The sequence below is a fragment of the Cololabis saira genome, chromosome 9, assembly GCF_033807715.1.
Source record: "Cololabis saira isolate AMF1-May2022 chromosome 9, fColSai1.1, whole genome shotgun sequence".
In the NCBI taxonomy this organism is placed as follows: Eukaryota; Metazoa; Chordata; class Actinopteri; order Beloniformes; family Belonidae; genus Cololabis; species Cololabis saira.
In genome coordinates, this window is record NC_084595.1 from 44,196,171 (window position 1) to 44,340,349 (window position 144,179).

General features: G+C 42.8%; 3 protein-coding genes across 3 annotated transcripts in view; 1 reads left to right on the top strand and 2 right to left on the bottom strand.

Annotated features, from left to right (window-relative positions):
• Nucleotides 1–14,131: 14,131 nt before the first annotated feature.
• On the bottom strand, nucleotides 14,132–111,661 carry pdzd2 (PDZ domain containing 2). Its single transcript, XM_061730287.1, has 28 exons — nucleotides 111,340–111,661; nucleotides 88,289–88,586; nucleotides 86,655–87,292; nucleotides 83,169–83,288; nucleotides 82,009–82,423; nucleotides 78,214–78,359; nucleotides 73,139–73,271; nucleotides 71,081–71,233; nucleotides 68,293–68,386; nucleotides 67,382–67,548; nucleotides 64,655–64,774; nucleotides 58,662–58,776; nucleotides 56,056–56,129; nucleotides 55,276–55,498; nucleotides 54,925–55,042; nucleotides 53,779–53,911; nucleotides 52,555–52,642; nucleotides 50,843–50,946; nucleotides 50,230–50,368; nucleotides 48,907–49,367; nucleotides 46,303–46,447; nucleotides 38,282–40,619; nucleotides 22,300–22,417; nucleotides 21,775–21,876; nucleotides 20,033–20,279; nucleotides 19,966–19,985; nucleotides 17,033–17,207; nucleotides 14,132–14,611 (listed from the first exon to the last, which is right to left on the bottom strand). The coding sequence occupies exons 2-28, from the start codon at nucleotides 88,406–88,408 to the stop codon at nucleotides 14,403–14,405; spliced, it is 6,915 nt and encodes a 2,304-aa protein (XP_061586271.1). The 5' UTR covers nucleotides 88,409–88,586; nucleotides 111,340–111,661; the 3' UTR covers nucleotides 14,132–14,402.
• Nucleotides 111,662–121,150: 9,489 nt separating this feature from the next.
• Nucleotides 121,151–130,888, top strand: golph3a (golgi phosphoprotein 3a). Its single transcript, XM_061729653.1, has 4 exons — nucleotides 121,151–121,582; nucleotides 124,313–124,444; nucleotides 127,093–127,207; nucleotides 130,054–130,888. The coding sequence occupies exons 1-4, from the start codon at nucleotides 121,358–121,360 to the stop codon at nucleotides 130,476–130,478; spliced, it is 897 nt and encodes a 298-aa protein (XP_061585637.1). The 5' UTR covers nucleotides 121,151–121,357; the 3' UTR covers nucleotides 130,479–130,888.
• Nucleotides 130,889–141,503: 10,615 nt separating this feature from the next.
• si:dkey-3h3.3 (uncharacterized protein LOC100144568 homolog) overlaps nucleotides 141,504–144,179 on the bottom strand; it is a 30,825-nt gene continuing 28,149 nt past the window's right edge. The window contains exons 2-4 of the mRNA XM_061730288.1: nucleotides 143,033–144,013; nucleotides 141,717–141,934; nucleotides 141,504–141,631 (exon numbers count right to left, since the gene is read on the bottom strand). Coding sequence (XP_061586272.1) covers nucleotides 141,562–141,631; nucleotides 141,717–141,934; nucleotides 143,033–144,013 — 1,269 coding nt within the window. The 3' untranslated portion in view covers nucleotides 141,504–141,561. The remainder of the gene's footprint in view (nucleotides 141,632–141,716; nucleotides 141,935–143,032; nucleotides 144,014–144,179) is intronic.

The window sequence follows — 144,179 nt, forward strand, 5'->3', positions numbered from 1 at the left end:
ATTATTCTTGCAAAATTCCACATCCACAAATCCAAATTCTTACACAAAAAACCCTCTTTTTTTACTTTTCATTGTGAATTAAATCAGTATATGGACTCTATTGAGTTTTCTACTAATTAAAAAGCAATCAAAACCATAAATGTATGTAAATGTTTTGGCTTTCTGTTATAATAATTTCATCCCCCCTGGCTGGTTATAACGTGTTGTGCTTTTTGTTTTGTTTTTTATTTGAGTTATACTCTTTATATGTTATAATTCAACGTGAAATTAGATAATGTGAAGATTTGTTATCATTGTAACATTTTTGCAAATGTTAAATAATAAATAAATAAATAAATAAAAAAATGCTTGACTTCCTGCACATGCAGACAAAACCCAGCTGTGCTTGCAGGTGGGCCCTTCCACAACCTTACCACAAAAATTAGATGCACAAAGAATAGTGAATCTAGCCTCAAACCTGTTTATTAGGAGATACTACAATATTGATGCTCGATTAAGAAAAGCTCAAAAGAAGTTTCTCTCACTGGCCTTGTGTTGCCAGGAAGTGAATCACCGTCACATGGAAGTCTGACTTTCCCAACTTTCTATAGGAAGATGGTTTCAGAAATGAATAGTTGTGTTCCACTTGAAAAAATTACATATACACTCAGGAAAGACTATCAAACTTTTACAGAGATGTGGCAACCCTATTTAGCATATATGGACACATTGTCAGCCTCTATGATGGACGGGTTGTAGATTTATACGCTTTTTTTTGCTGTCAGTGCTTACTGTTGCCTACCTTGCCTCTCAACCGCTTTTTATTTGTTATTATGTTTTCTCTCTTTTTTGGGTGGGTTGGGGAGGGGTTTGAAGTTCTGTTTTTGTGTTTTCATTTTATACCTTGAAAAATGCTGAAAATAAAATACTCCAAAAAAAAGAAAGAAAGACCCCCAAAAGCGTGTTTCTAGGCTTGAGCCCATAATAACAACGACAGGCCATCAGATCGGGGCTGTTTCCATCTTTTTGGCGGTCATGTGTGAAGCTGCAGTGCAACTCGGAGGTCAAAGCCTTTAAAGGGGACATATTTCGAAAAAGAGAAGGAAAGAAAACCTTTTTTCAGCGTTTGGGGTCACCTCCAAGTCAACATATCTGCAGTAAAATAGCCAACTCACTTTGATTGGGGCCGTCCACGCAGACTTCAGGTCTGTGACATCACAGACCCAGGTCAGAGTAAGATTATCATTCATGATTATCAAACAGAGAAACTGCTAAACTGTCTTAGTGTTGTAATGTAGTCGAACCGTATCTCCAGCTGTTCATGAGGACAGCAAATACTTGTGTTAAATGTTGAAAGAACACCAATAAAATGTGTGTTTTAGGATGATGAGCAGTGATGCGTGCATCTGTTACACCTTAAGAAGAAAACAGGGTAAGATTTATGAATCTAAAGTCCTCGTTAACCTGCAGAATAGACCGGGCTGGCCAACATAAATAATAATGGCAAATCGGGGGCCATTGGGGGAAAACCAAACATGTGCATGGCAGAGTGGAGATAAAACTTCATGATAAAAAATCTGTCGTATGACGTTAGAAATCTGCAAAATTCCAAGAAAATCTTTTCATATCAAGCGGAAAAAAGGCATCTGTGAGGTCGGCCGAGTGGCCCGGCCTGCACACATGAAGACAGGTCATCTGAATTCACACCAAACACCAAACACTGCTCACGGAGGCTGACTTTGTTGCTTGGGGGCCCCCTGGTGGTTTTACGGTCCCTAAGATCTGAAACATCTCTGCTTTAGAGTCCTATGTTAGAGTAAAGGCAAGGCAAGTTAATTTTTATAGCACAATTCAACAACAAGGGGATTCACAGAGGCCATTGCTTTACAAAGGCATTAAAACATGCATAAAAGTCATGATTTAAAGTTTAAACAAATAATAATTACAAGATAAATAAATAAATAAAAATGAATACAGATATCAAGCCAAAGGGACTCTTACCCAAACTGAATTTACAAGAGTTTAAATATGAATACGTTTTGAAACTCAAATTTAAAAGTGTAGAAAATAGTTAAAAAGTAACAATTAAAGACAAGAAGACTTCAGTTAAAAAGAATAAAACAGATGAGATGCAAGAATTAAAGTTTCCAGTGCATTATGGGAGATTACCGAAATACAGAAGTATATAAAAAGGTTTTCAACATAGATTTAAAGCTGTTGAGAGTTTCAGCAGCCCTGATGCATCCTGGGAGTTTGTTCCACTGGTGAGGAGCATAAAAGCTGAAAGCCTCACTGGGGTCGGGTCTAACCCGGGGTACAGGAAGTAGGCGTGGTCCTGACGACCTGAGGGTTCTGATTGGTTCATCATGGACCAGATCAGAGATGTGTTTTGGTCCAAGATCATTCAGAGATTTATGAACCAGCAGCTGATTTAACATCTGTTCTGGGACAGACATGAAGCTGGTGTAGAGATCTAAGATCTGGACTGATATGGTCCACTGTCCTGGTCTCAGTGAGGACTCTGGTCTTAGTGAGGACTCTGGTCTCCTGGTCTCAGTGAGGACTCTGGTCTTAGTGAGGACTCTGGTCTCCTGGTCTCAGTGAGGACTCTGGTCTCAGTGAGGACTCTGGTCTCAGTGAGGACTCTGGTCTTTTGGTCTCAGTGAGGACTCTGGTCTCTGGTCTTAGTGAGGACTCTGGTCTTTTGGTCTCAGTGAGGACTCTGGTCTCCTGGTCTTAGTGAGGACTCTGGTCTCCTGGTCTTAGTGAGGACTCTGGTCTTTTGGTCTTAGTGAGGACTCTGGTCTCCTGGTCTCAGTGAGGACTCTGGTCTTAGTGAGGACTCTGGTCTCCTGGTCTTAGTGAGGACTCTGGTCTCCTGGTCTTAGTGAGGACTCTGGTCTCCTGGTCTTAGTGAGGACTCTGGTCTCCTGGTCTCAGTGAGGACTCTGGTCTTAGTGAGGACTCTGGTCTCCTGGTCTTAGTGAGGACTCTGGTCTCCTGGTCTTAGTGAGGACTCTGGTCTCCTGGTCTTAGTGAGGACTCTGGTCTCCTGGTCTCAGTGAGGACTCTGGTCTTAGTGAGGACTCTGGTCTCCTGGTCTCAGTGAGGACTCTGGTCTCAGTGAGGACTCTGGTCTTAGTGAGGACTCTGGTCTCCTGGTCTCAGTGAGGACTCTGGTCTCCTGGTCTCAGTGAGGACTCTGGTCTTAGTGAGGACTCTGGTCTCCTGGTCTCAGTGAGGACTCTGGTCTCAGTGAGGACTCTGGTCTTAGTGAGGACTCTGGTCTCCTGGTCTCAGTGAGGACTCTGGTCTCCTGGTCTCAGTGAGGACTCTGGTCTCAGTGAGGACTCTGGTCTTAGTGAGGACTCTGGTCTCCTGGTCTCAGTGAGGACTCTGGTCTCCTGGTCTTAGTGAGGACTCTGGTCTCCTGGTCTTAGTGAGGACTATGGTCTTTTGGTCTCAGTGAGGACTCTGGTCTCCTGGTCTTAGTGAGGACTCTGGTCTCCTGGTCTTAGTGAGGATTCTGGTCTCCTGGTCTCAGTGAGGACTCTGGTCTCAGTGAGGACTCTGGTCTCCTGGTCTCAGTGAGGACTAGGGTCTCCTGGTCTTAGTGAGGACTCTGGTCTCCTGGTCTCAGTGAGGACTCTGGTCTCCTGGTCTTAGTGAGGACCCGGGTCCCTGGGCAGCAGGTTCTGGACTAACTGCAGCTGGTTGGAGGTTCTAGACCCGTGAGACCATAGTTACAGTAGTCCAGTCTACTGGAGATAAAAGTGTGTTAGAGTCAGTAGTCATAGTTGCAGCTATAGAACAAGACTATAATAGTTAGTCTCAAATATAGCTTCGTGGTAGATATGCTGCTATAGGCCTATGCTGCAGGGGGGCACCGACATGATCCACTGGGCGGTGCCTCTCACCCTTCTTCTCCTCTTCTTCCCCTCTTCTCCATTTCCATTTTTATTTATTATAAGTATCTCATAGCCATCATTTTTGTCCATCGTTCCTGTAGTTTCTTGTGCTGCCCCCCTTTTTTCTCTGTTGTGCATGTTTGCAGGCCGGAGCTTCAGGAGCTGCGTGCTGACCTGCTTCCACCTGCCTTGAATTGAATAAAAGCTGGACCAGGTCTTCTAAGTCCTGCTGAGACATCAGTCCTTTAATCCTCCACATGTCCTTTAGGTGATAACAGACTTCACTACTGTCTTAATGTGGCTGCTACAGATCAGGGGCCTCATTTATAAAAGAGTGCGCAGGATTCATACTAAAAGTGCACGTAAAGCCAAAAGCCGAAAATGGCGGGTCAAAAAAAAATCTGGATTTATAAAACCGTGTGCATGCTTCACTTGCACGCAATGTTCGCTTTATAAATCACAGTTTAGCTGGAAGGTTGCGCAGCAGAATTCGCCTCATATCCCGCCCTCTACACGCCCACTTTTTACCATATATGGGCAATGCAAAGTAGTATTTGCATATGAATGAGTCTGCTGAGCATGCGCAGCGGCTTCCTGCAGCCTGTTTGGGCGTCAGGATGAATGAGACGTGTCGAGCCACCGTGCCACTGAATTTCACGGAGACTGAGAACGAGATGTTGAGGATGAGGTGGAGGACAGGAAAACCACATTATTTGGTGGTCACAGTAAAAGTAGAAAAAGTATATAAATAGTATAAAATAAAGCGAGTGAGTGGCAGCACGATGTTGCTGCGCTAAATGCCGTGAGGGGGGGGGGGGGGGGGGGGGGCATGTCCCCCCGTCTTTTCAAAATCATGTTTTTGTCCCCCCCACTTTTTACAGTTTAAAAACTAGCGGTAGGCTCAGCCTGTAATTGCAAATCATCAAGACACTGTGCGAAGGCTGTGCGAGAACGGCCCGGCAGCCCCGCTCCCCCCTCCTCCCTCCTCCCCTCTTCCCTCAGAGCTGCTCAAGGCTGATTTATGGTTCCGCGTCACACCAACGCAGAGCCTACGGCGTAGGTGCACGTCGCCGCGTACCCTACAGCGTAGGCTCTGCGTCGTTTTAACGCGGAACCATAATTTAGGCTTACGCCCGCACGTAAAGGTTTCACGCGCGCGTAAAACTCATTAAATATATAAAAAAATCTGTGTCCCTTTAGGGGCTTCGTAGAGCCCCTAAACGCTCTACGGAGCCCCTCATTTGTTCTGTCCTCAGTCACTCTCCAGTTGTCGCGGTGGGTGTGAGGAGGTTCCCGGCGTGTCCTGCACCGCGGCTGCAGCAGCAGCACCAGTACCAGCACCAGTACCAGTACCAGCACCAGTACCAGCAGCAGCAGCACCAGAGTCCTGAGTGACGCTGTGCTTCACACACAGAGGGACACGATCAGCGCTATTATATTATAAGTCTGATATGTGATGACATTATTAAGAGTATGACATGATTATGGCTTCATTTCACCACCTCACCGCCTGCGTCGCCAGTCCCCCATATCTTAAGTAAGTTCCTATGGGAGGGTCAGGGTTGCCGTAGGGATACGCACATTTTTCGGTTCGTTTTTTCTTTTTAAATCCCAACCTTTGCCTAGAAGGTGGCATGCGCATCTTTCAGCCCTGTTTTGTGCGCAAGCAAGCTTTTTATAAGTGAGGACCCAGGTCTGAGTCCAGAAACACTCCCAGATTCGCCGCGGTGCAGTACCCCCCCAGAGCACTAGTTGATACTTTGTTTAGCTTCCGGCTTTTCCAGTCACAGTGAATCAAAGAGATAAGGACAACTATTGTGCAAAAAATCAAAACAACCCCAAAAAAAAAAATCACACACACACGAAGAAAAGAGCGCTGAAAGTTCACTACTGCTTCACGATCCGGAACTGGAAATGCGTTGCTACCAAGCAAACCAATCACAGCCCTCTCGGTCTGCGTTGGGTCGTAGTTCCATTTTTTGGGAGGTGCCGGTCAGGCTACGGCGTAGGCTACGGAGAGACTCCTGCGTAGCCGCGTACCCTACGGAGTAGGTTTAACACAGAACCATAATTCAGCCTTGAAGCGTCTGACTCCAACCCCCCGACCAATCGGTGACCTGTAGTGTGATGATGTCAGATACAGCTGACTCAGCCGCTTAGAACCTCGGCAGAATAGATACAGAAAAAGTATCTACTCGGCACTTTAGACCCCTAGTGGGAAAGCGCAAAACCGAGTGGAATCGAGTCGGGCTGAGTAGGTTCTAGTGGAAAAGCTCCATAACGGTGCTGCCATGTCAGTGAGGCCTGTGGTGTCCGAGATGCAGGTCTTGGATTTTGCTGTATCTTTTTAAGTGCTGCAAAGTTGAACTCTGGTGTAAATCTGGGGCCTCCTACGACAGCTGAATGAGTAACCGTTCTCACTGTAGATCCGTTCGCTCCAAATACTTTGGACCTGCTTTTACAGCTCTCTCCGGAGTGATGTGCAGCGAGACCTGCTCCTCTAGCGCCGTTACTCGGTTCGGACCCTTTGCTTGAGCTCCCCTGACCAGCAAACTGACAAATATCTGATTTCAAGAAAGGGCTGATTTTCAACGAGCTGGTGAGATGTGATTGTGCATCAACTGACCCAGTGAAATCCCCCTGAAGAAGCTAAGGGGGTACTTTGTATTGCCCAAATGTTATTTTTTTGCTGGACTTTTTAAACAAGAGTGAACTGTTGTTGCTCATCTGAGGTTGAATGTGCCTCACAATGAAACCCACCACAATGGGATGTTCTCTGGATGACGGTTTACACAGAAACTGCAAAGAGGCGGTACCGACTGTTGAACATGACTGCATGTTTGTGTTTAAATCAAAGGGATTTACTGTGCTCTGGGGTCCTGTGCGTGCGCTCATATGTCTATCACAATGTGAAACATCTGAAATATGTCGACATGAATGTGAATGAGTCTCCTCGGTTTTGGCGTCCAGCTCCGATCCTCTCAACTTTAACTACATTTGATCCGTGCCAGCGCCTCTTTTTTGCTGCGATTCAGTGACGGACTATTGATTTAAGCGCTGAACAAATATTTCTATAATTCCTTTAGTCAAGAAAGCCCCGCAGAGTCCCGACTCGTGCGTACCTATTATGTGAAAACCAAAACAGGATACGTCTCAATGGGCCACGCTGTTGCTGTGCAGCTTGTTTTGAGCCATGTACACCATCCTGCTTCCCCAAATATTTATTCAACGTAGCATCCAGCTGTTTCAGAACATTCCTGAAACTTCTTTTTCCTGCTTGTTTTCCCCTTAGGTTTTAAACTATATCTGCTCAGTAATATAGGCTGAAATGATCCGGATCAATACAATGCCAATGCTTTATTTTGCTTTGGAGCTAATTGCGCCGTGATGAGAGCAACATCCAGGCAGAGTCCCCATCACCAGACGTGTCCAACAGCATCTTTATTCATACAGTAATACCTAACACAGATCATTGTCTGAGGCCCAGGGTTCACAAAAGTCAGATGGCCATGTAAAGTTTGGCCAAGAAAAAAACTAAAAAACAACAAAACAATAGCTTTTATTAAGATGGAAGAGCTAAAAAAAACAGTTACACAAAAACAAAACTAATTAAAAAAAGCCTGTAAAGCGCAGTGAACTAATGAATAGGCGGGTGGCATAAGTCTGCTCCAGCAGACCGCGTCTGTTTCCAGCGTTCATCGGCAGTGACGTCACGCTGACTGCAGACGTGCACATACTCTAGTTTCTTCTGCACAGCAAAGCAAAAGCACCGTGTCCTATAAACACGTGAGACTGACACAAGCCGCCAGGAGTGCACGCTGTCACACGTTGGAGTGTGTGTCCTGAGCCCGATGCTAAAACCTGACAAACCCATGGGATGCTATCGAGCTGTTGGAGATCTGCAGGTCGCACCTTCATCGTCAGGGGGGAATAGAAGAACTGACACGGCCATACCGAGTGTTATGTCTGATTTATGGCTCTGCGTTAAACCAACGCAGAGCCTACGCCGTTGGCGTGACGCCGTTGGCGAGACACCGTCCTGAACCCTTTGGACTTCTCCGTCACTTCATTTCGCCGCGGTGCAGTACCCCCCCAGAGCACTAGGGGGTTGCGTTCTTTTCCTGAATGGTTTATCATCCTTTTATTGAACAATTTTTTTATTTAAGGACTTCCTCAATGAGTCCCTCCTCGACTTGGTCCATGTTGATAATGTATGTCCGTCTACAACAAGATGTTTACAAATGGCGGGGATGGCGCAGTCTGGAACCGGAAATGCGTTGCTACCAAGCAAACCAATCACAGCCCTCTCGGTCTGCGTTGGGTCTGCGTCGCCTCGACGCGTAGTCACATTTTTTGGGAGGTGCACGTCAGGCTACGCCGTAGGCTACGGAGAGACTCCCGCGTAGCCGCGTACCCTACGGCGTAGGCTCTGCGTTGATTTAACGCAGAACCATAAACTAAGCTTTACGCTCCAAACCCCAAACGGAGTCACGGTAATAATGAGAAACCTGGCAGATGATGTGAATCTCAGACCCTGTTTATCTTTTTAACTCATTTAATTTGTTAATGTACATCGATTTTTGCATGTCAGACCTGCAAAAAAACTAACATTTTTTACAGGTATTCTTCTCACAACACTCCAACACCACGTCCTTGAACCCTTGTCCTTGTGGTTTTCTGCGTTAACGCTGCACTCAAAGAAGAGGGAATGAGCTCTACCAGGACCCTGATACACCCTGACTGACTGTTGGACTTGTTGGCCTCTACCTCTTTGGTCTGGAGCACCAAATGCAGAGTTTCTTCCAAAAGTGCTCTGGAAAACTGAAGTATATGACCATTATAAATGTTTCCGTAGTTTGGTTATTCATCCCAGATGAACAGGGTTAACTTAAAGGAGACCTATTATGGCATTTAATGTATATTTTAAACAGGCCTTGAATGTCTTAAAAACAATCAAAAGCTTGTTTTTTCTACATAAATCAGAAATTCAGCCTGTGGGCCATGTCTTTATTTTTACCACTTCTAACCTCCTTCTCTATGAGGGATTCTGAGTGGGCGGGGCTATGATAATGAGGCTCTGTGCTGATTGGCTTCCTGAATGACTTGTAGCAGGGGAGGGAACAAAGCCTCGCTCCAGGGAGAAGAGCAGCGGCTCCGTAAACTATTAAACCGTGTCCCACGCGATGCGAGCGTCAGCGACAAAATCAATTCCATTGCTTTATTTTCTATTGGACTGTCCTAACTGGCCGCGAGTTTAACGGTTTCAGTGTGGACAGAGAGCGTCCGATGTCACGCAGCTCGACGTGATAGTCAGACACTCGCATTCAGTTACACGGTGTAAACGGATCTTAATGCCTGAATTACGGTCCTGCGTTAAATCGACGCGTAGGCTCTGCGTTGGTGAAACACGGAACCATAAATCAGCCTTTAGTTCCCTGAAGAGGGAACGGGTCACCTCGTCTTCACACTAATTCACACAGGAAGATTGAATTGAATTCTAAACAGTTACACCACAGTTATTTACTCTGATTCCTCATCATTTCATTTCTTATGTTACAAGACAAATGAATCATGTTAACTGTAAAGAAATCACAACACTGAATGTTCACAAATGGCAACTTTATTGTTAAAAAAATAAAATAACATAAGTTGTATATAAATAACATTTATGCACTATTGCTGGCTCAAGGAAGGACTGTGCGTTTTCTGAAGGTGTCGTTGAAGCTTCAGGTGCTTGGAAGATCTGAAACCATGAACAGAAGAAAAATGTATTACGGTACTAATAGAGCTCCGTAACACAGAGTAACACCGGAGCTAAGCTAAATACTTAGCCCATGCAAAAATCATACTTGTAGACCAATGTAAATAACATAAAAAATGAACGTCACTTACCGCTGACTTGTTTGCAGTTGCCGGGTCCGTGCTGTTGGAACTGATCCTTTTATGAGGGTAAGTGTCGATGCAAAACCTAATTTTTACTGTCCCTCGTTGTTCAAACAGCCACAAGATACACCGCTTCGGAACAATGGCGGATGCTCCGGCCGGCGGAGTTAGTTGTGTGGACAATCTCTAGGTGCAACCAGGTGATGGAACAGGTCTGGTTTGGTGGCCAAAGGATTCCAGCTCTGCTTTATGCAGACGATGTGGTCTTGTTGGCTTCACCAGACCATGGTCTTCAGCTTTCCTGGGAGGGGTTTGCAAACCTAGTGAGAAGCAGTGGGGATGAGAACCAGCACCTCCAAATCTGAAACCTTGGTTCTCAGCTGGAAAGAGGGTGGACTGTCCTGTCTCTGAGAAGGGGGCGAGGTGCTGCCTCGGGTGGAGGAGTTAGAGTATCTCGGGGTCTTGTTTACGAGTGAGGGGAGAATGAAGCGGTAGATTGACTTCTGCAGTAAAGTGGACTGTGTACTGGTCTGTTGAGTGAGGGGGAGCTGAGGCTTAGGGTGACTTTTTTTGTTATGTCTTTTACACTTTGAAACGCTTCCAGTTTCCTTGAACAGTTTGATAAGATTCTGTACGATAGAAGAATCCTATTCCTCGTAGGATGATAGCTCTGCTCCTCGGAGACTCGCAGATGCTTCTCTGATACCAAACAGTCACGACATTCACCTGTTGATGTCAGCTGTTTCTTAGTTGTTGGGGTTTTTTCAACACCACCTCAGTGGCACTAAATTGCTCCGTGCTAACTTTTTTTGGTACTGTTGTAGTGCCTAAATCGCACAAATTTATATTTATAAACATATTAAATATATTTATGAAATAAGATTGTAAACATATCATAACCGAAACTTAAAACCGAGCTGCAACAGTGCAGAGCATTTATCACGTCAGGTTCTTTTTGTTGTGACATTGATGCTCTAGGACTGGCAGAAACTTTGAGTCTGCCCACTGAGTGCCAAAGCCATTTCATTTATGGATATTAAAACAAGAACAGGTGCAGAAGGGTGAGTGTTAGATGTCTGAAGATGAGAGATGCTCCAATGATCATACATCCTGCATGGCATACTGTATACTGTACAGTATGCCATCAGAAACCATTTGTTTAAAAATGACCCTTCTTAGCTCCTCAGAAAGTGTAAAAAATATTACTTTGATTCTAATAACTCTGTAAATGGTTATTTCTTTTGTGCTGGAGTATTTTTTAAAAGTGATGCAGTGATGCTGTGATGCATCAATTCAATTCAATTCAATTTTATTTATATACAAAAGTTGTCTCTAGACGCTTTCCAGAGACCCAGAACATAAACCCCCGAGCAAATATTACATAAACAATGGCAGGTAAAAACTCCCCTAGTGGGAGAAAAGCCTTAAGCCAAACAGTGGCAAGAAAAACTCCCCTTTAGGAGGGAAGAAACCTGGACCAGGACCTGGATCATAAGGGGGGACCCTCCTGCCGAGAGCCAGACTGGGGGGTCGGGGACGTCAACAGCACAGCAGGCAGGTGGAAGCAGCAGCGGGATGACCAGGGGTGGGGACCGCAGGCCAGCACGCAGCTCCCGAAGCTCCGGCCCAATCATCAAGTCCCAGGTTGGGGTGCAGGGTCGGGGAAAGGTTGAGAAGGGGCAGGGCCAGGGAGAGGAGTCTTGACGGACAAACCTCTCCCCCGCCTGCCCGGGCCGTTACCCTGCCCCTCTCACTCCCACGCTGCAGGTTCCGGTGTTGTCCTTTCAGAGAGCAGCGATCAGTGATGCTGTAATGCATCAGCAGTGATGCTTTGATGCGTCAGAACGGATGCAGTGATGCAGTGATGCTGTAATGCTGCTGTTGCTTCCACCTGCCTGCGTGGATGCCTGCTTATGATCCAGGTCCTGGTCCAGGTTTCTTCCCTCCTAAAGGGGAGTTTTTCTTGCCACTGTTTGGCTTAAGGCTTTTCTCCCACTAAGGGAGTTTTTACCTGCCATTGTTTATGTAATAATTGCTCGGGGGTTTATGTTCATGTTCTGGGTCTCTGGAAAGCGTCTAGAGACAACATCTGTTGTATTAGACGCTATACAAATAAAATTGAATTGAATTGAATGAATGCATCAGCAGGGATGCTGTGATGCTGTAATGCATCAGCTGTGATGCAGTGATGCCACTCCTGACTCTTTTACATTTGCTGACATCTGCTGGTCATCTCTTGCACTTGGATACAGAATCTGAAATCATTTTAATGTTTCTCTTGGAGTAAGTTTAAAACTGCTTTAACTGATTCTGATTCTGCAGGGCTTCCGTGGGTGAGGCGATGCTTTAGAGTTCAGAGATCACACGTGTACAGTCTCTGCTTGTGTGATGGAAATAAAGACATTTCCAGACCATTTTTGTATCGTTCTTAACCTGCTTCTCCAACAATGGCAAAACACCCACTGCTACACCCACAGTGTTTTTACCAATAACAACTAAGACAATATTTATATGAACCAGAAATGGCAGATTACTGTTTTCTGAATGTCACACAAATTCCCCCTCTTGACTTCATTATTAAAGGACTGTAATGTGAATCACAAGAGAGCTGCACATCTGATTCTGTGCATTATAACAGAAAAAAATGTAGGCTCTGAGATGTACAGTTAGGTTGAATAATATACTTTTAACCCCCTCTGGAAAGAGGTTCTGCAGCGGAGTGGGACCACCAGGTTCTACAACAGCTTTGTCCCCCAATCCACCAGACTGTTAAACCCTTCTGCTCCAGCTGTACATAAATCCTGCTACACATTTTTCTACATGTCTAATATTCATTCATATATATTTATTTGTGCACATACATTTTGTACTGCATGAAACTGAAAAAAAGAGGCCTATGCAAACAAAATGTTCTGTATACATTTGCTGCACACAGACTGGCGATAAAAATCTGTTTACTGTGCAACATTTCCCCCAAAAAATAACCAAAGATTGTTTATTGCATAAAACTTTACACAGTAAAACCTCTGTGAAATGTTTAAGCCCATATTTGGTTAACTTTGATGTAAAATAAATTCATGGGTTGTTCATACAAACGAGTTAAAACGGAGGCAGTGAAAATGATTAGCTCCCCTTAGATTGTTGCAAATAACTTGAACCGAAGCTTTGGTGTTTTCAGTTGGGGATGTTCTCCCAGCTGATGTTCTCCTAGCCGTGCACGCTGGAAACACTGGTGCACATTCAGCTTGCTGAGGCGTCCCTGCAGTGGCAATAGCTACAGCAATGGCGCCCTCTCACTGCCGCTTCCTACACTGCTTTAAGAATCCAAGTGCAGCAAAGTTGGACTGGATACGTCCCTTCAAGAATGTTGGGACCCAGTTGTGTAAGGAGCTGCACCTACAGTACGCTAGAGACAGCATGGAGAAGAGGAAACTCACACCACGGCCACCTCTGGAACATGGAGTCAAATATGCTGCATTTCTAAACATATGGCACCTCATGTACAAAGAGGGGGTGGATTTCAACGTGAATCCGTGCGTGGAATTCTTGCAAAAGTATGCAAAAAAAAATTAAGATGTTCAAAAATGTGCGTACGCATTTAATGGATATTTATTCTCATTATCATATTCAAATATATCTACTTGAGGGAGGAGACGGGGAGGAGTGTTGTGCTTCTGCAATTCCACGTTGATTGTGATGTTCAAAGAAACATGGGTGGATTTTGACTTTTTCCTCGACGTTCCGACTTCTTTCTCGAAGTGCACAATAAAAAAAATCTTCCCCTCTCAAATATTTTTTCTCCTGCATGGCCCTAATACTCTTCCGTAAAAGGACACACTCCATCAACACATCTACACCGACAGAACGTCCTGGGTTTTTACCATCGTTAAGTAAAGACGATGTTCTCATGAAGCCGTTTCTGTGAACGATTATAAACGTAGCACAAACAGAAAAGGGAGTTTGTGCGTGGTAATTATTTCTTTGTTGTAACCACGCTTTGTGGCAAAAGATCTTACTGTATACTGGTGAACAGACTGATTATCTTCCCTTTAAACGGTCATTGGGTTCATTGGTGGTTCTTGAAGTGACGGTTGGAGTGAGTGTGCACGGTTATTTGTGTCTAGTCCCCTCTGGTGACCCGTCCTGCTGGGACTCTGAACACGAAGGGATGAAAAACGCTTTTTCCTCTTTTCCTTCATTTTGTGGATTCTTTGTAACAAAGCTTGAAAGCTATGGAGGTCATCACTTCGTCCTCAGAAATCTGTCCCGTTCTCTTAGCAGGTTTTAATTGTGTTTCCCGCCTGCCGCCAAACATGAGGAATGGATGAGAAAAATGTGGTATTTTCAAAAAATTGCTTTATTGTATAAAGGAAAACCTGACAACCATGATGTATTATTTATTCTCACAAAATAAATGTACACAAACCAAGTACCAATGTAAAATAAATCATGATTCAGCTTAGTATCCACACTGGTCAGCTGTCCATCCCATTTGAGATATTTAGTATAAATGGATGTAACAAGACAAAGCACAACATCACATCACTGACGCTCATACAAAAATTAAATTAAATTTAAAAAATGGGTAAATGTTTGTCATCCTGGGCTGCTGTCCTGGTTTGCAGGGCTCTTTTATTGTGGAGCTTCTCCAGAATTTGTCTTTTCTTCATCTACAGCAGCGGGCTGACTTGGCTTACGTACGAGGAGAAGGTTGGGGCCTTCAGCAGCAGCTTGTAGTATTTTCCAGGCAGCGTGGGGTGTGAGGCCCTGAAGAGAGCGGCCGTTGAAAGATAAGACCTCGTCCCCGACTTCAACAAGGCCAGACAGCTCTGCAGCGCCTCCTGTTGGAGGAACGCAGCAGTCGTCATCACTATATATCTGTAAGTAAGCGGCTTCACATTTCCGGCCACGTTTACACATAGCCGGGTATTTACAAAAACAGATATTTCCCCCTATACGTTTTGAAAAGCGAACCCGCATAAATAAGCTGTTAAGGTGCTATGAGCAGCCAAACCTACAGGGGGCAGTGTAACGAGAAGATAAAGTCATGCTAGCCAATCAGAATCCTGGAAAAAAACATCAACAAATGACACAAGTAACTTCCAGTTACTTCCAAGATGAACGAGAGTGTTTCGTTTGGAGTGACAGAGAAGTGGAGTTACTTTTAAGTGTGATGTTAGAATATAAAACAGGTAAAATACAAGAAAATATTGACGGTGGCCAAACAAATTGTAAACACAGGTGGCACACATGATGCTGCACTGCAAAAACTCAAATTCTTACCAGGAATATTTGTCTTATTTCTAGTTAAAATGTCTCATTTTTAGTCAAAAAAATCTCATTACACTTAAAACAAGAGTCATTATCAAATAAGCAACTTGTTATTTGACAATTTTCACCTGTTTCAAGTAAATTTTCACTTTTTTCCAGTGATGAGTCTTGTTTTAAGTGTAATGAGATTTTTTTGACTAAAAATGAAACAGTTTAACTAGAAATAAGACAAATATTCTTGTTAAGATTTTGAGTTTTTGCAGTGTGATGACGTTTCTGTCTCATGTGACGTTCTGAAGCCTAAATGTCCGTTTCTCTCCGTTTACAAGCAAACATGAAGACAGAGTTTTTGCAAATCTCCACTTTGACCGGAGTTTTCAGAAATTATCGTTTTTGGTGACTTTGGTGAGCTTTGTTTTCTTGTAAACGAACGTCCAAAACGCATGAAAACACCACCCGTTTTTTGCTACGTGTAAACGGGAACTCAGTGAAGTAATGACCGTCGTCTCTGGAAGTGTGGGCGGCCGGGGTGAACTATCAAAAGCAGGGATGGAGGCGTCGGGATGGTATTTAGCCACAGGCTGTGAGAAGGACTTCCATGTTGATGCTCAGCTGGCCTCTGGGAGTCTCACGGTAATCAATAAGATCAACAAGATTGTCAATGACACATCACATAACTGGCTACATAACCTGATGACAGAGCTGGTGTGGGTGTGTACTAGGGGTGTAACAATATATCGTGCCACGAAATTTCGCGATACAGAAACGTCACGATACGTGTCGTGGAGGTGACAAACTGTATCTGATATTGGGTTATTAATATTAATCTATTGTGTTGACTAGTGACAAGTATTTGTGCCGACCGCGCCTCAACTCGCGGACCAAAATCTTCCTCCGCTCAGAAGAAACTAGTACCGTTTTGGTCCCGATCACGGGACTCTTGGGGGTTTTGAGCTCTGAACTTTTACTTATGTAAGTCTGGTGTAGAGTTAAGCCTTACCTTATTAAATTAAACCTTTTTGGGGTCGTGAGTAGGATAAACACGGGGACAACTTCTGCTGAGTTCCAGTGTACTTTAATGTCCCTCAACAGTGTAGGATTTTAGAACATCAACACAGCACCTAGTGCCGTACTGTGGCGTATCACTCCGCCCAATCTAAAACAGACTAATCACTACAGATAAACTGACTAGTGTCATTATAGTCCCTGATTTACATCAGAATAGAAAGAATATATTTATAAAATAATCAACCCTGAATTACCAAAATAACCTTCTTAACAAAAATAAATCTCCTCTTACACTTATAAGGTGAGCATGAATCAATCTTTTTATGATGTAAAATTGTATGTATTTATTTAATTTTATTTATTTATTTAATTTTAGTTGTTACATTTCTGGTCAAATCATACATGAGAGAAACTATTCAGTTTGTGTCTAAATATTTGTACTTGTATGAAACTGAAGATGCATAATGCAAACCTGACATTTACTTTTAGTTCAGTTTGTGGAAAATGGTTGGCCTGGCTTTCTCTTTAAAACTTAAACAGTTATAAATCATTACAAACTGGAACAATAGGGCAAACGCTCATTATTGTTTTGGATTTTGTAATTTTTTTCCAGTCATATGTTCCTCATTCAAGGTTGTTAAAAAAATACTGCTATAATATAGTGTCGTTATCGTGACCTCAATATCGTGTATCGTACCGTATTGTGAGATTAGTGTATCGTTACACCCTGTACGCACACACAAACCCAGCGTCTTACATACATTGTGCTAATTCAATAAATAGCGGATATGGCCCAACAATTAGAACTAGGTATTATCAATCAGAACGCAGTTCCCCGTGCGTAGCTCTGTGTTCTCTATTCCCAGAGGCCAACTCACAGGGCTGCCTCTCACTTTTTGGAGGGGCTTCACGCAAAAATCTTACTTTGGAGCATGATTGGTCACAGGGCTACAGAAGCAGAACATCCGAACATCCAGACTCACCTGTAAAGATGCGTTTGACAGTGAGCGGTGCACCTGGATGACTTGAAGCGTTTCCTCCCTCCAGACTGAAGCCCAGGCCGCCTGACGTCTTATAAAGCTCCACAGTCAAAGCACCGTCTCTTCCTGTAAACAGCCGTGGAAAACTCAGTGAAATACAAGGAGGTGTTGCTGCTCTCTACCGCAGCCACACGATCAGTTTAGCTGTTAGCAGCTAGAAACAAGTGATGAGCCTTTAACGCAGAGCTGAAGCACTGAATCCAGCGGATGTTTTACGATTGCTTTTCATGTTGAGTGAGATATGGTTGTACAATTAAACCTGAAATTCAACTTGTTTGGCTGCTAAACTTTGTTGTGCTTCACATTTTTGCTACTTTTGTCCTAACTGGTGCCAGTGGATTTGAGGTGGATGTTGCTGGTTATCTTCAGCGCTAGCTACACTGCAAAAACTCAAAATCTTAACAAGAATATTTGTCATATTTCTAGTTAAAATGTCTCATTTTGAGTCAAAGAAAAATGTCATTACACTTAAAACAAGACTCATCACTGGAAAAAACTGCCAGTGGAACAAGATTTTTTTTGCTTGTAATAAGAAGATAAATCTTGTCCCACTGGCAGATTTTTCTACTTATTTCAAGTGAAAATCTACTTGAAACAGGTGAAAATTGTCAAATGAGTTATTTTTCTGGTAATGACTCTAATTTGAGTTTACAACATATTGTGTATCCAAAGATGTCTCTTCTTCTTCTTCTCCAGCCCCAGAGCAGATCCCCACGTTTCTCTATGTAACTTTGTTTTTAACTGACGTTAACTAGAGCTCTGCGTTAACGGCATCAGCCTCTAACTCTGCAGCTGCATCTTCTGGATCTGATTCCTGCTGCAGCGACTGGGATTGAGGACTAACGTCACCCAGAACTAAACCAGAGAAACTACTGAAAACATGGACATTAAACCAGAGAAACTACTGAAAACATGGACATTAAGGATCTTTGCTAGAACATTTCGTCTCGTTTTCCTCAGGTGATAAAAATTTGTTGACGACGATATTTAGTCATGATTTTCGTTGACGAGAGTAACTTTAGTGCCACACATCATCCACGTTAACGCGTGTGAGTGCACAAGTGGAAACAGCTGAAGTGTCCGCTGTGACCTTTTCTGTGGCTGATTAGTAGAAGGACATCTGTCCTGCACATGTAGACGTTCACCGTGGTGTCAAATCCCATGTGGAGCTGCATAACAGCAGCGTTTACCAACGAGAAGGACGGACTTTCACATATGAAGCGTCCCTGTGACGCCACCCACGGAAAAAGGCTTGCACCTTTGTGACATAGTTGTGTGGGGTGTTTTATTTGAGGCTCATCGAGTGCCAGAGCTGTAATTTAATATTTAGAATGATGTCTGAAACAGTGACAGTAAGACTGGTGTTCTTTTAATCATCTTATGGAGCTTTTCCACTAGTCCCTACTCAGCCCGACTTGCCACCACTCTGTTTGGTTCTTTTCCACTAGGGGTCTAACGTGCCGAGTAGATACTTTTCTGTATCTATTCTGCTGAGGTTCTAAGCTGCTGAGTCGGCTGTATCTGACATCATCACACTACAGGCCACCGATTGGTCGGGGGGTTGGAGTCAGACGTCTGAGTCAGGAGGTGGAAATCAGAGAAAGAGACTCTGACAGATTCTTGTTCATTTTATTCAACCAGCAACGGCAGCAAAAGTCTGTTTCATGATCCAACTCTGAGGGTCAGATGTTCATAAACCTGGTGCTGAGGAGAGAATTAAAAAGGGATCTAGACGGAGATAAGGAACGACCAGATCTACCAGGAGCTCTGTCTCTTCATAGCTGCTCACGGCTCCAGCTGACTTTTCAGCAGCACAGAGATGAACTAAATAAAATGAAAAAGGGTCGCTGCTGGAAGCTTCTCTCACTCTCATTTTTTACCTTGATATCAAACACAAGCCACAGATCCAGCAGCACATCTATCATCTCCTCCAGGTTCTACATCTTTAGTGTTGTTGTCTTCTTCCTTTAGATCACACAATCAAATACGTCACAGCAGCTTCTCCAACCTCCTACTTCTGCTCCAGGTGCTGAATTGTAGTGGAAAAGAAACCAGGCCGAGCTGAGTTGAGTAGAGTAGGTACTGGTGGAAAAGCTCCATTAGAAATTCCAGAAGTAGCGGGTTACTGCAGAAGCAGTTGACTTACAGGTCACAGGTGTTTTGCATTCAGGGCAGGTAGGGGCAGTAAACTGGTCTAAACTCAGAGTTTGTGCCTCTAGATTTCACCACGTCCAACACACTAGGTCAGGGGTCAGCAACCCAAAATGTTGAAAGAGCCATATTGGACCAAAAAGACAAAAAAAGAATATGTCTGGAGCCGCAAGAAATGAAAAGTCTTGTATAAGCCTCAGAATGAAGGCAACACATGCTGCATGTTAGTTATAACTGGGGGAAGATTTATTTTTTTTCATTATGCACAATGCATGCATGCACAATGAAAAAAGTCGAAATGTTGAGAAAAAAATCTAAATTTCAAGAAAAAAGTTGAAATGTCGAGATTAATGTAGAAGTACAATCTCGAGAAAAAAGTCGAAATGTGAAGAAAAAAGTCAAAATGTCGAGAAAAAATTCAAAATTTCGAGAAAAAAGTCGAAATGTCGAGATTAATGTTGAAGTACAATCTCCAGAAAAAAGTCGAAATGTCGAGAAAAAAGTTGAAATGTCGAGATTAAAAAGGAAAGGAAAAGAAAGAAAAAAAGAGAAAAAAAGGAGAGAAAAAAAGAGAAAAAGAGAAAAAAGAGAAAAAGAGAAAAAAAAGGAAAAAAATAAAAAAAGAAGAAGAAAAAAAGGGGGTCAAACATTTTTGAAAAAGCTCCAGGGAGCCACTAGGGCAATGCTAAAGAGCCGCGGGTTGCTGATCCCTGCACTAGACCCACACAGGCAGGTACGACGGGGTCTGCACGGTCGACAATAACGTTGGAGCCATGTAAACCTAAACATCACCTGCTTCCGTCTCCGGAGATGTTGTCCTCATAGGAAACATTCTTGCCTGAAGAGCGGAGAGCTGACTGTCCTTGTTTCTACAAATGACCAGGACGGCTTGCTTGGACGTCCTGGCTTCATGGAGGCAGGACACCACTTCTCCATGGGTTTTACCCTCCAGCCTGCTCCCATTTATGAACAGAATGCTGTCTCCTCTTTGGATGGTGCCTTCCATGCCCGCTGCTCCTCTGGTGAAGACCCGGTGCACCTGAACACCAAAGTCAATCTTACTAAATGTCCTGGTTCAACACAGACGAGAACAAATGGAAAACAAGCAGCCTTGTCCAAGCGAGCTGTGGACAACTCGTTGTCTGGTTACGCTCCTGCATTCTTTCTCGTAAATATGTTTTATTTGGTTTTTTACATTTATCCCACAGAGATGAAAAGTACATAACATATGCATGACTACAATTTGCACATTCATCCCCAAAATGTAAAAGTGCATTGTTCAGCTGAAACATTGGCACAACATTGACAACATTGACACACCATTCCCACCCACCCATCATTGATGCATTGAGAAAAGGATAGGGCTTTTTGTTTCCATCTGAACAGGATCAAACGTCTCGCGACCAGTGTGGTAAAGGCTGTAATAACATGGGCTTTATCCGGTGAGGCAGCTTGAGGTTTCTCCGGTGTTAGACCAGGGGTCTGCAATCCAAAATGTTGAAAGAGCCGTATTGGACCAAAAACACAAAAAACAAATATGTATGGAGCCGCAAAAAATGAAAAGTCTTGTATCAGCCTTAGAATGAAGACAACAAAGTTGAAATGTCGAGATTAATGATGAAGTACAATCTCGAGAAAAAAGTCAAAATGTTGAGAAAAAAGTTGAAATGTTGAGAAAAAAGTTGAAATGTAGAGAAAAAAGTCAAGATTTTGAGAAAAAAGAATGTCGAGATTAATGTTGAAGTACAATCTCGAGAAAAAAGTCGAAATGTCGAGAAAAAAAGTCAAAATTTTGAGAAAAAAGTTGAAATGTCGAGATTAAAAAAGAAGAAAAAAGGAAAAAAAAAGATAAAAGGTAAAAAGAAAAAAAAACAAAAAAAAATAGAAAAAAAGAAAAACAAAAATAAAAAAATAAAGAAAAAAAGGAAAAAAAGGAAAAACGAAAAAGAGAAAAAAAGAAGAAAAAAGAGAAAAAAAGGGAAAAAAAAGGTCCTGGAGCCACTAGGGCGGCGCTAAAGAGCTGCATGCGGCTCTAGAGCCGCGGGTTGCTGAGCCCCGTGTTAGACCAAAGAGAGCACAGATCGGATCAAGGTCCAACTGGGTTCCAAACATCTCACTAAAAGCTTTAAAAATACTTATCAAAAGGTGGAGAGGTTCGGACACAGCCAGAACATGTGCATTAGGTCTGCTGGTTGGCCTTTACATTGGGGGCATAGTGGATCAGCATTAGGATAGATAGCTCCTGCATTTTTAAAGAGATATTTTTTCCTGAAACGCATCTTAAATATGCAGAAGAAACCTGGGCCTGCGTTTCTCCAGACCGATGCTAGTAGGGCCACGGCCACAGAGCACCGAGGAGACGCCACACCACCATACGGACTTCCTGTACTTACCACCACTTTCTTCTGCTCCAGGTCGACTCCACCAGCAACGCTGAAGCCGAGCCCCGAGCTCTCGTCCTTGGGTTAGGGTTAGGGTTAGGGTTAGGAATAGGGTTAGGGTTAGGGGTCGGAACACGGAATTCCTGTACTCACATCCACTTTCTTCTGCTCCAGGTCGACTCCACCAGCAACGCTGAAGCTGAGCCCCGAGCTCTCGCCCGTGCTCAGGACAACGAGCAGGGCGTCGTCTTCACCCTGCACAGTTCAAACCAAGAGTAAGTGGCGCCAAAGAAAAGTCGGCATTTTAGAGAGTGATGAGGTGGGATTATTACATTTAAAAGAATAATAAAAGCCAGTTTGATGAAGAAATGTCAAGAAAATTTGTTAGGTGGGTTTTCATTTTTTCTCTCTCTTTTTTGCATCATTGTCATATTTTTTTCTTTGAATCAAAAACGAATACGACTATCTGTGTTTGACGACAGCTATTTTGTGTTATTTTATGACTTTGTTGTAGTTTTGGTTTTGTTTCTTTGTTTGTTTGTTTTTAAATTACGTTTATTGGAAAGGGTTTGTTTTTTATTGCATAATTTGTAATTTTTTTTTATTATTACATTAATTGAAATTTGATTTCTGAACAGACCTGGTTTACTAAAGTGTGTCAGAAATGTCTGTGATTACCTCTGAGAGGGTCCTGGTTTCATCCAGGAGGCTCGTCACGCACGACTGCACCGTCAGGGAGGACAGCAGCGCCTGCAGTTTACCCTGAGACCCAACGGACGAAGCCAAGTCCTTTAACCTGCAGACGAAGTCCATCACATTCAAGGATTTACTCCATGTTCTCACAGAAAAAGGAAGTCCTCTAGAGTTCTAGTTTACACAGAGTTGCTCATGTTTAAACTTCAGTCTCGTCTCGTCTCCATGGCAGCTTGCATGAAGGACCCAGTCTGTCAGCCTGCTCTCATCATCACTACCGAAGATGCTCTGAAACATCAAATCCTTAAACATGATTGGAAGTCGACGTTTCTTTTAGTGACGCTCGCGCTGCTTTTCAGAGAAACGTGGTGTATCTGCCTTTTCTGGCCTTTTCTGGCCTTTTCTGGCAGTGGGCCGCTTCACTCACTTTAATAAAACTTTAGGTCGCCAAGCTTTTAAAAAAATCATAACTTTTATTTTTACGTTCCAACTTGTTCCAAAGTATTTTCTAAATTATTACGACATCCAAAAGCAATCGAAAAAGTCTTTCATAGCAACAAAAACTGAAATAACGTGGTCAAAAAACTGTAGACAACCACACATTTAGGTTTTCCACGCCGCGCCGCGCAATCACCTGACCCATATATCCTCCTGACACACACAACATGCCCTCCGGAGACATAAAAAACAAAAAAATAATAATATAAACATTCTTAGCAAAATCATAAGCAGAATAAACACTATATAACTAAGACTAAACCTAAAACTAGTTTACAAATATACAAAAGTAATAACTTCAACTTAATGGCTGCAACATACTGTCCCCTAATTGTAATACTCAGTTACCAATTATCGAACAATTACCAGAAGTCATTATTACACAGTTACAAAACATTTCCTTTTTTCTTTTTTTTTTCTTAAACATTTCATAGACTCCTTCCCCCCCAGCGAGGTGACATTCCATGTCCCTAATGCAAGGGTTTTGGTCCAGGGATTGGGTCGTCGAGGCCCCGCCACGACTGCTACCCAGTCCACATGGCACCAGCCTCTCATGGCCCTTCCTGCGGGTGGTTGGCCTATGGGAAGGCGGGCTGGACCAGCTCTATACCCTCCGCAGGGTGCTCGAGGGTTCATGGGAATTTGCCCAACCAGTCTACATGTGTTTTGTGGATCTGGAGAAGGCATTTGACCGTGTCCCTCGTGCCATTCTGTGGGGGGTGCTGAGTGAGTATGGAGTCCGGGGCCCTCTACTAAGGGCTGTCCGGTCTCTGTATGATCGAAGCAGGAGTCTGGTTCGCATTGCCGGCAGTAAGTCAGACTTGTTCCCAGTGCATGTTGGACTCCGGCAGGGCTGCCCTTTGTCACCGGTCCTGTTCATAATTTTTATGGACAGGATTTCTAGGCGTAGCCAGGGGCCGGAGGGGATTCGGTTTGGGAACCTCAGGATTTCATCTCTGCTTTTTGCAGATGATGTTGGCTTCATCGGACCGGGACCTTCAGCATGTGCTGGGGCGGTTTGAGGCCGAGTGCGACGCGGCAGGGATGAGAATCAGCACCTCCAAAACCGAGGCCATGGTTCTCCATCGGGAAAGGGTGGCGTGCCTTCTCCGGGTGGGTGGAGAAGTCCTGCCTCAGGTGGAGGAGTTCAAGTATCTCGGGATCTTGTTCACGAGTGAGGGAACGATGGAGCGTGAGATTGACAGATGGATCGGTGCAGCGTCCGCAGTTATGCGGTCGATGTACCGGACCGTCGTGGTGAAGAGGGAGCTGAGTCGAAAGGCGAAACTCTCGATTTACCGGTCAATCTACGCACCTACCCTCACCTATTTCCAAATTCTACCAAATTACTACCAAATTCAGATATCCGCATGTTGAAACAAAACGTGCGTAAGATGGAAAGGAAGTGGTACTCTTGTAGGTCTGTAGACTCTTATCGTGAATGGAAAGATATTCTAATAGTATATAAAAAAGCCATTCGCAAAGCCAGAACAGCTTATTATTCAACGTTGATAGAGGATAATAAAAGTAACCCACGTTTTCTGTTCAGCACTGTAGCCAGGCTGACAAAGAGTCACAACTCTGTTGAGCCGTGCATTCCTGCAGCTCTCAGTAGTGAAGACTTTATGAGCTTCTTCAACAGTAAAATCACGAGAATTAGAGAAGAAATCAACCAGCCGGTTGTAGGTGTTTCTTCAGCTTTAGCGACTTCCCTAGGCTCTGACTTGACTCTAGACTGTTTTGATCCTATAGACCTCCCTGAGCTGACTTCACTCGTCAATAGAGGTAAGTCAACCACATGTATGTTAGACCCCATCCCTACTCGACTATTCAAAAATGTTTTTTCTCTTATTGGTACGACAATACTGGACCAAATTAACCTATCCCTAAGTTTAGGATATGTACCACAGGTTTTCAAAGTCGCAGTAATTAAACCTTTACTTAAAAAACCTTCTCTTGACCCAGACACCTTAGCTAATTATAGACCAATTTCCAACCTTCCATTTGTATCTAAAATTCTGGAAAAGGCAGTTTCAAGCCAGTTATGTGACTATTTGTATAGAAATGATCTGTTTGAAATCTTTCAGTCAGGGTTCAGAATGCATCATAGCACAGAGACAGCACTGGTTCGAGTCACGAATGACCTCCTTATGGCCTCAGATAAGGGATTAGTTTCCATACTGGTTCTACTGGACCTCAGTGCTGCTTTTGACACTATAGATCATGGCATTTTGCTGCACAGGTTAGAGCACGTTGTTGGGATTAAAGGGGCAGCTCTATGTTGGTTTAAATCATATCTATCTGACAGGTTCCAGTTTGTTCATGTACATGAGGTTTCTTCAGAACAGTCAAGGGTCTGTTATGGTGTTCCGCAGGGTTCAGTGCTAGGGCCAATCTTGTTCAGTTTATACATGCAGCCATTGGGAAGTATAATCCAGAATCACGGCATACACTTTCATTGTTATGCTGATGATACGCAGCTCTACTTGTCTATGAAGCCGGATGAAACAGAACCGTTAGTTAAACTTCAGGCATGTCTTAGGGACATCAAGGACTGGATGTCCAGAAATTTCTTGCTTCTAAATTCAGATAAAACAGAGGTTATCATTCTTGGTCCAGAGCATCTTAGGAAGGGATTAGATGGTGTTGCGATGGCTTCCAGTGCAACTGTGAGAAACCTTGGTGTTATTTTCGATCAGGATTTGTCGTTTAAACCATATGTAAATCAGGTTTGTAAAATAGCCTTTTTCCATCTCCGTAATATTGCAAAGATTAGGAAAATCCTCTCGCAGAGTGATGCAGAAAAACTAGTTCATGCGTTTGTATCTTCTAGACTAGATTACTGTAATGTGTTGTTAGCAGGATGTCCAAGTAATTTGCTGAATAGGCTCCAGCTGATCCAGAATGCAGCAGCACGAGTGCTGACAGGAATCAGCAGGAGAGACCACGTCTCTCCAGTGTTAGCGTCGCTCCATTGGTTACCCGTAAAATTCAGAATCCAATTTAAAATTTTATTACTTGCGTATAAAGCCCAAAACAGCTTAGCTCCGCATTATTTGCAAGACCTGATAGTGCCTTATGTTCCTGTCAGAGCTCTCCGTTCTCAGAGTGCAGGTTTACTCGTAGTTCCTAGAGTATCCACATGTAGATTTGGAGGGCGGGCGTTCTGCTATCAGGCACCACTACTATGGAATCAACTTCCAATCTGGGTTAAGGAGGCTGACACCACCTCCACCTTTAAAAATAAACTTAAAACATTTCTGTTTAGTAAAGCCTATAGTTAGTGTTTAGTAAACCTCTAGCTGGTGTTGGTAAATCTCTAGGTAGTGTAAACTTTAGTGTGTCAGAGTCGCTCCTGTAGTTTCTTGTGCTGGCCCCCCCTTCTCCTCCCTTTTCTCTCTTTTGTCCATGTTGCAGCATCCTTTGCCGGACACCGGAACCTGCAGTGTGGGAGTAAGGGGGGCAGGGTAACAGCCCGGGCAGGCGGGGGAGAAGGTTTGTCCGTCAAGACTCCTCTCCTTGGCCCTGCCCCTTTTCAACCCTTCCCCGACCCTGCACCCCAACCTGGGACCTGATGATTGGGCCGGAGCTTCGGGAGCTGCATGCTGGCCTGCGGTCCCCACCCCTGGTCATCCCGTTGCTGCTTCCACCTGCCTGCTGTGCTGTTGCCGTCCCTGACCCACCAGTCTGGCCCTCGGCAGGAGGGTCCCCCCCTACGAGCCTGGTCCTGCTCAAGGTTTCTTCCCTCCTAAAGGAGTTTTTCCTTGCCACTGTTTGGCTTAAGGTTTTTCTCCCACTATGGGAGTTTTTACCTGCCATTGTTTATGTAATAACTGCTCGGGGGTCATGTTCTGGGTATGGGTCTCTGGAAAGCGTCTAGAGACAACTCTGTTGTATTAGACGCTATATAAATAAAATTGAATTGAAATTGAACCTATGGTCATGAACTTTGGGTAGTGACCGAAAGGACAAGGTCGCGGATACAAGCGGCCGAGATGAGTTTCCTCCGCAGGGTGGCTGGACGCTCCCTTAGAGATGTGTTTCCTCCGCAGGGTGGCTGGACGCTCCCTTAGAGATAGGGTGAGGAGTTCGGTCACCCGGGAGGAGCTCGGAGTCGAGCCGCTGCTCCTTCACATTGAGAGGAGTCAGCTGAGGTGGCTTGGGCATCTGTACCGGATCTTCCTGGACGCCTCCCTAGGGAGGTGTTCCAGGCATCTCCCTCCTCCCTAGGGAGGTGTTCCAGGCATGTCCCTCCTCCCTAGGGAGGTGTTCCAGGCATGTCCCTCCGGGAGGAGACCCCGGGGAAGACCCAGGAGAGACTATGGGCCAGTCCCAATCCCCCCCCTAGTCCTACTTTTCAGTCCTACCCCTAAATTCTGCACGTTCCTGTGAGGGTAGTGGTGTCCCAATTCCTCTTTGCATGTAGGGGGAGTGGGGATAACGAGGGCTAGTGTGTATGAATCTGGCCCTTCATAGAAAGGGATTTCAGATGCTGACTCACCGACCGAGGGCCAGAAACTTTTCCCAGAATGCTTTACGTCATCATTTGCAGACTGAATCAAACAAAAAAACATGGCGGACATTTCTTATTTTTTTAGTGAATAAAATCAATATTTTGAGTTAGTTTCTGCATAAAAATGCGTTTTGATTACATTTCTAGCGAGAAATATATATTTTACTTTCATAATATTCACTCAGTGAATGTACATAATCACTTGCTTGCCCGTTGTTGCGAAGTCTTTTCAGATCTCGCCAGAATAAAGGCTGATTTATGGTTCCGCATTACACCAACGCAGAGCCTAAGGTGTAGGTTCGCGTCGTACGGTTCGCGTCACCGCGTACCCTACGCCGTACGCTCTGCGTCGATTTAACGCGGAACCATAAATCGCCGGCGGCTCTTCTCATCCCCTGAAAACATAGGAGCAAATTTCTTAACAGGCGTTATTTGGATAAACTGAGCCCAGGTTGGGGATCTTAACGGTTACTTTTACGCCTGAAAAAATATTAAAACTTAATAAATTGGCATATTAACAGCGCTACAGCTGAAATTAAAACAGCTTTTAGCTCTGGGCTTCCTGATATGGTGTGACGTATGTGCAAACGTAACTACACAGTCGCTTACGTACCCGAATGTAAACCACGCAGTGACGTAGCAAGTGGTGTCCCAATCCCTAGGGAACATTACAAAGCCCTACCCTAGTGGCTTCATTTTTAGGGCTAGTGGTAGTGAGTGAGGGCTAGTGGTAGAAAGTAGGGGGTGTATTGGGATTGGCCCTATGTCTCTCGGCTGGCCTGGGAACGTCTCGGTTTCCCCCTGGAAGAGCTGGAGGAAGAGTCTGGGGTGAAGGAGGTCTGGCCATCTCTGTTGAGACTGCTGCCCCCGTGACCCGGTTCAGGATAAGCGGCGGAAAATGGATGGATCGAAGGATGGATGGATGGATGGCCATTTCATAGACATTCTCAGTCCAGTATAGACTTAATAGCAAAAGTATGTAAAGCTCAAAAAACTAGCAAACCCAAAAGCTTACTAGCATAAAAAGTCAATTTCAAAGAACAAAAGAGTAAAAATATGAAAAATGTTCAAGTTCTTCACATTGCCGCGTGGCAGTGTCGCAATGTCTTGAGTGTGCATGTGTGTGTCTGCGGGGGCCATGTCATTAGTGTAAGTGTAGAGCCGATTGATTGGCTGTTTTCCATTTGACTGTGTCTGTGAGCAGGTGCGTCCCACCTGGGAGGCCAGTCAGGTGGACGAACATGGAAGAGGTCTCCTGTTCATGAGAAATTACCAGAGAACAAAATTATTCAAGACTGGGATTCAATGTAAGACAAATGATGGCGGTTTCCTGAAACTACACGGATGAAAGGCTTTCTTCATGTTTAAAACCAGAGCTGAAGGAGTTGATAAGGTGCCTTATGAGTCTTCCAGAGGCTTCAACCTCTGTCCTGGGATTTGAACCATCGCCTGGTGCTGACAAAGGCAGTCTGACACAGCTAATGTTCAGCAATCAGCAACGTCACACACAACACACTCGCAGTAGTTTCCACTGATTCTGATGGAATAAAATGCTTGTAATGCAACATCTTATTGCAGTGGGGAACCTTCAGGGCCTTCTACGCCTTCAGAGAAATCCTAAAAAAAAAGAAATAATAATAAATAATAATAATGATAATAATAATATAGTATTCAATAATTTTTTTTTATTCCTATCTCATTTAATTTAACAGATTTTCTCTCGTCTATGTTCTAAAATTAAGTTTACTGCCAAGTTCATGTCCTGAAAATCTGTTATCCAATCAGAATCGTCTGTCTCTATTAAAGCCCGGTTAGCTGCTCATTCATTGGTTAGGACTTCAACAATCTCGGGGAAAGCGAAGCTATGTGTTTTGGTGTGGATAGTGACGGGGAAATCGACCAATCATGGTTTGATTTCAAGTGGAATAAAACAAAAGATCGTAGGCCTTCATGAAGTCCGAACATCAAATCTCTGCAGAGTGGTGAGAGCGGTGGAGAGAGTTAAATGGCGGAAGACGAGAGTGACGTTGTGGCTAGCTTTGTAGGCTACTGTTGCTTTTTTCCGCAATGATTTCTTTTCTCTGTGATGAGGTGAAGGCCCAGCCGTAGTGCTCACGGTTGGCCACCGTCTTATTGCACCATGACGATACTTGGAATTCAAGGACTTTAACCCTGCAGGAGTGAAAGTAGATTTGATTTGGTACCAGAACCACTACACCAGTTGTCTTAGCTTTACACGCCCGAAGGAGGAAACAGACAAACCAACATTGAAGCCTCCCAGCATTCCTTTCACAGGTGTCTGTGTTGGCACAAGTTTAAGATAACGGCTTCCGATCTGTAATGACATGTGATATAATCAATACCAACGTGGTGATACTGCTGTTATTATTGTGTTTCTGTAGTAGGAATAGGAATCGAGAACCGGTTCTTGTTCAGAACCGGTTCCCAGTGTTTCAATTCCTTGACATCGTTTGCATATTTTTCAAACAATTCCCTTTTCGATTCTAGTGAGCATGAATGATGTCATCATGCATGTTGCGTAACGTGCGTAAGCCAGAAGTCAATAGTAGACATGGTGTCCAAGCAATACAGATGTACGAAAGTGTTGTTATATTTCAGTAAAAAAGACGACAACAGTCTAACTTGCAATACTTCCTAAGTGAATACTTTGTCAAAGGGAGGAAATGTTACGAACATGCAAAAATATTTGCGCACACAGTAGCAATAATGATCAAGGAATGTTTTGTTTTCCAGCAGCATCTGCAACGTTAGCATGTCCTTGGCTAATAATACTGCAGGTAACTAATTTACTATCACATTAGCGCCATTTTCCTCATGGTTTTCCTTTTTTTCCAAATGAGAAGTGATAAGGGAATTGTTAAAGCTTCGTGGTAGATATGCTGCTATAGGCCTATGCTGCAGGGGGGCACCGACATGATCCACTGGGCGGTGCCTCTCACCCTTCTTCTCCTCTCCTCTTCCCTTCCTCTCTTCTCCATTTCCATTTTTATTTATTAGAAGTATCTCATAGCCATCATTTTTGTCCATCGTTCCTGAAGTTTCTTGTGCTGGCCCCCTTTTTTTCTCTTTTGTTCATGTTTGCAGGCCGGAGCTTCAGGAGCTGCGTGCTGTGCCATGGTGACATTTGCCCACTGGATGGTCACGGATTTTAAACTCGAGTCAGATTTAGTGCTGGTAAACAATTTTATCTTGAAATCAGTCAAACTTCTTTCCATCGTCTGCAACCGGATAAAGATGCTGCTGCTCACCTGTTGCCAAACACTCACAGCCGTATCGTTCTCCCTCCACTGGCTCATAGTTCCATTCAGAGCTCATTTCAATCTCTTGTTTGTTTGCAATGGCGTTCATTTCCGTACGTCTCCCTATTTCTATGAGCGTTCAAGTCTTCAGCAGCATAACGGAGCTCTGCGTGCTGCCGGAACGCTCTTCCCCCTGAGCTGCGGACCGTCTCTGGCCTGCAGCTCTTCAACAACACTCCAAACCTACTGAATGTTTTTATTGACATTTTTTCAATGTGTTTTAATTTATATTTTTTGTCATGATCTGTTACTTTTTTTTCAATGTTGTTAAGTCTAAGTAAATTGTTAAAATGTGCTATATGAATACAGACTGATTAGATTGGTTTAGCTTGTTATTCTGGGTGCTCGCTGCACAATCGGTTGTCCCGGGTGGATTTTAGGACCAAAGTGCAGCACAACGTCAGGTAGAGTTTAGGAAAGTCTGACTGAATAATCAACAGGAAGGTTCTTCAGCTGGAAGCAGGTAAGAGCCCAGATATACTTGCTGTAGGCTCTTGCATTCGCGTCCGTTCTTGTGCACCACCAACCACAAAGTCGCTCACGTAGTACGCGAGGAGAGCGTGTCGTACCGGCGGGGACCGATAGGGGGCAGTAAGCAGAGCAACAGTTGGAACAGTGATTAAATATTTAGCAGTAGGGTGGTGAGTAATTGATCGCTATTTTTTACTTATTTCAGTTTGAAGTTTTTTATTTAATATTTATTTATTATTTCAGGTTGATTTTGTTTTTAAATGTAATTTGACTCATACAGTCACTACTTTATCTACCATACATGTGTTAATATTGACGGGTTGTCAAGTTAAATAGCATGTTGTCATAAGGTAATTTTGTAGCAATGATACATTTGGGATGGGGAGAGGTTTGAGGGCGGGGGGGCCTCCAAATAACATTTCGCTTAGTCTCATTTTTATGAGCCCTCACTCACACATCAGCACTGTGTCCTCCCCCTGGTTCTGATCTACAACATGGAGGGAGCGTTGCTAGCGGACGATAAGGCCCTGATGGCCCATAAGGGTGGGTTTGGTTCAGATAACGTTGCTCAGAGATGCCTTCCTGCAATGCTGTAATGTATTTGGTGAAGTAATGGTTTCATATGCACCATTGGTTTAAAATCAAGAGATAACTTTAAAGCTACGAAGTTGCCCTGGTTCCTTCCTAAGTGGGCATATACTCAAGGATGAATGGAGGAGTTTCTGTACGTTTGGATCGGCTGTCCGTGCCAGAACCAAGTTGCTCAGCAGATGACAAGCAGCTGCTGTGCAGTAAACTCAAGCATCTGCCAAGAGGATGGATGGAAAATGTTCGGTATTCAGAGGAATTCAAACTCCTTTGCCAAGAAAAGTAAATGATCATGGATCTGGGAGATTAAACGACCGCAGTCAGGTCCCGATGGGACTAAAGGTAGCAAAGGTCTGAGTCTGCTGCTTGTGTCAAAACTCTGATCCTGCATCAAAAAACGTCATCTCTCACACTACACTACCACAAACAACACCTAATCTCCATGCAGGCAAATTCATTTGTTTACGTAAAACCTTGGCGTCCAAGTGACATACATGTGAAAAAGTTAGAGCCCCTTCTTTAACTTTCTTTTCTCTTGTCTCAAAACTTAAAAATAATATGATCCTAGTGGGTTTCATTATTACATAAGTAGCATCTCAGCTGAAAAACAACGGAAACATTTATTTTATTTTGACATTAATTAACAAATAATTAAGTATAATTAGTAAGTCCCTGCTGAGGCTGCTGCCCCCGCGACCCGGTAACGGAAAAGCGGGAGAAGATGAGTGAGTAATTAGTAAGTAAATAATTCTCTCTATCCAGCTATCCATTTTAGCTCCAACCAAGAACAGAAAGGTGAAGGTTTATCTCTTCCCTATTGTAAGAAAAACTAAAACTGCAGGCCTTACTGGCCACATTGTGACACCAGGGATCACTTCCTAAATGCATGCATGCAGTTCAAAACCTTCTAAAGGAGAAAAAGAATCCAGCGGCACACCCGGTGCTGGTGATGTGCACAGGCGCAATCGCAACACTCCGCACTCTGAAAAAACAGTTGACCATCCTTCATGCACGACAGCACAATCAGAGCATCCGTACGGTTTCAGTTCCACATGAAAAGCTCAATTAACTAGATAGCAAAAGATGTTAATTCAATGTTGAATGAGGATCAAAAAGGCTGATTTTTGGTTGAGGTTGAAGATTGATGGTGGATCACCATTAAACAATCATCTAATTCTAATGCCAACGTCTAATGAATGTTGAAATCTGTTCGTTGCCGACCAGGCTTCAACATGGATTCTTCCATTTTCATCCAAGATTCTGGAGAAACTTGCTGCAACAACTACAGTCTTTTTTAGATACACAAGGTATCCTGGAACCTCTCCGATCCGGTTTGAAAGCCCTCCACAATACTGAATCTGCGCTAATGATTTGTTGTCAATCACTGACTCTGGAGATTCTCACATCCTGATCCTCCTTGATCTTACAGCTGCATTTGACTCTGTAGATTATGACATATTCATCTCCCGTCTGGACCACTGTGTCGTTATCAGAGGCACTGCTCTGAAATGGTTTAGATCAGGGGTCGGCAACCCAAAATGTTGAAAGAGCCATATTGGACCAAAAACACAAAAAACAAATATGTCTGGAGCCGCAAAGAATGAAAAGTCTTGTATCAGCCTTAGAATGAAGGCAAATGGCGAAAGGCGAAATGTTGAGAAAAAAGTCAAAATGTTGAGAAAAAAGTCGAAATGTCGAGAAAAAGGTTGAAATGTCGAGATTAATGTTGAAGTACAATTTCGAGAAAAAAGTCGAAATGTCGAGAAAAAAGTCAAAATGTTGAGAAAAAAGTCGAAATGTCGAGATTAAAAACGACAGGCAAATGGAAGAAAAAAAGAAGAAAAAAGAAAAAAAGAAAAAAAAGAGAAAAAAGGAAAAAAGAGAAAGAAAGAGGAAAAAAAGAAGGAAAAAAAAGAAAAAAAAGCTAAACATTTTTTTTTAAATCTCCAGGAGCCACTAGGGCGGCGCTAAAGAGCCGCATGCGGCTCTAGAGCCGCGGGTTGCCGACCCCTGGTTCAGATCCTACCTAACAGACTGAAGTTTTTCTGTCTGCCTGGAGGGATCGGTATCCCCCTCTGCTCCTCTCCCTCTTGGTGTTCCTCAAGTGTCTATTCTGGGGCCTATACTCTTTTCCCTGCACATGCTCCCCCTGGAATCTATTCTTAGAAAAGTATAACATCGGGCTCTACACTGCCCCCTCTGGCCAGCCGGGGTTCCAAATGGGGTGGGGAGGATCTGGCCGGAATAACGTGATCCTTCCATGCGCTACGTCCGGCCGGAGAGGCCCCACCTTGTCTGGTGAAAAGGTGCGGCCTGCTCACTCCTCAGGTTAAGGAGGACACCTGAGCTCAGTGCAGGAACTCCCGGGGTTGGTAGAGGGAGCAATGTCCAGGAATGTCACTTAGGTAGGAGCACTGGGTGATAAAATGGGTAAAAATCGGGGATAAAAAAGAAAATATAACATCTCTTTTCAGTGCTATGCTGATGACGACATGCCATTAAAACGCGACTCCCACTCTTAAAGTTGACTCCACTGTCTGGAGGACATCAAAGCCTGGATGGCTTTAAACTTTTTAAACTTTAATCAAAATAAAACTGAGGTTATAGTTTTTTGTCCAGTGCTGCCAGTGACTCAGATGTAGATCTAGGACCCATTGAACCACATGTCAAAGATACTGTCAAAAACTTTGGTGTAACTTTGGACTCTTTAAGCTAGAGAAACAAATTAACGCTGTTAATAAATCTAGTTTCTTCCAGTTGAGGCTTTTCTCCAAGGTTAAACCCTTTTATTATTTTGAAAACTTTAAGAAACTTATACATGCCTTTGTTTCATCCCACCTAGACTCCTACAAAGCCCTGAATGCAGGCGTTAGCTGTTGCTCCCTGTCCCATAATTACACCTGAGCTCCCAGCTCTTCGTCGGCTCCTCCATTTTAATATTCTTGTTTTAAAATCTTTCCATGGTCTTGCACTTTCTTATATCTTAGGTCTTTTAAATGGCCGTAGACCTTCCAGGGCTCTTCGGTCAGCTGACCAACTCTATCTCACAGTTCCCCCCTCCAGACTAAAGAGCAGAGACCTTTCGTTTGTCCAGCACTTTGGTCAGCTGTTGTTATTTTTAAAGTGCTTTATAAATAGACTTGAACTTGAACTTGAGTTACCAGTTACCCAGAGAGAGTCACAGGAATATATTCCATCCCAAAACCAATGTTAAATTAGAAAAAAAATGTCTGCTTTGGATAAAGCTATGTGGACGGCCACACAGTCAATCCCCTTTATTGATGGTGGTAGTGTTCAACCCTTCCACCAGACTATCAGCTAAACTAACCAAAAGATCTTTTTTTTTTTCGCTGATCCTGTTCCTTTTTATTCATATCTAGTAGCTGTTCATTTATTTGGTAAATTCAATAGAAATAAAGTGATGTACGACCACGTTTTTTACAAGGGAAGTGGACGGGAGAGACGACAGTTTTGTCCAACCTAGCAATGGGGGCGGGGCTGGACGAAGGGTCAATTGCAGACCACTTGTATCAATACCACCATCAATAAAGGGGATTGACTGCGTTCAAGGCTTAGGTCTGAGTCCACACCACACAACATTGGTATTCAGACCTCCACCATACTCTCTCTATCCCGGGGACGGCAACCCAACATGTTGAAAGAGCCATATTAGACCAAAAACACAAAGGACAAATATGTCTGGAGCCGCAAAAAGTCTTGTATCAGCCTTAGAATGAAGGCAACACATGCTGCATGTATCTATATTAGTTATAACTGGGGGAAGATTTTTTTTTTTCATTATGCACTTCGAGAAAAAATTTGAAATGTCGAGAAAAAAGTCGAAATGTCGAGATTAATGTTGAAGTACAATCTTGAGAAAAAAGTCGAAATGTTGAGAAAAAAGTCAAAATTTCGAGAAAAAAGTCAAAATATCGAGGAAGAAGTCAAAATTTCAAGAAAAAAGTCGTAATGTCGAGATTAAAAAGGAAAGGAAAAAGGAAGAAAAAAAAGAGAAAAAGGTTAAAAAAGAAGAAAAAAAGAAAAAAAAGGTCAAACATTTTTGAAAAAGCTCCAGAAGCCACAAGGGCGGCGCTAAAGAGCCGCATGCGGTTCTTGAGCCGCGGGTTGCCGACCCCTGATCTAACTGGAGTATCGTCAATAGAGTTACTCATGCAGTCCAGACATTTTCCGGGAGGCAACTACCTCCTTCACACCAGTGTTGCCTCTTTTCTCATTGATGCCAACAAGGTGAATTGGAAGTTGTATTGGAAGAATAACCACCACATTGAAAGTATGTGGGGTGTATTAGAATTAGAGTGCAAACTTGTTCATCTCACAAAAATAAAGACAAATACACAAAGGGATTTTCTAACAAGTGCATAACATCAATAAGGTCAGACATAGCGATAGAAGGGCAACTTACATCAGCCCAAATCAAACCTGCATTTCCAGACCCCAACCATGGATCGTTAGCGTCTAAAACATTAGGAACAAAATGTCTGGAACCAGTTTGCCGTCAGCAGAACAGCCACAAGCTCCCTGTAGCACCCTACAATATAATAATTTCCTGAAAATGTAATAACGCCTGAAAATGCAATACAATTTGCACTTAACTCAATCGAATGTAATAAAATCCAATAATGTAATAACTTCACCAATAATGTAATAAAATATCCTGACGGATATTGTAATAACATTTTTACCGATAATGTAATACCTTATTACGTTATTGGGAATTTTCAGCACATTTCCAGCTTGTTAAGGACAAAGTTTGGAAATCCCCAGAGGAAGTCTGTAATTGGTCCTTTAATGGTTTAACTGTTGCTAGATATTCTATTTTTGCCGTGTTGCACTAATATCAAACATTAAATACGCAAGTAAGTAAAGTTTATTCATATAGCACCTTTTACAAACAAATAAAAATCACAAAGTTCTTCACAATAACATGCAACATACAATGAGAGATATAAAGTCAAACAAAAATCAAAATAGAAATGATAAAGTAAAATAAACAAAAGAGACACAGGTACAAAGGACATTAACGTTGAAACATAAAAAAAGCTTGTCTGAATCAAAAATAATAACACTGAAGGACGACAGGTTTCTTTTGTTTAGGTCAATAAAAAGGGCATTGTAGTTATCTAAACAAGAATCAAACCACAAATAATAAAAAAATACGGCTTCACTGGAGCCTCCTGCAAAAAAATGAAAAGTTCCTGAAGTGGAAGATGCAGTTTCAGACCAGGAACCAGAGTGAATGTCAGAAGAGACTATGACTAATCATCTCCCCTACAGGGATAATGTATAGTGAAAGAGAGATGTATGGGGAGTAGAACCTAAGACAGAACCCTGATGGACATGAAATCACTCACACAGCTGGGGATTAGTGGACGGAAGAGTATTAGGGGCCAGGCAGGAGAAACAGAAAATATTTTAGAGGAGGAAGATTTTTTTTCATTATGCACTCGAGAAAAAAGATGAAATGTCGAGATTAATGTTGAAGTACAATTTCGAAAAAAAAAGTCGAAATGTTGAGAAAAAAGTTGATTATTCACAAAATTTCGAATTTATTCTCGAAATTGTATTTCAACATTAATCTCGACATTTTGACTTTTTTCTCGACATTTCGACTTTTTTTTCGAAGTGCACAATAATAAAAAATCTTCCCCTCTGGAATATTCTTTCTCCTGCATAGCCCTAATACTCTTCCGTAGTACTCTGACTGCTGCAGGCGGTAGCAACTACTGCATATTGTCAGCTATTACAACCAGACATGTTCTACTTTTCAACGGCATTAGTAAAACTTTTGATGCTATGATTTGCTTATTTGAAAATCCTATGTTAAGAGATCCGTCTTTATCTATAAAAAGAAAATGCATCATTTTAATGAAATCTTCAAATATTTCACAAACTTTATTTTTTTGACACTGATCCAGTTGTGCAAGTTTAGCAGGAGCTTGAAAATTTCAATTTGTCACAACAGTACAATGACTGCTGTTTGTTCTGTTTTTGTAAACCTGACATGTTATTTGGCATTTTTGACTCGTATTCGATTTCTGATGAGGTGTCATGACTGACATGATATACAGGCGTTGGCAGGACCACAACAGCTGGAATGGGCATTTACTTAAGAAACAGGCTTTGAAATTCTAAATGAAATGCAAAATATTAAAAATAATGATCTAAAGACTAATGAAAATCCCCACGGCAGAGAATAAAACAGCAAAAAATTGTTAAATTAAAAAAAAAAAAAAAGTATCACTACCAGAACGTGAACATTACACACACACGGGTGTGTGTGTGTGTGTGTGTGTGTGTGTGTGTGTGTGTGTGTGTGTGTGTGTGTGTGTGTGTGTGTGTGTGTGTGTGTGTGTGTGTGTTAAATGTCCCAAGCTTCCCAAGACTGGATTTGTCAAACAGCAACCACAAACTAATGAAAGTGGCACTCAGCTGGAACGGCAGTCCGACCACGAGCCTCAACTGAGGCCACCAAGAACAAAGAACATTTTCAGTTTCAGTTTCAACTCTTTCAGGTTGGCAATGATTTCAGATGAGATGTTTAAAGTGAGCTCCCCACCTGATGGACCAGCCGGGCTGGGCGGCCTCCGGGCTCTCCTCAGCCTCCTCAGTAGATTCACTTGTTGGCCCAGTAGACGCTGCAACACAGTCAGCCTCTCTGGCCTTTGCAGGAGTAGTCGGGCGGACACCGTCGTCCATTTCACTTGGAGATGTCTCGTGTCCTTTGGGGAATTCTCCTGTGCACAGTTTTTCTAATTCAGGCATACTGAGGGCCCTGAGCTGCCGCAACCTGCCGGCAGGAAGTCGGCCATGTTTCCTTCGCAGCACCGGAAGACTTTGAGGCGTGGCTCCCTCAGAGGTTATTTGATCTCTGGCTGGAGTGCATTTACCAATGACAGGTGAGCATGGCGGGGCTACGGTAGGACATCCTTCGTAAAAGCACATGCTCTTTGATTTGCCACGGCAGTCTACAGAATTCACCGAGCCCATGTAACCTGCAATCCTCTGGTTGAGTGAAGCTGTGAAAGCTAAAGCAAAAGACTGAGCATCACTGCTTTTAGCCGTGGGCTTGTCAAAGCTAGCTAGGCTCTCAAAGGACTTTATTTTGTTACGAACCGAGAAGGGATTGCAGTCCGCGGAAAAAGCAATGTTTGCGGATAGGCTTCGCCTTTCCATAGCCTTTATGTACAGTTTTGGAGAACCGGACTTGAGGGTCTCGCATCCTTCCACGGTGGGGCCAAACTTTGAGACGGTTGGAGATGCATGACCTGCTTGAGTAGAATGCAGTGAATTAAATACCACATTGGCTGCCGTGGTGTTTGTTCTCTCTGCTTCAGAGCTGGTGAGAGAAAGCATTGAAGTTCTTCTTGCAACTGCTCTGATTTCAGGCTCTTTGGTGTCCTTTGAAACCGTTTCGCTGTTCTTCAACGCTGGCGATAAACCAGATGAGGAAGACAGCTGAAGCTCTATAAATGTTCTCTGCGTAACAGGCGGGCTTGACTCACTCCGTGACTTGGGTGTTGATTTGGAATCTGCATGGAAACTGTTCTGTTTGGGCACATGTACAGGGTGTACCGCGCCACTGGAACGGCCACACTCGCCTGGCATTTGCTGTCTCTCATTTCCTCGGAGCGCTCCACGGCAGGCGTTTGCATCAGGCTGGGTGCTGGCATTCAGAAAACTGGTCACAGTTGCCACTGGTTTGGGTTTTGTTGAGTTTCTGATGGCAGCATTTGCATCTGAAGGAACTGAACTTTGATCCCTACACATTTTTTGGTGAGGCTCCTCCTGCGGCTTGTTCTTAGTCTTAACACTTAATACCCTCAATTTTGGAGGACCACTTTCAACCTGAAGTTGAACTTTATTTCTCCATGCTGGACTGCCTGGACTCTTCTTATGTAATGACCCAGCATCAGGGCTTGAATTAGCTGTGCACTCATTTAGTTGGTTTTTAACTGATGCTGACATTTCTCCATCTGATCTGATACAAGAATCTGACTCCACTGAAGGAATTTGTGTATTCAGTGAAGCATCTGCATGCTTGCTTGCAGCGATAGCGTTCGTTTCTGGTTCCAAGGGGGTCCTGTAGATGCTTAGGCTCTTGTGGCCGGCTGCGAGAAAAGCGTCAACTCTGGCACAGCTAATGGGGTTGTGTTTAGCTGCTACAGACATTGTCCTGTTAGGAGACCGGGACGGTGACTGTGTAGAGGAAACTCCTAACGGGGAAAGCTGAGAGTATATGGTTGTTACAGCAGAGCTGTCTTTGGCAGCAGAGGAAGCTTGATCCAGAACACGACTTTCATTCCCTACATGTTGAAAAGGTGAAGCCCTGTTGGCGGACTGGTCTAAATGGGAATGCCCATTGGTAAAGGGTTGCTGGGGATCACTGGAACAGGACTCCGGTTGCTCCTCAACTGACTCATGAAGACCACCATTGCTCCTCTTCTCCACCACTGAACCTTTATCAATGATACCATCATTCTTCAAACCACCTCCATATTTTTTGGGAGTTTCAGAACCGGCCTCAGGACATTCCGGACCATTTTCAGCTCTTGTATCCAGGGTGGACAAGTTGAGAGGTCTGGGCTGGACTCCAGCACCGACGACCGCTTCCTCTGCAAGGGTTCCAGTGTGTTGTCCCGTGCAGGAGGATGTAGACTCGTTAGGTTGTGTTTGGAGAGGCGTCTTGGTGTCTGCGTCGCAACAGAAGCTCACTTCTGTTAAAAAATCATCTATGTGGGGGGTGGGCGTTTGAAAGTCAGGGTTGGTTGGGTTTTCGTCATGGGAATTCCCTGCATTTGAGCTTATTGTTTCAAAAGTCCCCTGTTCAGGTTTGGCTGGGGGAAGTCCACCACTGCTCCCTGATGACATCATCAAACCTGACCGTTGTCCTACAGCTGGGGCCACATAAAACAAACAAACAAAAAAAGCAGTTAAGTTTGGGCTAAATGAGAAGGAAATCAAAAAGAATCAATACATTCAGTCTTAGTGGACGGTGAGGTTTTAAACAAGCCAAAGTAAAATGCATAACAATGCATAACTTTAACAGTTATGTCAATTCTTCCTGAAGGTTCAGTTTGACCAGAAGTCCATATGAAAAGAAATAAAAGGAGACCCAAATATACAGTTCTTGTTTTAGACCAGTAAGGATTCCTGATTATTTTTTCTTAAATAAAATATCAGATAAATCAATGAGGGGATTTTTGTTTATTCAATTATTTGCTCATTTAAAATGCTGAAATGTAAACTTGTATTGGTTAGAATTGACCTAAATCTTGTCTGAATTCTGGCCCACTGTTCCTGAAAGAACTGGTGGACCAAAGTCCAGTTGGTCCCAAGTATTTTAGGGGCTAGCCTCAAGTTGTCAGGGCATTTGAAATACCTTCACTTTTTTCACCAAATTTTGCACGCCAGCCAGGCCTGGCGAAAAATGTTATATTTCATGGTTTGCATTAATGGGCGTGGCCTAACGGCTCAACAGCGCCCCCTAGAAAACTTTGTGCCTCAAGCCCCACAATACGGTTTGACGTACATGCACGAAAATCGCTACACACCTGTATCATGTCGCAACTTAAAGAAAAGTCTCTTGGCGACATGGCCGAAACCCAACAGGAAGTCGGCCATTTTGAATTAATCGTGTAATTTTGGCGCAATTTATGCAATTCCTTCGGCAGTTTATACGGCCCGAACCGTAACGCGCACCCAGGTCTGTTATACATCAAAATATGCGTCTTCATCCTGCGATGACGCGCATTACTTTTCTCAGTCAAAAGCGTTACCGTGGCGACGATAGACACCAAAAAGCGCGCCCCCCCTTCATCTGATTGGTCCATATTTGATAGTTCCTACTTTCTGCAATAACTTTTGAATGGTTTGACATAGAGAGTCGTGGGTGGTGTCATCGGACTCGGTATTGAGTACTTGACCTTCATTGGCATGTATTAGCCCCACCCCTTATTCTGATTGGTCGATATCTGATAGTTCCTACTTTCTGCCATAACTTTAATGGTTTGATATAGAGAATCGTGGGTGGTTTCATCCTCTAAATGTCCAGGCCTGAAGAATCTACATCAAGTCATACAAGCTTCCACTGCAGCCTGAACGTGCACAAGGGTGGAGGGCCCGTTCATCGCTGCTTGCAGCTGTAATTTAGTTTTTTTACTTTACTTTACAGCCCTAACAACAGTGATGCTGAGCTTCTGAGAAAGGAAACATATGCAGAGTTGTGACAAAAGTGTCCTAGGATCTTAAGCAGCATCACCCTTTTACAAAAAAAAAAAAAATTAAACACCAGAACACTCATCTCTGGGACACAGGACACAGGACACACTCCCGTTCCTTGTTTAGACTCGCGTATTTAAACCTTTAGGCACCAGGAAACTGTACCCAAGGATGAACCAATCTGTTACAATTAATGTATTAATGGACATAACCCCATTATTGGCACTGTCAGAACAATAACTGGATCCCTACAATTATTCCTCCATGAGAAGAAATCCTAACTGGCCTAAATCAGAGAAGGTTTCCTCAACTTTGACATCAGACTTGAAGGAAATAAATAATTATTTCCTGTAAACTTCTGGCTGCAACAACGTCTGTGAGGTATCTCAACGACAAACAAGACAAACAAGAAAACCTCGTTGCTCATGGATAGGAACAATTTCAGGATCCACATCTGATGTCATGCTTTTGAATAACAAACATATACATACATATACAGTATATATACATATATATACACGCACACACATGTAAACACACATCAATGGTTGGGTGGAGGGAACACAACTGACTTATGACACACTTCATGCTTACTAAGCTGGAAGGTGAGTTGGTATCTTAGACATTGCTGTGGTGTCCTGATGTCAGCTGAGTAATTCTTGAATGGCCAGTCAAGAGAAAATAAACTGAGCTCCAGGACATGGATGTTCATCAGCTTAAGAACTAAAACTGATAAGAACTTCAGTGTGGAAGTGGGAGCCAGAGGAAACTGGACGGATGCAGGATGTACAATACCACCCTTCACTAAACAGGTGATGGGGAGAGGTTGAAATGGAAAAATACACACATTCCTCTTTTTCAGTGACCAGGAAAACAAACTCCACAGCAATGTTGATGTGTTAAAACACTACAAACTCAGACGTTGCTGGACTAAGACACACTACGGAATAGTATTTGGGCCAGGCAGGAGAAAAATAAAAATAATATTTTAGAGGAGGAAGATTTTTTTTTCATTATGCACTTTGAGAAAAAAGTCGAAATGTTGAGAAAAAGTCGATATTGATTTGAAACACATATCACACATATGCAGTTGCATAACTTCAGAAACGTACTGTACCTTTCACGTTAACTCTTAACTCCAAGGATGTTAGTTAGTTAGTTATTTACGGCTGCTGCTGCAGAGCTGTCAGTCGCTCTAACTGGATTTGATGGGCCAGAAGAGACACTTCCACTTTATTCACCAAATTGTATTTCAACATTAATCTCGACATTTCAACTTTATTCTCAAAATTTTATTTCGACATTACACTGCAAAAACTCAAAATCTTAGCAAAAATATTTGTCTTATTTCTAGTTAAAATGTCTCATTTTTAGTCCCAAAAAAAATCTCATTACACTTAAAACAAGACTCATCAATGGAAAAAACAGCAATTTTCACCTGTTTCAAGTAGATTTTCACTTAATAAGTAGAAAAATCTGCCAGTGGAACGAGATTTTTTTGCTTGTAATGAGAAGATAAATCTTGTCCCACTGGCAGATTTTTCTACTTATTTCAAGTGAAAATTTATTTTAAACAGGTGAAAATTGTCAAATAATTAGTTATTTTTCTGGTAATGACTCTTGTTTTAAGTGTGATGAGATTTCTTGACTAAAAATGAGACATTTTAACTAGAAATAAGACAATATTCCTGGTAAGATTTTGAGTTTTTGCAGTGTAATCTCGACATTTCAACTTTTTTCTTGACTTTTCGACTTTTTTCTCGAAGTGCACGATAAAAAAAAATCTCCCCTCTCAAATATGTTTTCTCCTGCATGGTCCTAATACTCTTCCGTAACACACAGAGCAAAGCTACGGAGGACATCTACTACCTCTGACTACGAGATGAGAACGAGAGCGTCAGATAATCACCATGGACAGAAAACCAGCGGCCTGCGGACTGTTTTGGTGACGTGAGTGATGGGGGGCGGATCCTACATCAGTCAACATGAAAAAGGACAAACACCATGACTGCAGACAAGCCGAGGGATGAGCGTGTGCGAGGACGAGCACAAACCAGACGTCTGCCGATCCCTCCATTTGTTGGTGTGAACAGCTCAAGGTTTAGACAGTTGCGTGCTAAATTTAGGACACCTCTTTAAATCCCAAGTTTAGTTTGCAGGTGTACCAGAAACATAGATAAGCTGATTGTAGTGGGTCTCAGGCAAATGCAACTTCAGAAAAACAGCTAAATGTAAATTAGACGAGGTGCCAGATTACCACTGATGATTAATGTAATTTGCTTGGTGACGTCACTCGTATGGTGCTTTTCCACTAGAACCTACTCAGCTCCACTCCACTCGCTTTGGTTCTTTTCCACCAGGGGTCTAACGTGCCGAGTAGATACTTTTCTGTATCTATTCTGCCGAGGTTCTAAGCTGCTGAGTCGGCTGTATCTGACATCATCACACTACAGGCCACCGATTGGCCGGGGGGTTGGAGTCAGACGTCTGAGTCAGGAAGAGGAAATCAGAGAAAGAGACTCTGACGGATTCTTGTTCATTTTATTCAACCAGCAACGGCAACAAAAGTCTGTTTCATGATCCAACTCTGAGGTGCAGATGTTCATAAACCTGGTGCTGAGGAGAGAATTACAAAGGGATCTAGACGGAGATAAGGAACGACCAGATCTACCAGGAGCTCTGTCTCTTCATAGCTGCTCACGGCTCCAGCTGACTTTTCAGCAGCACAGAGATGAACAAACTAAAAAAAAAAAAAGCGTAGCCACTTGAATCTTCTCTCACTCTCATCTTTTAACTTGATATCAAACACAAGCCACAGACCCAGCAGCACATCTATCATCTCCTCCAGGTTCTACATCTTTAGTGTTGTTGTCTTCTTCATTTAGATACACAATCAAATCACAAGGATATTAATAGACAGTGCCGAGTCCTTTATGCTCAGGCAAACATGCTAAGAAGGAAATGTAACATATGTTAGACCCTCCAGGAATCCGCGATTCCGTGGTCGCGGAATTTTTTGCGGATTTCACGGCTGTCCGTGGATTTACAGACCTTCCGTGGATTTCAATGTCTGGTGCAGAAAAATCACTTTTACTGGGGTTAATATTGCATATGTCCGCGCTGAATATGCGAATTATGCGGGGCTCGCTTGATTTCACCGCATCATCGCCGCACATTTTCGCATAAAGTTTGGAAAAAGGGGGAAGTGTTGTGAGTTACATGTCGGGACGCCCGGTCGCGACGTGCGGGACCCGCCCGGGTACCTCCGCACCCCTCGCAACCGCCACCCCCCAAACAGCAGCTCTCACCCGCGGGGGTGAGAGGAAAAAGAGAGTGGCATCTCCGTCCAGCCCCCCGCTTGCGCGGGGGGCGCGGCTGCCGGGGGACTCAGGATCCGCGCTGACCGCGCACCACTGCGCCTGCGAGGGCCGGCGGACTCACGTTCCCATCCACTTGGGGACCTTGGCGGACGGACGCGTGGGGTGACAGAGCTCTGTCTCGTTCCCCTCGTCGCGCCGGTGCGCCCGGCAATCACGCGAGCACTGAGCTGCGGGCTGGAGGGAGAGAGACGGCCCCCGCCCCTCTCCTCTCCACCTGCGCTCTCCTTTTTTTTTCTCCTACGACCTCAGAGCAGACGAGACAGCTTGCTGAATTTAAGAGGGAAGAGCTCAGCGCCGAATCCGCAACTTCCTGCATATTTCGCATATTTTGCAACTTTCCGCATATTCCACGACTTCCAGCATATTCCGCAATTTCACAGCATAAAAGCACATAAAAAACCTGCACATTTAATCGCATAATCAATGATTTTAGCCCGCAGAATCAATGATTTTAGCCCGCAGAATCAATGATTTTAGCCCGCAAAATCAAGGATTTTAGCCCGCGGAATCAAGGATTTTTGCCCGCGTTTTTCTGGAGGGTCTAATGTGTTCTTCTGACCATGTGAAGATCTGTCTCTTTAGTGCATACTGTACCCCGCTCTATACTGCTCCTTTATGGAGTAAATTTAAGAAGGCAAGCATTCATAAGTTGCAGGTTGCTTACAATGATTGCATGAGGATACTATTGAAACAGCAGAGATGGTGTAGTGCAAGTGAGCTGTTCTGTAAAGTGAGAGTCAACTCATTTCAGGCCTTGCTTAGACATCTGATGTATAATTTAATCTGCAGACTAAATGTTTCTCAGAATGAGCCGAATAGGTACTAGTGGAAAAGCACCAATAGTTGTGTGACGCTGCGACTCCAGACGGCCTGCAGATGTGCAGCAGCAGCTTTGACGGACTGTCAGCTGCAAACGCGAGCGCTCCGACCTGCCACACATGTCACATGGGAAGTGGACGTTCCTGCAGCAAGGTCTTACCTGGAACTGGTCTCTTGAACTCTAGCGACAGGGTCGCTGGAAGATTTTTCATGAGCTCACAAACTTCCTGATAGCTGGAAGAGCGCACTAGTTTATCCCCAATTTTGACAATCTCATCCCCAGGACAGAGTCTACCAGCGGAGTCCTGGAAACACAATGATTGAAAAACACATCAATGTCATCAAATACAACATTTTACTGGGATAGATTTAAGTACTAGCACAAGAAAGAAAAAACAACCTTCTTACAGTTGTGCACAAGTCAGCACAGCGTCTCTCTATCCCATAGTTTCATGTGTATAAGCATCATTTGGTTGTTAAAAACAATAAAACCTACCTGATCACACATTCGTGTTAAGCAAATGCAACAACAAATAACTCTAACAGGAAGTAGCGTCCCATTATCCCGTCTTTTACATCATTGTGGAGGAATTCTCATCCGTTCTTCTTAAACTGTTTGAGGTCTGAACTTTGACGGCACATTTCTAAGCCTGTTTCAGCTGTTCTGGAGTAAATCTTGGAGTACTCGGTATCTCCCACATCATGCCATGGCTTCCTTTTTTTGCTGAATAAATAATGTCTGAGGAAAAAATAAGTGCGTTTTTGGTCGCCTGAGGTCATCCATCCCCTCATCAACTTCTGCTTATCTGAGTTCTGGTTGCCAAGGCGGCGAGTCCCGGGTCTGACTCAGGACCTCTGTCCAAATGGCCAAAACCCCAGGGAGGCGTCCAGGAGGGATCCTAACAGGACTGGACCAGCTGGACTGGCTGCTGGGGGGGTGGAGGAGCAGCTACTCCACTCCTAGTCCCTCCTGGATGACTGAACCTCTCCCCGTCTCTCAAAGAGGGTCTGGCCCCGCTGATGAGGAACTACCCTCAGTTAATGACCAGCGGGAGGGGTGGACATAAATCTGCTGGTCTTGTCTTTTGGCTCAACAAAACAGACCATCCCCATCTGCCCGGCCGTCCACCCGCCCATCAAACCCGCCCATCGATCCACCCAGCGATTGACCCATCGATCCACCTGACCATCGATCCACCCAGCGATCGACCCATCAACCCGCCCAGCGATCGACCCATCAACCCGCCCAGCGATCGAGCCATCAACCCACCCAGCGATCGACCCATCAACCCGCCCAGCGATCGACCCACCAACCTGTAATGGTTTTCAATAACTCCACACAAGTTGTACGATCCGCTAGTTTACTCGATAGGCAGGTGTAAAAACAACAGGCAGCCGGTAGTAATCCGTTATAAGCGTTACGTCACCCATTGGATCTGTTTACAGCACGGCAGTGACGTAACCCTGGCAACGCAGCACTGCCCAAAGGTGCAGCAGCATACATATATATCGCTTATATGACACAACCCGCCCACCGATCCCCCCAGCGATCGACCCATCAACCTAACCATCGATCGATCCATCAACCCACCCATGGATCGCCCCATAGATCAATCCATCAACCCACCCATGGATCGATCCATCAACCCACCCATGGATCGATCCATCAACCCAACCATGGATCGATCCATCAACCCAACCATGGATGGATCCATCAACCCACCCATGGATCGATCCATTAACCCACCCATGGATCCCCCCAGCGATCGACCCATCAACCTAACCATGGATCGATCCATAAACCCACCCATGGATCGATCCATCAACCCACCCATGGATCGATCCATCAACCCACCCATGGATCGATCCATCAACCCACCCATGGATCGATCCATCAACCCAACCATGGATCGATCCATCAACCCAACCATGGATCGATCCATCAACCCACCCATGGATCCCCCCAGCGATCGACCCATCAACCTAACCATCGATCGATCCATAAACCCACCCATGGATCGATCCATCAACCCACCCATGGATCGATCCATCAACCCAACCATGGATCGATCCATCAACCCAACCATGGATCGATCCATCAACCCACCCATGGATCGATCCATCAACCCACCCATGGATCGATCCATCAACCCACCCATGGATCCCCCCAGCGATCGACCCATCAACCTAACCATCGATCGATCCATCAACCCACCCATGGATCGATCCATCAACCCACCCATGGATCGATCCATCAACCTAACCATCGATCGATCCATCAACCCACCCATGGATCGATCCATCAACCCAACCATGGATCGATCCATTAACCCACCCATGGATCGCCCCATAGATCAATCCATCAACCCACCCATGGATCGATCCATTAACCCACCCATGGATCGCCCCAGCGATCGGCCCATCAACCCGCCCATCGATCCACCCACCCGGTCGTCAACCTGCCCAGTGATCTGCCACTCCATTCTTCCCTCACCCATGAACCTAAAGTCCTCCACTTGAAGCACCTCCTTATCCCAGACCCTAAGACGGGCTCCCCCCCTCTGAGATCTGCAGATGCTGCTTCTTGCTACTCCAAAGTTGATCAGCCAGGACAGAACCCGCTTTCGTTCCTCTACTAAGGTTGTGTTGTGCCTAAAACTAAGTGCCAATATTATCAGACTTTTATTCTACATTGACATAAAACCCACAGGAATACAGAAGGGTAGTAACTTTTCCACATGACTATGAGAGAGACTGCACGTACCAGTGCGCCGGGCTTTAACCCAGAAACCAGGACCTTTAGAGGGGATGACAGAATCTCCAGGTCCAGACCAAACGACTCCTCCTCACTTCTCCTCAAGGTCACGCTGTCAGTTGTGTAAACGCCATCAGGACCACTGGCCTCCCCCGTCTCCCGGAGCGGGTAAGGTTTCAGCCCCGCAGCACTCCTCTGAGCTCTTCCTCTCGACGAGGAACCGGACAGGGTCTGGGGGGAACCTGGAGCGGGATCATCAAGTCTGGAATTCTGCGGCCGGGACAGAACCTCCGTGTTTTCAGCCTGATCCGAGTGGTCGTGGTCGCTGAGCTCATCCTCTGAGCACATGGCCTGGCGCTGGCGGAGGAGTGGGCTACGGGCCCCAGCGGGACTGGAGGCGGTCGGGGTCCGGCAAACTGCCTCCTCACGGGTCCTGGGTCCACTCTCAAGGGTCAGGGAACGGCCGATGGCTGAGAAAGAGAGGCAACGTTTGTGTGGTGACAGAAATATGGACTACGTTTACATGCAGTCAAAATTGGGGTTAAGGTCAATATTCCGGTTACTGAAACATTGGGAATAATCTGTTTCCATGCGTGAGCAAACAGGGTTATCCCTGTTTACATGGTGATTAATCATTTGGGATATCTGGATCAAACCAGTGACGCACGGAGAACATCATGATGCAATTCCCGTCATTTCCGCTTCTTCTTCCTGTATCCAAATCCACAACAACAATAATAACAGCAGCACGGCGGATAATGAACAGCCCAGTAGAAGTGGTTTTGTTTCTCTACCCTGTAGTTCTCCTTTTTCAGCGTCTTCCACCGGAGCTTGATCTGGTCTGGCGTTCGTACAAATGCTGCTTCACGCAACTTTTCTCTCACCTTCTTGTAAATCTTCTATCCCGGTACTTTCTACCGTCTACAAATGCAGAAATGTTCATATCCTTCATTACATTTATGAAGTGATTAGTCTCCTCCTGGTCTTGGTTTCTCCGTGTTTATAAGAACTTCCTGGACTCAAAAGACCAGGATTCCTTGTGAACAGAACATGTGCAGAAAACAAATTCCTGTTCCGTTTGATGGGGATATTCTGTTTGGCGTTTACATGACCTAATATTCAGGTTTTAAAAGGAGTAACCAAGGGGTCATATTCTGGTTTTTAAAAACCGGAATATGAACAAATTTGGGTTATTCAAAGGGGTTATTGGTGTTTACATGGCCGTGCACAACCGGGTTATTGCTGATATTCTGGGTAGAGAAGGCTTATTGATGCATGGAAACGTGGTCATTGAAGAGCTTTGTTGTGATTTGGTGAGAAAGCAGGGGTTACCGTGTGGGTGTGATGAGCCGTCCTGCTGGTGCAGCTCGTCGCTGGACGAGCTCTGCAGACGGGACCCGGACTGGAAGGACAGGTTGGAACCGTCCGCGGAGAAATACTGAGACAACTCCGCCTCAGAGCTCAGTGAGCCCTGCGTCACACAGAAACACCAGGATAGGATAAATACTCATGATCTATACAAGAATAACTGCATTCAGCAATAATAGCACTTTTTTATGAATAAAAAATGAAAACTATTACTTTTATTCCACATCAAACATGATTTATTTCAGGGTAAATTAAACTGGACCTAGTAACAGGTGGATTATTGGCAGCGGATCTAATTAGTTGCATAGGAATACAAAAAAAGAGAAAACAATAAGACCATTCATTCTGATCATTGATCATTTTTCTCAGTATTTATTTTGCAGCAACAATGAATTATTGATCTACCGCGCACCCCCAAGGACAGCAGCCAGTTTCCAATTGAAATGAAACCTATAATTCCAGACGGATCATATTGGAATTAAAAAATTAACTTCTGAGACCTCCGTTACATACTACTGCCAAAATCACAAAACCATAAATGACCCATGTCCCGGTTGGGCGGGGAAGCGGTGCTTACTCTACTGGCCGGTTCCAGGAACCTCTTGAGGGTCCAGCTGAGGGACGGGGACGCGTCTCCCTGCAGGTCCTTCCCGCCGGGCTGGGGGCTCTTACAGGACACGCCTGGAGGAGACAGAGCAGTCAGGGGAAAACCTGCTGGTAACGTTCACTTATTCTGCTCCTCAACGCTGGAACAAACTTCCTGTAAACTTCCTGTTATTTTAATATTGCTGATCATGGTTTACAGCTTAAGAAAACTCAAATATCCTATCTCAAAAAATTTGAATATTCTGGGAATCTTAGGGTGCTTTCACACCTGTGGCCCGTTTGTTTTGTTCCGATTCAGGGGCTGAATCGATACAGTTGTTCCGTTTCTCGTTCGTGGGGTTTGTGTTCACAAGGCAAACGTCTGTACCGTTTCAAAGCTGATAACAAATTCCATGCGCGAACCAGCTGCTCTCTGATTGGTCAAATGAACGCGGAAGGAGTTTCCTCTTCCGCACCCTGGGATAAACAACACGCCCCTTTCAGCACAGACAGCAGCCGTTGGCTTTGGCTGATTTATGGTTCCGCGTTACACCAACGCAGAGCCTACGGCGTAGAGTACGGCGTAGGCTCTGCGTCGATTTAACGCAGAACCATAAATCAGACTGTACCCATTCATTTATGTGCGCTCGGCGCAGAGCGGAGCCCGGCAGCGGACGAGAGGCCGCCTGCTGCAGCCGGGTTTGGGCTGCGCAAACCCGGCCCGAATTGAACATTGTTTAATTTCAAACAATGTTTAATTTGTGCCGTGGTGGGAAGACATCTCAGCACGTCCAATAGGAGAGGAGTTGGTGGAGGCTGGACCGACTCCTCTCCCTGCGCCGCGGCAGCACACACACAATGAATGGAGTTGTCTCGGTTGCTGTGTGGATTATGTTCTCACTCCAAATAAAAAAAATGAACCGTTTCAGGTCTCGATTGGAATCGTTCCGAGACCACCTGTCCTAGGCGATCTCGGAACGCTTGTTTTGTACCGTTTCAGAGCGCGATTGCTGTGTTCACATATACCAAAACGTTCCGATCTTGAGGGGGAAGCGTTCCCTGTATCGGAACAACTGCTTGAAACGGTACAGGTGTGAAAGCACCCTTAATCTTAAACTGTAAACCATAATCAGCAATATTAAAATAATAAAAGGCTTGCAATATTTCAGTTGATTTGTAATGAATCCAGAATGTATGACATTTTTGTTTTTTTAATTGCATTACAGAAAATAAAGAACGTTATCACAATATTCTAATTTTCTGAGACAGTCCTGTATATCCAGATGCTCTTGTTTTGGTTTATGCTACATTCTGCTCCTTTTATCATATTTTTATGATGTCTATTTTAACTATTATTTAATCATCTTGTGTTCTTTTTCTAAAGTATTTCTTGTTTTCCTGTCTGAAGTGTATCATAGAGGGGAGGCCACTCGATAAGCCTCTCAGGTTTCTGACCTCTCCAGGACTTTTTATTTTATGTTGTTGTTTTGTTTAAATTGTTTTTTCATTTTCTCTAAACGGATTCCACCATATTTCTTTCTTTTCTTCTTTCAAAAAGGTGCAAATAAATAAAATAAAATGGAAAAAAAAAACAAGCCCAAAGAGTCCTGTTTGGACCCCTGAGCCCAAGCCACACGGTCACATGACCTCTTGTAAAATGAGAGGAAACCTGGGAAACAGAAAGAAGTGGGTGTAGACTCAGACCTTGGAAGTAAGACGAGTGTCTGTTCCTGCTCATCTTGTCCTTGTTTGTTGATCGAGCGATGACGTGATCCATCTCTTGTTCTGAAACCTGAGAAACAAACAATCACTGCGTCGGTGAAACACACAAATGATGATAACCTGGTCAGATGTGACCTGCTCTTATCAGATAGCAAATGCAGTCGTCTGCAAAAGTTTGAACTCCCTCTTTTAATCCAAAAGCTTTTTAAAGAACATGATAGTTTCTGTCCAGGTCCGGGACTGGTCTGCCTCCAGTCGGGACCCGAGACCAGCAGAGACGTGAGGAGAACTGTGTGAGATGTCGTGTAATGTGCTGCAGGCCTGGAAATGCATATCACAAAGGAAACCAAGTTGATCTCATATGACGCTTTTCCACTAGTACCTACTCAGCTCTACTCGACTCATCTCAGCTCGGCCTGGTTTCTTTTCCATAACAATCCAGCACCTGGAGCAGAAGTAGGAGGTTGGAGAAGCTGCTGTGACGTATTTGATTGTGTATCTAAACGAAGAAGACAACACTAAAGATGTAGAACCTGGAGGAGATGATAGATGTGCTGCTGGGTCTGTGGATTGTGTTCCATATCAAGTTAAAAAATGAGAGAGAGAGAAGTTTCAGGCTTTTTTGTTTGTTAGTTTGTCTCTGCGCTGTTGAAAAGTCATCTGGAGCCGTGAGCAGCTATGAAGAGACAGAGCTCCTGGTAGATCTGGTCGTTCCTTATCTCCGTCTAGATCTTTTTAATTCTCTCCTCAGCACCAGGTTTATGAACATCTGCACCTCAGAGTTGGATCAGGAACAGACTTTTGCTGCCATTGCCTGTTGAATAAAATGAACCAGAATCCGTCAGAGTCTCTTTCTCTGATTTCCTCCTCCTGACTCAGACGTCTGACTCCAACCCCCCGACCAATCGGTGGCCTGTAGTGTGATGATGTCAGATACAGCCGACTCAGCAGCTTAGAATCTCGGCAGAATAGATACAGAAAAGTATCTACGTTAGACCCCTAGTTGGTAAGAACCAAACCGAGTCGAGTTGGGCTGAGTAGGAACTAGTGGAAAAGCGCCAATACTGTCTGTAGAGAAATAAGGACCATAGTAAAAGTCAACACTGCTGGGTTTTTCTTTTTCTATTTGCATTGTCTACATCACACCACAACAGCAACTTTGAGCGGTGAAAGAGGAGCTGAGTGCTCCCCGCTGGGTGCTCTGACCTTGGGGTTGGGGTGTCTGCTGATGATGAGGCCCACTGCTCCCGGTCCACATTCACTGAGGACGGCGTAGGCCTCGCTGAGCGCCGCGTGGCGAAGGCTGACCGAGTCCACCTCCAGGACCTGGTCTCCACGGCTGCACAGACAAGCACGCGTGAGCCATCGCTCCGGAAGCCCTCTCTCTCTTCATCCCAAATCCAACCTGATCTCACAAAAATCCGTGAAATGCCCACGACCTCTCACCACTATTTTCCGTGGCACCAACACGGAAATGGTATAATTCCGTATGAGCACCACGGATATAGTACTATGTGAAGTCAATATCGTTGTCGTGATATATACAAGGATTATTACATTATTATTATGTATATATTATTCTTTATTATAGTGGCTAAGTTATGAGTTTTTGACACGCAAGTTACTGTTTGTTACTGTCAGTTTGTAAAAGCATGTTTTTAACGGTGTTTTAACAGTGTTTTAATGATGTTATGATGATTTTTAACAGTATTTTGAAGTATTTCACCGTGTTTTCTAGTATTTAACGTAAATTTGAGTATTTAACCATGTTGTTTGCTGTCGCCATGACGACGGAGGTGGCGTAAGTGATGTGAAATTATTATTTTTAGCAAAAACCACAAGCGTTTCCTACTTCTAACCAATCATAAGTGATGCCTAACCTAACCAGACCTTAACCAGAGCGTCGTCCAGCCACAAAATATCATTTTTAATTGCTTTTGAACCAGGAAGAGGAGACAGGCAATATTTAAATTCATTGTTTTAACCATTCTCTCATTCCATCAACCACAGGGAATTCCCTGGGCGTCCACTCTACGTCATAGAGTGACGAGCGGAGATCCTGATCACGTGACGAGGCCCCGATCGCAGATGTGATGTCATTGATTACTGTTGTCAAAAACCCATAACTTAGCCACTATAATAAAGAATAATATATGCATAATAATAATGTAATAATCCGTGTATATATCACGACAACGGATCCCAATTGACTTTGCATACAATATCCGTGGTGCTCACACGGAAGTTTACCATTTTCGTGTTGGTGCCACGGAAAATAGTGGTGAGAGGTCGTGGGCATTTCATGGATTTATTTGAGATCAGGTTGTCAAAATCACACACATCCTCATTCACCTGAGCCTGCCGTCCATCTTAGCCACGGATCCCAGAGCTAAGCTGTGGACGTAGATGCCGGGAGGAGAGTTGTCCAGGGTCAGACAGCACACTCCGATCCCCAGGCCGACGCCGGGCTCTAAACCAACCAGCAGCCACGTCACGGGTTCAGGTTAGTGTCACAAGAAAAAACAACACAAAAGGCCTCTCAGGGTAGAGATGTTTTTTCCAGTGATGAGTCTTGTTTTAAGTGTAATGAGATTTTTGACTAAAAATGAGACATTTTAACCAGAAATAAGACAAATATTCCTGGTAAGATTTTGAGTTTTTGCAGTGCAGGATCAGAATCAGTAGCAACGCTGGTCTTGTTACCTTTGTGAAGTGTGACCTCCATGATGATGCAGTCTTTGGGGCCCAGGCCGGGGCCCCGTCGGCCCTCGGCCTCCTCCAGGCCGGGGGGGACGGGCGTGCCCCCACTGGTGTTGGAGTGAGGGGAGCTGGAGCGACTGGGCAGGGTGGGAGTGGGACACGGCGTCAGGCTGGGGCTGCGCAGACGCGTGCGGATCGTCAGGGTCACTACACCTTTTTTTAGTTGCTGTTGGAAAAATGAGAACGTGGTTTATTAAAGAAGATTAAAAAACGTGAAGCAAGATGTGCAATTGTGTTGAAACGTACTGCATAAACTCTAAATCTTAACAAGAATATTTGTTTTATTTCTAGTTAAAATGTCTCATTTTAGTAAAAAAAATATCATTACACTTAAAACAAGACTCATCACTGGAAAAAAAACAACAATTTTCACCTGTTTCAAGTAAATTTTCACTTAAAATAAGTAGAAAAATCTGCCAGTGGAACAAGATTTTTTTGCTTGTAATGAGAAGATAAATCTTGTTCCACTGGCAGATTTTTCTACTTATTTCAAGTGAAAATTTACTTGAAACAGGTGAAAATTGTCAAATAACAAGTTATTTTTCTGGTAATGATTCTTGTTTTAAGTGTAATGAGATTTTTTGACTAAAAATGAGACATTTTAACTAGAAATAAGACAAATATTCCTGGTAAGATTTTGAGTTTTTGCAGTGCGGGTTCCTTGTTCTTATTGTGCCGTATAAACTGCACTAATCCAAGGTTTCTGGGACATGCGGTAAACACCTTGAAGGTCTGGATGGCCTGCTGGTGCGTGAGTCCTTGGAGAGACTCTCCGTTTACCTCCAGAATCTCATCTCCTGCACAGAGACACCACATATAATAAGACAAATAAAAGTAAATAAATACATACAATTTTACATCATAAAAAAGATTGATTCATGCTCACCTTATAAGTGTAAGAGGAGGTTTATTTTTGTTAAGAAGGTTATTTTGGTAATTCAGGGTTCATTATTTTATAAATACATTCTTTATATTGTGATGTAAATCAGGGACTATAATGACACTAGTCAGTTTATCTGTCGTGATTAGTCTGTTTTAGATTGGGCGGAGTGATACGCCACAGTACGGCACTAGGTGCTGTGTTGATGTTCTAAAATCCTACACTGTTGAGGGACATTAAAGTACACTGGAACTCAGCAGAAGTTTCCCCGTGTTTATCCTACTCACGACACCAAAAAGGTTTAATTTAATAAGGTAAGGCTTAACTCTACACCAGCCTTACATCAGTAAAAGTTCAGAGCTCAAAACCTGCAAGAGTCCCGTGATCGGGACCAAAACGGGACTAGTTTCTTCTGAGCGGAGGAAGATTTTGGTCTGCGTGTCGAGGCGCGGTCGTGGTCGGACGCGTTACTAGTCAACACAATAGATTAATATTAATAACCCAATATCGCGATACAGTTTGTCACCTCCACGACACGTATAGTGACGAAGGATAAAAAGCCAGAAGAGAATATCAGACTGAGGAAGTGACGGTAGCAGAGACGACTGGACAAGGAGCCACTAGTTTAACCCCCCAACACCCGCCGTACTCATTTTTGTTGCATTTTGGTGTCTATGTCATGACATTTCATTTCATTTTTCATTTATTTATTTAGCACAATGCTTTTTTTAAAACAGTGCATGGAGGGAACTTGTACAGAGTTCCACTCCCATCAACAACTGTGATGAAATAACAAAGATAATGTACAACAAATTAAAAAATATTATAAATATAAACGTAAAAGAGAACATGGATACAAGGTCTGGATTAAATTAAAGATAAAGACATTGAAGGTTAAGACAGAATAAGATGTTTTTTTTAATAACTTTCTGAAGGAGGTAAAAGATAGTGTTGACTTCAGCGACACATTCAAGTCATTCCAGAGTTTTGGATCTAAATGTAATGTTAAATTGATGAGCAGATGTTGGACAGAAGGGTAAATGAAGATCACCACTGTGTCTAGTTGGATATGAATTAAAATCAGATGAAAAAGTAAAGAACTGCTGGAAAGTGAAAGGAAGATCTTGTTTTCTATTGATAAACTTATGCACGAACAAGCATGAGTGAAAAACAGTAAGTTTATGATGGATAATAGTGAATATTTCATAAAAAGAGGTGCAGATGGTTCGTGTCGACCAGACTGAGATGGTTCTTAAGAATCTTTTTGGATTATCAGTAATGTTTTGAGAAAAGTTGGATAAGTTGCACACCAGACAATATTGCAGTAATTCATATATGGAAATAGGAAACTATAACACAGAGGGACGGATCAACAGACAAACCTTTTTCAGTAAGCCAAGCATTTTCATTGATCTTTTGCAAACTTGATTAATATGATTATTCCAATTTAGACCTTCATCCAAAACAACACCCAGAAATTGTGTGTGTGATACTTGAAGGATTTCAGTTCCGTTAATGAATATTTTAGCTTCTTCTTTTGCATAAGGTTTATTTTTGTTGCAGAAGATCATAAAGTTAGATTTCTTTACATTTAGAGTTAGCTTATTGATCTGGAACCAATTAGAAACATTTACCGTATTGTCCCGAATATAAGACGACCCTGATTATAAGACGACCCCCTCTTTTTCAAGACTCAAGTTTGAAGAAAGACTTTTTGAACACCAAATTAAATTTTTATACAGAAAATAATTACAGTACACCTGAAACAAATGATTATATCAATATATTCAAGAGAAAAAGCATATTATTTTGACTATTTGAAATCATCATCTTGAAGTTTGCATCATAACTTCTCCTCAGCTGCCGGTTTACCTGCCGAACTTCCACCCATTTTTCTCCAGATTGTCGCTACGTTTATCCACTTTCTGTTATCTCTTCTCTTATTTTCTTCTCTTTCTTATACTATTTTTTATTTTTCTTCTTCGTGACAGGGGTTCACCTTGGCCTGAGGAGTTAAGTTCAGCATTTGCTTTAAAGATATTTGGCGCCATCTAGCGTTGTGAATGGGTATAACGTCTAGACCCCGAATGTAAGACGATCCCCACTTTTTCAGTCTTATTTCAATGCAAAAAACACCGTATTAAGGCCAACACGGTATTTTCTTAACCGTGGCCCAAACCATCAAGTAAAAAACTGCAGCAGGTCTTCGGAGGTTAAAATAGGTTGTAGTTTATCTTATTGCAACCAGTAATTTATTTCAGTTTACTCTGATTTGTTCTGTCATTGGAAAACGGTTGGTGAGGTGAAGGGGTGACAGGAACTGAAAACCCAATATGCACGTTGCTTTAAACACATCTGATAAGACAACTGGTAATAAGGATGTTGACCAATAGTCAAAAGTCCACCATTTCCACATAAAAGCAGCCGGTGAGAGAAAAGGAACGTTTACCTTCCTTCAGTCGTCCGTCAGCCGCTGCAGCTCCGTGAGGGAAAATAGTTTTGACAAAAATGCCCATCTGTCCACGTGCAGAATCCTGCCCACCGACAATGCTGAAGCCGAGACCCTGTGGAAGTTACAGCTAATGTTAAAGATGCTTTCTTGTATTCATTCTTCCACTCATCCATATACAGGACTGTCTCAGAAAATTTGAATATTGTGATAAAGTTCTTTATTTTCTGTAATGCAATTAAAAAAACAAAAATGTCATACATTCTGGATTCATTACAAATCAACTGAAATATTCCAAGCCTTTTATTATTTTAATATTGCTGATTATGGTTTACAGCTTAAGATTAAGATTCCGAGAACATTCAAATTTTTTGAGATAGGATATTTGAGTTTTCTTAAAGTAGGCTTGCAATATTTCAGTTGATTTGTAATAAGTCCAGAATGTATGACATTTTTGTTTTTGTAAAACAGTATGCTTTGGATAAGTGCAGTGCTACACTTTTTGCAGATGATACAACTATATATTATGCATCAAATAATATGACAGAGTTAAGGAACACACTTCAATCAGAACTACAACTAATACTTCAATAGAAATGTGAGAATAAATTGGTGTTGAATGTGGCAAAGACTAAAAGCATCATGTTTGGGGCCAAACATGCTGCTAATAATAACAACCAGTTGGTCTTATCATTCAAAGGTTCAGGTATTGAACAGGTTGAAGAGGCTAAATTGCTCGGTGTCACACTTGATGAGCGGCTGTCTTGGGAGAAACATATTGAGAATGTGGTCAAGAGAATGGGTAAAGGTGTAGCATGTATCAGAAGATGTTCTGGTTTTCTTACTCCTGGTGATCCAAGAACTAGTGTTATCTCACCTTGATTACTGCTCACCAATTTGGTTGAGTGCAGCCAAAAAAGACCTCTCTAAGCTTCAAATTGCTCAGAATAAAAGCTGCAATCCCTGCATTGTGCTGTCCATCAGGTGTGAGACAGAGTACTGAACGTTTGCATGCCAGTCTCTCTTGGCTCAGAGTCCAGGAGAGGTTGGCTTGTAACTTGATGGTTTTTTTCAGAAACATCTTCTACAGCAAACAACCAAACCGTCTGTATTCACAACTACATTATGTAAGAGATCAGCATAGTTACAATACCAGGCAGGTTCTAGAGGTTCTCTAGTGAAACCCAAACCCAGAACAGATGCAGTCCGGAGGTCTAGAATATATCGGGCTCTTTCCGTGTGGAACAAGTTGCCAATTATGATTATTGAAGCACCGACTAAGGCAAGTTTTAAAAAACTGTTTAAAAAACACATTCATTTGAATCCAAATGTTATATAAATCTGAGGGAATTAGATGGGATATAGTTTAATGTATTGTGGTTAGTTTTAGTGTACTTTAGTTTGTTTTAATTTGAAGCCTATACCGTTTGTTTTTATGTTTTGTTTTTATGTCTTGCATTGATTTTGTATGTTTGCTTTACTTGTTTTTATTGTTTTTATGTTTTGTCAGACATGTTATCTATTGTGTCTTATGTGTTTTTTTGTTGATTTATTGTGTCTTATGTGATGTTTTGTTGTGTGTGGAGCCCAGGAAGAGTAGCTGCCACTCTGGTGGCAGATAATGGAGATCCAATTCAATAAATATACACCAACATTTAGTCATTTAGCAGGAGATTCTTCAGTGCCAGTATTTGGCAGCTCGTCCCAGCACCAGGGCAGGGCAGATGAGAGCAGAGAGGACTGGTGCTGATGCAGCGAGGGGCCAGAAGATGTTCCTGAGAGGAACGCGGTGAACAGGAGTTTTAATGAAGGGGTGCAAACCCACAAACCTCTGCAGACAGCATGAGGGATTAGCCAGGGCGGCCGGTTTGAACTTTGCTGCGGGTGGTTAAAAAAAACACTGCAGGATCGGGACGTAGTCTAGCGACAAGATGGAAATCAATGAGGTGGAAAAAACCTCAAACAAGGTCTTTACAAAACAAAGACAAAGCAAGGCCAGTCAGATATTTGGAGAAACTGTGTTTAGTGTCTGTGCAGCATCTTAGAAGAGACGAGGGATTGGAACCTCAGTCGGTCAGCAGCATTCTCTTCCTCCACAGATATGTAATGGACAAGTGATTCATTTGTTAAATTAATTAGTTTTATTTGTTAATTTTGTTTATTTTATATTTATTAGTGTGATTTGAGCCACTCACAGCTACTCTTGTTGCTATAACCTCAATCACATAATTGATGCGTGAAAGGTGAAATAGCTTGTGGATGATGACAATGATGGATTTGCATCTAACATTCGGTCAGTTAGATGCAAATCTAACTGTCAATTATCCATCAAGCTCCACAATGATCATGTTAACTGTAAATCAGTCCAGGACATTTCTCTTGCGGGACGGGAGAAGACACTAAATCAATGCATCTCTATTATTGTGCAGCATGAATTCTCAGTTTTGCGGATGCGGGCGAGAGTGGATGTAAACACTGCGGGAGCAGGGGGGAGTGTAACACACTAGTTGCGGTTGCGGTAATGGACAGAAATGCAGCGGGAGCAGGATGAAGAAGACAGGACCGGGTCCAGCTCTCAGAGATCCACCTGCAGGACGCCAGGGCTCACCTTGCAAAACCTTTATCATTGATTATTTTGACCTTATGCAAGCCACATTCTTTGAGTGATGCAGTCGACCAGGAAATCTGACTCGGTAAACCTCTTGGGCCGACTGGTTTTACTCATTTACATTTGTATTAAGTTATTAAGTTTTAAATAACTCTAATTACAAACTAAAAGACAAATAGGCAGTACCAAGCATGTGAGTGTGAGGGTATGTGTTTGGACTGATGGTTTTGTTCATGTCCACACCCCGGGTCAACACATGGAGCTAAAAAAACAAAGGAAGTACCAGCAGAGGGAGACGTTTCTATGGAAAAACAAGACATCATTTCATCTATCTATCTTATTTTTAGATGTTATTCTTTTTTTATTTAAAAATTGGCGCCGGATCGCGCCGACTGTCATTAAAAAAGTAAAAAGACTAAAAAGGAATTGAGCTGCAGCATGAACATGGCCTTAGCTACACGTAAACCGGGGTTATAACGCAGTTATAACGCTCTCTACAGAATTATACAGAATTATATGACTGTAGTTATGCAACATATTAATACTAGTATTATATTGAGATTAAACAGCAAGTATTGCAGCTAATGATGCTGTAAGGACCAATCACCTCCCAGAATGCTGATAGAACTGCTTTCAGAAACATCGTGGGTCAAAATTACCAAACAGATCCAGGGAGGAAACAGAGACGGAGGAAATCGGTTTTATTTTTTCCAGATTCTGTTTTTATTTTTTCCATTTTCTGTCTTTTTCGGGTTTTTAATTTTTGCGAATTAGTTTTTTTTATGCATTTTATGCAAATTTAACCCTAAGACAGTATATAAAGTAATGAAATATAGACAATGTATGCAATTATAACTGAAAACTTTAATGTTTTTATACCTAAAATAAAAAAAAATCGATCTTTAGACATAGGAATTGATTTTTAGGAATTAATATGAGAATCGATTTAGAATCGGAAAATCGATTTTTTCAACACAGGCCTAGTCTACACTCGTCTACACTACGAGTGGGCAGCACGGAAAGTATTCGCAGCATTGTTACGCCAGCTGTTGTGTTCGTATACAGATTCCTCCTCCGCGTTTCTCCCCGGACCTGATGACCCGTCCACTCTGAACGAGTTCCACCAGATCTCTGTTATTATCGTCAACGGACAGACTTGGGACGGACGTCTTGGATGGGTGAGCGTGTAATCTCCCCCTGGGCCCCGCTCTCTCCCCCTTTTTTTGTTTTCCAGGCTGCAGCGAGGGGGATAGTGGAGGAAGATCCTCCGGATCTCCGCTGGAGCCGAGTCCCAGCTGGTTCTGCTCCAAGTCTGCTGGTTATTATTCTAACGGACCTGGAGCAGCTCAGTCATGCTGTTCTGCACATGTGCCACTGCTATTTTCACAGAAAAAATTATAAAAAATTAAAGCTGCAAGCAGCGATGAACGGGCCCTCGTGCGTGCAATTTTCACCAATAAAGGTCAAGGACTCAAAACTAAGTCTGATGACACCACCATGACTATTTATATCAAACCATTCAAAAGTTATGGCAGAAAGTAGGAACTATCAAATATGGACCAATCAGATGAAGGGGGGGTGCACTTTTTGAAGGAAGGCATTAATTGCGCCAAAATTACACGATTAATTCAAAATGGCCGACTTTCTGTTCGGTTTCGGCCATGGCGCCAAGAGACTTTTCTTTAAGTTGCGACATGATACAGGTGTGTACCGATTTCGTGCATGTACATCAAACCGTATTGTGGGGCTTGAGGCACAAAGTTTTCTAGAGGGAGCTGTTGAGCCGTTAGGCCACGCCCATTAATGCAAACCATTAAATATAAAATTTTTCGCCAGGCCTGGCTTGCGTGCAAAATTTGGTGACTTTTGGGGCACGTTTAGGGGGAAAAAAGGCCTTCATTTCGTCGGAAGAAAAACGAGAAAAACAAAAACGAGAAATATTACTACAGATCCGATAGGGCCTTCGCACTGTAAGTGCTCTGGCCCTAATAATAATAATAAGAAGAAGAAAGATGCAGAGTGGCGAGGAGGATCGGCCCGCAGCATCCTCTGTCAAAACGTCTTAGCATCTGTGGTGGCAAAAATTGTTGTTCAAAAAGAATGTCAGGACACCTCAGCTGTCTTTCTGAAGATTTAATGAAAAGAGGACAAACATTCAATTGAACGGAGCCACACAGTCCAACCGGTCACATAAACCGTCAGTCCTGAGTGCACTGAAGAAGATTAGAGACAGGTTATTTTATAGTTTGGAGCTGGAAAAGACAAAACATCACCCATCACCCTGGCAACCGTGCCATGCTCTGTGTCAAAGGAACATGACCTCGGCATAGGAATGAAAACAGGCAACAGACAGTGTTATACCAAAATTTTCCATTACACATCATCCAGGAAGTGGATGGATGGATAAAATAATTTAAAAATCCATCCATTATCTATACCCGCTTTATCCTTTTCAGGGTCACGGGGGTCTGCTGGAGCCTATCCCAGCTCATTTCAGGTGAGAGGCAGGGGTTACACCCTGGACAGGTCACCAGTCCATCGCAGGGCCACATATAAACACACAAACCATGCACACTCACACTCACACCTACGGGCAATTTAGAATCACCAATTAACCTAATATGCATGTTTTTGGACTGTGGGAGGAAGCCAGAGTACCCGGAGAAAACCCACGCAAGCACGGGGAGAACATGCAAACTCCACACAGAAAGGAAAGAGTCGAACCGGGGACCTTCTTGCTGTGAGGCAACAGTGCTAACCACTAAGCCACCGTGCTGCCCTAATTTAAAAATAAAATAGAAATTAAAGTCTTCAGAAATAAATGAGTATGCCAATAAATGCTGCAAACTAAAAAAAACTATTTAAAGAATAATTAATATATAAACTGACATAAAATCAATATTTCTCCTTTAATTACCCAATTTACATTTAAATTTTTGTAAATTAAATGGTTAATTGAATCTTCATTTAATTTCACTCATCATTTTAATCATTTGTTATTTATTTCTTATGCATTTATTCTGTCATCCCTGTATTTATTTCTGCTGTTTCTTCTTGATATTTGAGTCATTAATGTGTGTCTTTGGTCATTTTCACTTTTACTTTTTCTTTCAGTAATTCTTCACTTTTATGGTCTGTTTTCTTAACATTTACCCTGTATTTTCTCTCTATTTATTCATCCCAGTGCATCTATTTTTGTCTGCCCCATGTTGACGGTTTATTAACGGGAAAACAGCTACATAAATTATTTTTCTATTGGATGTAAGACGACTGGGCACCGTCATAGTTTGATTAGTGGGCGATGGCCGGGACTAAATCCTGGTCGGGTCCATAAAAGCAGACTCTCCGAGCTTTATTTATGCACGTGGCGGAGGAGTGCGCTCACCTTTCCCTGGCCTTTCATCAGCACGATACTGGAGATAATGGACGGCTGTGCCAGTCGCCATGGAGACTCCACTTGAACCGTGCTCAGGGAGCGAGCCGCCTTCTTAATCACCTGGTAATCCTAGAAGAGAGACGAGGAGAAAACAAAAAGACAAACAGCTTTCAGACAAATTGGGTTTACTCTTTCTTTATGCTGTCCCTGCGCTTTTCACAGTTTTAATTCTCACTACACACATTTATTCCTTGACATTCCTTATTCATGACATCCGTGAACCTCCGACTTTACTGTAATCCAGCTAGCGATCATCCTGAATCCTGTTCTGTTTTATTTCCTGAGTGAACCTGATCTTGACCTGTGATCAGGGATTAGTGATTATGCTGATGTGATTATGAGTCGGCCTGTGAGAGGGGCAGCTGCTCTAGGGGGGGCATATTGCCATGGGGGTGCAACTGGTCTGCAAAATTTTATATAGGTGGCAAGCTGCAAGTTAGGGCCAGTTCCAATCCCCCCTAGTCCTACTTTTCAGTCCAACCCCTAAATTTTGTGCGTTCCCGTGAGGGTAGTGGTGTCCCAATTCCTCTTTGCATGTAGGGCTAGTGGACATAACGATGGGTAGTGTGTATGAATCTAGCCCTTCACAGAGAGGGATTTCAGATGCTGACTCGCCGACCGAGGGCTAGAGAAAATTTCCCAGAATGCTTTACTTCATCATTTGCAGACTGAATCAAACAAAAAAACATGGCGGACATTTCTCATTTTTAGTGAATAAAATCAATATTTTGAGTTAGTTTCTGCATAAAAATGTGTTTTGATTACATTTCTAGTGAGAAATATATATTTTACTTTCATAATATTCACTCAGTGAATGTACATAATCACTCGCTTGGTCATTGTATCTTCAGATCTCGCCAGAATAAAGGCTGATTTATGGTTCCGTGTTACACCAAAGCAGAGCGTACGGCATAACCTACGCCGTACGCTCTGCGTCGATTTAACGTGGAACCATAAATCAGCTCCCGAGCCGGTGGCTCTTCTCATCCCCGAAAACATCGGAGCAAATTTCTTAACAGACGTTATTTGGATAAACTGAGTCCAGGTTGGGGATCTTAACGGTTACTTTTACGCCTGAAAAAATATTAAAACTTAATAAAGTGGCATATTAACAGCGCTACAGCTGAAATTAAAACAGCTTTTATCTCTGGGCTTCCTGATATGGTGTGACGTATGTGCAAACGTAACTACACAGTCGCTTACGTACCCGAACGTAAACCACGCAGTGACGTAGCAAGTGGTGTCCCATTCCCTAGGGAAGATTATAAAGCCCTACCCCTTGTGGCTTCAATTTTGAGGGTGAAGTGGTAGAAAGTAGGGGGTGTATTGGGATTGGCCCTAAAATCTCTTTTCCAAGAGTGAGCTGACCAAGAGGGCAGCATAAACAGTGTTACAACAGTGAAAAAACAACAACAAACAGCAGTCACAAACTATAATCAGGGACACAAATAACATACAACATAAACTCGGGAACACGACAGGTCCGTATTATGTAAAACCTTTCAGTACTATTCGACTAAAAACAATCACATTGGCCAAGAGAACTAGTTTAAAAATAATCATGTTTGCAAAATAATCATGTGAAGGCCAGGATACAGGTTTACACCGCAGGGTGTTGTAGTTCACTTTGTCCTTTTTTTGTTCAACTCTATTTGTGATCCTACAGAAAACAATGTCGGACGGTGGCCTGGAAGTGCAAAACACAACGGCAAAAACGAGAACACAACGACAAATTGAAAAACACGACGGCAAATTTCAATTTGTTGTTGTGTTTTTTAATTTGCCGTTGTGTTTTTAATTTGCCGTTGTGTTTTCTCTTTTGTCGTTGTGTTTTTTAATTTGTCGTTGTGTTTTTTAATTTGTCGTTGTGTTTTGCACTTCCAGACCACCGTAATGTGGTAATGAAGACAGGTTTCCAAACACTCCAAACCAGGGGCGCCGGATTCATTTCAGAAGTGCGGGGGCCGAAAAGTGTGTAAGTGCGTGCGTGCGTGCGTGCATGCGTGCGTGCGTGCTGAAAGGGAACCTTGTTGCAGAGAAACCCAGGTAACACTTTACAATAAAGTACACAAAATTTAGAGTAGGCTAGTTACCAAAACCCTCATTAACATTAAGGCATTTGCTTTGCAAATAAATGAATCTATTTAAACGAGAAATTTGCAAAACTATTTTCTGAACTGACAAGGAATGAAATAATAATAATGGGCATAAAATAATAATAATAAGCTTTATTATAAAAAAAAAATCCTTAGTAAAGTAAGGAAATTTCTTTCAAAAAAGTAAAAACGAATGGATTTTTACTGAATTATGATTTTTCTTATGTTTACGAATGTCTTTCTCCCGCCGGGTCTGCTCTACATAGAAACAGGAGTGTAAAGGCCCCGGTAGGTTTGTGATTGGCCAGCACACAGCATGCTCTCATTACCCGTTTTACCAAATAGGCAGGAATGATTTAAATGTCTTTTTACCGTAAGTGTTGCAATATAGAGGCATTTGAGGAGTGATTCACGACTTAAAAAGAATGTGAGAGGAGGGAAAGGTGGGGGGGCCAATGGCCCCCTGGCGCCCCCACTTCCGGCGCCATTGCTCCAAACCTACTCTCTGCTGAGCAGATGCAGCGCTGGAGTCCAGCTCCGTACGGGGGGGGGGGGGGGGGGTGGGGGGTGTGTGACTGACCTGTCTGCCTCCAGCAGGATCCAGCTGCTGGGGTAAGGAGTGTTTACGCCGGCTGCTCGGAGGCTTCTCTGCCGTGTCACTGCTATTGACGCTGGTGTCCACAAACAGCTCATCGTCCTCCCCTACGGACTCCAGGCGGCTGCTTCCACCTGGACCTGGACCTGGACCTGGACCAGGACAAAACAAATATCAAACATGTTCCTACCACAAACAACCCAGTAATGGTCTGCAACATCTCCTGGAGGTGAAGCAGCTTTGATACAGAGTCCTTATCCACTACATCCATTAATCACTACATCAACAACTCCTCTCCTCTTCCCTTTCTCTCTTCTCCATTTCCATTTTTTATTTACTATAAGTATCTCATAGCTATCATTTTTGTCCATCGTTCCTGTAGTTTCTTTCTTGCTGGCCTTGCTTCCTTTTTTCTCTTTTGTGCATGTTTGCAGGCCAGAGCTTCAGGAGCTGCGTGCTTTAATTTGTCCCCCCCACTGGTCATCCCACTGCTGCTTCCACCTGCCTGTGTGGATGTCTGCTGTGTGCTGCTGACGTCCCTGACTCCCCCAGTCTGGCCTTCGGCAGGAGGGTCCCCCCTTATGATCCAGGTCCTGCTCAAGGTTTCTTCCTCCTAAAGGGGAGTTTTTCCTTGCCACTGTTTGGCTTAAGGCTTTTCTCCCACTATGGGAGTTTTTACCTGCCATTGTTTATGTAATAACTGCTCGGGGGTTTATGTTCATGTTCTGGATCTCTGGAAAGCGTCTAGAGACAACATCTGTTGTATTAGATGCTATACAAATAAAACTGAATTTAATTGAATTGAACATTTTACTTTCCCTGACGATGAGGAGAACAGCACAGACACATGTTTTACGTGACGACGAGGAAATCCGAGGTGCGGGCTGCACACCGACCTTGGGACGGGCTGCACAGCTTCATGGGAACGGGGCTGCAGCTGGATCTGGGTTCCTCCACCGCACACTCTCTCTGCTCCTCCACGTCACTCAGCTGCAACGACAGAACCAGCACACTTTCAGTTTTCACTCAACTCAGATGACGATCATACAGTAGGGAGAAAAAGTATTTAGTCAACCAATTGTGCAAGTTCTCCCACTTCAAAAGATGAGAGAGGCCTGTCATTTTCATCATAGGATTTTTACTGAATTCATTGGTAAATTCCTGGGTAAAATAAGTATTTGGTCACCTACAAACAAGCTTCTTTAAGAGGCTCCTCTGTCCTCCACTCGTTAACTGTATTAATGGCACCTGTTTTAACTGGTTACCAGTATAAAAGACACCTGTTTTAACTGGTTACCAGTATAAAAGACACCTGTTTTAACTGGTTACCAGTATAAAAGACACCTGTTTTAACTGGTTACTAGGGGTGTAACGGTACACAAAAATCTCGGTTAGGTACGTACCTCGGTTTGGAGGTCACGGTTCGGTTCATTTTCGGTACAGTAAGAAAACAAAATGCAAAATATAAACGTGCTAGTTGTTTATTACACACACACAGAATAACATTGGCTCTACGTGTGCCGGCGCTAGGACCCCGCGGACGCCTGGTGTGTGGTCGGGCTGTGTTTTCCTTCATGCTTCCCTGCAGCGTCTCATGCAAACACAAACACACGGACCTGCAGAAACATTTCTTTATATCATGTTGTCTGTCGCCCGCGATATCTTTTCTTTTTTTGGCCGGCGCCATAGTTGGCTGGCTACAAACTCTATACATCCCATAATGTATAATAATATGGCTGCGCTCTCAGCAGCGGTACTCGCATCGTTAAGGCTGATTTATGGTGCCGCGTTACACCAACGCAGATCCTACGGCGTAGGGTAAGCGGCCAGCGGCCGTACGGTGCACGCCGCTGCGTACCCTACGCCGTAGCCTACGGCCCTAGGCTCTACGTCGATTTAACGCCGAACCATAATTCAGGCTTTACTAGGCAACGAAGCAGGTTGACTCACGTTGGAGAACAGCGCTGCAGAGGCGCTCATAAACGTAAATGATCAAACGTAAATGACGCCAGGCCTAAACAATGGTAGGGGAAACACTGGACTTGTCACAATTATGTGCTTAGCTCTTTAGTTCTTCATTAGTTAGTGCTTTTTTCTTTAATCTTAATACTTTCTCGGTGTGAGCGCAGAGTGCAACTGCAGCAGCGCTCTGCTCCACAACGTGCGGTCCTCTACTTAATATGTCTGTGTGGAAACTCGTTCGGTACGCCTCCGTTCCGAACCGAACACGCTATACCGAACGGTTCAATACAAATACATGTACCGTTACACCCCTACTGGTTACCAGTATAAAAGACACCTGTTTTAACTGGTTACCAGTATAAAAGACACCAGTTTTAACTGGTCATCAGTATAAAAGACACCTGTTTTAACTGGTTACTAGTATAAAAGACACCTGTTTTAACTGGTTATCAGTTTAAAAGACACCTGTTTTAACTGGTTATCAGTATAAAAGACACCTGTTTTAACTGGTTATCAGTTTAAAAGACACCTGTTTTAACTGGTTATCAGTATAAAAGACACCTGTTTTAACTGGTTATCAGTATAAAAGACACCTGTTTTAACTGTTTATCAGTATAAAAGACACCTGTTTTAACTGGTTATCAGTTTAAAAGACACCTGTTTTAACTGGTTATCAGTATAAAAGACACCTGTTTTAACTGTTTATCAGTATAAAAGACACCTGTCCACAACCTCAAACAGTCACACTCCAAACTCCACTATGGCCAAGACCAAAGAGCTGTCAAAGGACGTGAGAAAGTAAACTGTAGACCTGCACCAGGACCAGGACCAGGACCAGGACTAGACCTGGACCAGGACTCAGACCTGCACCACACTGGGAAGACTGAATCTGCAATAGGTAACAGCTTGGTGTGAAGAAATCAACTGTGGAAGCAATTATTAGAAAATGGAAGACATACAAGACACTGATAATCTCCCTCCATCTGGGACTCCAAGATCTCACCCCGGGATGTAAAAATGATCCCAAGAACGGTGAGTAAAGATCCCAGAACCACACGGGGACCTAGTGAAGGACCTGCAGAGAGCTGGGACCAGAGTAACCATGACTACCATCAGTAACACACTACGATCAGGGACTCAGATCCTGCAGGGACAGACGTTCCTGCTGAAGACAGGACATGTCCAGGTCTGAAGTTTGATAGAGAACATTTGGATGATGCAGAAGAGGACTGGGAGAATGTTATACGGTCAGATGAAACCAAAATAGAACTTTTTAGTGGAAACACAACTTGTCGTGTTTGGAGGAGAAAGAAAGCTGAGTTGCATCCAAAGACACTATACTGTGAAGCACGGGGGTGGAAACATCATGCTCTGGGGATGTTTTTCTGCAAAGGGACCAGGACGACTGATCCGTGTAGGGAAACAATGAATGGGGCCATGTATGGTGAGGAACCTTGCAGACGCTGACTGGACCAGGAAGGAGACACATATGTGAGGACATCTGTCTGACAGCTTAAGTCAAAACTGGGTCATAAGCTGCTGACATTTGCAAACAACTGCAGGGGGGGTTAATGTAAGCGCTATGAAGACAAACACACAAGAACCACATCATCTGCTCATTTTGGTCACCATGGTTACAGTACAAGAATGACATCAGAAAGGAAGTTCAAGGGTGGGAGGGGTTGTGTGTACCGGGAGGGGGTTGTGTGTACTTGTGTGTACCTGGGGGGGGTTGTGGAGTCTGCTGCTGCTGTCGGAGGTCTGAGAGAAGAACAGGGGGGTGGTCTCATCCAGGGGGGGGAAGGACCGGCAGGTGCTGACGAGGTCTGGGAGACTGGTGGAGGACGAGTGGTCGAAATCCACCTCCGACTCCTCCTGCAGGGTCAGCAGGAGAGAAGGTACAGATGAAGTGTGGGCCAGTTTCCTTCAGAGTTTTATGTTTCAGATTTGGAGAAGAGACAAAATGATGCGCAGCATTTGAAACCCGGATACGTTTTGTGTGAACCCTCCTGAGCTGCAGTGAAGGCAGCATGAGGAGAAGTCGTGGGTGGAGATAGAGGTGGAGAGGATGGTTAGTTCTACTCAGATCCAGGTTTGAGATGTCGCCGTTGCCATGGTTTTGGAAATGATGCGATAAATGAGCCACCTTCAGACCGATGTGGGCCCAAACAAACCAACTGGCTGCGTTCTGTTGGAGTTCTCTTCGGGTCCCCAAACTCTGCATGTCCTCTGCACAATGTTTCATGATTGCCTCAAGGAGGAATGGTGTCATAACCAAACCGTATTAAAACCATTCCCCCAGACCAACGTGCACAGATGCACGACCAACTGAACAGGAAAATATTTTTTTCTTTTGAATTTCATTTATGAAACACACTTCACCAATAAAAATGTGGATTTCAAATCTTTTCTTCTTAGTGTATTCAATTGATTAGTCATGCACTGCAATTTTGTAATGTCCTAGAATTAAAATTCTTTATTTGGGGACCTTTAGCAGATATGAGATTAAAATGCGACTAATAATATTAATTAATTATAAATCCTGTAATTAATTAGATTAATTTTTTTAATCGCCTGACAGCACTAATTATTATATTATATATATATATATTATTATACTTGTTATATATTATTGATTTTATTTGAGAGCACGTCATATGTACTCTCAAACATGGATATGTTTTTTTTATTACTGATGGATATGTTTTGTACTGTTAATAATGTTGGATATACATGCTTTTGAATGTTTGTGGAGGTGTAAAGTCCAGTTTTGTTGAAAATGAATTTGGCACATCCAGTCTTTGCTGGTGCACACCCAATGTCTGTTTTCTGGCTACGCCACTGGTCTGTCCTGCACTGCTTCCAATCAACGCCCACTCATCTCTTCTACTCTGTCCACCTCTTCAGATGGAGATGAATGTCCAAGGAAATGCCTGCGTGCAGATGTGGGGCTGCTGGGTGTGAGGACTAGAGGGCTTGGGATTGGGTCCCACCGGGTCCCGCGGGACCCAACGCAAATCTCGAGGGAGCGGGCGGTTTGAATTCTCCTGCAGGCGGGAGCGGGCGGACAAAAAAAAAACAATGCGGGATCGGGATGTAGTCAAGCGACAAGGTGGAAATCAATGACGTGGAAAAGAACCTCAAACAAGGTCTTTACAAAACAAAGACGAAGCAAGGCCAGTCAGATATTTGGAGAAACTGTGTTTAGTGTCTGTGGAGCATCTTGGAAGAGACGAGGGATTGGAACCTCAGTCAGTCAGCAACATTCTCTTCCTCCACACATATCTAATGGACAAGTGATTCATTTGTTAAATTAATTTGTTTCATTGGTTAACTTTGTCTATTTTATGTTATTTATTAGTGTTATTTGAGCCACTCAGCTACTCTCATAGCTATAACCTCAATCACATAATTGATGCGCGAAAGGCGAAAAAGCGTGCGATGATGACAATGATGGATTTGCATCTAACTTTCAGTCAGGTGTCTATGAACTGTCAACCATCCATCAAGCTCCACAATCATGATGTTAACATTAAATCAGATAGATTTGTCTGGACATTTTTCCTGTGGGACGGGAGAAGACACTAAATCAATGCATCTCTATTATTGTGCGGCATGAATTCTCAGAGTTTTGCAGGAGCAGGCGGGAGTGGATGTAAACACTGCGGGAGCGGACGGGAGTGGAACACAGACATTGCGGGTGCGGGCGGTAATGGTCAGAAATGCAGCAGGAGCGGGATGAAAAAAGCAGTCCCGCGCAGGGCTCTAGTGTGGACTCACCCTGCTGGACACCACCAGCTGCACCAGGCCGCTCGTAGCCCGGAGGATACAAACAGCCTCCTGGTGAGTGAGGCCCACCAGAGACCGACCGTTAATCATCAGCAACTCGTCACCTGGACGGAGACGTCCATCTCTGGAACACACACAGACACACACATCGTCACACACTATAGTCAGAATAGTATGGAGCTAGAACAGTCTTATAATTCGCAAATGCACACACCGTTTAACAGTCTCATAATTCGCAAATGCACACACCGTCTCATAATTCGCAAATGCACACACCGTTTCACAAATGAACAGGACAAAATGTGTGCATCAAAAATACATTTGTATATCTTGTCCTACGCACGTGTAAATTGTTCTTTGCATTTGTAAAACTTGTCCTGTGGATTTGTGAAACGGTGTGTGCATTTGCGGAACGGTGTGTGCATTTGTGAATTTTGTCCTGTGCATTTGTGAAACGGTGTGTGCATTTGTGCATTTTGTCCTGTGCATTTGTGAAACGGTGTGTGCATTTGCGAATTATGAGACCGTTCTAGCTCCATAGAATAGTCACTGATGAAAAATGTTCATGGAAATCACATATAAACAAGATAGTTAATAATATGGGAAATGGTATTTCTGTCATAAGAAGACATAAAAAATGTTTAACTCTAAAAGCAACAAAACTAGTAATTCAGGCCGTAATTATATCAAATCTTGACTATTGCCCGGCAGTTTGGTCAAATGCAACTGCAGATATGATTGAAAAACTACAAAAACTACAAAACAGGGCTGCACGCATTGTTCTTAGTTGTAACTGGACGACAAGCGTTAAAATACATAAGAATCTTGGTATATTTGGTTTATTACTTTACTCATTATTATCATTTATTAGAAATATGTCCATAACAAAGACTCCTCAGGTATTATACCAGGATGTTACAGCTCTGACTGTCATAAATAAATCACCAGACCTGCAACTGGAGGAGATTCTGCTGTCAAATGTGATTCTAATGCTGGTAACAAGACTGTTGTGTAAAGGGCCGTGTATGAGTGGAATTCATTTCCCACACAAACAAACAGCATAAGAACATTCAAATTATTAGTTAAGCAACATGTTTTGAATCAGTATAAGTAACAATTATAGAACATTGAAATAGAGATCACTTAAACAGCAGCTGCTGAGACTGATTGTCTGACATGCTGGAAATGGAAACATAGTTGGTTGTGACTGTTGATGAATGTATTTTTTTCTTTCTTTTTTTCTGTATTAGATCAGTTGTGAAGTTCTAGACTACCAATTAAATGAAATTGTGCACTGCTTTTCAGACATTTTGACAGGGTCGGCGTCATGGGGGGTCATCCGCGGGCCATGCCCCCCCCAAATGAGTTATTGTGCCCCCCTCCACTCGCCCACAAGCAGGCCAAGCCTTTGTGCCAAACTTTGTATTTTATTGATTACTTATCTTATTGAACGTGAAATCATCCTTCATAAATTACACACACACACACACACACACACGTACGTGCGCGCATGCCGCAGAACACACACACAAGCACACAAGTGTGCGTATTTAAAAATAGAGCGGGAGCAAAACTTTGTTTGATTGTACTTTATTTCAGTTTTTACATTAATCAAACCCATTGAAGTCTCATCCTCTGTTTCTGCATTAAAGAGCTCCGCTAAATCAGCTGTGCCAGTCCCAATTTCCTCGCACGTATGGTGTGCTTCGCCGCGTACGTTACGGCGTAGGCTCTGCGTCGATTTAACGCAGAACCATAAATCATGCTTCACTTTGAACGGCCGGCGTGAAGCCGGCTGGAAAAGTCTTTCTTTTAAAAATCACCATAGTTTCTGTCCATCAGCGTGGCAACCAAGCACAGCAGTGAACGATGACTTCTAGTCTGGTGCAGTTATCGTGTTTAAGTTATTGATCCAAAATAAACGGGACTTATGCATTTACAGTCAGAGCGATGCAGTGCGGTTTTTAATTATATTTTACTCTGGGGTGTCGTGAGATTTTATTCACTTTTGAAAGGTGTCATGACTGAAAAAAGGTTGAGAAAGGCTGTTTTAGACAGATTATTAATAGGAAAGCAGTGAGAATGCACTTTTTTCCTTAAAATGCTGTCCTACACGACTGATTTTGTGCCCGCCCTAATAAGCCTCGTGCCCCCTCTGAATATTTGCTCTGGCGCCGACCCTGCATTTTGACGACCTCAGATGAATCTTAACTGTGCAGTGTTTTGTTTTGTTTTGTGTTTTGTTCTCATTTCTCTGTCTTCATTTTGTGGAATGTCTCTGCTTTTTTTTTGCAGACTATTTTTAATTTGATATTCTCTTTATCTAGTGGAAATGTATTTGGTTAGCTTTTATTATGTTATATTTAGTACTGTATTATTTTAAAATGTTGGCGGATCCCAGGAAGAATAGCTGCAGTCATGCTGTAGCTAATGAGGATCCTAATTAAACAATTAAACAATTAAACAATTAAACACAGACGACTGAAGCAGCGCTACAAAGTACAGGACTGTCTCAGAAAATCAGAATATTGTGATTTTCTGTAATGCAATTACAAAAACAAAAATATCATCCATTCTGGATTCATTACAAATCAACTGAAATATTGCAAGCCTTTTATTATTTTAATATTGCTGATCATGGTTTACAAAAAACTCAAATATCTCAAAAACTCGCACAACAAAAAAACAAAAAATTAGAATATTCTGGGAATCTTAATCTTAAACTGTAAGCCATAATCAGCAATATTAAAATAATAAAAGGCTTGCAATATTTCAGTTGATTTGTAATGAATCCAGAATGTATGACATTTTAGTTTTTTTTAATTGCATTACAGAAAATAAAGAACTTTATCACAATATTCTAATTTTCTGAGACAGTCCTGTACATGGTCTGCAGTTTTATGCTGCTTTTCAGCCTAATCAAGGCTCTGTTATAGGTTTTATACCGTCTTTGCTTTTTAAGCACTCGTCCACAGCTTCTCGGTGAAAATGGGCCCTAAAAACGTGTCTTTTGGTTTCTCTACAATCACACAATTGAGCACAGCTGGGCTCAGAATCTGGGGCAAAGAACCACAGATAACTAATAAATTAAATTAAATAAAAACAGTCATGTGAAAATGAAAGCACATCCTCATTTAAATTAGCGGTTTTACAGAGGCGCACGTGAAAAGATCATGTGGTTCTTATTAGGATGTCAAATAAAGCAAATACAACATGAACAACCACCACTGACATCTGGCCTCATTTATCATCAAATAAAAGATAGGATGAGTGAAGAACTATGAACCGCTGTGGACCCGCGGGGGGCAGATGAGCAGATCAGCAGCTACAGCATGTTTCTACCAGTTTCAGCACTTTAGCAGACTCTTATGGCGCGTTTCCACTAGTTACTCAAGGTTTCTTCCTCCTAAAGGGGAGTTTTTCTTGCCACTGTTTGGCTTAAGGTTTTTCTCCTACTAGGGGAGTGTTTATATAATAATTACTTGGGGGTTTATGTTCTGGGTCTCTGGAAAGCGTCTAGAGACAACATCTGTTGTATTAGACCAGGGGTCAGCAACCCCGCGGCTCTAGAGCCACTCTTTAGCGCCGCCCTAGTGGCTCCTGGAGCTTTTTCAAAAATGTTTTACCTTTTTTTTCCTTTTTTTCATTCTTTTTTTTCTCTTTTTTTCCTTTTTTTCTCTTCTTTTTTATTCTTTTTTCCTTTTTTTCTCTTTTTTCTTCCTTTTTCTTTTCCTTTTTAATCTCGATATTTCGACTTTTATCTCGATATTTCGACTTTTTTCTCACCATTTCGACTTTTTTCTCGACACTTCCGACTTTTTTCTCAAGAATTCGACTTTTTTCTTGAAATTTTGACTTTTTTCTCGACATTTCGCCTTTCGCCATTTGCCTTCATTCTAAGGCTTATACAAGACTTTTCATTTTTTGCGCCTCAGACATATTTGTTTTTTGTGTTTTTGGTCCAATATGGCTCTTTCAACATTTTGGGTTGCCGACCCCTGTATTACACGCTATACAAATAAAATTGAATTGAATTGAATAGTATCTACTCAGCCCGACTCCACTCGCCTCAACTCGCCCTCGTTTCTTTTCAATACCCAGATCAGAAGTAGGAGGTTGGGTGAAGCTGCTGTGACGTTTGTAGCCTTGAGCAGACGTGGACTGAGAAAGCTCCTGGTATATTTTTTCATTCCTCGTGGCCCCATCTAGCTCTCTCTGGATATTTTCCTCAGCACCAGGTTTAAGAAGGTCTCCACCTCAGAATTTCACCACGGAACAGATTTCTGTGCTGCCATTGTTCATCGAAAAAAAGGAACAAGAAGCTGTGTAGAAGTGTGATGTATCTGACATCATCACACTACAGGCCACCGATTGGTCGGGGGGTTGGAGTCAGACGTCTGAGTCAGGAGGAGGAAATCAGAGAAAGAGACTCTGACGGATTCTTGTTCATTTTATTCAACCAGCAATGGCAGCAAAAGTCTGTTTCTGATCCAACTCTGAGGGTCAGATGTTCATAAACCTGGTGCTGAGGAGAGAACTAAAAAGATCTAGACGGAGATAAGGAACGACCAGATCTACCAGGAGCTCTGACACTTCATAGCTGCTCACGGCTCCAGATGACTTTTCAGCAGCCGAGATGAACTAACAGAAGAAGAAAAAACATCGCCACTTGAAGCTTCTTTCACTCTCATTTTTTAACTTGATATCAAACACAAGCCACAGACCCAGCAGCACATCTATCATCTCCTCCAGGTTCTACATCTTTAGTTTAGATCACACAATAAAATACGTCACAGCAGCTTCTCCAACCTCCTACTTCTGCTCCAGGTGAATTGTAGTGGAAAAGAAACCAGGCCGAGTTGAGCCGTGTAGGTGCTGGTGGAAAAGCTCCATAAGATCATTACTGACATCTTTCCTCCTCAGCATTGTATTAACACACAACAACTAACTGTTAAAACACGTGTTTCTGAACGTGGAGTGTTGTTTTTGTTGCTGTGAAAGCTTTTACAGTCCGGGGCCCCCAGTGCGAGCTCAGGGACCTCCACCCCCCCGGGGACCAGGCCTACCTGGAAATGGCTCCTCCCTTCTCCACGTGAGCGATGATGATGCCGTGAGGAGAGCGCTTGGAGCCGCGGCCCCCCGTGATGTGCATGCCCAGGCCCTCCTGGCCCTTCACCATGTGCATCTTCCAGATGTGGCTGCCCTCTCTGGGCTGGGGAGGGAAGACAAGCACAGACAGGTTCATCAGGAAGGGTTGAGACCAGTACTGGAGTTGAGGGGGGATGGCATCCCCCCCTGAAATAAAAACGGTCCAAATCATCCCCCCCTGTAAAACTGCCATCCCTCATTTCCATCCCTTATGTCATTTCATCAATGAATGTGGTTTTACTGCTATTTCAACATTTAGAGTCATCACCAGAAAAATAACACCAGAAAAATAACTTATTTGACAATTTTCACCTGTTTCAAGTAGATTTTCACTTAAAATAAGTAGAAAAATCTGCATGTGGAACAAGATTTTTTTGCTTGTAATGAGAATATAAATCTTGACCCACTGGCAGATTTTTCTACTTATTTCAAGTGAAAATTACGGTGGCCGAGACCCGCCATTGCTGAAAATTAAAGAAACGCTGCATATAAAAATAAACGCCGCTGCAAATAAAAGAAACGCTGCAAATATAAAGAAACACTGCTGCAAATAAAAAAAAAATGGTGCAAATATAAAAGCCACAACCGAAGTGAATTACCGGGGACTATTTTTGCTGATGCACCGGTGTTTTTTACGTGAGAGGAGAAGAAGAAGACGAAGAGGACGTAAGTGAAAAGGAAGAAATAAGAAGAGCGAGGAATAAGAAGAACAACGAACGAGAAAATAAGTGAAAAGGTTAGTGTTCAACGTCGCTACGTGTAATTTTTAATGTGCAACACCGGTGCATCGGCAAAAATAGTCCCCAGTAATTCACTTCCGTTGTGTCTTTTTTATTTGCGTCGTTTTTTAATTTTATTTCCAGCGGGGTTTCTTTATATTTGCAGCGTTTATTTTATTTGCAGCGGCATTTGTTTCTGTTTGCAGCGTTACTTTTATTTTCAGCAATGGCGGGTCTCTGCCACCGTAATTTTCACTTGAAATAAGTAGAAAAATCTGCCAGTGTGTCAAGATTTATCTTCTTATTACAAGCAAAAAAATGTTGTTCCACTGGCAGATTTTTCTACTTATTTCAAGTGAAAATCTACTTGAAACAGGTGAAAATTGTTGTTTTTTCCAGTGATGAGTCTTGTTTTAAGTGTAATGAGATTTTTTTACTAAAATGAGACATTTTAACTAGAAATAAGACAAATATTCTTGTTAGGATTTAGAGTTTTTGCAGTGATCCATGTTACTTATCCTGTGAAGGACAGAGTCATATTGATAAGTTCAGAAAAGTGTTTTTTATTGTTGTGTTTTGATGTATTTGATGTAAGCCCAGTGGATATTTAAAGCTTACAGAAGGCTGCATTTAACTGCTGCTATGTCATTCCTGCAGTATTTCTGCAGGTGTTTTGGTCACTGCTATTATTTGTAATATATTATATTATTTGTAATCAGCACAAATGATCTGTCCCCATATGATAAAATCCACCATCCCCCCTGATTTTTCTTTACAACTGGAGTACTGGTTGAGACACGTGTCATAGTCATGTCATAAAACCATTCATTTCACCATTAGCAAAGAGCTTGGTCTTGTGTCTTGTGTTTTTGTGCCAGCAGCAACCAGAAGCTGAAGACTAGAGCTCCACGTCTGTGCCTGAGCATTACTCACACACATTTATTACTCTAAACTCAGGGAACTGCACATAGAACAAGATCAATACAATTAGGATCCAATTATATTCCAGTTAAATCTTATCCACTATGATTCAGTTATAATATAATTCTTTCCTTTCCAATCCAATTCATCCTCCTGTTTTCCTCTTGAACCCACACTGGATCTGGTCCCACAACAGAGGAGCCTGCACTGCAAAAACACAAGAATATTTGTCTTATTTCTAGTTAAAATGTCTAATTTTAGTAAAAAAAAATCTCATTACACTTAAAACAAGACTCATTACCAGAACAATAACTTGTTATTTGACAACTTTCACCTGTTTCAAGTCAATTTTCACTTGAAATAAGTAGAAAAATCTGCCAGTGGAACAAGATTTATCTTCTCATTACAAGCAAAAAAACCTTGTTCCACTGGCAGATTTTTCTACTTATTTCAAGTGAAAATCTACTTGAAACAGGTGAAAATTGTTGTTTTTTCCAGTGATGAGTCTTGTTTTAAGTGTAATTTTTTTACTAAAATGAGACATTTTAACTAGAAATAAGACAAATATTCTTGTTAAGATTTTTTGTTTTTGCAGTGTGAGAACTGAAGTTCTCTGTCTCCCACAATAGAGGGAATGTGCATGACGTCGTAGATGCGACTTCACAGCGGGTTTCGCCCACTGAGTGTCAGAAAGACTGAGTGTCAGAAAGACTGAGTGGCAGCGTAAACTTTCAGTTTGAGCAACTGGAAAACATCTAAAATGGGAAAGAGCTGTTGTGGGATCGACTGTACTCATAGATTTAGCAAGAAATCAGAGTTATCGTTTTACAGACGCTTGACGCTATAATTTAGCTCCAATCTCATGTGAAGAATAAAAGCTGGGTGAGGGCGTGAGGGGCGTGGCCCCCCGTGGTGTCAATCACTCCGGGCTCTGAATGTCAGCCGTGTGTTTAATGGTTTATTTGTTTATTTGTAAGGATCCCCATATAGCTAGAAAGAAAACTAAATAACACGACAAACCTACATTAAACTTTACCATACATGTAAATCATTATCCTAAAGCAAAAAAAACATACATGAAACATTCCAATATACAGTAAAACATCATCTAGGACAGGGGTCGGCAACCCGCGGCTCTAGAGCCGCATGCGGCTCTTTAGCGCAGCCCTAGTGGCTCCTGGAGCTTCTTCAACAATGTTCGACCTGTTTTTTCCTTTTTTTCTTTCCTGTTTATTTTCTATTTTTTTCTCTGTTTTTCCTTTTTTTTCTTTTTTTTCCTTTTTTCTCTCTTTTTTTTCCTTCGTCCTTTCCTTTTTAATCTCGACATTTCGACTTTTTTCTCGACATTTCAACATTAATCTCGACATTTCGACTTTTTTCTCGACATTTCGCCTTTCGCCATTTGTCTTCATTCTAAGGCTTATACAAGACTTTTCATTTTTTGCGGCTCCAGACATATTTGTTTTTTGTGTTTTTGGTCCAATATGGCTCTTTCAGCATTTTGGGTTGCAGACCCCTGATCTAGGCCATGAAAATCAGATCAAAAGTACACTTCACCCTGTCCAGTATGTATACGTATCTGTATGTAAGTGTGTAAGTGTGTCTGTAAGTGTGTGTATGTTTGGTATCCTATACATATGATATTCCAAGGTGTTTCTTAATTAGGTTTTTGAATATTGATTTCTGTGTTAATTTAGTCATATAGTGGTAAAGAATTCCATGATTTCATTGATCTATATTCTACTGTATGCTTCAGAAAATTAGTGTTTGGCTTAGGAAGTGAAAACCGGCCCTTTGTTGCCCGTCTAGTGGCGTATGGATATGACTCTAGATTGTGTCTTAACTGATTGTACTGATATAATGGAGTTTTGGATTGTAAAACCTTCCATATTGAAAACAGAAGTTCATTCTGTCCTCAACTTTGAACCATGTAGACAGCAGTGCCTGCTGTTGATACTGGTGTTTTATGGACACTGGAGAACAAGGCCTTGTTCTGAACCAGCTGGAGTTTATATAAATCTTTTTTGGTAGCATTCGCCCATACTATTTGGCAGCAGTCAAAGTGTGTCTTACCGGGCTCGATGATTCACCGGAGAAGGAATTCATTTTGAAATCCAGCAGCTGGCTGTGACTCCTGACGGGCAGAGTGGCCGCTCCATCACCGTGCAGATGGACAGGGAAGCAGTGGGGGCTTCCGTCAGCAGACTCTAGGACGCAGTCTGAGTTCAGCCCTGGAGGAGCAGCTTCAGCATCAGCCCTGAGAGGAGAGCTGCAGCTGCTGGAGCAGCTCCCGCCTCCCAGGTCAGAGCCGTCCCTGTCGTCCTTGGTGAAGGACAAGCGAGATATGACACCAAACTTGCGTGTGCGATTGGAGTTTGCAGCCTGTGTGGTCTGCTGCCGGTCCTGCAGCCGGTCCTGCTGCCGGTCCTGCAGTCGATCCTGCTGGCCGTCCTGCTGATTCCCACACAGGTCCGAGCTGGAAGCAGAGCTGGGTAGAGTAGCCAAAAATTGTACTCAAGTAAAAGTACTGTTACTTCAGAATAATATGACTCAAGTAGAAGTAAAAAGTAGTCATCCAAATAATGACTTGAGTAAAAGTAAAAAAGTACTTGGTGAAAAAACTACTCAAGTACTGAGTAACTGTTGAGTAACGTCTGATTTATTTTTTCAACACACCCATTCAAACAGACAAAAGTACAAAATAATCTTCAGGCAAATTAAATCAATAAAATAATAAAATAAATTAAAATTAATAAAAAATAAAAAAATAGCTTAAATTAAAATTAAATCTTAAAGTACATTCAAATACTTTAATAAATAATAAAATAATAACAGAATAAAAAAATAAATTAAGCACAAGTAGCACAAAATTTCAAGCTTTGTACGTTTCTTTTTTAACCAGCAGAAATAGAACAAGCCCATGAACTCATAGAAACTCTGTGTGTGTTTGAGTGTGTGTAAATGTGACAAAACATGCAAAAACAAACATTTTTCCCAAAGAATCACCCAGTGATGTCATGAGATTGACGCGTACGTGGATAAAAGGGATAAAAGAAAAGTAACAGCTCAACGTAGCCTAATGTAGCGGAGTAAGAGAAACAGTTTCTTCTTCACAAATCTACTCAAGTAAAAGTAAAAAGTATAGTGATTCGAAACTACTCCTAAAAGTACAACATTTCCCAAAACTTACTCAAGTAAATGTAACGGAGTAAATGTAACTCGTTACTACCCACCTCTGGATGGAAGGAACACCTTCGCTGACATCACAGGGAGGGGGCGGAGCCTTTCGCTTGACTCGCCGTAGGAGGATCAGGTAGATGCAGCCCCCGTTCCAGCACTGGTCAGCCAGGTAACTGGAGAAGAGGAGCTGGGATTACTGGAAAGGTCATAGGGGGCGCTACAGCCCTGAGCTACAGCTACAGCTCAGTATTTCCTGCACGCTTCTGCTCAGCTTCCCATTGAATGATGTGTAAAAGTGGATTTGGGACATGAAGTTAAGCATTCAAACCAGGCGCCTAGCCAGTGATGGGGCTCGGTGGCACTGGCCCTCCCAGCCAACTTTGATCAAAATACATGTTTCACATGAACATATTCTAAATTAAAGCTGCAAGCAGCGATGAACGGGCCCTCGCACCCTTTGCAGTGGAAGCTTGTATGACTTGCATGTAGATTCTTCAGGCCTGGACATTTAGCGGATGACACCACCCACGACTCTCTATATAAAACCATTCAAGTTATGGCAGAAAATAGAATCTATCAAATCGACCAATCAGAAGAAGGGGTGGGGCTAATTCAGGCCAATGAAGGTGAAGGAGTCAAAACCTCAAACAGTAATTACAGAACATTATTTGATGAAAAATGTATACCTGACCAAAAGGTGGCGCTATGGAGTTCATGCAAGATTGTCATATCCACTTGTTCAGAATGGAAGCCTGATTAAATGTACAGATTTTGGGTCAAATTGGACCAAGTATGTGCAATTTAGAACAACTTTTATGTTCATGGCGAGACACCGAAATTTGACTACCTCTAACGGCCACGCCCTTTGATAAAAAGTTACAGTTTTTACTGTCATTCATCGTCAATGTCTTACCTATTATGTTACCAGGTTTGAGATCAATACACTCATCTTGCTTGGAGCACAGATGCATACTAGAAGACATGACAATTCCTGGTGCCAACAGGTGGCGCTACAACCGGTCCTGAATATTCCACCATAAATGTCTTCAGGCTCAGTCTACAATCATGCACATACGTTTTCAACCCCATCAAATAATGTATTGCTTAGTTACAGTCAATTTATGTTTCATGGCGAGCCTTAAAAATGACCTCAAACTTCGCCGGATCACTACAGTCGAGCCCTCTGGTAAAAACTTAAAAGCTTCAGAATTTAGCGTCGGCCATGTGTCTAGATTGTACAAACCAAGTTGTGAGCCTATCTGATAAAATCTCTAGGAGGAGTTTGTTAAAATACGAGGCCTGGAAATGACCAGAATTAATGAAAAATGACATTTTCTGTTCAAAATGCTGGACTTCCTGTGTAACTTAGAGCATGGGTCCAAGAGACTTTTTTGTAGGGCTTTGTCTGATATAATAGACACATAAAGGTCATTGCTGCAGGTCAAACTATATTATGGGGCTCGTCGAAAAACATAAAATAGGTGGCGCTATGGAGCCCAGTCTTGTCGACCCATGCCTGTCGCCCATAAAATATGTAATTTTTCGCGACTCTGGAAGCGTGTGCAAGATTTGGTGAGTTTTCGAGCATTTTAAGGCCTCCAAAAAGGCAATTCATTTCTGGCGAGAATAATAATAATAATTAAAGCTGCAAGGAGCGATGAACGGGCCCTCGCACTCGCGGCCACCGCCCCTCACAAGCATATCAGAAATGACACCACCCACGACTTCCTATGTCAAACCATTCAAAAGTTATAGCAGAAAAAAGGGACAACCAATCAGAAGAAGGGGCGGGGCTAATTCCGGCCAATGAATGTCAAGGACTCCATACAGAATCTGATGACACCACCCACGACTCTCTATGTCTAACCATTCAAAAGTTATAGCAGAAAATCGGGACAACCAATCAGAAGAAGGGGCGGGGCTAATTAAGGCCAAAGAAGCTCAAGGACTCAATACAGAGTCAGATGACACCACCCACTACTCTCTATGTCAAAACATTCAAAAGTTATAGCAGAAAATAGGGACAACCAATCAGAAGAAAGGGCGGGGCTAATTTTCACCAATTATGGTCAATGACTCAATACCGACGACTCTTTATGTCAAACCTTTCAAAAGTTATGGCAGAGTATTCTAGGGGGCGCTGTTGAGCCGTTAGGCCACGCCCATTCATGCAAACCATGAAATATCAAATTTATCGCCAGGCCTGGCTTGCATGCAAAATTTGGTGACTATCAAATATGGGGAACTATCAAATATGGACCAATCAGATGAAGGGTGGGCGCGCTTTTTGGCGTCTAGCGTCGCCACGGTAACGCTTTTGAAAGAGAAACGTAATGCGTGGTGTCGGAGGATGGAGACGCACGTTTTGATGTATAACACACTTGGGGGAACGTTACGGTTCGGGCCGTATTAACTGCCGAAGGAATGGCATAAATTTCGCCAAAATGACACAATTAATTCAAAATGGGTGACTTCCTGTTCGGTTTCGGCCATGACGCCAAGAGACTTTTCTTTAAGTTGCGCCATGATACAGGTGTGTACCGATTTTCGTGCATGTACGTCAAACCGTATTGTGGGGCTTGAGGCACAAAGTTTTCCGGGGGGCGCTGTTGAGCCATTTCGCCACGCCCATTAATGCATACAATTAAATATCAAATCTTTCGCCAGGCCGGTCTTGCGTGCAAAATTTGGTGACTTTTTGGGCACGTTTAGGGGGAAAAAAGGCCCTCCTTTTGTCAGAAGAAAGAAAGAAAAAGAAAAATTCCTACAGATACAATAGGGCAATAGTCCTAATAATAATAATAATAATAATAATAATAATAATAATAATAATAATAATAATAATAAACACCACAAATACAATAGGGTCCTCGCACCTTCAGTGCTTCAGATATGGTCCACATTTAAATACTCGATAAGACGACTTCACCCTTTCTGTGCAAATTATGTCCACCTATGCTGAGAAAACAAGTCCGAGCGTCTGCCTCGTCCTTGACAATAAAACAAAGTAATCAGGAAAGACAAAGAAGACCCAACAGCCCCAAACGACCCCAGTCCCACTGCTGCACCTTCAGGGGGTTGATTTCCCAGCAACAGCTAGACAAACTGATAATGGACTACATTGTTGGAGATTTACAGCCTCTGAGTAAAGTTGAAAAGCCACTAGGACAATACATGATTGTACACAGTGAACAGTTTTAGGATAGGGGGGCTTTTCATTCGTACTTCTCACCTAAAAATATTGAAATGAACTGAATTTGAACTAGTTCAAAATGAAAATGGTGAACTATGAATGTGAACTATTCATTTTTAAACTATGTGAACTGAACTAGTTCATAAGAAGTATGAACTTGCACAACACTGGCGTGGGGACAGTGCAGGATGAAAAGCTTACTTCTTGAAAATGTGACAAACAATCAGGAAGTAACACCATAAGTGTGCCTCCTGTTTTGAATAACAGTCATGTGACGCCTCCACTTGAATCACTGATAGAAAATTTACGGAGTTAAACTCGGGGTTGCATGACTGTAGGGTCTCACCTGGCTCCACCTACGTCCACGCCCACCATCAGCTGCCCGTTCAGCGACAGCAGCTCGTCTCTCAGTTTGATGCGCCTGCAGGCGGCGGCCGGGCTCCTCTTCCTCACCTCCGTCACCCAGATGCAGCCCACATCCATGATGGGGCCCTGGTGCTTCCTCTTCCGTTGACCGCCCTTCCTTCTCACTTCAGGATCCCCAAAAATAGGAATGTTACCAAAGCTGAGGCCAAAGTCAGCAGCGCCGTCCCCCTCCTCTTTCCTGAGGGAGACGGCGTGAATCTCCACGTCTAACCCCTCCCTGCTGGCAGACGGGCTGCTCGGCGGAACCGCATCGTTCTCCAAGAAGTTGAAGTTGATGTACTCCACAAGCTTGTGCGTGGCGGCAAGACACAGGGCCAAGTCCTCCAGATGGAGACCGCCGCCGCCGCTGCTGCCGCCACCGCTGCACATGCTGCTGCTGCCGCCACCGCCGCTACCGCTGCACATGCTGCTGCTGCCGCCACCGCCGCTGCACATGCTGCTGCTGCCGCCACCGCCGTTACCGCTGCACATGCTGCTGTCGTCGCCGCCGTTGCACATGCTGCTGCCGCCGCCGCCGCTGCACATGCTGTCCCCATCTCCGTTCTGGTGGTCTTCATCCTGGAGGAGCAACATAACGCAGACATGTGCAAAGTTAGCGGCGTCTCTTGTGTGTGATTTAAAATCATGTGATCACAGGGGATCTTGGTGTTAGACGATGTCATGGAAAAAATGCAAACATGATATACTTTATGGTGAAAGGTCAACAGCTGTGGGGAGCAGGATAGTGGGAAGGAGATCAAAAGCTGTATGAATGCAAAATACTAACAAAAGGCCAGCTACGAGAAAGGAATTAGAAGAAGGGGATATAGAAGATGTAGATGCAGATGAAAATGCTACATCTCTTTTGTATTGTGTGCCTTTGTCATCCCGGTGCTGCTTCCACCTGCCTGCGGTCCCCCACCCCCCTCTGGTCATCCCGCTGTTGCTTCCACCTGCCTGCGGTCCCCCACCCCCCTCTGGGTATCCCACTGCTGCTTCCACCTGCCTGCTGTGTGCTGCTGACGTCCCCGACACCCCCAGTCTGGCCTTCGGCCCCGTCGTCTTCTGCTTGTGCTCTCATGGGTTTTACCATCAGACGGGCCAGTGAGGCCCTTAGCCTCTGAGATGGAGCCGTTTTTAATTTTCCTTTTAAAATGCTGTTCATTTCCATGAATGAACTTGGAGTAAAATAGCTGGAATATCTGCTCCTGAATGCTTTGTGCTCATGAGTAACCCTCCTTGCTGTACAACACTGTAATCCAAATATTTTGGCATATTTTCTTATCTTAACCCTTTCCACACTGATGCCCAAATCATTTCTTATATCTGGCATAAAATGTTTGTGAATAAATAATGGCACAATGGAAAAAGTTATGCGTTGTTCATCTGATATCTGGAGGGAGGGAGGAGGAATCGCGACATAGAAGCCGATACAGTCCGCATCATATCTACTCAGTAATCCACGAGGTCAAACAGCTCGGATATTTGGACAAACGCCGGCTTTCTTTAATTTAATAGTTTCCTATAAAGTGGAGGAAGGTGTGAAGCGCGACAATGGATGAACGATGGACAAACCTTGCAGCTGAGGCCGTCCCGGGCCACGCCCTCGTTCTGCTGAGACCTCATGGTCTGGGCCCTGTGCCAGTCCTCCAGCAGCAGGAGGATGCTGAGGGCGTTGTCCTGAGTGATGGGCATCCTGGCATTTTGCACCTGCTGGAGACCTCACCAACAGCCACTCTGATCCTCCCAGCAACCATCACAGGAACCAGAACCTGCCGAGGCCCACGTCCCCAGATCCATTTGAGGGGGAATGAGCAGAAACTGGAGAAACTCTACCGAGAAGCTTCCTGGTCGGGTACGTCTGCTGCGTCACCTGCAAAAAGACCGGCCAGTTAGATCTTAAAACTGGGGTGTGTGTGTGTGTGTGACTGCCAGGGCTCCTTTGACACTATCAAATCTCTGTACGGCTCCAGAAAGCGGGCACTTGCCCCTGTCCGCTCTGCTGATGGATTCACTGTTTTTACAGGATCCTTGATCGTTGAGCACATCACTTCAAGACTCTGCTCAACAACACCAACCCCACTGACCACCCCCCCCCCCCATCCTCGATAAACTGCCTAGCCTGCCACCAGTCACAAATCTGGACTCCCAGACACGATATCCAGAGACCTGCCAAGCCATAAAAAAGCTTGAAAAACAATGAAAGCTTATGCTCAAAAAACTGGTAGAGCACCGAAGCGATTTTTGTGCTTGTGTTGTTCTCTCATATGTAAGTCGCTTTGGATAAAGTAGTAGTAGTAGTAGCACATGAGGGGCACCGACATGATCCACTGGGCGGTGCCTCTCACCCTTCTTTTCTTCTCCACTTCCATTTTTATTTATTATAAGTATCTCATAGCCATCATTTTTGTCCATTGTTCCTGTAGTTTCTTGTGCTGGCCCCTTTTTTCTCTTTTGTGCATGTTTGCAGGCTGGAGCCTCGGGAGCTGCGTGCTGGCCTGTGGTCCCGGTCCCCCCCTCTGATCATCCCACTGCTGCTTTCACCTGCCTGCGGCACCTAACCCCACCCCCCCAACCACCCTGGTCATCCCGTTGCTTCTTCCACCTGCCTGCTGGGTGCTGCTGACGTCCCCGACCCCCCCCCCCCAGTCTGGCCTTTGGCAGGAGGGCCCCACCTTATGAGCCTTGTCCTGCTCAAGGTTTCTTCCTTCCTAAAGGGGAGTTTTTTCTTGCCACTGTTTGGCTTAAGGCTTTTCTCCCACTAGAGGAGTTTTGACCTGCCATTGTTTATGTAATAATTGCTCGGGGGTTTATGTTCTGGGTCTCTGGAAAGCGCCTAGAGACATCATTTGTTGTATTAGACGCTATACAAATAAAATTGAATTGAATTGAATCTCAGAAGATGTTCTTCCAGAGACACAATGTGGCTCCACCTCATATATGGTATTCATCCTGAGACAGTTAATGCAAAAGAGCAGGGAGCAGCGCAAAGACCTCTACATTGCCTTTATTGACCTCAGCAAAGCCTTCGTCACCATTGACCGGGAGTTGCTCTGGAAACAACTCTCCAAACTTCGGATACCACCCAAGTTTCTTATCCAATCTGAAACAACTACACAATGGGATACAATGGGAAACTCCAGTCAGAGTCATTCAAAGGGAAAATTGGGGTGAGGTAAGGCTGTGTCTTGGCGCCGGTACTCTTCAACCTCTTTCTCTCACCATCACATACCTTTTCCATGGTGCCCTGGACCCTGAAGATGGTGTCAACCTAGAATACCGTCTTGACGGAAGCTTTTTTAACATCCAGCGCCTCCAGGCCCACACAAAGACAAAGACTAGCCAAATCTGTGAGCTGCAATATGCTGACGACTGTGCAGTCTTAGCACACAGGCCAGGGTCCATGCAGCACACCCTCAACACCATCTCCTCTCTTTATCAATCACTCGGGCTATATGTCAACACCCAAAAAACTGAAGTCATGTCCCAACTCACTACCCAACCTACTGTCAGACCCTACTGCTCACCAGGAGGAATCCGGCCCCTTTGGTCTTCGAGGTTGACTTTGAATTCAGCCCTCTGTAGGCTGGTGATAGTCATTCTCATCACAAGACGTGACATCCTTTCAGTCCTAATTCCTTTATTTATTTTGCCTATTAAGAGGCTTTCAATGTTTGATTTGTTCTCTGATCAATATGATGACTATATCTGTCCATCATCAGATACGTGCTGTGAGGGAACCCATGGAAACCATGGGGAAAAGAAGAGGCTGGTGTTCTGCAGCACTGGTGGATGGGTGGATGTTTGTAGCCGCAGCCTTGCTGAGCGGGGTTTGTTTAGTTCACCCAAGCTGGTATGGTTTTTCTCTGGCCATGCCAGCCTCCTCCCACAGTCGAGAAACATGTTTGTTATGCTCCTTCAAGACTCTAAATTGTCCGTGTGGCCATGTGGCTCAAAAAGTCCAACAATTTCCAGCTGACCTATGTACCAAAGTTTAAGTGACCATCCGTGTTCACGGTTCAGTCTCTTTCTTAAGATACAAACAGAATATATGATGATAATTCAGAGGTAGACAGATAAACTGCTCAGCCCATTATTGGCCATTTTTTAACAATCAACATTGTCCGTAGAAAAACACAAATCGGTCCATCTCTAGAAAAAATGTTAACAACTAAAACGCTGGTGTTACTCTACAAGCAAACATGTATTTAACGTGCCAGGCAAAGATTCAATCCTTAAGGAGACTGTCCCAAACAGTTGGGCCATATCAAATAACTTTAAAATACAAGTTATAATAATCTAATCATTTAGCTGCAAATATCCGTATATAAACCCAAACACAAAGAGTATTTGGGACATTTTATGCATCAAAAAAGGGCAAGCTTTATGTTAAACTTATTGTTAATGACTTGAAACATGCTAAAGCAGCAGATACTTCCAGTGGCCTCCCTCATAAAAAAGGACTGCAGAGGAATCTGGGTCCACACACTCACACACACACACACACACACACACACACACACACACACACACACACACACACACACACACACACACACACACACACACACACACACACACACACACACACACACACAGAGCACACCGGAGCCACATCTGTGGCAGACAGAGACAGAAACACAGGCTACCAGAGCACCACACTATAATGACTACGTAAAGCTGGGGCTTCAAATAAACTGTCTGGCTTTGCGGTCCATGCGAGTCCTCTACACCCAACTTGAGCAAAGTGCCCTGCCCTGTTCAGGCCAGAACCCAACCGCAAAGAGTAGGCACGTAGGTTTACAAGCAGCTACTGGATGGGCAGGGATCGGAGAATTTTAGGAGGAGGACTCTTTCAGAGGGTGATATCCGGGATCGAAGAAGCCACTTCCTGTCCCGCCATGATAAATACTAACGTCATTTTTCTGGAAGGAAAATGTGCAGCCTCATTAGGCAGTTTAGTCGTAACACATAGAGGAACCAGAAAGTAAACACAAAGGTGACCTGGAGTAAGTCTTACCCCGGAGACCAAAAACAGATTTGATTTCAAACACTGAGAGAAAAAAGGCAAATGTCGCAAACCAACAACAAACCAAACTAAACAGAGGTCCATGTGGTCCAGAGACTGTCCAAAGGTCCATGTGATCCAGAGACTGTCCAGAGGTCCGCATGGTCCAAAGGCTGTCCAGAGGTCCGCGTGGTCCAGAGACTGTTCAGACCACCAGAGGCTGTCCAAAGGTCCATGTGGTCCAGAGACTTCCAGAGGTCCAGAGACTGTCCAGAGGTCCATTGGCAAGGGACATGCCTGGAACACCTTCCTAGGGAGGAGGGACATGCCTGGAACACCTCCCTGGGGAGGATCCAGGAGGATCCGGTACAGATGCCCAAGCCACCTCAGCTGACTCCTCTCAATGTGAAGGAGCAGCGGCTCGACTCCGAGCTCCTCCCGGGTGACCGAACTCCTCACCCTATCTCTAAGGGAGCGTCCAGCCACCCTGCGGAGGAAACTCATCTCTAAGGGAGCGTCCAGCCACCCTGCGGAGGAAACTCATCTCTAAGGGAGCGTCCAGCCGCCCTGCGGAGGAAACTAATCTCGGCCGCTTGTATCCGCGATCTTTCTATCCTTTCGGTCACTACCCAAAGTTCATGACCATAGGTGAGGGTGGGTGCGTAGATTGACCGGTAAATAGAGAGCTTTTGCTATTTACAAAGGTAATAATTAATAAATATGATCATCAGGATTATCTTTACGCCACTGTGCGAGCAGCAGAGGAGAAGCAGACGAGCAGCAGACGAGCAGCAGACGGGAGCCAGACGGTCCCTCCTCTCGCACAGCCGGACCTTAGAGTGAACTTTCTGGGACCTTCATTCCTGGAAAAAATAACTGTGAAGAAAACCAAGCCGAATGTTTTTTGAATAATGTCCTTTAGGAACTATGTGCACATGCCCAGATCCATGTGCACACAAACCTGACTGCTTCAGACCAGCAAACTTTCAATGTATCTGCTTCAAAGATGCTCATACATCATTTAGATCAACTGAATGTGATCAGAAGCATCTGGCTGCTTCTCCGTCCCTGTGGGTGCAGGTAGGAGGTACGTAGACGCCATGCAGCACTACGTATCTCTTTTGCAGAAATAAAACATTGTGTGATGTTGCTCATCTTGCACCATTCACAGCTTTGGACAAGACTCTCACAACAGTTATTTGGAAAGTTATTGTGATGTCCACAAAACAAATCAGCAGAAGCATTCATGTCGACGTCCCTGACTCCCCCAGTCTGGCCTTCGGCAGGAGGGTCCCCCCTTATGAGCCTGGTCCTGCTCAAGGTTTCTTCCTCCTAAAGGGGAGTTTTTCCTTGCCACTGTTTGGCTTAAGGCTTTTCTCCCACTAAGGGAGTTTTTACCTGCCATTGTTTATATAATAATTGCTCGGGGGTTTATGTTTATGTTTATGTTTATGTTTATGTTCATGTTCTGGATCTCTGGAAAGCGTCTAGAGACAACATCTGTTGTATTAGACGCTATATAAATAAAATTGAATTGAATTGAATTGAATTCACTCCGTGCGTCATTCCTGGGTTCCACGGAAGGACAGACAAACAGCATCCCTTCGTCAGCCGCTGAAAAGCATCCGTTCGGTGACATCAACGTGAACTTCTCCGGTGATGACCTAAATCCCAGTAATGGAGCAGATAATCTGCACTTCGCTGTTCTCCACGTACAGCGCGTTTCAGACCTGTACGCCACTCATCCATCTTCATCTACACCAGCCATCTGCTGATGGAAGATTTTCATTTCATAACGTACTCGGTCCGGTCCGTTATGCCGTTGCTTCTGCCAACTGCATGTTAGGATCCCGGAGAAGTCCCAACAGACGAGTTATGGCAAGAAAGCAGCACACCTGAGGCCATCCCTGCATGTGCGCGGTCTGTTTGAGATACTGTTTCTCTCACTTGTTCACTGCACCGCAGAAGTAATGGCGCTTTTCCACTAGTACCTACTCAGCCCGACTCGACTCGCCTCGGTTTGGTGCTTTCCCAACAGGGGTCTAACGTGCCGAGTAGATAGTAGATAGAGTGAGAGAAGCTTCAAGTGGGACACTTGCTATGAAGTGACAGAGCTCCTGGTAGATCTGGTTGTTCCTTATCGCCCGTCTAGACCCCTTTTTAATTCTCTCCTCAGCCACCAGGTTTATAAACATCTGCACCTCAGAGTTGGATCATGAAACAGACTTTTGTGCTGCCATTGCTGGTTGAATAAAATGAACAAGAAGCCGTCAGAGTCTCTTTCTCTGATTTCCTCCTCCTGACTCAGACGTCTGATTACCAACCCCCGACCAATCAGTGGCCTGTAGTGATGATGTCAGATACAGCCGGCTCAGCTGCTAAGAACCTCGGCGGAGTAGATACAGAAAAAGTATCTATTCGGCACAGGTAGACCCCTAGTGGGAAAGCACAAAACCGAGTGGAGGCGAGTCGAGTCGGGCTGAGTAGGTACTAGTGGAAAAGCACGTTTAAAAGAACATAAGCCAGCCAGCTGACTGCCCAGTTTAGCTGAGCGCGCAGAGCGATGTCGAACAGGGGATAAAGCGCTTGAAGCTGAAACTCAGACTTCACCTGGCAACAAAAACTTCTATTTTCTGATTGGCTGTTTGGTTGGTGACTCCAGACAGCTGCTCTGAGCTGCCTGTGACTCCTTTTTAAGATGCGCTGTTGGGATTTCTGTGCGGTGAAGTTAATGATTTCTCAGCGTGAGAAATGCCTTGTGGGCGTGAGAGTGCGAGAACTCGTTGAAATGCATGGGTTTCGCGCTCCGTGCCTGGGACTTGAGAGCCCTCAAATGTCCTTCAATCTCAGTTCAGATTCTCTTCTTCTAAACCTGTACGACTTTGTAAATACTGTTAATCTAACGTTCTGTGTGGCTGTAGTTAGTTCCTGTCTGCGATGCCACCTGGGGCGCATGGGAACCACAGCCTCATAACCAAGACCACCTGAAACACCTGGACCACCTGAACCACCTGAAACACCTGGATCACCTGAAACACCTGGACCACCTGAAACACCTGGACCACCTGAAACACCTGGATCACCTGAAACACCTGGACCACCTGACACACCTGGACCAACTGAAACACCTGGACCAACTGAACCACCTGGACCACCTGAAACATCTGGACCACCTGAAACACCTGGACCACCTGGACCACCTGAAACACCTGGATCACCTGAAACACCTGGACCACCTGATACACCTGGATCAACTGAAACCCCTGGACCACCTGAAACACCTGGACCACCTGGACACCTGAACCAACTGATACACCTGGGCCACCTGATACACCTGGACCAACTGAAACACCTGGACCACCTGAAACACGTGGACCACCTGATACACCTGGACCAACTGAAACACCTGGACCAACTGAAACACCTGGACCAACTGAACCACCTGGACCACCTGAAACACGTGGACCACCTGATACACCTGGACCAACTGAAACACCTGGACCAACTGAACCACCTGGACCACCTGAAACATCTGGACCACCTGAAACACCTGGACCACCTGATACACCTGGACCACCTGAAACACCTAGAACACCTGGACCACCTGAAACACCTGGACCACCTGGAGCACCTGAAACACCTGGACCATCTGAAACACCTGGACCACCTGAAACACCTGGACCACCTGGACCACCTGAAACACCTGGACCACCTGGACCACCTGAAACACCTGGATCACCTGAAACACCTGGACCACCTGATACACCTGGATCAACTGAAACCCCTGCACCACCTGAAACACCTGGACCACCTGGACACCTGAACCAACTGATACACCTGGGCCACCTGATACACCTGGACCAACTGAAACACCTGGACCACCTGAAACACGTGGACCACCTGATACACCTGGACCAACTGAAACACCTGGACCAACTGAACCACCTGGACCACCTGAAACATCTGGACCACCTGAAACACCTGGACCACCTGATACACCTGGACCACCTGAAACACCTAGAACACCTGGACCACCTGAAACACCTGGACCACCTGGAGCACCTGAAACACCTGGACCATCTGAAACACCTGGACCACCTGAAACACCTGGACCACCTGGACCAACTGAAACACCTGGACCACCTGGACCAACTGAAATACCTGGACCACCTGGACCACCTGAAACACTGGACCACCTGAGACACCTGGACAACCTGGACCAACTGAAACACCTGGACCACCTGAACCACCTAAAACACCTGGACCACCTGGACCAACTGAAACACCTGAAACACCTGGACCACCTGGAGCACCTGCACCACCTGAAACACCTGGACCACCTGGACCACCTGAAACACCTAGAACACCTGGACCACCTGAAACACCTGACCTGGACCACCTGGACCACTTGATACACCTGGACCAGCTGGACCAGCTGGACCACCTGCATCTGGATTAAATTGAAGCTCTCTCTTAAAGCAAGTTCTTTGAGTTTCATCCTTGTCTGTTTGTCAATGAACAAACCTGTTTGTATTCATGTATCTAAATGATTGACACAAATTTACAAAGAATTATCGTTAAGTTCCTGTGAAGTACCAAACATTCCCATGTTACGTTTCACGAGCCAGCTTAGTTTGGAAAGTTTCTGGAGCGTTCCCTGAAAGTTTTCCAGCCCTTTTCAGCACTCCCACCAGATCCTGTTAAGTGAACTTGAAGCCGTTGTTGTTTATTGTCTATAAAAGCTTAACAAAATCTACTACTGAAGCATTTAAACTTAAAAAAAAGAACATTTCTTTAGCATCCCTGAAGATGCCTAACATCCCCAGTGTGTGAACTGAGAGCATATCCACATGTAGAACACTACCTTTGCATGAAAAAAACCGCTCCATCTGAGTTTATCATGACGGATTAGTCTACTCTTTGTTTCATGGTGCAGACTGACCTAAATGCATCACCCCACCCTTCCCCCTCAGCCCTGTTCTTCTCCCAAGGCGCCATATGGCTAAAGATTAAAAACAAGCCCCATTTCAGTATATCTGGGATGTCTGCAGTAATCTGAACACAAAGCTGGTGACAATGACAATCAGGTTCCAGTGAAGCTCCAGTCCAGCCCAGTGACCGCATGTAGCGCATCCCCGGAGCCAACGCTGGCACCAGCTGGGTACCAGCCTGCCACGCCGCTCGCTTTTATCTGCTCTTCTAGATAGACCTGTGTTTTCTGAATTCACTAAAGTAAAATGATGAAGAAATCTTTTGATGCTTTACCCACCTATCCACAGACCCAAATTATTATTTATTATTCAAACCTTGGTATTTGTGATTCAAACCTTGGTATTATCACACCTTGACTACTGTTCAGCTATCTGGTCAAACAAACTTCAGATTTAGAGCAGAATAGAGCAGCTCGCCTTGCACTCAGTGTTCTATTAGAAAGGCTGTTGACCAAATGCATTGTGATCTTGCCTGGATGAAAGTAGAGGACAGATTAACACGTAATTTACTAACATTATTCAGGAATATAACTGTGTCTAAACAACCAAACTGCCTGCACTCAAAAATAACATTTTCCAAAGACAAACATGAGCAAAGGACAAGACAAGTTAGCAGGGGTCATGTTTCTACTCCTTTACCAGGATCAAATGCAATGAAAAGAACTTCTATGTCCAGGTTCATCTCACTGACTGCGTTTCCATACAGTCAATACCCCTTTTAAAACCCTAATATTGGCAATAACCCGGTTTTGCAGGGCCATGTAAACACCAATAACCCCTTTTGAATAACCCGAATTTGCTCATATTGGAGTTTTTAAAAACCCGAATATTCACCCCTGGGTTACTCCTTTTAACACCCGAATATTGGGTCATGTAAACACCAAACGGAATATCCCATCAAACGGAACAGGAATTTGTTTTCTGCACATGCTCTGTTTACAAGGAATCCTGGTCTTTTGAGTCCAGGAAGTTCTTATAAACACGGAGAAACACAAGACCAGGAGGAGACTAATCACTTCATAAATGTAATGAAGGATATGAACATTTCTGCATTTGTAGACGGTAGAAAGTACCGGGATAGCCAGATTTACAAGAAGGTGAGAGAAAAGTTGCACGAAGCAGCATTTGTTTTGAATTTGGATACAGGAAGAAGAAGTGGAAATGACGCTGTTTGCGTCATCATGTTCTCCGTGCGTCACAGGTTTGATCCAGATATCCCAAATGATTAATTACCATGTAAACGGAATATTCTGAATGTTTCAGTAACCGGAATATTAGCAATAACCCGAATTTTGACTGCATGTAAACGTAGTCACAGTGGAACAGGTTTATGCCATTACTAAAGCAACAAGCAGACAGTTTTAAAAAGCAACTAAAAAGGTTCCTTTTGGCTACAGACATACACAATGTTTAATATATATGTTTAATATACATTTTGTGATGTACTGTATAGTGTATGAAATATACAGCTCAATGTAGTTAGAAAGATAATTACCACTATAGTGACGTTGCTAATGCAATGTTGTGGGTGAATTTAGTGTGTGGGGGGGGGTCTTGGAGTGTTATATTTATTTGTATATGTATGTAGTCATATACTAGTATTATATGATATATATATATATATATATATATATATATATATATATATATATATATATATATATATATATATATATATATATATATATATATATATATATATATGTAAATGTGTTTTTATGTGAATGTACTTTTAATCTTCATGGACCCCAGGAAGATTAGCTGGCGTTTTGCGTCCATTAATGGGGATCCAAAAATGAAACAAAACAAAACAAAGAAGAAGAGACAGGTTTTTCTGGGTGAATCTCACAATGTCAATGATTCCAGGGGCAGAAAGCCTCCTCCATCAAATCTCCATCAATGAGGGATGAAGAAGAAAACATCACGCAGAAGAACGACCCTTTACGAAGTCACATGACCGCCAGATCAGTAACACCAGCCACTATGTCAAAGTTTAAAAAAAAGGATACCTTCTCAATAACACAGTAAATAAAACGGTTATCGCTCTGCAGTTAACACTGATGAAGCTGCACTCCCGTCAACTTCGGGGTGGTTCTGCAGAATATTCAGATCGGGCCGGGACTGTCGGAGAGGAGCAGCACCGCCCCGTGGAGGTACCGGAGCTTTACACGGGACGATGCTGCACAGCATCCCGTATTGTGCACCCCCTGAGGCCCGCCCAATATTTGCTAACCCGCTACACTGCAAAAACTCAAAATCTTACTAGGAATATTTGTCTTATTTCTAGTTAAAATGTATAATTTTTAGTCAGAAAATCATCAGTCATTACCAGAAAAATAACTTATTTGACAATTTTTTACCAGTTTCAAGTAAATTTTCCCTTGAAATAAGTAGAAAAATCTGCCAGTGGTTCAAGATTTATCTTCTCATTACAAGCAAAAAAATCTTGTTCTGCTGGCAGATTTTTCTACTTATTTTAAATGAAAATCCACTTGAAACAGGTGAAAATTGTTGTTTTAAAAGTCTTGTTTTAAGTGTAATGAGATTTTTTTTACTAAAAATGAGACATTCTAACTAGAAATAAGACAAATATTCTTGTTAAGATTTTGAGTTTTTGCAGTGTAACAGCCGTTTTCAACTCCTTCCTGAAACACGCACATCACACGCCCAATGCAGTTCCACATGAATCGAGTTCAGAACACCTCATGTGCTATAAAAAGCGAACAAGTGGGCAGGAGAGTTAAAAGCAGCCAGTAGAACGGCGGCGTCTTGTCAGTCCTACGGAGCACTGTACTGAGGAACGCTTCAACCTGAAACTCAGGAGCAAACACGGCAGGCAGCTGAGAGCCGCCTCGCCAGCCGGGATGTCAGCTGGGAACCACAGCCTCATAACCAAGAGCAGTTCATCACGTGGTGGATTTGAGAAGCCAGAGGACGGTTCTGCTGCCATTCCTAATGGCGCTTTTACACTGGTACCTACTCGCCTCTACTCATCTCAACTCGGCCAAGTTTCTTTTCCACTACAATTCAGCTGGAGGAGAAGTAGGAGGTTGGAGTGAAGCTGCTGTGACGTATTTGATTGTGTGATCTAAATGGAGAAGACAACAACACTAAAGATGTAGAACCTGGAGGAGATGATAGATGTTAGATGTTTTTTAGTTTGTCTCTGTGCTGCTGAAAAGTCAGCTGGAGCCGTGAGCAGCTATGAAGAGACAGAGCTCCTGGTAGATCTGGTCGTTCCTTATCTCCGTCTAGATCCCTTTTTAATTCTCTCCTCAGCACCAGGTTTATGAACATCTGCACCTCAGAGTTGGATCAGAAACAGACTTTTGCTGCCGTTGCTGGTTGAATAAAATGAACAAGAATCCATCAGAGTCTCTTTCTCTGATTTCCTCCTCCTGACTCAGACGTCTGACTCCAACCCCCCGACCAATCGGTGGCCTGTAGTGTGATGATGTCAGATACAGATGACTTAATCCCAGTTGGTCAGTCGCAGAGCTTGCTGACACATCGGTGGATAATCATCAAGTGGTCAGGAGTTGTTGTGGGAACACTTCCGTCAAAGACGCTCACGGACCATCACCAAACCATTACCGATAGCCGACCGATACAAAACCAGTAATCTAAATGTCTGAAGCCATGTAGGGAGTCCTTATTCAGGCTACAGCCAATGACAACGAGCCGTTCCGTGAGGTCACCTTGACAAAGTGAAATCCACAGAGCAAGGTGTTTATTTGGCTCAGATGGTCAGTCTGCATCTATGCAAAGGTTGTCCTGACTAACAGTTGGCACCAATGAACACACCTTTCTATGCTGAGCATATGAAAGCCACTACGAGCTGTTTGGGTGTCAGGGACACCTGACACTGGCACTTTATGAGGTGCACCGGACATTGTTGTTTTAAAACACTCAAATCTGTCCTACTGCTGCTTTCCAGGCCACTTCCAAGTGGCCTGGAAGATTAGAGGCTACTTCTTTAAGTTTAAGGCCCAGTCCATACCCCCCCCAACCCCTACTTTTCAGCACTACCCCTAAATTTTGCGCGTTCCCGTGAGGGTAGTGGTGTCCCAATTCCTCTTTGCATGTAGGGCTAGTGGATATAACGAGGGCTAGTGTGTATGAATCTAGCCCTTCAGAACGAGGGATTTCAGATGCTGACTTTGCGACGGAGGGCCTGAGAAAATTTCCCAGAATGCTTTACGTCATCATTTGCAGACTACAAAAACAAAAACATTTTTTTATAATTTTTTAGTGAATAAAATCAATATTTTGAGTTAGTTTCTGCATAAAAATGCATTTTGACTACATTTCTAGCAAGAAATATATATTTTACTTTCATAATATTCACTCAGTGAATGTACATAATCACTCGTTTGCCCGTTGTTGCGAAGATCACGCCAGAATAAAGGCTCATTTATGGTTCCGCGTTACACCAATGCAAAGCCTACGGCGTAGGTTACGCAGCGCGCCGTAGGCTCTGCGTCGATTTAACGCGGAACCATAAATCAGCTCCTGACCCGGCGGCTCTTCTCATCCTAAAAACATCAGAGCAAATTTCTTAACAGGCGTTATTTGGATAAACTGAGCCCAGGTTGGGGATCTTAACGGTTACTTTTACGCCTGAAAAAATATTAAAACTTAATAAAGTGGCATATTAACAGCACTACAGCTGAAATTAAAACAGCTTTTATCTCTGGGCTTCCTGATATGGTGTGACGTTTGTGCAAACGTAACTACGCAGTCGCTTACGTACCCGAACGTAAACCACGCAGTGACGTAGCAAGTGGTGTCCCAATCTCTAGGGAGGATTACAAGGGCCCTACGCCTGTGGCTTCATTTTTAGGGCTAGTGGTAGAAAGTAGGGGGTGTATTAGGATTGGCCCTAAATCATTGGAGATGTGGTGTCAGATTGAGGTGAAGCGGACCGTCCTGTCCAGGACCACTGCTGCTTCTGGTGTCCTTTGGTCTTCACTTTGCTCCGTTTCTTCTCCACTTGCTGACGGATCTGATCCAACAACGATGGTCCTGATAGGACCGGGTCTTTCATCTGGACCAGCAGAGTTTTGGGACTCTGACCCAGTGCTGTCTTCATGGTTGGTTGCTGAAATACAAAGGACTTGTTCTAAGTCAGGCGCTGGCTCGGAACCACAACTGGAACCACTTTGGTGGAAAAGCAACGCCGACGAGTTAATACTGGAACGGGAATGGTGATTATTTATTAAAAAATGCTTGCAGTTGAATGTTTCTGGTCTGAACTGACATCTTGGCAGCACGTGTGACTTCATTGATGTTGGGCCGCATGTTTGTGGGTTTTTATCTGATGCTTGCTGAACTGCTGAGTCCAGTTTACAACTGTTGTTTCCCGTCCTCAGCATCAGTTATTGAGAGTGCTTCTTTGTTTGTAGCCCACAGCGCTGAGTCCCACGCTTTCATTGTGTCAGACCGATGTCAAACCCAGCCCAGAACCACAGCTGCTGAACATGCTTTCACAGGCCCAGCTTTTGTGTGAGACGAGGGAAGTTTACCGTGTTTCTCTGGCAGAGACGACGCTTCTGTCTCATTGTGATCTAATTTTAGACTCTTTTTCTCTCCTTCCTTCCCACTTGCACACAAACACACACAGAGAAGCGCGTGGGATCCGACCACCGCTGGGAAACCTGTCCACCCACAAGGCTTTGATCGCAATTAGTCTGTGGCCATCAGCCCCCGTGACATCATCGCCCATTCGCCGTAGGTATTTTTTCTTCTCTAATTTAAAACCTGACCTGCTCTTCACCCGAGGGTGCACTCGCACCAACCCTGTTTGGCAGCAGAGTTTGGGAAGTCCGGTTCGCTCGGGGAGGCGTGAATGTGCAGACCAACTCTGATGCAGCTCAAAGACGTGGACTGCAAGGCATTGTGGGCATTGTGGCTAAACAACCTAAGCAGGAGCGCGTTTCCAAGGGGAGGTGTCTCGCGGTCCGACGGGTCGTGAGGACGAGGTGAAAGATCCAGTGGGGGTACGGCCGGGGGAAGATGAACAGATCAACTCAAGGGGAAGGAGAGCTGAATCAACCAAGTCTTCTCCTCCGTCACTAATTCTTGGTGCAGCACCGGCACCGGCGGGGAGGGCAACGGTCCATTTACGGCGCTTTTCCACTAGTACCTACTCAGCCCGAATCGACTTGACTCGCCTCTGTTTGGTTCTTCTCCACTAGGGGTCTAACGTGCCGAGTAGATACTTTTCTGTATCTATTCTGCCGAGGTTCTAAGCGGCTGAGTCGGCTGTATCTGACATCATCACACTACAGGCCACCGATTGGTCGGGGGGTTGGAGTCAGACGTCTGAGTCAGGAGGAGGAAATCAGAGAAAGAGACTCTGACGGATTCTTGTTCATTTTATTCAACCAGCAACGGCAGAAAAAGTCTGTTTGGTGATCCAACTCTGAGGGTCAGATGTTCATAAACCTGGTGCTGAGGAGAGAATTAAAAAGGGATCTAGACGGGCGATAAGGAACGACCAGATCTACCAGGAGATCTGTCTCTTCATAGCTGCTCACGGCTCCAGCTGACTTTTCAGCAGCGCAGAGACAAACTAACAAAAGTTAAAAAGCGTTGCTGCTTGAAGCTTCTCTCACTCTCATTTTTTAACTTGATATGGAACACAAGCCACAGACCCAGCAGCACATCTATCATCTCCTCCAGGTTCTACATCTTTAGTATTGTTTTCTTCTTTGTTTAGATCACACAATCAAATACATCACAGCAGCTTCACTCCAACCTCCTACTTCTGCTCCAGCTGAATTGTAGTGGGAAAGAAACTTGGCCGAGTTGAGTCGAGCCGATATGAGATGAGTAGAGCTGGGTAGGTACTAGTGGAAAAGCGCCATTAGAGGGTTGGGCTCGTTTCATGAGGTGTAGCCCCGGATCAGCTGAAGGCTGGAGTCCCGACTCAAACCAGGTACACCGGACTATCACACACCATGTAAATAAGCTCTGTTGCTATGGACACGTAATAATAACCCGCAGCTGACGTACGCAGCACGTATCAGCGCCTGCTAACGCCCCCACAGACCCAGAAGCTGCCCCCGCTGCTCATACGTGCAACTCATGTCAGGGCTTTGAATGCAGCACAGTGGGCAGCATTCAGAAACAGTGAGTGGCAGCACTGGAAGTTTCAACGACAGGAAAATGAGAGGACTGGTGAGCTCACGGCCCTAAGACGCAACGCTCCACTGTTCTGCTGGATCAGACCGAACGCTCTGGCTTCTGACTTAGTGATTCTGCAGCTGGCAGTCGGTCTGGAGTCTCGACTGGAGCACTGGAACCATTTCAGTGGACGGGGGGACGGGGGAATGGGGGGGTTCTCTCCGTCTACTGACGTCTGGACCAGAGATTCATACAAAGATGTCTATTTTTAGAGCCGCTCCTTTGCACATGCTGCCTGTGCAAATGCACAGGGTCCACTTTGGGGGCCCAGACTGCACGGCCGGCCTCCACATCAGCATTTGAGGAGAACAGCCCGACGTCATTAAGCATCCAGTCCGTGCCTCAACTGACCACTGGGAGCCGGTTCCCAAAGCATTGAGGGACATGTTCAGATGTCCAACTCAGCCTGACGCTCTTTAGCTCAACGCGATAACTAGGCCTGTGTTGAAGAAAATCGATTTTCCGATTCTAAATCGATTCTCATATTAATTCCTAAAAATCGATTTGTATGTCTAAAGATCAATCTTTTTTTTGTTTATGCCCAAAAAAGGAATGTTTTGTGGGACACAAGCATAACTAGTGCCATGTTTTTGCCTTTAAATATGTTTAAAGGTAGGAAAACATGAAAGTTTTCAGTTATAATTGCATAAATTGTCTATTGTTCTTTGTCTTCAGGTTACATTTGCATAAAATGCTAAAAACCAAATTCTCAAAAATGGGAAAAATAAAACCGATTTCATACGTCTCTGTTTCCTCCCTGGATCTGTTGGAGTTGGAGTACCTGGGAGCTGATTGGTCCTTACAGCATCATTAGCTGCAATACTTGCTGTTGAATCTCAATATAATACTAGTATTAATATGTTGCAGAACTACAGTCATATCATTCATGCAACAGCTGAAAAAACTTTTGAATAACACTAACCCAAATCGATATCGGAATAGAATCAAATCGAATCAAATCTTGATAATCGATTCTGAATCTTAAGAATCGGAATCAAATCTTGACATTTGAATGGATCCCCAGCCCTGGCGATAAGCAGGCGCCCCATAGTCCTCTCGCTGGCCGTCCGGGTTCAAGCCCGGCCTTTGACCCCTCACCGCATGCCCCCCCCTCCTGTCCCCATACTGCCAGTAAAGGCAGTGCCCCCCCCCCCACTACGACACTAAATTAGGATACGCTTAGGCAGCCGATCTGACCAACCCCAGCTGGGACTGAAATAAAGTGGGCGTGTCCAGCCCCTTCCTGGGCCTGCAGGTTCTGCCCATGTGCCATGAAAAAAGACTTTAAAAAGCACCTTCCAAACACTCAAACACTTATTTTAAATAATTTATCCACAATTAATGCTTCACTATGTCAAAACTGAATTTTCCTTGCTGGCCTAACAGCAGCAAAACAGATAATTGCAGTAAGATGGAAACCACCACACACTTAACATCTCCCATTGGTATTTAACTTTTCTTGATATTATCTATCTGGAAATATTTACAGCCCAAATCCATAATGCAAAACAACTAAATATTTTATTTTGGTATACGGCAGCAGATCACATTAAAGCCAAACTTGAAAGATGTATTTAAAACTGATATGGACTACATTGTTGCAGCTATCCTTGTCCAGTTTTTGATATTATTAGGGCCCGAGCACTTACAGTGCGAAGGCCCTATTGTATCTGTAGGAATTCTTCTTTCTTTATTCTTTATTTTCCTTCCGACAAAATGAGGGCCTTTTTGCCCCCCTAAACGTGCCCCAAAAGTCACCAAATTTTGCACCAAGCCAGGCCTGGCGAAAAATGTGATATTTAATGGTTTGCATGAATGGGCGTGGCCTAATGGCTCAACAGCGCCCCCTAGAAAACTTTGTGCCTCAAGCCCCACAATACGGTTTGACGTGCATGCACGGAAATCGGTACACACCTGTATCATGGCACAACTTAAAGAAAAGTGTCTTGGCGCCATGGCCGAAACAAACAGGAAGTCGGCCATTTTCAATTAATCGTGTAATTTTGGCGCAATTTATGCCATTCCTTCGGCAGTTAATACGGCCCGAACCGTAACGTGCACCCAGGTGTGTTATACATCAAAATGTGCGTCTCCATCCTGCGACGACGCGCATTACTTTTCTCAGTCAAAAACGTTACCGTGGCGACGCTAGACGCCAAAAAGCGCGCCCACCCTTCATCTGATTGGTCCATATGTGATAGTTCCTACTTTCTGAAATAACTTTTGAATGGTTTGACATAGAGAGTCGTGGGTGGTGTCATCGGACTCGGTTTTGAGTACTTGACCTTCATTGGCATGAATTAGCCCCGCCCCTTCTTCTGATTGGTCGATATCTGATGTCCAGGCCTGAAGAATCTACATGTAAGTCATACAAGCTTCCACTGCAGCCTGAACGTGCACAAAGGTGGAGGGCCCGTTCATCGCTGCTTGCAGCTTTAATTATGTTTTATTTTGTCCTTTTTTTTGGTTTGTTTGTTTGTTTTTTATTGTTGTACTGTATTATCTTTTTTTCTGTTTTCCTTATTATTAATTATGAATTGTTTTCATCGGATGCTTAGGTCCGAGGGGTTTGGAAGTGAAAATATGTGTATAATGTTTGTTTGATTGACATCATTGTGGATGCCACCGTTTATGATAAAAAAAAAGATGAAATATAAGTAAAAACAAAGCACCCTCCAGAAAACCACTGGGGGGAGGGTTTAAACCTTCACGCTCTGCAGAACTTTGGTTTTATAAAACAGGGAACCCCCCCAGAATCTTGCCTGAGCCCCCCCGAAACCCTCAGACTTTCCTGGCAGGTATCCGCAGGCTTCTCCCCTTACAGCCCATCGGGTTTGTCAGTTTAAGCCTGAGAAACCAAGCTGAATCATGTCGGAGTTGGAAATAAGTTTCTCTCCAAGCTCCCGGAACTTCTGCTAAATCTGAGAGGATTTACATTCAGGAGAATTATGAAAGGATTAACCAAGAAATGTGGATTAGTGGGAGAGGAGCGGCAACAAAGACGTGATTAACTGAAGAGGAGACGGAGCACTCGCCTCCACACGTCCTGGACCCGAGGGGACGGTTTAGTGGTAACAGTTAGCAGTTCTTCCCTCCGGGAACAAGCGTCTCATGAAACCTTAAACCGGGGTTTTCCTGTTCCAGTCAAGGATCAATGACCTGATCCCCATCCGCCTGTCACCGGGGTCTGCACCGGCGTGCTAAGGGCCCGTGTATCTGAACCAGGTGTGTGGAAGCAAGGAAACTTCTCCAACATGCCGGGCCGGGCCGGGAGGACTGGGGTGAAGAAAACCCATCACAGCAGAAACCAAAATCAAAAAAATACAATCTATCAAGTTTTGACAGTTTTGTAAGCTTCTCATTTTTAAAACTTATTTTCAAATGTGTGAATAACCTTTGCCCCAGAAATACTCTGCCAATTGGTAAACAAACAAAACAGTGGAATTAGAACTAGGGGAGCAACTAATAGGGCTGAACGATTAATAGAATAGAATAGAATAGAATAGAATAGAATAGAATAGAATAGAATAGAATAGAATACAATAGAATACAATAGAATAGAATAGAAGACTTTATTTATCTCCCAGAGGAGAAATTCAGTCGTGCAGCAGCTAAAACACACACACACTTTGTACAAAAAATGTAAAATAGAAATAACCAATAAGTAGTTAAATAATAAAAAGAGCAATATAAAAAAGTAGAAAAAGAGTATGTACAAGAGAGAAAAAAATAGTAAACACTAAAAAAAATGGATAATATTTACAAAAAAATGTACAAATATTTTCAAAAATACTTGAGGTATTTAGTGGTTATTGCACTTATAAAGAGACAGGTTTATTGCACATGGGTGGCTACAGTTGGTTATTATAGAGTCTGATGGCTGTGGGGATAATTGCATTTGCGATAATATCGCGATGTGATAAAACAAGATTTTCTAACCGCAAAGGCTGCGATTTGACCAGTCACGTGATCTGCTCACGTAATGTGCGAGTGAGCAGAGCGGTGCTGCGTTACCTATCTGCCATGGCCTCAGCGTTGGGGCTCAGCCAGGCGGGGATTTATTTTTATTTTTAAATATATGGGCTTTATAAATGTATTAAATATATGAGCGCGGAGTCGGCGTGGCGAGGAGCTGCACGCCGCGACGAGCACGAGCCGGGCGCCGGTGGACAGTGGAGTCGCGCTGTGAAGCCTGAATTATGGTTCTGCGCTAAATCGACGCAGAGCCTACGCCGTAGGGTACGGCGTAGCCTACGGCGTAGTGCACGCGTCGCCGCGTACCCTACGCCGTCTGCGTTGGTGTAACGCGGAACCATAAATCAGCCTTGAGTCGCGCTGTGAGCCTGAACCTGCAGCCCGTCAGCTCATCAGGAGGAGAAGTTAAACAGCGGGTCTGCCAGTTGTTCATTGCTGGTTGGTTTTGTTAACTCTGAGCTTTGTTGGTTTGTTTGTTAGTTTGCTGGTGGTTTTTTTCTCCCTGTGATTTTTGAGTTATTTGTGAAGAAGTTCTGAGTTCCCTGTGAGGAAGGTTTTTTGTTCCCTGTGGGAGTTTTTCTGTGTTTTTCTATTAAACTACACCTCGTTTTGGCTAAAGTTTAACCCCGTTTGGTGTCGTGTGATTGGATTCAGAGAGAACGACCCATAACACTCGTGTGTACAGACGTGTGTAGACGTGTTAAAGAGGTTGTTTTCTTTATTGTAGTAATCTGTGCTTTAAATAAATCTGACATTGTTTATTATAAAACAGACTGATTTATTGCCTGTGTAGTTGAAAAATACATAAGAACAGGACCTTGAAAAAATAATCGCATATTAAATCACAATCGCAATATTGAGGAAAAAAATCGCAATTAGATTATTTTCAAAAATCGTTCAGCCCTAACGCAGAACAACATTTGGACAGTCATCCTTCTCGGTAATAGGTACCAAATTATGGAATACACAGCCACCTGAAATCAAAATATTGACAGAGCTCAAGGTTTTTAGCAACAAGTAAAACAATGGCTGAAACTGAAACAAGCTTGTGAACATTGACTTTAACATACTGTACCACTGTACTATTTTAGTTTTCTGTCCTTATCTTTTTTTGTGTTTTTGCTTCTTGTCTTTATTCTGTTTATTCTGTTTTGCATGTTTTCTATTTTAATGGTTTTGTACTGTTTTAACTCTGCTTTCGAATTTTAAGTAAAGGCCTAATCAGGGACAGGGGTTGCAAATTATCTCTGGCTAGAAACCTGTATGTATGACATCTGTTTTGTACTTTTTATGAAATAATGTTTGATACATTTGTCCCTGTTCAATAAACGTAATAATAATCACCTCCGTCAGCACGTCTGAGCCGCCACCTACACACCAACAGCTTTCAATCGCGTATCTCTGGGTTTATAAAGTCAAAATTGATATAGTTATACAGTTATACAGTTTATAGTTATATGTAGATATGTCGATATATAGATTTATAGTAATTTGTATGTATATATCTACTCTAATTATATTGTTATACCATTACTGTCTATTGTTCTCTATTATATTGTAGTATTATAGTAAAGTAATGATAATGTAATACATTATAATTACTTCTATTAGTACATACATACGTAGTAGCACAACTAAATACTGGGCGTTTGTTTTCTTTTGTTTGCCTTGATTTGTTTGATTTTGACTATATTTATATATACATATAATTGAGTATTATATCACTGTATTGAACAGTTATTAAATTAGGTATGGGTGTTTTATAAGTAAGCTTATTGAAACTCTTGTTATATGTAAGAATGTAGCATTGTACCCTGAATGCAGATTCAGGGGTAGGACTGGATAAGTGTTGACTCGATAGTGTTTGTATTCTGTTTTTTTTTACTTTTTTTTACTCTTTTTTTATCATGCATGTTCAAAATAAAATCTTCAAATCAAATCAAATCAAAAGTGTATTCTATTATTTAGTTACATATTTGGAACAAAGGCCACACCAGCAGTTTTGTTTTTCTTAAATGGCCCTAATAAACAAGGTCTTTTTTTGTCCTAGCTCAACTAACCTCATTAATGTTAACCTTTATTTTGAAAACTCAACTTTAGATTGATAAATGTATTCTACGTTCCTTTTAAACCGCAGCAGAGTCTTGCAGCAGGTCATGTACTTTTACAGAATCCTGCATCGGGCCCCCATAGAGTTGCCATCCGTCCCTTGAAAAACGGAATTGTCCCGTATTTATAAACTAAAGTCTGCGTCCCATATTGAGCTGAAAAGGGACGCACTTTGTCCCGTATTACTGTGAGAGTCAAAAAATAGTCATAAAATGCCAATGGAGAATGGCATTGAGCTGTTGAGTTCACAAGTTATTTTTTTCTGTTTTACTACAACTGTAGCTACAGTCATGGCCTTTGAGGCACAAATATGTTTGAGTTTTCTACAGACTTTCTGTTTGCACTTTTGTTATTGCACTAAAAATGTGCACTATTACAGAATGGATGTTCTGCTTTTTTTCTATTGTTTTATATTAATTTATACAATTTTAAGTTAAGCAGGACAGGTTTCTGTTTAAGAAAGATACTTATTTTATTCAGTTCATTTTGTTATTTTGTATTAAAGTGAATTGCTGGATAATAATTTGTTTTCCATGTGTTTATGGCATTCAAAAGTATGCATCTAATTCAATTCAGGTCCGAGTCAAATAGTTAAAAAAAATCGTTTCACTCACAAAAAAAGGGGCTAAAAAAATGTACCACACCAGGAAAGGTGAAGGCAATCGGGTTGAGGTGTCCCTTATTTATTTTTCAGGGGGAGTTGGCAACCCTGGGCCCCCAAGAAGTTAGAACCGGCCCTGGGAAAACGCTCCGGCTCATCAGTGGATTCATGTTTGATTGTTGGGCTGTAATCAAGGAAAGAAGGTGATTCTAGTTCAAAAAAGCTAAACTAAAGTGGTGAAGAAGAAAACAAACTTTTCAGTTCACGTTTTCAGAGAGAAGTCCACAGATGAGTGAACAGAAGCGGAACCGAGCCGCTCAGACACCGTTCTGCTCCCATTTCCAGCCCAGTCTGAGAGGAAACTGTCAGATCCAGCAGCCACAGCCAACATGCGCACACTCTTTAGGCTGATTTATGGTTCCGCGTTACACCAACGCAGAGCCTACGGCTCCGTACGGTGCGCGTCGCCGCGTACCTTACGCCGTAAGGCTACGCCGTCGATTTAACGCAGAACCATAATTCAGGCTTTCCAGACCAACAGTCTCAAACGGTAATCAAACAGTTATTACTCAGTCAAAACACACGGTAATATTGAATAACTGCCAGATGTTGAAAGTTGAAGTTATCTTGGAGAAAAAAAAGGCAGGAGCACTGATTCTTTGCACTTTTGAAAATTCTACAGCCATAAAATCAAAATAAATCCAGACGGCCTGAATGTAATTACAGTAGTTAAGGGGGTTAAAGACAAACGAACCTGCAGGGAGGTTTCCAGCGGCTCCGAATCCCCCAAACTCCAGTCCTGCTGGTTCCTCTGATGATGCACTCGAAAATCCGGTGAAGTAGTTCTCCAGTTCTACACAATCACACATCCACAATGTATGAAAGCATCCTCAGTTAAAGTGTGCCAGAATAAAGTAGAGCAAAGACGCGTTCAGGCTCCGCTTGGAAAAGCTGGCTTCATAACTCTGCGCGCTCCTTATCCGCTTGCAAGAAAGACTAAATAAATAAATAAAAGCACAAAGCAGTAACAAAAGAAACGACAGGGATTTGAACCGCGCTCGCGCCTGGCTTCCAGTCCCCCAGGTCCGGATGAAGAGCTGGAGAGCTGGCCCCCTCCACCCGCCCACCCGTCTGCAGGCGGGGGGCGGGGGGCGGACGCACCGCGCACACGTGACGTTCACGGCCCCCCGGCCGCGGGACTCCGCCTCGGATCCTCGGTCCTAATTTGTTTCTTAATTATTCAATCAAAAAAAAAGATTGCTTCGATCAGAAAATATGTTATCAATAAAAAAATTAACTTCAATCAAAAAAAAATGTTTCAATCAAAGAAACAAAGTTTTGAGATATTTGAGACTCAAAAAAATGCATTTGAACACTGTTTTTCTTTGATTGGAAATTTTTTCTTTGATAGAAGTGAAGTTTTTTTTATTGAAGTAGTGTTGTTTTGTGTTTGTATGGAGGTAGGTTTGTTTCTTAATTATTCAATCGAAAAAAGATTGCTTCAATCAAAAAATATATTTCAATCCAAATTAAAAAGTGTTCAAATGCAATTTTTTGGGTCTCAAATATTCTTTTGCATTCAAACACTTTTTTCCTTTGATTGAAAAAGTTTTTTTTTATTGAATTTTTTTTTTTTTTTTTAAGCAGCAACTTCTTTTTTGATTAAATGATAAAGACACAAATGTCCTACCCATAATATGGCCCAAACATTCTTACATCTAACATTCTTACATATAACAAGGGTTTCAATAACTGTTCAATACAGTGATATTGAGCACATTGAGTCCATGTTCATCATCTGAAATGTGCTTTATACTGTAAATAAATTTGCCTTGCCTTGATATTATACTCAATTATATGTATATATAAAAATAGTCAAAATCAAAGCAAATCAAGGCAAACAAAAGAAAACAAAACAAACTCCCAGCATTTAGTTGTTCTACTATGTATGTATGTACTCATATAAGTAATGGTAATGTACAGTATTACATTATCATTACTTTACTATAATACTAAATTATAATAGAGAACAATAGTCAACAATGGTATAACAATATACTTGAATAACTATATAAGAGTAGATATGCTATATATACACTGGTTCATATATTTACCTCCAATTATATACGTACAAATTACTATAAATCTATATATCTACATATCTACATATAACTATACATTTTTATTAAGTCTATATTAATAGAGATATAGATACACAATCAGAATCAGAATCAGAATCAGAATCAGAAAGGGGGTTTATTGCCAAGTTTGTTAACACACACAAGGAATTTGTTGTGGTGATTGGTGCAATACAGTAAAAATACAAATAAAAATAAAAATATAACATTATTAAGTTTTATGTATGCATTATGTTTGCATTTTTTATTTATATGAAAAGCGCTATACAGATAAAGATTGATTTGATTTAAATTGATCTGATTTGATTTGTGGACCGGGGGTCTGACAGGGCTATAATAATAATAATAATAATAATAATAATAATGCATTTAACTTGTAACGCACTTTCCATTCATGAATCTCAAAGTGCTACACTTAGACCATTATTCATTCATACACATCCTCACAGGTGGTGGTAAGCTACATTTGTAGCCACAGCTGCCCTGGGGCAGACTGACAGAAGCGTGGCTGCCATATCGCGCCAAACGGCCCCTCCGACCACCACCAACATTCATACACATTCACACACATTCACACGAGGCAAGGTGGGTAAGGTGTCTTGCCCAAGGACACTACGACAGTAACTGGGACAGAGCGGGATTCGAACCGCCGACCTTTGGACGACCCGCTCTACCACCTGAGCTACTGCCGCCCCTATAGGGCTATAACAGGACAGTTGGGACACGGTGGAGAAGTTGGCTCTTTCTTTGTTTCACTTGTCCTCCTGGACTGCGAGGAAAATCAAACAATCAAGATGTTATCAAGCATAAACTTTTACCTTTAATTTGAGAGATTTGGAAAACAAGGAAGAAGAACATGTCCTGTGTGGTGGAGGGATGGCCTGAGTTGGGAGGCCTCTGATGCAGATGCTCCAGCTCACGCTCTACCAGGTCTTCCTGGCGTCCCCTGGTGTCCCCTGGTGTCCCCTGGTGTCCTCTTCACTTGCTGCTCCTGCTCCTGTCTCCAGCCTCTGCAAGGCTGAGACCGGGTCGCTGACGGGACAGTTCACCGATACTCTGCCTGTCCTGGGCTGTTTCCTCGGCCTGATGACGGTCGCCATCCACCTGCACGCTGAAGCGCCTGAGCGTGAGCAGAGAGTAATGGTGCTTTTCCACCAGTACCTACTCAGCTCTACTCATCTCAACTCGACTCAACTCGGCCTGGTTTCTTTTCCACTACAATTCATCACCTGGAGCAGAAGTAGGAGGTTGGAGAAGCTGCTGTGACGTATTTGATTGTGTATCTAAACTAAGAAGACAACAAGACTAAAGATGTAGAACCTGGAGGAGATGATATATGTGCTGCTGGATCTGTGGCTTGTGTTTGATATCAAGTTAAAAATGAGAGTGAAAGAAGATTCAAGTGGCGATGTTTTTTAATTTTATTTAGTTTGTCTCGTTGCTGCTGAAAAGTCAGCTGGATCCGTGAGCAGCTATGAAGAGACAGAGCTCCTGGTAGATCTGGTCGTTCCTTATCTCCGTCTAGATCCCTTTTTAATTCTCTCCTCAGCACCAGGTTTATGAACATCTGCACCTCAGAGTTGGATCATGAAACAGACTTTTGCTGCCGTTACTGGTTGAATAAAATGAACAAGAATCCGTCAGAGTCTCTTTCTCTGATTTCCTCCTCCTGACTCAGACGTCTGACTCCAACCCCCCGACCAATCGGTGGCCTGTAGTGTGATGATGTCAGATACAGCCGACTCAGCTGCTTAGAACCTCAGAGTAGTTACAGAAAAGTATCTACTCGGCACGTTAGAGCCCTAGTGGGAAAGAACCAAACCGAGGCGAGTGGAGTCGGGCTGAGTAGGTTCTAGTGGAAAAGCGCCATTACTCTCTCTGGCTTAATCTCCTGCTTCTGTCGGCGCCCACGTCAGCAGACACCAGTGAAGCTGCTCCACTGGCAGCCAGACCTGCACATACCATGACACTGCCCCCGCCGTGTTGGGTCATGACGCGCTTCCTTTCCTTCTCCAAGCCTTTCCTCCCCATCATTCCACTGGTTTCATCCAAAGAATCGGTTATTTAGATGTTTTTTGTTACATATTGCTTTAAACTGTCAGTATTTATGGGAAAATTCAGGCAAGATATGGAGGAAACTTGTGGACTTCAACAGTCTAAAGTTCATTGTGAGGAGAAGTAATGAAGTGTGTGTAAACGTGTTCCGACTTTGACTGCGTGTCTTGTTTAAGGTCATCGCTGACGCACCACCGCAGGAAGGTTCAGAAAACATATCGCTTCAGATAATTAATAATACTAAATAGCTGCCTATCTGGGAACCCTATCACACATCAAACCTACTGCTAAGAATTTGGGTGTTTTATTTGACTCCGGCCTTTGTTTTAATGAACAAATTAAGAAAGTTGTCCAGTCCTGTTTTTACCAGCTGAAGTTGATTTCCAAAATCAAATCTTTTTTGTCTCCTGATAATCTCCACAAAGTTGTCCATGCTTTTATTCTGTCTGGCCTGGATTATTGTAACTCCCTTTACACCGGTGTTTCTCAGTCATCACTCCACCTCCTTCAGTCGGTACAGACCGCTGCTGCTCGTCTGATCTCTGCCTTAGAACATCTGAACACATCACTCCAGTTCTGTTGTCCCTTCACTGGCCTCCTGTTCAATATCACATTGATTTCAAATTCTATCCCCACTGCTTTTAAATCTTTACTAAAAACATTCCTTTTTAGAAAAGCTTTTATTGTGGTGTGAATATTGTTATTCATTTTAGACTTGGCTATTGCTGTCTTATGTTCTTATCCACTACACACTGTATTTTTATCTTGATGTATTTTATTGTTCTTGGGAAGCACTTTGTAACTTTGTTAAGAAAGGCACTATATAAATAAAGTTTATTATTATTATTATTATTATTATTATTATTATTATTATTATTATTATTATTATTATTATCATTTTTTTAATTATTATTATTTTTATTATTATTATCATTATTATCATCATTATTTTTTTTTTTTATTGGAGCACTTTATTATATTTTTATTGGGAAGCACTTTGTAACTTTGTTAAGAAAAGTGCTATATGAATATCGTTTATTATTTCTATTATTATTATAAATCCCACAAGGCTTCATTTACACTAACTATAATGTAAATGGATTTATAAGGGTAGTTATACATACAATCGTGTGTGTGTGTGTGTGTGTGTGTGTGTGTGTGTGTGTGTGTGCGTGTGTGTGTGTGTGTGTGAGAGAGAGAGAGCATTGTAAAAGCATCTGGAGCCATCCTTGGACGAGCGAGGAGCCATAAAAACCTGTTGTTGTCGTTGAAGAAGGCAATAAGAAAAGTCTCACAAAAGTTCTTCAACTCATCTAAAAGATATGTGTCTTTATTTAAATTGTACAAAGGCGGGGTGCAACCACATCTTTATGAACACTTGTCATTTCTTTCACTTAATTTGTAATGTGAGAGCAGAAAAAGAAAAGTCTTGGCATGTGAGCGCGGGATTGCACCAGGTCTGGAAACTCTGTTCCGTCTCTGGCTCTGGACCTCATTCCTGCTCTTCTTCTCTGCTTTCAGCAGTTAGAGGCAGAACTGGAGCTACCCAGTACTGGAGTTGAGGGGAGATGAGGGGGGATGAGGGGAGAAGGCATCCCCCCCTGAAATAAAAACGGTCCAAATCATCCCCCCTGTAAAACTGCCATCCCTCCTTTCCATCCCTTATGTCATTTCATCAATGAATGTGGTTTTACTGCCTTTTCAACATTTAGAGTCTGTGTTGTATTTATATACATGTATTTATTTTTTATTATTTAGTTTTTTCTTTCTTTTCTTATTTTATTTTAATTTTTAATTTTTATATTTTCTAAGGCATATGCGATGCATTAGGGCCAAACTAAGACAAAAAAAAATGGAAATTACGAGAATAAAGTAATAAAAATATGAGAATAAAGTCGTAAAATTATGAGAATAAAGTCGTAATATTACGAGAATAAAGTCGTAATATTACGAGAATAAAGTCGTAATATTACGAGAATAAAGTCATAATATTATTAGAATAAAGTCATAATATTACGAGAATAAAGTCGTAATATTATGAGAACTCATAATATTATATATGTATATAAATAAGTTAAGTAAAAAAAAACATTGTTATATATATATATATATATATATATATATATATATATATATATATATATATATATATATATATATAAATGTGTGTGTTTTATAATTTTTGTTTTATGGCCGCTTGTAAACTACCTCCGTCATATTTCCGGTATGGATCGGCGTGACGAATAATAGACAGGAGGAAGACCAACTTTCGTTTGTGACTTCCGGTATGGATTGGATATATGGCGGCGCCGTTGTCAGCCATCTTGCCTGCAGTCAGGTACTCTTGAGTCTTTCTGACACTCAGTCTTTCTGACACTCAGTCTCTCTGACACTCAGTGGGTGTAACCTGCTGTGAAGTTGCAGCTGTGACATCATGCGCTTTCCCTCTATAGTTAGCACCGCTGCACCACATATGGTGCATGAGTGCACAGTTGACCAACAGTAAAATGTCATGCCGGCAGTGAAGCACGGTGGAGGAAGCATCATGATTTGGGCTTGCATTGCTGGCTTTGGGCCTATTAACGAGTTGGGAGAGGCATCCGGTCAATGAACCTAAATGTGCTCATTGTTTCTGTTGTCCAGTTTGCACTTTAGTAATCCAGTCACATGGTTTACACCCAAGTGCCGTCCATAAATACGTGTGTTACAGTTTTTGTCATATATCGATTCGTCTGTACGGGTTTTTGTGTGTTAATTCTGTTTTTTATATCTAATGTCTTGACATCCTTGTCGTACTGCTACAACATTCCTTTATCAGACAATCCATCTTTACTTGTATCGCACGATAACCTGGGTTGACCAAAGTGTTTCACAATTAAAATCAAATAAAAACATGCAGTAAAAAAATCATCATAAAACCATAGAAAATAAAAAATATTCCAATAAAACTAAAAGAGCAGAGTGGCCCAGTCAGAGCTCAGACCCTAACCCCATCAAGATACTGTTTACCCCAGACCTTCAACAAATGTTCATGTTCTGGGTCTCTGGAAAGCACCTGGAGACATCTTCTGTTGTAAAAGACGCTATATACATAAAATGTAATTTAATTATAATTGAATTATGTGAGTTGAAGCAGTTCTGTAAAGAGGAATAACCTGAAATTCCTCTTGAACCTTCGGTCTGACCCAAGGCATAAGAACTAAGTGGCTGCTTAGGGCCCGTGACCACTAGGGGGCCCCCAAGAGTTAAAAAATAAAATAAAATAATTTTTTTATGTGTGAGTGATGATTCATACATTATCAAAAGGTATGTTATTGTACAAAAACTACTAGGCCTACACTGTAGATGAAACTCAGTATCACACTTAGTACTATATCACTTCACTTTAAATATTAAGTGTAAATCAACCCCAGGCTGCTCTTTAGCTGAATTTGCTCCATTTCATATTAAAAACCATACAGGACTGTCTCAGAAAATTAGAATATTGTGATAAAGTTCTTTATTTTCTGTAATGCAATTTAAAAAAACAAAAATGTCATACATTTTGGATTCATTACAAATCAACTGAAATATCGCAAGCCTTTTATTATTTTAATATTCCTGATTATGGTGGGGGGTTTTTTTCTGCACATCTATATATTATTTTGTACAGCCATGCAATTGTGGGTGGGTTGGGGTTTAAAAGATGGCATATTTGATAGGGTTGGTTTTGATATCTGTTTTTTACCAATTTATTATTGCCAAAAAAATACCAATAAAAAGATTTATAAAAAAAAATATTGCTGATTATGGTTTACAGTTTAAGATTAAGATTCCCCGAATATTCACATTTTTTGAGATAGGATATTTCAGTTTTCTTAAGCTGTAAACCATGATCAGCAATATTAAAATAATAAAAGGCTTGCAATATTTTAATGAATCCAGGATTTAAGACATTTTTGTTTTTTTAATTGCATTACAGAAAATCACAATATTCTAATTTTCTGAGACAGTCCTGTAGATGGGTAAAAACCTGCCAGGCTGACAGTAGGATGATGGAAACAACTCTGCTGCAACTGTGCAGCTCTCTGACCTTTTATCTGCTGCTTCTCTGTGTGGCCAGTAGGGGCAGTTGATGACTTTGCAAAATATTAATTGAAAGATTTTTCTGCAAGTTTGTTAATCTGTTGTAGCTTCCATGGTCTTAATCCCTGTGGATTACAATCTAACTACAACAAAAAGTTCTTACATGTAGTTTTACAAGTGTATTTGTAATGACAGGGAAGAACATGAAATAAGTTTATAGTGGGTGTGTGAATGATCAATGATCAGTATTATTGGCAGTAATAGAGGGCCCCAAAATCACATTTTGCTTAGGGCCCCATGGAGGCTTGGACCGGCCCTGGCTTGAAGTTACTGCTGCCAAAGGAGGTTTGGCCAGCTATTAACTTAAAGGGCTCCGTTATATTTTGCTTGACTTATCGGAGTGTTTAGTGATAATTAAGGTGTAATAATAAAGACAGGAGAAATACACTTGTTTGTGTGTAACAAGCTTGCGCACACTGTGTTTCTGTATTCATATGTGGAGATCAGATAACATTAATGACAAATTAATGCATTAAACTAAACTTATTTCAAAGTGGTTCACAGACGGTACTATATTAGGGTTGCCAACTCCCTGAAACATAAATCAGGGACCCCTCATCTGCAGGGCCGGCCATCCCGATTGCCTTCACCCTTCCTGGCATGGTGAATTTTTTTAGCCCCCTTTTTTGGGAGTGAAACGATTTTTTAACTAATTGACTCGAACCCGAATTGAGTTAGCATCAAGACTTTTGTTTGTGTACAATTTCAAACTTACTCTAACTCGTCTCTGCTGCTTCCTTTACTTTTATTCACTCTGGGCACTCCCTAGTTTACATAGCTGACTGCGCTCCTAAAGGGAGGGAAGGGGAGTGGTCGCAGTCAGTGGACAGGTATAGATTGTTGTTGTTCGTTAGTAACAAGAAGTTTCCTCTTCTCTGCAGACTTCTGCTTTATGCTGATGAACAGGAAACATCTTGTGCAGCACACAACATTCTTTATCAGTGTGTGTGTGTGTCACAGGCGTAAGCATAGTTGCATTGTCATGTATTCCTTCAATAGCGAGAATGATAATTTATCTACAATAATTCCAACATTAATCTCGACATTCCAACTTTTTTCTTGAAGTGCATAATGAAAAAAAATTCTTCCTCTAAAATATTTTTATGGCCCTAATACTCTTCCGTACAGAAGAGTATTAGGGCCATGCAGGAGAAAAAATATTTGACAGGGGAAGAATTTTTTTTATTGTGCACTTTGAGATAAAAGTCGAAATGTCGAGAAAAAAGTCGGAATGTCGAGATTAATGTTGAAATACAATTTTGAAAAAAAAGGCAAAACTTCGTGAACTTTTTTCTCGAAATTGTACTTCAACATTAATCTCGACATTTCGACTTTTTTCTCGACATTTCGACTTTATTCTTGGAATTGTATTTCAACATTGTGCACAATAAAAAAAAATGTACGAAGTGCATAATAAAAAAAATTATTCGAAGAAAAAAAAAATTCACGAAGTGCACAATAAAAAAAAATCTTCCCCTCTCAAATATTTTTCCTCCTGCATGGCCCTAATACTCTTCCATATACTTCAACATTAATCTCGACTTTTCAACTCTTTTCTCAACATTTCAACTCTTTTCTCAACATTTCGACTTTTTTCTCAACATTTTGACTTTTTTCTCAACATTTCGACTTTTTTCTCGACATTTCGACTTTTTTCTCAACATTTTGACTTTTTTCTCAACATTTTGACTTTTTTCTCAACATTTTGACTTTTTTCTCGAAGTGCATAATGAAAAAAAATCTTCCTCCTCTAAAATATTATTTTTATTTTTATCCTACCTGGCCCTAATATATGGAGGATTTTTTGTGCCAAAATTAAATAACTAAATACATAATTAATTAATTAAAATGGGAATGAAATATATCATTAATTAATTAATGTGTCATTAATTAATTAAAATTAGAATGAAATATGTCATTAATTAATTAAAATACAATTCATTTTAAGTAAAAATGTATATTTATTATTTCAGCATTTAATTAATTAATTACACATTTAATTAATGAATGATATATTTCATTCCAAATTTAATCAATTAATGATGTATTTATTTATTTAATTTTGGCACAAAAAATCCTCCATACTAATACTCTTCCGTAAGTTTTTGCAAACTTTGCAAACTGCTCCTGCGTCGCTGCGTCTCTCCTCCACCAGCCCATGTATTATTATTATTATTTAACCAGCCTCCAGTGCTGATGTGGCACCGCTGTTCCGCCTCTCCGTCTCCTCCTGCCGGTCGTGGCCGGTACTACAGCCTCGCTGGACGGCGCCATATTAGACTGTGCTGCAGACGGAGAGCAGGAAGTGAACTTTCCCCCGATGGCAGGGCTGCTGGCGCCGCTGTGTTCGCTTTGACAACCCTCCCTCCCGGTCCGGGGGAGACTCCTGCATGCCCGACGCGTCCTCGACTCAAGAGCCCGGGGCTGCGGAGCTGTCGCGGTTCCCGAGAGAACATGACTTCCCTACTGACCCAGCGCAGCTCGGGCCTGGTGCAGCGGCGGACCGAGGCGTCCCGCGGAGCCCAGGACCGAGAGCGCTCCGCCGGCCTGGACGAACGCGAGCCCCGCGGGGACGAGCGGGACAAAGACGACGACAATGGCGGCGACGCCGGCGACTCCAAGGAGCAGCGGCTCACCCTGATGGAGGAGGTGCTGCTGCTGGGGCTCAAGGACCGGGAGGTAAACACGGCACCGCCCGGGGATCTGGAACCGCCGCCCGGGTGTCGGTTCAGCCGGGCCACGGCGACGCGAACGGAGGAGAAAGGCTGGTTTATGGTTCTGCGTTACATCGACGCAGAGCCTGCTGGCGTAGGGTACGCGGCGACGCACATTTACCCCATAGTCTACGCCGTCGTTTTAACGCGGAACCATAAATCAGCCTTAATGGCGCTAACGGAGGCCAAATGCTGATTTACGGTTCCGCGTTACACCAACGCAGATCCTGCGGCGTAGGGTACGCGGCGACGCACACAGCCTACGGCGTCGACTTAACGCGGACCATAAATCAGCCTTAACAAGCGGCTTCAAGTGGACCCAAGCTGCTAATACAGGACTGGGTTGTTGTTGCTGCTGCTCTTTTTTCTTCTGGGCAAAAAGATTCTTCTAAACCAGGGGTCTGCAACCCAAAATGTTGAAAGAGCCATATTGGACCAAAAACACAAAAAGCAAAAAATTAAAAGTCTTGTATAAGCCTTAGAATGAAGGCAAACACATGCTGCATGTATCTACAGGACTGTCTCAGACAATTAGAATATTGTGATAATGTCCTTTATTTTCTGTAATGCAAAAATGTCATACATTCTGGATTCATTACAAATCGACTGAAATATTGCAAGCCTTTTATTATTTTAATATTGCTGATCATGGTTTACAGCTTAAGAAAAATCAAATATCTCAAAAAATTAGAATATTCTGGGAATCTTAATCTTAAACTATAAGCCATGATCAGCAATATTAAAATAATAAAAAGGCTTGCAATATTTCAGTTGATTTGTAATGAATCCAGAATGTATGACATTTTTGTTTTTTTAAATGCATTACAGAAAATAAAGAACTTTCTCACAATATTCTAATTTTCTGAGACAGTCCTGTATATGTGGCTGATGAAATCAGAATCAGCTTTATTTGGCCAAGTTTGAGCATGCCCGACAAGGAATGTGACTCTGGTTATACATATATACAATTTTTAAAAAGTGAAAGTTGCAGCAGAATGAGGTAGACATGATTATTATTGGAAGGTGCATTGTTACAGCGTATGATGTTAGTGACTACGTTTCCATGCAGTCAAAATTGGGGTTACGGTCAATATTCCGGTTACTGAAACATTGGGAATAATCTGTTTACATGCGTGAGCAAACATTGTTGTCCCTGTATACATACTGGATCAAACCAGCGACACACGGAGAACATGATGACGTCATTTCTGCTTCTCTTTCCTGTATCCAAATCCAAAACAACAACAATAACAGCAGCACGGAGGATAATCAACAGCCCAGTAGAAGTGGTTTTGTTTCTCAGCCTGTAATAATTCAGTGTAGGGCTGGGCGATATGGACCAAAAGTCATATCTCGATATTTTCTAGCTGAATGGCGATACTCGATATATATCGATATTTTTTCTGTGACATAATTGGGGTTTCCCCCAAAGCATTATAGCATAGCATCTCTGTTAGCATCTCTGTTAGCTTCTCTGTTAGCTTCATTTTTTCTGAGGCAAACCCTTAAAAAAACAGTCAGTTTTAATACAAAGTTGTGCCAAATGTCACACAGGTTCCTTTTATTAACAGTAAAAATAAACTGCCTGCATACATAGAATAAAAATGCTTCTTGAATAAAATAAGACAAATATCCCTTTCCTGCATAACAATTCAATTAAAATACAATGTAGACAGTAACAGGCAGACTTTTCCACTGAGGTTGACAGTTGTGCAAATAACAAAACATTTGTGCAAATCTCAAATAAAACATTCAAGTCAATTTGTCACAAAATAAGCTATATATCATTAAAAAAAAAAATTGAAATCGATATAAACGATATTGTCTCGTACCATATCGCGTTTGAAAAAATATCGATATATATTAAAATCTCGATATATCGCCCAGCCCTATTTAATGTTTGACAATACTTTCACGGCCCAATCTAAAGGTGTAGCTGATAAAAACTAAATAAAATGGCAAGATCGGCATTAAAAACTGTGGTATTTTCTCTATAATAATAATAATAATAAAATACCATTTTTGAAAAAATAAAATAATGGAAATGGTAAATTACCTTTTAATATGAATGTGTTTTTATGTTTGTTTTTCTCATTAACGTTATATAAGGCCAGGCTTTTATTTTATTTGTTATATATCAAGGAGACGATATTTAGTGCTTTTATTTTGAAGGCGTCTCACCGAGACCTTGTAAACATCCGGCCCTTCGGACTTTAACGGTAAAAGTTTAACGGCAGTAGAAAGTTTGTCTGAAAGACTAAACGAGTGTCAGGAATGCTGAAGTGGAGCCTAACTGACACAAAAAGCACCTGCTGATAAGGATTTGTTTTCTTTGCAAAGTTTATGCCGTATTTATGTCCAGCTTGAGTTTGGTTTCCATGGTTCCACAATATTTTGTGGTTAACGGTAGCCGACCGAGCAGCAGCTGTGTCGGTCTGTATTTAAGGTAAATGAAACTTATACGAATGTAGAAAGACTAACTCTATTTTATTCCTTTATAGCTCTTACGGTTTGTTTGCAGTGTATTTACATCCAAGGAATAAAAACATTGTGAACCATCAGTTTGAGAGTCAACCGTCATCAGTTGGGGCTACAGAAATAATTTTTTTCTGTGTGGCCTGGTACCGGGCCGCGGCCCGGGGGTTGGGGACCACTGCTGTAGAGTGTGTTCTCATGTTGTGTTTCCATCCCGCAGGGCTACACCTCGTTCTGGAACGACTGTATTTCCTCCGGCCTGCGCGGGTGCATGCTGATTGAGCTGGCTCTGCGAGGACGGCTGCAGCTGGAAGCGTGCGGCATGAGGAGGAAAGCTCTGCTGTCCAGGAAGGTAGTGCCTGTTTCTCTGCCTGAGCTGTCACCGCACAAACACTTTAGAAAAGACTTTGCTGCTCTGCTCCTACATTTTTTACATTTTAATTTTAGCACGGCTTATGTTTCATAGAGGTCTGAGGAGGTAGCAGAGTAAACCTCCCACTCCTGAAACACTTTCTAAATGTCTAAACAATAGAGGGTCTGCATTGATGTCACTTTCCCACTGGACCACAGCCCCCTTACTCACACTGAGTGGTAAAAATGGCTGTAACTAGTGGAGAAGACGGGATAACACGAAAAATAAGCTTAAGAGAGACAAATGGATTGCTGCAATTCACAGAAACAACTGGATTCCAGACACCGAAACGTGGATTTGTGGTTCCCATTTTGTATTAGGTAATGTTGGATTTTTGGGTAGCTAACGTTAAACGGTCAAATCATAAAGTTCGGTGTCCTCATCACTTTAATTTCTACAACAAATCCTGCCTTGAAGTCGGACCAAGCATCAAGACTTTTGTAAGCCTTCAAGCTTTGCTTCGTGTATTTCCCCGGCGTAGAAATTAAGTTCATATAAATATCAGGAAACTGGATTAGTGGCCAAATATAAATGTCCATGGACCACTGGTTCTTGGTAACTGTACCAAATATAAATGTCCATGGACCACTGGTTCTTGGTAAATGTACCAAATATTAATGTCCATGGACCACTGGTTCTTGGTAACTGTACCAAATATTAATGTCCATGGACCACTGGTTCTTGGGGTAACTGTTGGAATTATTGTAAATAAATAGCAAGTTATCACGCTCGCTATTAACAGAACATATGATAATTTGCTTACGCCTGTGACACACTGATAAAACAATGCTGTGTTAAGTGATTAAAAAGTGCTGCACAAGAAGTTTCTGCAGAGAAGAGGAAACTTCTTGTTACTAACGAACAAGAACAATCTCTACCTGTCTGACTGCGACCACTCCCCCTCCCCTCCCTTTAGGGGCACAGTCAGCTATGTAAACTAGGGAGTGCCCAGAGTGAATAAAAGCAAAGGAAGCAGCAGAGACGAGTTAGAGTAAGTTTGAGATTTTACACGTCTCGACTGCTCTCCCTGCGCAAGTTAAAGATGCTTAACTACGTCCGTGTCTCTTTTGTCTCCAGAAAGTCACTGTCAAGTCCAACTGCCTTTAATTTAAGCCCATAATCCACTGTTATCTCGTCTTCTCCACTAGTTGCAGCTGTTTTTGCTGATGTTTTACCACTCAGTGTGAGTAAGGGGGCTGGTCCAGTGGGAAAGTGACATCAATGCAGACCCTCTATTTTTGGAGGCATAGCATCATGAGCAAACTTAAAATGATAGTCCTTTTTTTGGCAGATGCTTACTTTAACTGCTCAACTAAAGTGAAAACTGTAAATGCAGTCTGTTTGTTCATTTGCTCGTGTAGGAATCAAAGTTGTTGTAAGCCACAGCTCCTGGTTGGTTAGTCTCCAGGCATGACTCCAGTAGCCGGCTGGGCTAGTCCAAGCCATTCGCTCACAGTGTTCCTCCAGCACCTTGAATGTTTGGGAGTGTTCATTAAAACTTTAAATGTTGTCATAGTTGCGTGTGGTCAGAAAGGCTTCCTTGGAATCAAATGAGCAGTCAAGATAGTTTTCCTTCAACTACAATCACCATCAAAACACACACTAGCTTTGCCTACGGTAACGGATACCTGTTCAACCATGCTGAAAATAATCAGAATCAATAGGGAAACAAATCACAAAATGTACTTCCCTCATTCAATCATTCATTTTTTATTTATTCCTATCATGGAAAAATGCAAACCGAAAAAACAAACAAGTAAAATAACAACAAAATCATCAACTAAAGCATATTCCATAACCAGAAAGGAGCAGGAAGAAGAAAATCTTATTATACCTGCCCCTCTCAAAACAAAATTGAACAATAATAACAGATGCACAATTACAATAACTCAGTTAACATCACAAAAAAAAGGAAAACAAAAAAATCAAAGATAGATTGTCTGTCTCCATATACGCATATATTATATATCGTAACTATTTCATTGATACATTGCTATTTTTTTCTCTTTAAATTTTTTTTAAAACTGAAATATGTTTATACAGCCCTTTAAATCATCATGTAATGAATTCCATAACTTAATTCCAACAACAGAAACACTCATCTTTTACATGGTTCAACCCAGTGATGTCACTAATGATGTCACCAGGGTATAAATAGGAAATGTTTGCACTTCTTCCTCCTTTTGAGACTGGAACCTGGTGGGTATGTTAAGTAACAGAATTAACTTATGATGAATGACAAAACCAAACAAATTTAAACCTAACAATACTTGTCTGTATTATTTTAAGTGAAATAATTGTGAACACAAACAAACCCGAGTACTATGTGCCTGCATGGTGTGAAACAACGGGAAACCTATGACCAAAACTAACAAGCATGGTTGAATTTGGATGGACTAATACAGTAGACTGAAATGGGGACAAATGGTTTACTCTCACCCACTTTGTCACGTGTGTTGTCGGCTTAAGCTCATTGTGTTCGTCTCTACGGTGCAGAAAACCTGTTAATTTAAGGTGTTCACTCAAGTGTGCTACCGTTGCAGCCAGACAGCAACAGCGTCTAACTTCACTCTGACTGAAATCCACAGGTGATTTGTAAGTCGGATGCTCCGACAGGGGACGTCCTCCTGGACGAGGCGCTGAAACACATCAAGGACACCCAGCCCCCGGAGAGCGTGCAGAGCTGGATCGAGCTGCTGAGCGGTGAGAGCCCCTGCTGCCGTCGCTTCTGAACCTATAACTCTGATTTCTGGAGGTCTGTTGACTTTTCCCCTGCTGCTGTCAGGGATCTTTAGGGCCAGTCCCAATCCCCCCTAGTCCTACTTTTCAGTCCTGACCCTAAATGTTGTGCGTTCCTGTGAGGGTAGTGGTGTCCCAATTCCTCTTTGCATGTAGGGCTAGTGGACATAACGAGGGCTAGTGTGTATGAATCTAGCCCTTCACAGTGAGGGATTTCAGATTCTGACTCGCCGACCGAGGGCTAGACAAATTTCCCAGAATGCTTTACGTCGTCATTTGCAGACTGAATCAAACAAAAAAACATGGCGGACATTTCTCATTTTTAGTGAATAAAATCAATATTTTGAGTTAGTTTCATTGGGATTGGCCGTTAGCTGGAGTGAGACCAGAGCTTGTTTACCTAGACTGCTCCAGGATGTCCACACACCTTGTGTCCACACAAGGCTCAGTTGACTTCTTTCAAACGGGAATAACTACCCACAGAATATCAAACATTTCCTGCCAATCCACTCTATGAATCTGCAGGGTTAAAGAACAAATGCATGAAACACATTTATGGAGCTAAAACAGTCTCATAATTCACAAATGCACACGTCAATCCACAAATGCACAGGACAAAATTCACAAATGCACAGACCTATTCACAAATGCACAGGACAAGAGACGTGACTCAATCCACAAATGCGTTTTTTTTTTTTAACACGGAAGGCTCTGCAACCAATCAGATTTCTTGCTTTGTTTCAGCCAATCTCAAAAGTCACACGCAAATCCAGCGCAGCTCACAGACAAAAAACGTTGGTAAATCAGGTTATATTTGTCTGTGCATCAAAGACACATTTGTGTATCTTGTCCTACGCACGTGTGAACCGGTCTGTGCATTTGTGAATTATGAGACTGTTCTAGCCCCATAGACATTGTTCTTTCATTTATAATGAATTGTTATTCTTTTTTGTGTGTGGCTGTAGTGGCCCTTTATTCAAGTTTAGACAGGAAGGGGGTAGAGAGAGAGAATGGGGATGACATGCAGTAAAGGTGCGCAGGCCGGGATTCAAACCTGCGACCGCTGCAGGACTGTAGCCTCAGTAGATGAGCTGCTGCTTAACCCACTGACTGATTTGAGCAGTTTCTAATCCAATCTTACCCTGGTCACTACTTGCAGCTCACTTAGCCTGGTTTCCCTCTGGAATAAGTTTCCATCTGCTAGCAGCTCAGCACACTCTCAGGGGCACACGTGTGTGAGAGATCTCATCTAGATTTATTTGGAAGCATCACAATAAGTGGAGATCAGATTGATCAGCCGGTGATCAGGACCGGCTGTTTTCATCCGTGACTCTTTACTTTAATATTTAATCAATTCCTACTTGAGCTCATAAAATACCTGTTTACCAGTTACTAATGTGCTTCAGTGCGTTGGGAATCTAATAGAGGATGAGTATTTGAGTTCATGATTGATAATAGCAAATTCAAACACCACCAATAATTAAAAGGAAACGAATCACCCAACCACCAGCAACACCTCACATGCTGCTGTCGCTGTCACGACCAGGGCTGGGGTTTGATTATAATGTCAAGAATCCATTCCAATTCTTAAGATTCTGAATCGATTATCCCGCTTTTATTCGATCCGATTCTATTCCAATATTGATTTGGGTCAGTGTTATTAAAACTGTGTTTTGAGCTGTTGCATGAATTATATGACAGTGCATCCATAAAGTATTCACAGTGCTTCATTTTTTCCACATTTTGCTATGTTACAGCCTTATTCTTAATTAGATTAAATTCATTTGTTTCCTCAAAATTCTACACATCACACCCCATAATGACAATGTGAAAGAAGTTGTTTTTTTTTTTTTAATTTTAGCAAATGTATTAAATAAAAACAAAGAAATTATATTTACATAAGTATTCAGAGCCTTTGCTCAATACTTTGGACTCCAAATAAGCTGTAGAAACATCTCAAGGCTGATCAGTGGAAACAGCATGTGCCTTAGCTCAATTTTAAGCTTTATGGCAAAGTCTGTGAATACTTATGTGCATGTGATTTCTTAGTTTTTTTATTTTTAATAAATTTGCAAAACTTTCAAAAAACTTTTTTCACATTGTCAATATGGGGTGTTGTGTGTAGAATTTTTGAGGAGAAAAATGAATTGAATCCGTTTTGGAATAAGGCTGTAACATAACAAAATGTGGTAAAAGTGAAGTGCTGTGAATACTTTCCGGATGCACTGACTGTACTAGTATTATATTGAGATTAAACAGCAAGTATTTGCAGCTAATGATGATGTAAGGACCAATCACCTCCCAGAATGCTGATAGAACTGCTTTAGGAAACATCGTGGGTTAGAATTATCAAACAGATCCAGGGAGGAAACAGAGACGGATGAAATCGGTTTTATTTTTTTTCCCATTTATGAGAATTTGGTTTTTAGCATTTTATGCAAATGTAACCACAAACAGTATATAAAGCAGAGAAATATCGACAATATATGCAATTATAACTGAAAACTTTAATATTTTCATAACTTTTTAAACATATATAAAGGCAAAAACATGGCACTAATTATGTTCGTGTCCAACAAAACATTTCTTATTTGGGCATAAACAAAAAAAAAAAATACCAAAAGTCATAATGTAATGATGAAAAAAAAATTAAATCGGTCTTTAGACATATAAATAGATTTTTAGGAATCAATATGAGAATCGATTTAGAATCTGAAAATGGATCTCTTCAACACAGGCCTAGTGGGGGGGAGGAGAGACTGGTGAGTGCTGACGCTAACTTCCCTAATGTTTGCTCCTGTGGTCACCAGGAGAGACGTGGAACCCCCTGAAGCTGCACTACCAGCTGAGGAACGTGCGTGAGCGTCTGGCCAAGAACCTGGTGGAGAAGGGGGTGCTGACCACGGAGAAGCAGAACTTCCTGCTGTTCGACATGACCACGCACCCGCTCACCAACAACAACATCAAGCAGCGGCTCATCAAGAAGGTGCAGGAGGCCGTGCTGGACAAGTGGGTCAACGACTCCCAGCGCATGGACAAGCGGCTGCTGGCGCTCATTTTCCTGGCCCACTCCTCGGACGTGCTGGAGAACGCCTTCGCCCCGCTGATGGACGACCAGTACGACCTGGCCATGAAGAGGGTGCGGCAGCTGCTGGAGCTGGAGCCCGAGGGCGAGAGCACCAAGGCCAACGCCAACGAGCTGCTGTGGGCCGTGGTGGCCGCCTTCACCAAGTGAGGCCGGCCGGGCGGGCCGGGGGGGCTCGGCTCCGGGACTCTGAGTACTCTGGGGTGGAAATCAGAGCGCTCCCTTCAGGGACCGGACCTCCTCCCAACCTGGACACTTCCATCATCCCTGGCCCTCTCTGCTCCTCCCACACAACCATTCCTCCCACCACGTCTCATTTCTGTGTTCATCCTGAAAGCCGAGCTCTGGGACTCTGAATGACATGATTGGTCACTCGATGAATGATTAATGTGGATTTTGTGTGGCTGCGTCAGGATAGCGTTGATGTTAATGAGACGAGCAGCAGAGGTGTGCCGGGCTGTGTTGGACTTCTCCCCCCAGGTGGAACTGAGCTGTGCAGGAAGTGTTGATGGTGTCCTTACAAGATCTAAATCTCCCAACATGAATGCTTAATGTTCTCACTTCTTCTTTCCTGTGTTTATTTCATCTTAACACTTCTGTCCCTGCGTGATCCGGTGCAGCGTCACGCTGCTCTGGTACCGGCTAAGGCCACGTTTACACATAGTTGCATGGGTATTTACAAAAACTGATATTTCCCCCTCTACCTTTTGAAAAATAATTTACACAAACCTGCATAAATACTGTTAAGGTGCTATGAGCAGCCAAACCTACAGGGGGCAGTGTAACGAGAAGATAAAGTTATGCTAGCCAATCAGAATCCTGGAAAAAAACATCAACAAATGACACGAGTAACTTCCAGTTACTTCCAAGATGAACGAGAGTCTTTGGTTTGAGTGACAGAGAAGTGGAGCAGAGCTGGTAGAGGAGCCAAAAATTGTACTCAAGTAAAAGTACTGTTACTTCAGAATAATATGACTCAAGTAGAAGTAAAAAGTAGTCATCCAAATAATTGAGTAAAAGTAAAAAAGTACTTGGTGAAAAAACTACTCAAGTACTGAGTAACTGTTGAGTAACGTCTGATTTATTTTTTTAACACAACCATTCAAACAGACAAAAGTACAAAATAATCATCTTCAGGCAAATGAAATCAATAAAATACATTAATAAAAAAATAGCTTAAATTAAAATGATAAAGTAAATTCAAGTACTTTAATACATAATAAAATAACAGAATACAAAAATAAATTAAGCACAAGTAGCACAAAATGTCAAGCCTTTGTACTTTTCTTTTTTAACCAGCAGAACTAGAACAAACATGAACTCATAGAAACTCTGTGTGTGTTTGAGTCTGTGTAAATGTGACAAAACATGCAAAAACAAACATTTTTCCCAAAGAATCACTCAGTGATGTCATGAGATTGACGCGTACGTGGATAAAAGGGATAAAAGAAAAGTAACAGCTCAACGTAGCCTAATGTAGCGGAGTAAGAGGAACAGTTTCTCCTTCACAAATCTACTCAAGTAAAAGTAAAAAGTATAGTGATTCAAAACTACTCCTAAAAGTACAACATTTCCCAAAACTTACTCAAGTAAATGTAACTGAGTAAATGTAACTCGTTACTACCCACCTCTGAAGTAGAGTTACTTTTAAGTGTGACGTGAGAATATAAATCAAGTAAAATACAAGAAAATATTGACGGTGGCCAAACAAATTGTAAACGCAGGTCGCACACATGACGCTGGTGACGTTTCTGTCACATAATGTGACGTTCTGAAGCCTGAATGTCCGTTTGCCTCTGTTTACAAGCAAATGTGTTTTTGCAAATCCCCACTTTGGCCGGAGTTTTCAGAAATCGTTTTTGGTGACTTTGAGTTTCGTTTTTGTGTAAACGAACGGCCAGAAAACACCACTGTTTTTGCTCCGTGTAAACGGGGCCTGAGTCGGGTTACTAATCCTGGTCCTCGAGGGCCGCTGTGCTGCATGTTTTACACGTGTCCCTGCTTCATTGCACCGTGATAAAAGTGACTTGTGTCGTTAACAGAATTGTGCAGACCTGGATGACGAGCTGATGACGATGATTAATTAGAATCAGGTGTGTTAAAGCAGAGAAAACTCATAAACATGCAGGACACCGGCCTCGGAGGCCGGGAGTGGTGACGTCCTGCTCTCCCCATGTGCACCCTGACGTGGGGTTGGGCTTTGAGCCATCACTTACTCACTGAGCCGTCAGTGACAGCCAGAACACGGGGGAAGATGTCAGATAGAAACTGCTGTTGATGCCAAAATAACAGGAGAGACAAGGGCACTGCAAAAACTCAGTCTTACCAGGAATATCTGTCTTATTTCTAGTTAAAATGTCTCATTTTTAGTCAAAAAATCTCATTACACTTAAAACAAGACTCATTACCAGAAAGATAACTTGTTATTTGACAATTGTCACCTGTTTCAAGTACATTTTTACTTGAAATAAGTAGAAAAATCTGCCAGTGGGACAAGATTTATCTTCTTATTACAAGCAAAAAAATCTTGGTGAAACAGGTGAAAATTGATGTTCTTTTCCAGTAATGAGTCTTGTTTTGTAATGAGATTTTTTTTGACTAAAAATGAGACATTTTAACTAAGATTTTGAGTTTTTGCAGTGGGGATAGAGTAATCCCTGGTATTTGGCGGGGGTTACGTTCCAAAAAGAACCCGTGATAAGTGAAATCCACGAAGTAGCAACCTTTTTTTTTTTTGTTTACAATTATTATACAAGGCTTCAAATTGCGGAGATCAGCCCCACCATGACCCGAGTAACTGATTTGAACAGGAGAAAATGACGAAAAACACAAAAAACAAATGTCTGGAGCCACAAAAAATGAAGTCTTCTATAAGCCTTAGAATGAAGGCAACACATGCTGTATGTTTCTATATTAGTTATAACTGGGGGGAGATTTTTTTTTTCATTATGCACTTTGAGAAAAATGTTGAGAAAAAAGTCGAAATGTCAAGAAAAATGGCAAAATTTCAAGATTAAAAAGGAAAGGAAAAAGGAAGAAAAAAAGAGAAAAAATGAAGTCTTGTATAAGCCTTAGAATGAAGGCAAATACATGCTGCATTTATCTATATTAGTTATAACTGGGGGAAGATAATTTTTTCATTATGCACTTTGAGAAAAATGTAGAGAAAAAAGTCAATTTTGTGAAAAAATCGAAATGTTGAGAAAAAAAGTCAAAATGTCGAGAAAAATGTAAAAGTAACCGTTAAGATCCCCAACCTGGGCTCAGTTTATCCAAATAACGCCTGTTAAGAAATTTGCTCTGATGTTTTCGGGATGAGAAGAGCCGTCGGCTCGGGAGCTGATTTATGGTTCCGCGATAAATCGACGCAGAGCCTACAGTGTAGGCGTAGGCTCTGCTGATTTATGGTTCCGTACGCGGAACTATAAATCAGCCTTTATTCTAGCGTGATCTGAAAAGACTTCGCAACAACGGGCAAACGAGTGATTATGTACATTCACTGAGTGAATATTATGAAAGTAAATATATATTTCTCGCTAGAAATGTAATCAAAATGCATTTTTATGCAGAAACTAACTCAAAATATTGATTTTATTCACTAAAAAATTAGAAATGTCCACCATGTTTTTTTGTTTGATTCAGTCTGCAAATGATGACGTAAAGCATTCTGGGAAATTTCTCTAACCCTCGGTTGGAGAGTCACTATCTGAAATCCCTCACTCTGAAGGGTTAGATTCATACACACTAGCCCTCGTTTTCTCCACTAGCCCTACATGCAAAGAGGAATTGGGACACCACTACCTTCACAGGAACGTGCAAAATTTAGGGATAGGGCTGAAAAGTAGGAGTAGGGGGGGATTGGGACTGGCCCTAAATATCCACAGAAGCCTTGAAGTAAGTGTGGAGGGAGACGACCGGCGTCCAGACTACGGTGGTGCTGCTCAGGCTTCCCGAGGATGGATCTGGGACGTCACGGCGTTCCGGCTCCAAACACGCCATCACCTGCTCCCTGTATTCACTCCAAGCAGCGTGTCACTGCTGAACATGATGTGTGATTAGTTTAAAGGTGTTTTACTTTCAATGAAGCTCGTCCAATATCGTCCTCTTTAGGGCCGGAGATCGATTCAAATGTCAAAAATCGATTCGATTCAGAATCGATTATCACGTTTTGATCCGATTCTATTCCGATATTGATTTGGGTTAGTGTTTTTAAAACTGTTTTCTGAGCTGTTGCATGAATGATATGACTGTAATTCTGCAACATATTAATACTAGTATTATATTGAGATTCAACAGCAAGTATTGCAGCTAATGATGCTGTAAGGACCAATCAGCTCCCAGAATGCTGATAGAACTGAAACAGAAACATCGTGGGGCAGAATTACCAAACAGATCCAGGGCAGCAAACAGTATGAAATCGGTTTTATTTTTTCCCATTTTTGAGAATTTGGTTTTCAGCATTTTATGCAAATGTAACCCCAAGACAGTATATCAGGCAAAAAAATATAGACAATTTATGCAACCATAACTGAAAACTTTAATATTTTCATACCTTTAAACATATTTAAAGGCAAAAACATGGCATAGTTATGCTCGTGTCCAACAAAACATTCCTTTTTTGGGCATAAACCAAAAAAATACCAAAAGTTGTAATGAAAAAAAATTCATTCTTTAGACATATGAATCAATTTTTAGGAATTAATATGAGAATCGGAATGGGAAAATGGATCTTTTCAACACAGGCCTAGTGCTACACTGAGCGTTGCTGAATTAAATTGTGACTGCATCAAATGCAGGTGGTCACAAGTCGACGGGGACACAGAAGTTCTTCCTCCTTCACTACTTGAGAGAGAAGTGCTGCAGCAGTTTTAGGGTTTAATATATCAGAGCTTAAAGAAAAATACTTGGTCCTCATGAGATCAAGAAGTCGGGTCGGTAATGGCAACATAACACGTTACAAGCCGTCATCGTTTACTGGACTAGACTAATGTAGCGAACGGCTCCCAGAGAGAGTGAAGGAGTGTCCTCCGTGAGCTTGTTCCTGCTTCAGCCTCTGGGTTTCTGTGTGACCTCAGCAGTACTCAAGTTGTAAAAGAAAATCAGGGGGATGGTGGATTTTATCATATGGGGACAGATAATTTGTGCTGATTACAAATAATATAATATATTACAAATAATAGCAGTGACCAAAACACCTGCAGAAATACTGCAGGAATGACATAGCAGCAGTTAAATGCAGCCTTCTGTAAGCTTTAAATATCCACTGGGCTTACATCAAATACATCAAAACACAACAATAAAAAACACTTTTCTGAACTTATCAATATGACTCTGTCCTCCACAGGATAAGTAACATGGATCACTGCAAAAACTCACAATCTTAACAAGAATATTTGTCTTATTTCTAGTTAAAATGTCTCATTTTAGTAAAAAAATCTCATTACACTTAAAACAAGACTCATCACTGGAAAAAACAACAATTTTCACCTGTTTCAAGTAGATTTTCACTTAAAATAAGTAGGAAAATCTGCCAGTGGAACAAGATTGTTTTTGTTTGTAATGAGAAGATAAATCTTGTCCCACTGGCAGATTTTTCTACTTATTTCAAGTGAAAATGTACTTGAAACAGGTGAAAATGGTCAAATAAGTTATTTTTCTGGTGTTATTTTTCTGGTGATGACTCTAAATGTTGAAATAGCAGTAAAACCACATTCATTGATGAAATGACATAAGGGATGGAAAGGAGGGATGTCAGTTTTACAGGGGGGATGATTTGGACCGTTTTTATTTCGGGGGGGATGCCATGCCAAATGCACGTCACCGGCTGCAAACGTGTGCTGTTCCCGGGGCCCCTCCGGGGGCCTGACTGGCTCCAGCACCGTGCTTCACTTGTTACGGGGTAGAGCTGCATTGGGACCCAGCGGGACCCAACGCTAATCTGGCGGGAGCGGGCGGTTTGAACTTTGCTGCGGGCAGCTAAAAAAAACACACAGTGTCTCCCACTTCGGGGTTCCTCCTCTTCCACTTCTTTTTGACGTTGCAGTTCCATTAACAGAAGTCCGACGTGAGTATTCTGATCGTATAGTGTGAGCAGACGGAGCATCAGAGCATCGGGTCGTACAGTGTGAGACCATAAATCGTGGGCTGTGAACTTTTGAACTCAGCGATCTAGTCGTGCAGTCAATCAAACGATTTAAAATATCATGAGCAGCAATCAGTTTATTTAACCCCCCAGGGGGGGATGCACATCTGCGTGGGTCTGAAAGACAATATTAGGGCTGGGGATCGATTTCAAATGTCAAGAATCGATTTGATTCCGATTCTTAAGATTCAGAATCGATTATCAAGATTTGATTCGATTCCGATATTGATTTGGGTTAGTTTTATTAAAACTGTTTTTTCAGCTGTTACATTAATGATATGACTGTAGTTCTGCAACATATTACTACTAGTATTATATTGAGATTAAACAGCAAGTATTGCAGCTAATGATGCTGTAAGGACCAATCAGCTCCCAGAATGCTGATAGAACTGCTTTCAGAAACATCGTGGGTCAGAATTATCAAACAGATTCAGGACAGCAAACGGAGACGGATGAAATCGCTTTTATTTTTTCCCACATTCCGTTTTTATTTGTTCCATTTTCGGTCTATTTTGGTTTTTAATTTTTGAGCATTTGGTTTTTAGCATTTTTTGCATTTTTTTAGCATGTAACCCCAAGACAGTATATAAAGTAATGAAATATAGACAATGTATGCAATTATAACCTAACACTTTAATGTTTTCATACCATTAAACATATTTAAAGGCAAAAACATGGCACCAGTTATTCTCGTGTCCAACAAAACATTCCTTTTTTTGGGGATAAACAAAAAAAATAACCAAAAGTTGTAAAGATGAAAAAAAAATACAAACAAACAAACAAAAAAATAAATAAATAAAAAAAAATAGATCTTTAGACATATGAATCGATTTTTAGGAATTAATATGAGAATCGATTTAGAATTGGGAAATCGATTTTTTCAACACAGACCTAGACAATATCTCAATTGAATTCAAAGTTTGACTACTATCTAGAGGTGGCCAGGCCCCTGGGCCGCGGGGCCCCAGGGCTCCTCCTGCTGTGGGCAGCTGACGCCCACCAAGCCAGAGCTGACGCAGAACATCTTTCAAGTCTGATCAATATAGACTATAAAAAGAAAAAGGAGCAGGAGCTGAAAAAGGAACTCGCTGAATATGTGTTTTCCTCTTTTTTATGGACAACCCTAGTTAAAGTTTACCTTCAGATAAACCATCAGCAGGGTTTTTTTGACAGAACAAACAGGTTATTATCACAACAATGCTAAGGTCCATGCAGATTAGGATTATCGCCACCACCCACACTCTCTCTAAATGATACAGTAATGGAACTTATTGGTACAGGAACTGCGGGAGGAGTGTAGAAATCAGTGTAATTACTGAGTAAATGTGCACAAACTACAGCGACACATGTGTCTTGCTACACAACGGATGAGCTGCAAGATGATGACAGTGCTGGGACCACGAGGGGTTGGGGGCCCGTGGTGATGACTGATGGCTGCTGAGCCGAGGTCTCACAGCAGATCTGAGAGAGCACTGGTATGGCGCTTTTCCACCAGCACCAACTCGGCTCTACTCATCTCAACTCATCTCATCTCGGCCTGGTTTCTTTTCCACTACAATTCAGCTGGATCAGAAGTAGGAGGTTGGAGTGAAGCTGCTGTGACGTATTTGATTGTGTATCTAAATGAAGAAGACAACAACACTAAAGATGTAGAACCTGGAGGAGATGATAGATGTGCTGCTGGATCTGTGGCTTGTGTTGGATATCAAGTTAAAAAATGAGAGTGAGAGAAGATTCAAGCAGCAACGCTTTTTAATTTGTGTTAGTTCATCTCTGTGCTGCTGAAAAGTCAGCTGGAGTCGTGAGCAGCTATGAAGAGACAGATCTCCTGGTAGATCTGGCCGTTCCTTATCGCCTGTCTACACTGCAAAAACTCAAAATCTTAACAAGAATAATGGTCTTATTTCTAGTTAAAATGTCTCATTTTTAGTCAAAGAAAATCTCATTACACTTAAAACAAGACTCATCACTGGAAAAAACAACAATTTTCACCTGTTTCAAGTAGATTTTCTCTTAAAATAAGTAGAAAAATCTGCCAGTGGAACAACATTTTTTTTGCTCGTAATGAGAAGATAAATCTTGTTCCACTGGCAGATTTTTCTACTAATTTCAAGTGAAAATTTACTTGAAACAGGTTGAAAATTATCAAATAAGTTATTTTTCTGGTAATGACTCTTGTTTTAAGTGTAATGAGATTTTTTGACTAAAAATTAGACATTTTAACTAGAAATAAGAAAAATAATGCTGGTAAAATTTTGAGTTTTTGCAGTCTAGATCCCTTTTTAATTCTCTCCTCAGCACCAGGTTTATGAACATCTGACCCTCAGAGTTGGATCATGAAACAGACTTTTGCTGCCGTTGCTGCTGGAATAAAATGAACAAGAATCCGTCAGAGTCTCTTTCTCTGATTTCCTCCTCAGAGGAAGTATCTACTCAGCACGTTAGACCCCTTAGACCCCTAGTGGAAAAGAACCAAACTGAGTGGAGGCGAGTCTGGCTGAGTAGGTACTAGTGGAAAAGCGCCATTAGACCTCTGTTCTGAGCTGGAACCGGGACCGGGGGGGGGGACGCCCCAGTGCGTCTGCAGCTGGTGAGCTTCTTTCCAGCAGGGGGGACAGGTAGTCGGTGCGACTGACTGTTATAGGGGTGAGACTAGGAATGGGCGATATTTTACCGTTCACGATATACAGTCAAAAAAATTCCTCACGGCAAGAATTTGTCATCTCACGGTAAAAACGATAAATTCCTGTTGATGACGTTTTTGTGTAAAGTCGGTGGTTCTGTGTTAAATCCACGCACAACATACGTGAAGGAAGGAAGGAAGGAAGGAAGGAAGGAAGGAAGGAAGGAAGGAAGGAAGGAAGGAAGGAAGGAAGGAAGGAAGAAAGAAAGAAAGAAAGAAAGAAAGAAAGAAAGAAAGAAAGAAAGAAAGAAAGAAAGAAAGAAAGAAAGAAAGAAAGAAAGAAAGAAAGAAAGAAAGAAAGAAAGAAAGAAAGAAAGAAAGAAAGAAAGAAAGAAAGAAAGAAAGAAAGAAAGAAAGAAAGAAAGAAAGAAAGAAAGAAAGAAAGAAAGAATGAATCTGGGAGATCTGAGTCATTACAGTTTTGCAGTACAGGTCTAACTCATTTAATTGGTTTTTATTAATTCAATTTAATTGGTGTAGTTTAGTAGCATTTAGTATTATTTTAGAGCAGTAATTTGGGGGCTCCAAAGACTGAATGTGGTGATAGATTTATAGTTACAAAGGTGGAGTTGAATTGGTATTTCTTTTATCGTAATTTTTATCGTTATCGGGATAAATGCCAGAAATTATCGTGATACATTTTTTAGTCCATACCGCCCATCCCTAGGTGAGACTCAACACCTCCACCTTCAGATCACTTCTTCATGACCTCTGACAGACCTCTCCATCACACACGTCAGTCACCACGGCAACAGCAGCCTTCTGTTGCTGATTCCTCTGTTGACTCAGATAAAACCTCACCAACAGGCACCACATCTTCACGAAGAGCGTTCTCGTCTCCCCGGGTTGCCATGATTAGGCTCTAAATGCCACACTGGCTTGAAGAATATTCATGGGTGATTGATGGTGGAATATGGCATGGAGTGGGCGGAGTAGGAGCCAGAGACCTCCAAAAATGTTTCATAGGGGGGGCAGATGGGGCCACTTAAATTCTTGGGGTGGAACCAAAACTAAAAGCCATCATTACAGGATTTTATTATACTATTGTAGTATACAGTTTTATAAATGGGAATATTTTTTAACCTGCTGCTGGAGCTAAGTGGCACCACCATCAACAAAAAAACTGAAGCAAAACGTTTTTGCATCATCTTTTTCTGTTATTGGAAAGACGATGATGGCCAGTCCAGACCATCATTTCTCCTCCTTTCAGAAACCTCTGTCGTTTTTAATCTCGGGGCCCATTTCCTGGTTACATTACAACTCAAACGAGACACGTCTTTATCTGACATGAGTGCAAGTCAATAATAATATGACAAAAACAAAGATGTCAAACACGATTGTTTATTTATGTGAACAAAATCAGCAGGAATCAGATTCATCATGTTGTAGAACAGAACTGCACAGTAAAGCATCCATCCATCCATCCATCCATCCATCCATCCATCCATCCATCCATCCATCCATCCATCCATCCATCCATCCATCCATCCATCCATCCATCCATCCATCCATCCATCCATCCATCCATCCATCCATGGTCAAATAAGGGCAAAGACGTGACTCTAGTCAAACAGGGTGGGGTTGGCGCCACCAGGGGGCAGTGTAGCTGCAAGACACTGGTGTTGGTCCAACAACCTCCTCTTCCTCCTCCTCCTCCTCCTTTTCCATCTGTTCAGTACAGTAAAAACAGTGTCCAGTTAACATGTATCACCATCAGATGCATCCGGACACATTCAGTGCGTTTACATGGGAAGTTTGATTCCTCTTTAATTCAAAATAAAAATTAAATCCGATTTAAAATGAGTAAAAATTACCATGTAAACACCTAATTCCGAATGAAAATGGCCATTCCGAATTAAACTTAATTCCGAAGTAAGTGGCTGGTTTATTCCGATTTTAAATCTGAATAGAATAATTCCGTGATTATGTATACACTCATTCCTCTTTAAATTAATTCTGGTCTTTCTTTCTGCTCGTTCCCTCGCCCGTCTGTCTCCATGACGCTTAGTTTCAAGTTTCAAGATGCAGCAGCAGTAAATGCTGGTCAAGAGCAGAGACATTTATTTAATAAATAGCTTGGAGGACCTGGAAATAATTAAAAGAACAGATGGAAACAGGAAACATGAAAATTGTGAGCTTTTCTAAGTTAGTTTTTCTTCCGGTAGTTTAACTTCCGGTCCCCCCCCTATCCAATCAGAACCTTCCCAACCCCCAAAGACCTTAAGAGGAATTCGATAAAGCCGATCAAATGTGTTTTCCATGTAAACCTCAATTCGGAATTACTATTTCCATGTAAACTCTAAGGAAAATAGTTTAATTTGGAATTATTTAATTGGGAATAATGAATTCCAAATTAAAAAAAATCATGAAACGGTGGCCACTCATGAGTTGACGAACCTTCCTGCGACTCATTCAATCCCTTTGACCTTGAGCTCGTCCCTGAGCCGGCGGAGGTAATCCGGGTCTGGGTATCCGTAGCTGGAGAGAGCAGGAGGAATCATCACCTTCATGCACACTCTTTCATTACTCAGGAACTCATTTGTGATTATTCTTGATTCCTTACTGTGAGGGTCCTCCGTGTGTGGAGGTCTTGTGGTGAATATCGTTCCAGGTGACCATGTTGTTCCTGCCGCTGGTGGTGGAGCGGCCGATGGTGAAGACGAGCCTCTGGTCAAACGCTCGCCTCAGCAGCCTCAGGACGGCGTTGCCCTCGGCGTTGTCTGGCAGGTAGGCTGTCCGGGACACGCCCTCGAACGGCTGGCCGGGGCTGGGATGTTCCTCCTGCCCACGGAAAACCTTTACTTCACTCTCGTTATCATTAGGCCTGCAACCATTCGTCCACGTTGTTGACAAAAATCCATAATCAAAATTGTCGACGATGAATTCCACTGTCGACAATTGTCGCCAGACGTGTTTTTCCAATGGAGTGAGGCGTCTCACTTCAATACAATCTCTGTCGAGAGTCGAGCATGCACGATAGCGTCTCAGCAGCTGCGGGTAATACAACTTCAAAAGTTTGGGACCATTTTAGCCTGGATACAGCGAATAAAAAGGTGACTTGCAACGTTTGTAAAGCCGACCTTGCTTATCACGGGAGAACGTCGGTAATGCATTTGAAGAGAAAGCACGTCGGAGTGTTGAACGAAACGGACTCGCCTTGGTAAGATATTAAGCCTATTTTCGTTTCGTTATTTATTAGTGTTATTTCAGCCACTCACAGCTACTCTCATTGGTAAAACCTCAATCACATAATTGATGCAGCGCGAAAGGCGAAACAGCTTGTGCGATGATGACAATGATGGATTTGCATGGATTTGCATATCTCAAAGAGATAAGGAAAACTATTGTGCAAAAAAACTAAAACAAAAAAAAAATCACACATACAAGGAGAAAAGAGCGCTGAAAGTTCACGACTGCGTTGCTACCAAGCGAACCAATCACAGCCCTCTCCGTCTGCATTTGGTCTGCGTCGCCTCGACGCGTAGTTACAATTTTTGGGAGGTGCAGGTCAGTAATGGCGTAGGTTACGCGTCCACGCGTCCACGCGTAACCTACGGCGTAGGCACGCCGTCGTTTTGACGCAGAACCATAACTCAGCCTTAACACACACGTTGCGGGAGGTAATGGTCAGAAATTCCGAAGGATGAAGAAAACAGTCCCACGCAGCGCAGGGCTCTAGTACCATCTTTCTTGTGTTTATTATCATTTGCCACATAAAGCAACCTCATACTAAATCTAAAAAAAATTAAAAAATTACTAATTATCCGATTAGTCGACAAATCGTTTCAATAGTCGACTATTAAAATAGTCGTTAGTTGCAGCCCTAGTTATCATAGTCCCCTCCTCCGCCCGCCCCCGGACCCTCGACCTCACCCTCACCTTCTGAATGCCGCTGGGGATGTGGTAATGGATGACTATGGTTTTCCACTTCTCGTATCCGGGTAGAGGTGAAGACGCTAGGCGGACGTCCATGGTGCCCCCGTGGGGCTGCGTCCCCCTCAGCGTGCCGTACACCTCTCCACAGATGGGACACACGGGCTTGTAGTCGAAGGCGGTTCTCAGGCAGTCCCTGCAGAAGGAATGTGTGCACCGCAGCGTCTTCTTGTCTCGGGCTTGTATTGGCTCCATACAGATGGGACACGACTCGTTATCAGGCTGCTGCTCTGGCTGTGCTGCAGGACCCGGCAGGTCTCTGCTCGGTACCACTGCGGGCCGAGGGCTTTTGGTTGAACTGGACTTCTGGGAAAGAAGCTGCTTGAGTTGAGCGACGTGTGCGAACGGCCCTGTGACGGTGGCACCACCTCCTGGGGGATACTGAACGAGGAGGAGGGGGAACCTGCTGCTCAGGTCCGGGAGCCCCCCGGTCCTCAGACGGAGGACCTGCAGGTCCGACGCAGTTCTCTGGTAGAAGGTGATGAATCTCTGTCTCACAAACGCAGGGGGAGATGAAGATCCCCGCGGGGGTCTGAAGGTCACCCGGACCGTGCCGGGGGCCCCGGGGGCTCCGGGGGCTCCGGCCTGCACCGCGCCGGCGTCTGGCGGCAGCTCCTCCAGAACACAGTCGCCCTGGATCCGCTGGAGTTTATCTGCACATTTCTTCTGGATGTAGTCCAGAACCAGCCTGGACACGGTCAGGGGCTGGACGGGGGCCGGGGCGCGCTGACTCGGCGGGAGCACGGGGGACGGGGGGCGAGGGTCTGCTGCCAAAACCTTCTCCACCAGCTTGTCCAGCTCCTCAAACGTCCCCGGCACGATGAAGACGGAGCCTCTCCTCTCATGGCGGGAGGTGCAGAGCCTCGCTATCCGCTCAGGGCCTCCGTGTTCACGTGCATGGATGATCAGAGTGATGTCTGTGAGGAACTGCAGCAGAACAAACACACAGCATTTCATACATCCAGATAATTAGAAAATAAACTTAATACCCACTCTTTTAATTATCTTTTTTTAAATATAAAAACAATAAAATCCTCGGAGTGTAGTGGGTGTTACAATCAGGCTGGGTTTTTGGATACATTCCTTACAAATA

Bases quoted from the DNA above. Each gene is read 5' to 3' on its own strand.
- pdzd2 (XM_061730287.1), bottom strand. From the start codon at position 88,408: ATGCCCATCACTCAGGACAACGCCCTCAGCATCCTCCTGCTGCTGGAG. The intron at 87,293-88,288 runs GTTTGTCCATCG...TTGCTCCTCCAG, and splicing joins GGGACGGCCTCAGCTGCAAG to GATGAAGACCACCAGAACGG. The intron at 50,947-52,554 runs GTCTGAGTCTAC...TGTCTCCTCCAG, and splicing joins ACACTCGTCTTACTTCCAAG to GCGTGTCCTGTAAGAGCCCC.
- golph3a (XM_061729653.1), top strand. From the start codon at position 121,358: ATGACTTCCCTACTGACCCAGCGCAGCTCGGGCCTGGTGCAGCGGCGG. The intron at 121,583-124,312 runs GTAAACACGGCA...TCCATCCCGCAG, and splicing joins TGGGGCTCAAGGACCGGGAG to GGCTACACCTCGTTCTGGAA. The intron at 124,445-127,092 runs GTAGTGCCTGTT...TGAAATCCACAG, and splicing joins AAGCTCTGCTGTCCAGGAAG to GTGATTTGTAAGTCGGATGC.